The sequence below is a fragment of the Pectinophora gossypiella genome, chromosome 26 (genome assembly GCF_024362695.1).
Source record: "Pectinophora gossypiella chromosome 26, ilPecGoss1.1, whole genome shotgun sequence".
In the NCBI taxonomy this organism is placed as follows: domain Eukaryota; kingdom Metazoa; phylum Arthropoda; class Insecta; order Lepidoptera; family Gelechiidae; genus Pectinophora; species Pectinophora gossypiella.
The window spans coordinates 3,323,119-3,467,297 of NC_065429.1; the positions used below are offsets into that span (position 1 = coordinate 3,323,119).

The 144,179-nt window shown below is 39.3% G+C and overlaps 2 protein-coding genes and 10 non-coding genes across 12 annotated transcripts; 10 read left to right on the plus strand and 2 right to left on the minus strand.

Annotated features, from left to right (window-relative positions):
• The first annotated feature begins 17,293 nt into the window (after positions 1-17,293).
• Positions 17,294-29,468, plus strand: LOC126378480 (aldo-keto reductase AKR2E4-like). Its single transcript, XM_050026879.1, has 9 exons — positions 17,294-17,453; positions 22,727-22,819; positions 23,066-23,173; positions 24,604-24,678; positions 24,766-24,882; positions 26,141-26,308; positions 26,539-26,742; positions 27,368-27,480; positions 29,378-29,468. The coding sequence occupies exons 1-9, from the start codon at positions 17,412-17,414 to the stop codon at positions 29,445-29,447; spliced, it is 990 nt and encodes a 329-aa protein (XP_049882836.1). The 5' UTR covers positions 17,294-17,411; the 3' UTR covers positions 29,448-29,468.
• Positions 29,469-31,669: 2,201 nt separating this feature from the next.
• Positions 31,670-39,060, plus strand: LOC126378472 (aldo-keto reductase AKR2E4-like). The gene is made up of 8 exons (XM_050026860.1): positions 31,670-31,809; positions 33,092-33,178; positions 33,522-33,701; positions 35,794-35,910; positions 36,629-36,796; positions 37,214-37,417; positions 38,099-38,211; positions 38,885-39,060. Exons 1-8 carry the CDS (start codon positions 31,759-31,761, stop codon positions 38,985-38,987), a joined length of 1,023 nt encoding a protein of 340 aa, XP_049882817.1. The 5' UTR covers positions 31,670-31,758; the 3' UTR covers positions 38,988-39,060.
• Positions 39,061-53,687: 14,627 nt separating this feature from the next.
• Trnan-guu (transfer RNA asparagine (anticodon GUU)) lies at positions 53,688-53,760 on the plus strand. The gene has a single exon. It is a non-coding gene; the product is annotated as a tRNA-Asn (tRNA).
• A 17,941-nt stretch (positions 53,761-71,701) lies between these two features.
• On the plus strand, positions 71,702-71,774 carry Trnan-guu (transfer RNA asparagine (anticodon GUU)). The gene has a single exon. It is a non-coding gene; the product is annotated as a tRNA-Asn (tRNA).
• A 326-nt stretch (positions 71,775-72,100) lies between these two features.
• Trnan-guu (transfer RNA asparagine (anticodon GUU)) lies at positions 72,101-72,173 on the plus strand. Its single transcript has one exon. It is a non-coding gene; the product is annotated as a tRNA-Asn (tRNA).
• A 211-nt stretch (positions 72,174-72,384) lies between these two features.
• Trnan-guu (transfer RNA asparagine (anticodon GUU)) lies at positions 72,385-72,457 on the plus strand. The gene has a single exon. It is a non-coding gene; the product is annotated as a tRNA-Asn (tRNA).
• A 4,398-nt stretch (positions 72,458-76,855) lies between these two features.
• Positions 76,856-76,928, minus strand: Trnan-guu (transfer RNA asparagine (anticodon GUU)). Its single transcript has one exon. It is a non-coding gene; the product is annotated as a tRNA-Asn (tRNA).
• Positions 76,929-77,065: 137 nt separating this feature from the next.
• On the plus strand, positions 77,066-77,138 carry Trnan-guu (transfer RNA asparagine (anticodon GUU)). The gene has a single exon. It is a non-coding gene; the product is annotated as a tRNA-Asn (tRNA).
• Positions 77,139-78,047: 909 nt separating this feature from the next.
• Positions 78,048-78,120, minus strand: Trnan-guu (transfer RNA asparagine (anticodon GUU)). Its single transcript has one exon. It is a non-coding gene; the product is annotated as a tRNA-Asn (tRNA).
• Positions 78,121-80,638: 2,518 nt separating this feature from the next.
• On the plus strand, positions 80,639-80,711 carry Trnan-guu (transfer RNA asparagine (anticodon GUU)). The gene has a single exon. It is a non-coding gene; the product is annotated as a tRNA-Asn (tRNA).
• A 15,475-nt stretch (positions 80,712-96,186) lies between these two features.
• Trnan-guu (transfer RNA asparagine (anticodon GUU)) lies at positions 96,187-96,259 on the plus strand. The gene has a single exon. It is a non-coding gene; the product is annotated as a tRNA-Asn (tRNA).
• A 514-nt stretch (positions 96,260-96,773) lies between these two features.
• Trnan-guu (transfer RNA asparagine (anticodon GUU)) lies at positions 96,774-96,846 on the plus strand. The gene has a single exon. It is a non-coding gene; the product is annotated as a tRNA-Asn (tRNA).
• Positions 96,847-144,179: the final 47,333 nt, after the last annotated feature.

A 144,179-nucleotide genomic window follows, 5' to 3' on the forward strand; every position in this document is an offset into this window, starting at 1 on the left:
GCAGTTCTGCAATAAACGAGCTAACGAACGGTTGTGTTTCTCTTGCGCATACCTACCTATGTACTTATCGTGGAACATCACAGATTGTTTACTACGTAGGTAGCTAATATCGTCTTCTCTTAACTTAAAAGCATTGTTGAGAAAGGCATTATATTTTTTTCTTAATGTTATTTCACTTCTGTAAGATACTCTCCAATAATTAGCTACATTTAAACAAAACAGTCACTGACTTTCGGATACTTGACTGAATATAGACAGGAGATTCTTCTAATTCGTAAACCTCCAAAACATACTTGAAAAGTTGCGGAATTTTGCTTGTTGGGTCAGCTTGGAACCACTTCTCAAACAATTCATTATTTAGTAGCTGGTGACCTATTGTAAACAAAAGTTAATAAATCAAGAATGTGCAAACAAAAGCAGATCAAACTTTGTCATCAGTAAATATACACTATAGGCTATACAATATCAAAAAATTATTGACATGATTTGACATGATTTTTTTTAAATGCATCTCGAACCTAAAATTAATTATTTTTTTGCCAAAACTAAGAAATGGTCAAATCTTACTCATTGCTTCCGAGAATTTTGCACTTTGATCACTTAGTAGATCAGTATAAACACCAATTAATAAAATAATAACAATAAAACAATTGAAATCCAACTAATACCTCAACAAAACAACCACCGAACACAGTAGAAATTCGTTGAACAATTTTATGATACGTCAACATACCTGATTTATTAATGAAGCTATTTTTCTAAAGATTATACAGGATACATCGATTAAAATATTAAACTTGTGTACTATGGGTATTTGAGATAGTGTTACCATAATTAGAATATCCATTTTTTAAAAACGATAATTTTGATTTTTCGTAAAGGGACGCGACACTGTGCGTCGTCTGAGAGGAAAAATATTTGAAAGAATTAATCGACAATAGTGGGTCGATAGCGATAAGCGCTGAATGAAGGAAATCGTCGACCACGCCGGCGGGGTCGGTATCGGGGTACTCAGCTTTCAGAAGTGAGAACTCTAGTATGAAGAATATTAGGAGTCGACTAATTACGAGGGAATAAGAGGGAGATAGAGCGCTTTTCTCTTGTTCTCTCGTGCGCTGTGATTGGTCGCTTCCGCAAAGCTTATACCTGCAAAGCCATTTCGAGTTTAGCCATCCTCTTGCTGATGAAATGCTGTCCCATCACGGCTCTATGTCTGTTGCGGCACGTCCGTTGAGTGTAGAGGCCGTTGAGGTCTATCCAGCGCACGCTACATCCCCCCGTCCATCTGCCCCACATGTTTCGTGGGTCCGTAGCATTGATCTCGTATTTTGGCCTGTAGAAGTAATGTACGTAAGGGTCCATGATGATGGAAAATTCCTGATATCCCCCTCAGTATTAGGTGCAGTGTCATTTACACCCTGCGTATCTTACTCTCCCTACCTGAGAAGAAATTGACGAGGTCAGTGCCTTAGGCGATTCTTTGGTTGTGGTCAAACGCTGTATGAAGTGACCGGGGTGTGCCACTGGTACAAATTTTGCAGTATACATGTCGTGGCTAGATCGTAGAATCATTTCATGATGTGCTCGATCATTTCATGAAATGATCATGTTTCATGAAATAAAACGTCATTGGTTGGCCACATCATGATGTAGTTTGGCCAGATCAATGAACACAACGTTTAACGATATGAGCTCTGTGGTCCAGTGTTTGAGCGTTGTGCTCACGATCCGGAGGTCCCGGGTTCGAATCACATAAATTACTTTGTGATCCCTAGTTTGGTTAGGATATTAGAGGCTGATCACCTGATTGTCCAAAAAGTAAAAAGATCCGTGCTTCGGAAGGCACGTTAAGCCGTTGGTCCCGGTTATTACTTACTGATGTAAGTACGTAGTCGTTACACGAGTCATGTCAGGGGCGTATGGCGGCTCAGTAATAACCCTGACACCAGGGTTGATGGGGTTGGTAATTCACCTCACAATCCACACGATAGAAGAAGATAGTCTGAATCATCCATCAAAGTTTTCGTGACGTTGTCACTAACCTTGTATGTAGGGTAGACACGGTTTGACTTACACGTTCATCCACCTGCAATACTTCCGATATCTGCCTATTTGGCCACGTGCCGTGGCATCGACTTGCAACAGGGGAAGGAAGTCCCCGGAAAAGGCATCAGCGCACTGAGACAACCGGGGTATCTCAATTTCATTCAGCCCACACACGAAACACTGCAAAACATTGCATCTAGCACTGTCCATGGTCCAGTGGTTGAGAGTTGGACTCACGATCCGGAGGTCCCGGGTTCGATTCCCGGTGGGGACATACCACAAAAATTACTTTGTGGTACCTATTTTGGTTAGGACATTACAGGCTGATCACCTGATTGTCCAAAAGTAAGATGATCCGTGCCGTTAAGCCGTTGTTCCCGGTTACTACTTACTGATGTAAGTAAGTAGTCGTTACATGAGCCATGTCAGGGGCCTTTGGCGGCTCAATAGTAACCCTGACACCAGGGTTGATGAGGTTGGTACTCCACCTCACAACACATCTTCCACCCATTATTATTCTGATCAAAATATATAGAAGCAATAGTTAGCGACGTAATTCTGTACGTATTTGATCCAAATATCAAGCAACAATTTTTATAATTATGTAAGTATCCGACCAATGAGTAAATGTGTAAAGCACCATCTGTAATTTTCTGGGAACGTAACCTGAAAGGTCCCTCATTCTATAATGAGGGACCTATAATGAGGGCTATGGACCTATAATGAGGGACCTATAATGAGGGACCTATAATGAGGGACCTATAATGAGGGACCTATAATGAGGGACCTATAATGAGGGCTATGGACCTATAATGAGGGACCTATAATGAGAGCTATGGACCTATAATGAGGGACCTATAATGAGGGCTATGGACCTATAATGAGGGCTATGGACCTATAATGAGGGCTATGGACCTATAATGAGGGACCTATAATGAGGGACCTATAATGAGGGCTATGGACCTATAATGAGGGCTATGGACCTATAATGAGGGCTATGGACCTATAATGAGGGACCTATAATGAGGGACCTATAATGAGGGCTATGGACCTATAATGAGGGCTATGGACCTATAATGAGGGACCTATAATGAGGGCTTTTACTATTAAAAGATAACCTTTCCCATGATTGTTCCAGTGAGATTAGCGAAGGCATCTGTGGTTACTACTGTCTCCTGTGTGGTTGTCTGCTCGGATATTGTCGGACACGTTGGGATACTGTACCTCTCCAAAGACCTTAAAAAAAATAACATTATGTTCATCATCCACCTACCCTTAACCCACTTTAAGTGGAGTCGACACGCCTTCAGGAGCAGTGTGAGGGCATTTTTCATGGATGCTTAACTTGGGAAGATTTTATTTTTACCTTCTCCTCTATAATATATGTATCATGATATTTTATATGATTTGTCTTTAGCTTATATATTAATATAATGAGTTATGTATGTATATGCCTGTATTGTATGTATATGCATACAGGGTGTTAGTAACATCGTAGGTAATGAAAACTTTGAGGGATGATTGAGAACATGATTCTGAGATGATATCAAGTGGAATTTTCCGTCGCAAAAGCATGGAACAGAAAATTCATGAAATTTCGACTGAAAATTCCACTTGATATCAACTTAGAATCACGGTCTGAATCATCCCCCTCAGTATTCGTTACGGTGTCACTAACACCCATACCTACTTGTATGTACTTGCGGGGTGTAAGTGACGTATACTGAGGGGGATGATTCAGCTGATTATTCTGAGTTAGTATCAAGTGGAATTTTCCGTCGCAAAATTCATGTTTTATGTTTAGTTTTTTAAAATTATTTTCAATTCTATACTTTTGCGATGAAAAATTCCACTTGATATTATGGTCTGAATCATCCCCCTCAATATTCGTTACGACGTCGAATTGTACTTCTCCTGACGCATTTGTAATTGTTTTTAGTGTTGTGTTTATATGGTGCAGTAAAGCGTTTTTGTATTGTATCGTATTGTCGACGTCGACACAACATGTATTCCTGTTCTATCCATTACTATCAATCGTCATCTGAGTTCAGAGTTAATATCAAGTGGAATTTCCTGTCGCAAAATTCATGAAGCCTTTTGTTTTTTAAATTATTTTCAGTTCCATACTTTCGCGACGGTAAATTCCACTTGATATTAACTCTGAATCATGAGCCGAGTCATCCCCTTCAGTATTCACGACAGTGTCACTAACACCCTGTGTAGAAATAACACACAAGAATACTTGCTTATTAAGCATCATGGCGAGATTGATCGAGTAGTCTTGCGTCAGATTGGCTATCACTTCCAGAAGTTTTTCGATATCCAGTAGTTGAGTGGTGGTTTTCGGCGTGGTAGTTCGCCTTCTTTTGGATCTTTTCGTTTTCTTGATCGTAACCGTTGTTGTTATTGTAGTAGGCGTCAAAGTTGTCAAAGTCGTTGTCGTGTTGTCGTCTATAGAAAAAAAAAACTCATCATCATCATCAGCCCATTAACGTCGCCACTGCTGGGGCACGGGCCTTCCCTATGGATGGATAGGGAGATCGGGCTTTAAACCACCACGCGGGCCCAGTGCGGATTGGTGGTTATTAGCGACTGCTAATGCAGCTGGGACCAACGGCTTAACGTGCCTTCCGAAGCACGGAGGAGGAGCTCGAGATGAAAACTTTTTTTGTGGTCACCCATCCTATGACCTGCCTTTGCGAAAGTTGCTTAACTTCAACAATCGCAGACCGAGCGCGTTTAACGCTGCGCCACCGAGCTCCTAAAAAAAAACTATCAATCATATAAAGTTAATATGAAGTTGGTTCATGTAAAGTTCAAAGTCCCGCTGTCGAGAACCAATCTAACCAATCTTGGTTGTTACTCGACGGTTACTCGCGCGATGCGGATGCTTAACGCCCTGGCCCGGACATTGACCTGTACAGCTGTTCGGTGGCCAAATTCACCGATGTGGCATTTCGCTATTGTTCTAGTTAAAAAATAATCTTCTTCTTCCTCTATCGTGTGGGTTTGTGAGGTGAATTACCAACCACATCAACCCTGGTGTCAGGGTTATTATTGAGCCGCCAAAGGCACCTAACATGACTCATATAACAACTACTGCTTAACGTGCCCTCAGAAGCACAGATCATCTTAATTTTGAACAATCTGGTGAGCAGCCTGTAATGTCCTAACAAAACTAGTCACGAGGTGTTTCTAGCCCCTGCTCCTCAATCATACTCCAATAATGGGGAAAGGATGAAAAAAAGTAGGTACTTACTTGAATATTTTTATATGAGTAGGAATTAAGTTAGTTAAGCAAATATGGTAAGGTAATTTTTTTGTTCGGTTTTTTCCCGAAGGGCAAGGCAAAGAGAACTATGGACATACATCCATGACATGTATTTTTTTCTTGATGATGATTAATGAAATCATGAAAGGTGATGACGATGAATGATCAAACCTAAACCCCCACCCTCGGAGCAGACTCCTACTCCGAACGCCAAACGAATTAACTCCAGTCCGCATAAACTTTCGAGTTAAGAAACGGCTTCTTGGCATGAAGCGAGAATAGATAGGTACACTTTGTTTATTGAATATTCCGATATAATACATTTTTTTCATCCAATCCCGATGCAATGTTTTGATGTTCTATGATACGTAACCAACGTACTTGGGTTCGACCTCTGCCTTGCAATATTATTAGTGTCATAATAAATCGCAGCTTCTGTTATCCTTTCATCATACATAGTCCTCACGTCTACTGGTGCAGGAGTGTCCTGGTATTCTGTGGCTACTTTTAAGGATACCAAGTCTTCTTGGGCCTTGTCTGCGGGGGTGATCGAGGAAACTCCAGTGGACGGTGTACTAGGCTCTGCATTACGCATGGTGAACCATGGCGTCAAAGTCGAAGTATCTTCGAATGCTGAAGTCGGGGATACTGAGCTGGAGTCATCAAATTTCCTATGCGGCATCATTTGTCTCAAAGCCTCTGCAATAAACACATTTAATTAAACCATAAATGGCTTTTTTTTTGACGTGACTTATTGTAGATTTGCCGCAGATGGCATTAACTACTTGGCCGGACAAATGGGGAACGCTGAAGGCTCTCACCCGGTACAACGTTTAAGACAACAGGCCTAAGGGTGCCCAGTTGGGCGCGAACCTCGGCTCAGGGCATCGTCTGAGAGGAAAAATATTTGAAAGAATTAATCGACCCTAGTGGGTCGATAGCGATAAGCGCTGAATGAGGGAAATCGTCCACCACGCCGGCGGCGTCGGTATCGGGGTCCTGAAGTGTTTGGTGTCGCGAGCTGATTAGCTGCCTCTATGGCTAGAGTAATCGGGTCGTCGGGACCATAAATGGCTGGTGTTAGTGGCTCCGTACCGAATCCGGAGCGGGATGATTCCACTTGATAGTTCAGCTCACGACTCTGAGTCAATATCGACGGAAAATTCCACTTGATAGTTAACTCAGAGTCCTCCCCCTCAGTATTTGTTACGATGATCAAGGCTCGTCACAATGACTGAACTTCTATTGCTCGCCTTCAGCGGCTGAATGAGGGAATTTGTCGTTGACCACACCGTGGTCAGCATCGTGGGTCTGAAGTGTTTGTTGTCACGAGCTCATTGGCCGCCTAGTATTCTGATCATCAGGGTCGTATATTACGTAAAAATAAAGAACCTTTAATTCCGTCCAGCTCTTGTGGGCCGAGATACTTCCGCATTGAAGACCTGGTAGGGGTCATCGGCGCATCCTTACTAACCCCAAAGTTACGCCAGTCCAAGATACGTTTAGGCTTTTCTGCAAGTACAGATCAGGGGGTTTAAAAAGGCCACATTGGCCACAAAGGCCTAATTGTATTTTGTTTTAATATTTTAGTAAAATTGTATTGCATTGTCTAATGTAGGGGGTTAAACAGGAAACATCGAAGCTTCTTTTATTGTGTGGGTTGTGAAGTGGAATACCAGCCTCATCAACCCTGGTGTTAGGGTTATTATTGAGCCGCAAGGCCCCTGACATGGCTCATGTAACGACTACGTACTTAAATCAGTAAGTAGTAACCGAGACCAACGGCTTAAAGTGTGCATGAAGCAGGATCATGTTACTTTCGGACAATCAGGTGATCAGCCTGTAATTACCAAACTAGGGATCACAATGTGATATGTCCTTACTGGGATTCGAATAATAGCAAAATGTATTAACCTGTGACGCTATTGAACACTTGACCTTTAAACAACCTCAGATGGCTCCTTGTTGGGATTTCACGTTTTGCAGACACAGCACTCCCCTCTACCTTGTCTGGAAAACCATCATTATCATCATAACCGTTCCAACTCGAAATCGTCTGTCTCTTTCTGTGCAGTACTGTGAAAGAGTGACGGATGACGTATGTCGAGGCGAGAAAGAGTCGCGCGCTTACGGTGCTAAGACCGCAGAGGGGTTAAAATGGCCACATCGAAACAATTCATCTATGAAAGCAATATTGCTATTTGAAATTTTAAAAGCTGCCACAGCAACGCTGTTTGAATCATCTGATAAAGATGTAAAGGCCTGAGATGATGAAGAGATGAATTATCGGTTACCTGTATCGATATCATCGTATTTATAATACTCAAGAGGATCCGGTTTATCAGGAAAGCACATAGCCAATTGTAAAACCATACAAAAAGTTACAAAAAACATTCTTCCCACGCAAAACACATTTACACGGATAGGATTTTTTATGACTTATAACGAAAATGGGAAGAGGAATTGAAGAGAATTATGTTTTCATATAAATAGAACAATGTAAAAGTTCTTCTTAAAGTGAAGAATGGGTTCTGCCTGACATTAAAAATATTAAACAGCTTCGTTTGATGTCATAGATTTGATGTTTGATTCTGATTGAAAATCAAAAGAGGATTGATTTAGTTATTATTCTGTTAATTATGGGTGTTGGGACCCTCTCTCAGCAACAATAAATGGCGTAAGTGTAGAGGTGATCGAAATTATCAGTCGAAATTATTATTTTTGTCATAGATAAACTAAGCTAAATGAGCTCTACACCTTTTTGCGACTTCTTCAAGGTCTAGAGAACCTACAAACAATAAAAAATATTATAAATCCTTCCTATTTTCTTCAGATTTACTCTGGGTCTGAAGTTACGTACTCTTTTTTTTTACAAATAAACAATTAAAGCCTGGTTTATATGTAGCTTGTAATAATAAGTAATAAAAATAACATTTAAGTAGAAGGTTGACAATTCAAACAGGCACATTTACAATTTATTTATTTTCAAGTAGGAACAATTCAATAAGTAAGTATATAAACAATTATTTATATATATGCTTCTGCCATTACTTTGTATTTTGGAATAATTATGTACCCAAGTAATGAGAAAATAGGTAATTATCACATTAAAGCTGTACAACGCCATCTATATTATTTTTGGTGAACATAGCCATAGTAAGTCCCTCCTATTTACATGTTTTCATAAAATTATAACTACGAGAATCAAATTACGTTAGTGCAATGTTCTTAAAAAGAAGTAAATGGCTACGACGCCACAAAATCTGACAGAAAAAGTTAGTTCAGCCCATAACAGTAAATTAGCCAGCGTAATAGGCCTACTGCGGAAGCGGCTGAATAGAATAATGCCTTTGCCTTGCGAAAAGTAAAAGCGGCAAGATGGCGTCGGACTGTCTGGCGCCAAAAGTTTCCCGCGCGCGCGCCTTTGAAACGCTCTAACCGCCGTCCATTTTGATAAACCATTTTCATTCGTAAAAGTTTACGCTTAGATTTCCATTTTCTTTAACAACAACATAAATATCAGTATTGACTTTTCTCTCTGCCTAATGTAACTAACTTAGCTGTTACGGAACTTTGTGTTCAACCCGAATAATTTTAGGGGATATTTTCCACCGTTTTCGACTAAATTTGGATTGATATTTTCGTTGGCGTAGCTTTGTCTGGTTGGCGCCGGTGGTAATAAAATGGTGCAGAGGAATTCAGTCCTTGTTGATGAGAGTTTTGTGTAGATTGTTGCTTGGTTGGATGTACCCTCAAAAGTTACATTCCAGTATATGCACAGTATATAAGGGGCGTTTGTTACAACTCATCTGATGGCTGAGGCTACTTCCCACTTTATTCTTGGGGTAAACGACGAGAAATTAGATTTTTTGAGAATTGGGCAACATTGGCGCCGCTTCTAGTAAAAACGATCTAACACCTACTGATCGCTACATATTTATGAAAGAGAACCACATTATAGTATTAAGTATATAATCACTAATACATACAATTATACAAAAGAGAGATAAAATACAAAAGTTTATGTAAAAACACATTAACAAATGAGTAATTATATAAAAAGGTCTAAGTATTTTACATAGCGACAGCGATTTGGCTAAAATGAAACAACAAAATTATATTTTGTAAGTAAGTTTTGTGTGTGTAATTGGTAACGGCTTTAGAAAAGGTTCAGTACGATCTACTCTGAACCGGCGTGCGTGTATGAAACGATTGATGAATGTGGAGGAAGCAAATATGTGTCAGGATCGAAGCAAATGGATTTCCATAGTCTGCTTCTTCTTCTATCGCGTATACTTTGGCGCTACATGATATCCTCGGCAGATCAATCCGCACTGGGCCCGCGTGATGGTTTAAGGCCCGTTCTCTCTACGCGTATCCATCCATAGGGAAGGCCCGTGCCCCTGCAGTGGGGACGTTAATGGGCTGATGATGATGATGATGATATCCTCGGCCTGAAGATGGAGCCGCGGTCTAAATCAATCTTGTTTTGAGGAAGAGTGAAAGCCAGGGAGAAAGCAATGTAGCGAGGTGCGTACACTACGGCACTTCTCTCGTGTTGGTTGTGAGGTGAATTACCAACCTCATCAACTCTGGTGTCAGGGGTATTATTGAGCCGCTACAGACCCCTGACATGGCTGTTACCGTCACTGCTTACCGGCGGGAAATAGGCGCAAGTTTATATAGGTGTGTTAATAATTAATGTGGCGTCCAATATGGAGGCAACGTGCGATAATTATATATCTGTCTCATTTCACAAATGTCAAGTTCTGATGTGCTATGTGAAATCCCCGTCTTCCCGGTTTCCCGGCATTTCTTTCCATCACTAGTAACTTATTCCCGGGAATGACTGGATTATCAGAGCCACAAAGGACACAGCACCTAAAAGATTAACTAGTAACACTCTAGTAGCGCGACCAGATAGGGGATACACGTCACAAGTGGGCATCGATATGTTCTGAAGACTCCTGTTCAGGTTATCCACAAATTTTGTGTTATCATAGTCACTGGTAAGATTTTTGACCAATTCAACGATTCTTGGGACGTTGCAAGCACCACTTCTCAGGTTGTCTTTTGGGTGTTCCTTTTCCTCCATTATCCTTTTCAGGTCTGCTGTCTTGATCGTGATGAAGACCCAGGAGGCGAGGGGTGAGGTGCGGGGGGGAGCTGTCCAGGGTTGGTCAGGATTTGACCAGGGTATTGGCGGTCTGGGCACCCACGGTATAGCGGGAGTTCCGTCGTTCATTTGAGTCACTAAAAGGTAAAATTAAACTAATTAGTAAAAAGCCCTGTTCGGAGAACGCACGTCTTACATCTTAAGTTCACGGGTTCGAATCCCGGTTTGGGCTCTAATGTAGACGACAGGTCGACATGGCAATTCTCTAGTGACGTGACGTTTTCAATATCGATATATTTTTATTATGTATGTAACAGAATGTGAATAAAATAATACCACGTTTTCATTTAAGTTAATATTTATTCATCTGAATCATCTAACGTATCGCTACAAAAACTTAAAGAATCTTCGTCACTGGTATCTCCGACTTTTATAATAAAATCTTCCATTTCATTTTCTATTCCCATGTCTTTTTCCCAATATTCATTTTCAAGGTTCTGGACGTGTTTTTCGAAATTGCTCCAGTTTTCTGCCGTGACTGACAAAATTGCATTTATTATTATTGGTTTTTTTGCTTGAACACGCGACGAAGATGCAACCGTAGCCATTTTTAAAACACAATAATCGATAAACGCGGTCGATACGGACTCGTGCGACACTAAGACTAAGACGCCGCGGGGACTGTGCGGGTGTGCGGGGCGACCCCGCCTCCGCGGCTCACCTCATGCCCCGATTGCCATGTCGACCTGTCGTCAACAGTACACCACTGATTTCGGCTTTATGAGTTTGAATTCATGTTTGGATTATAGATAACTCATATCACGTGGTTTCCAGGATTTGTGCCTGGTTAATGGTAAAGGCTTGCCCCCCATTATATGGCACTTAAACATAGCTGACGACGAGTGGGTATACATAACACCTCTGTCTACCCCTTCAGTGATACAGGCGTGATGCTATACCATGAGTGTTGTTATGTTGTAATCACGTCGACTATAATAGATATATAGTTGATTTTTTATCGAACGGTGTTAAAGACAATACCTACACATTGACATTATCGTGCATCTGTATATGTGACGTCTGACGCCCATACGATTGAAGACTAAAGTAAGACCGAGAGGGGGTGAGGTAACCCTAGCTCAGCTGCTGGTGGGGAGCGGAGAGTTGCCGTTCTATACGTAGTATTATTCGTTATTCTATGTTATTACCTACATTATCAATAAAAAGGTACTATCAAATCGTATATGTCGTAAGCAGTCCAAGGCTTGGCAATGAATAATGCCTTCCCAAGATCAGCCCATGGTGATTGCCAAGTTTTGTGTGTAGTAGCGCATATTGATATCGCTTCGCTCAATTTGGTTTTGCTCAATTTGGCTTTCCTCAATTTGGTTTCGCTCAATTTGGCTTTGCTCAATTTCCGGTTATTCAATGTCTTTCCGCTTAAATTCATTCCGCTTATTTTCGCTCTCCATAATAATTCGTTCGCTCGTTTCGCTCGTCCGAGCCGAAAAGCCTCTGTAATTCAAACGAGCTGTTTTACGTGGTTTACGAGGAACTTTTATTGTTGTTGCTAGCTTTCTGGTGCGACAAGATATCCAGGGTCAAAGGTAAGTACTATGTTACAGAACCACCCAAACTCATCGAGTTTGGACTTATTTTATTTGGCTTGGCAAGCAGTTTGGCGCCACGGTCTAAGGAACGTGGAACGTGGCCTAAATCACTTATGTTTTGAGGAAGAGTGAATAGGGCACTTCTTCTATCGTGTGAGTTGTGAGGTGGACTAACGCGCATTTTGTATGAGAACCGCTGTTGCCGTGTCAACCCCGCTCTCTTTTACTACTACTCCTGCAAACTGATAACTACGATAGCTCTACTGCTTCTCAAATTCCATAGCCACATTACCGGCAATGTATATTTTATGTGATAGGCTGCAATTTTATCATTACTGTTCGTAAGATACCGCGTACAAAAGTATATTTTTTTGATAAATAGCCGATCATACTAAGGTTTTTAGCTTTCCTGTGATAAGGAGGGATCTCTTTGCATGATATTTGCGTCGATATTTGAGTTATTTCCCTGCAGGTTACAATACACTTTTTTTTTGACGTGACTTATTGTAGATTTGCCGCAGATAATGGCATTAACTACTTGGCCGGTCAAATGCGGAGCGGTGAAGGGTCTCACCCGTTACAACGTGTAAGACAACAGGGGTGCCCAGTAGGGCGCGAACCTCGGCTCAGGGCGTCGTCTGAGAGGAAAAAATAATTGAATGAATTAATCGACCCTAGTGGGTCGATAGCGATAAGCGCTGATTGAGGGGTTACAATACACAAGACGACTTTTTAATATACTATTGCGGAGCTTCGTACGTCGTAAAGTTTGCGGACGAGTGGAATGAAGTGAAGCATGAGCTATTTGGCGTGCGTTTTGCGCTCTCTGGGCTCTTCCAACCTCTTTCTTTTATTATGTGGTCTACAGGTTTGGAAGCCTACCAGCGGTGGTGTCACTCGATTAGCACCACCCAGGGTTAACCATGTAGGATCTCGAGGGTAAACCTACGGACGTGAGCAACTCCAAGCCCCCAAGTTACAAAACTGGTTAAAGGAAAAACAGTTTTAAAGCTCTTTTAAAACTTTAAAATATTCGTATTAGTTAAGTTTCTTAGTACCTTATATAATAATTATTATATTATGTCACAATATGACTCTAAATGTGTTGTACGCTAAAACGAATACTTCCATCTGTATACCAGCATATTTATTACAATAAATCATTTTCATTTCGAGTTTTAAGTGTTTAAAGGCTGCAAACGTACTCTTCAAAGTGAATAGAATAGAATAGAAATGGTTTATTATAAAAGGACGCCACACACAAAAAAAAGACAACAACATCATATTAAATTTTCAATAAAACAATTACAAAAAAGGAAGACGGATGTTTGTCGAAATAATCATAAGGACTGCCTATATGTAATTCTAAAAGTAAGTAAATGTTTATTTTTCATAAAAACATACCAACATACAACATAAGCTCACGCTATATTCCAATTGGGGTTAGGAGGTACATCCATCGCAAGATGAACTAAGTACCCACACCTCACCGAGCTTTCTGTTATACCAACGTGATAGAAGGTGACGTTCTATGTTTTTTATTTTCTCCCAGAACAGCATAGAAGCAAGTGATTTCTTTATGATGATTAATAATGTATGTAACAATGTTTTGTGACAATAAATGTATAAATAAATAATAATAGACAGTCCTGAGCGCTCCAAAAAAAAGATAGCTTCCTAGGAAACTTACCACCCTCGCGCGCTATGTCACCATAGTTAGCGACAATAACTACATCTTCGTTATCTGATTTCGCTTTATCATCAGGGTTCTTGTCAATTTTTACGATGGATTTTTTAGGTTTCGACATAGACTCTTTTTCTTCTGTATCGGACTCAGGCGCTTTAACATCAGCCATCCTTGTCATGCCCCTAACCTCCTCTTTCATTACCCCAAACACATCATTTAGAAGAATAGTTACGAAAACCACGCGCAAAAGCATTTGAAAAAGAAATTTAACCTTTTTAAACAGTAAAAACCGAAGGTAAAAACATCAAAATGGAAAAAGCTTCAAGCAAATGTCATGTATTTGAGGGTTTTGCTCTTTGATTTCTTCTGTAAAGAGTTTTTAAGTATAATTTATAACCAAAATCTTTATATTTTTTCTTGTAGCGCCATCTAGTAGCTAATAGAAGAACCACTGAAATACGTTATTCGCCGGTATGGAATAGATATATTATAGAAGGATATTTTTATTGAAGTTTTTTTTTTATTTTTCTAGATATTTATTTGTGATGAATGGATATAATCAAAACAAGAAATAATAGTCTCGAGAAAAATATTCAGATACAGCGCCATCTACTGACATATTGATGAAGTTTTCGAATAGAGAACGAAATACATAGCCCAGCAACTGTTTTGAACCATGAGTATAAAAGTACGAATAAAATCCGTAAGATGGCGGTGTAACAATTTTCTTATTTATTTTTATTACATAGCAATTTTTTACATCGTTAGATTGGATTTATTTCAAACTACTGGAAACATGTATGTTATAATATTATGTTACTAACTGCAAAAACCTACTTGCAGTAGGAACGACTAACCATAGGTACTGCAAAAGTCTAAACAGTTTCTTGCAGTCATTTTGTTACCTAGTTTGTTATTGGTGCTAATTCCTGTAAATACCATCTAATTTTATTTTAAGTTATATCTGTCATTTTCTTATCCGCTGAAAAGGAAAGGGACGGGTAATCGACAAGCATAAAATTTATGGAACACACGCAAAATTTTAAGCACAAATCTAAACCAACCGTCTAAAAATTTTACATCCGTCAATAACCCGACACAGTTAAGTAGACAGCACGTCAAACGGATTGCATACCAGGGACGTACCTTTTTGATTCGCCCGGGTTATTCATTCATTTACTCATTCTTCCTAAAATTAAATCATCCGTCCCTTTCAAATCAAATCAAATCAAATATACTTTATTGCACAGAACTACATTTAAACAATCAGACATTAACACACTTCCTTCACTTGCTTTCCTTTTTTGGACGGATATGAAAATGACGGATATAACTTAAAATAAAATTAGGCGGTGTCTGCAGGAATCGGGGCCACTGTGTGCGTAACTGTGACTAAATCTAATCGTATGTGCTTTTGGGCAAAACGCACACAAATAAATATGGTACGTTCTGAACTGCAATATGATTCTTAAGCTGTAACCACAGAGCTGACCTTTGGCTCTTTAATTGTACTCTTCTTATCGTGTTGTTTGTGAGGTGGAATACTAACCTCATCAACCCTGGTGTCGGGTTATTTCTTAGCCGCTAAAGGCCCCTGACATGGCTCATGTAACGACTGCATACATCAGTAAGTAGTATCCGGGACCAACGGCTTAACGTGTCTTCCGAAGCACGATGTAATGTCCTAACCAAACTAGGGATTACAAAGAGATTTTTATGATATGCCCCCACCGGGATTCGAACCCGGGACCTCCGGATTGTCAGACCAAAGCTCAATAACTGGACGACGGAGGCCGTGATTTGATTTGATTGTACTTAAGACCTATTGTAGAACAGAGATTTTTGTTTGTTGGGTACGTTTATCGATAATAATTAGGTACAGTCATGAGCAATATCATGTATCCACTTTAGAACCCTGTCGCCCTATCATATTTGACATTTAATGAGACTTGCGGTTTCATTTGTCAAAAAAGTTAATATGACATGGTTTCAAAGTGTATACACATTAGTGCTCGTGACTGTACCTATCAAAAGATGATTTTTAGCGATGTTTGTAGGTAGGTACCTATTTTTATATTCGTAAGGCAGGCATGTGCCTTAAGTGTGTGTTTGTAAAACACATCGCGAAGGCACACTTCTTCTGTCTGTTTTTACGACATTCCTGCGAAGTTAAGCAGCTGAATGTGGTCTATTATTTTTAGTTGCTTCCAATCCATAGAAGCAACGACCTTGGCAACTGGTTCTCTAGCCAAGTAGTTAATGCCATCTGCGGCAAATCTACAATAAGTCACGCCAAAAAAAAAGCAACTGGTTCATAACCGGTAGAAATACGACGAATGCGCGAAGCGGAAAATGGAGAGTAAAATCTGCACTTAAGATAAATTAATACTCATTGGTGCAAGTCCAGTACCGGGGTTGGAACCGGTGCTCTCCGTTTGAGAAGCAAGTCGGTGAACCACAAAACCGTGACTTTAACAATAGATACATATTATTATGTAGGAGCTCGGTGGCGCAGCGGTAAACGCGCTCGGTCTGCGATTGTTGAAGTTAAGCAACTTTCGCAAAGGCCGGTCATAGGATGGGTGACCACAAAAAAAAAGTTTTCATCTCGAGCTCCTCCGTGCTTCGGAAGGCACGTTAAGCCGTTGGTCCCGGCTGCATTAGCAGTCGTTAATAACCACCAATCCGCACTGGGCCCGCGTGATGGTTTAAGGCCCGATCTCCCTGTCCATCCATAGGGAAGGCCCGTGCCCCAGCAGTGGGGACGTTAATGGGCTGGTGATGATGATGACATATTATTATGTCCTTGTACATATTGCTTATAGATAAGCTATTCCATAGAATAAGGAGTAGTACTACCTACATATAGAACTATATACCGTCTTAGCTACGTATAGGTTCCCCCCCCTACCCTTCCCCCTGAACATAGTTTAGACTTGAATCGTAATGACGTCACACGTCACACACACAGATGCGCGTGTACGATAACGTCAATATGTGGTGTCTGTGTAAAACGAGGTGTTTTGTATGAAGTGTCCGGAGTGTGGGTGGGAAAAATAGGGCAGTGGTTTCCCTCTTGCCTTCCGCCCCGCAGTACTCTGTCTGACGCAAGTGGGATGGCGCCCAGAGTAGTCTATCACAAAGCCATACTAGAACTCCTGTCCTCCGCCTCTGAATAGTATTGACAGTTACTGCCCGCTGTCAGGTTCCAGGTTACAGTCCCTGTGACTTGCCCCTTCCGTCCTGCATTGCCGTACCCCAAAGGTACCCGTTTATATACCTACACATCGCGCCCGCTATCGCTTCCTCTCGTTTAATGTGACCGGTGCCTTAAACTTAACATGGGAATAATATAAAATATCCATTAAAGGTGGGTACTGACTGGTATTATGAGGCGTAATTTAATGTGTTACACAGCGAGCGTTCGTGCTGTCAGTACAGGGAAATAAGGCGCTCGTAGCGAGCATCAACACTGATTTTAAGCACGTGACGTAACATATCATGCTCGCTGCGAATGGTACAATACGCCTCGTAACACCGGTCAGTACACACCTTTATAGAGTTGTACCTACTTACAGGTATTGAGAAGTTAGTACGTCTTAAGAGTCGAGCGAAGACAGACGTGTTATGCATAATCGTTGAATAGAACAAAGGAATTGTTTGTTTTTTTCTTTGCACATAATGTGGAAATTTTTGTTCGTACTGTGTGCTGTTACTGGAATTGTAAGTACCTTTGAAACACGTCTCATTTGTCCGGCCAAGTAGTTAATGCCATTTGCAACATTATAATAAATAAGTCGCGTCAAAATAATATAGAAAAGAAGCACTTCTTCTGTTGTGGGTTAGGAGTTCAATAACCGACCTCATCAACCCAGAAGGGTAGCCTAAAAAGGAGAGGTGGTTCTATTTTTAAATTATTGTAAAAAAATGTATAACTTGACCAGGAAGTAATAAAAAACATTGTTAAGTACCTAGATAAAAACTGTGGGGCCCCGGTCTCACTGTGCTCGAACTTGTTACCCTAAAAAACATAATCTCTGTAGGAACAAGGCTGTATGATTTCAAGACCTTTGCTTGCCTTATTTAACATAACATAAGCTCACAACATAAGAGGTGCATTCATCGCTTGATGAACTAAGTACCCACACCTCACCGAGCTTTCTGTTAGACCAACGTGATAGGTGATGAGCCGTATTGTCGTCTATAATGGTCGAGCCAACTGTGTTAGTGAAAACTGCACTTAAGATAAATTAATAACTCATTGGTACAAGTCCGGTTCGAACCTTATTTAACGGCGAATTAAAACATATCATCGTTATGCTATCGTCCGTCCCTTCTATGGGCTAAAGGAAACCAAAATGGAGGAAGCAAGGAGATGAACGCAGTCCTTGTGAGATTGAAAACTGAAGACAAGGCGCGGGCCGGCGTGGACAAGGCTTAGGGATAGAGAAATACGAACCTCCGCGAAGGCTAGGGTCTATTTTGATCGTGAATTTCGAATATTACTAAAGTCAAGGCTGTATCGTCCACAGATCTTTGCCCGCCTTATATAAGGCGAATTTAAACAACCACAACAATTGGTAATTGTCATTATGACGTGGCTTTTTGGCGGGAACGGGACAGCTGCTTTCTTCATTGAATAATCTAAATAATTAATACGAAGTGGTGTTTTGTGGTTAATGATCGCATTAAGTTAGTCGGAAAACATTCGCGACAGTGTTATTGGCATATCGGAATATTCAATAAACAAAGTGTATGATCTATCTATTTTCGCTTCGTGCCAACAAGCCGCTTCATAACTCGAAAGTTTATGAGGACTTTTGAGTTAATTCGTTTGGGGTTCGGAGTAGGAGTCTGCTTCGAGGGTGGGGGCTTAGGTTTCATCATTCATCGACATCACCTTTCATCATATTAATCATCAAGTAAAAAAAACTACGCAAGACATGGCTGTATGCGCATAGTTCCCTTTGCCTTACCCTTCGGGGAAAACAAAAAAACAATCATAATGACGTGTGGAATGTTTTCATCTCCGGTTTCATTAGTTACCACATTCTACTGTTAGCTAAGATTATGGCCCATCACACGCCCGTGTGTGGGCCTCCTTGTGGCCGAGACACTTACGGCAACCGTCACCCTTCCAAGACACCACCTAAGGTACCTAACCCTTTTCATAATAAACATCATCATCATCAGCCCATTAACGTCCCCACTGCTGGGGCACGGGCCTTCCCTATGGATGGATAGGGAGATCGGGCCTTAAACCATCACGCGGGCCCAGTGCGGATTGATGGTTATTAACGACTGTTAATGCAGCCGGGACCAACGGCTTAACGTGCCTTCCGAAGCACGGAGGAGCTCGAGATGAAATTTTTTTTTGTGGTCACCCATCCTGTAACCGGCCTTTGCGAAAGTTGCTTAACTTCAACAATCGCAGACGGAGCGCGTTTACCGCTGCGCCACCGAGCTCCTCAATGCATGCTTAATGTTATGTAATGTTTAATAAGATCTTCTTGACGTATGTACACAAATAAATGATTTTGTATTTTTTTTTTGTATAACTAACTGTGATAATGTACTCAAAACATGACTGTTACCTGACTGTATTTGACCAATACTGTTGTTGGTGGACGTGTCTTTTTGGAAAACCCATTTGCCTAGGTTTTCAAACCCCCTAAAGGTATGATTGCTTATTGGTCAGATAACAGTCAAGGTATGACTGCGTTGTCACAGTCTAACAGTTGTTACAGTCAGATAACAGTCAAGTATTTGTGGGCATGGTAGAGATACAAACTTTGTGGTTAATAGGGAATTAAACCAAAATATAAACCGACTGTACTGGCCTGTGCCCAGCAGTGGGACATATATTATAGGCTGTTTATGTTATGTATGTATAAACCCACTGTATGTCAAATTTCAATTCACTAGTATCTTTATTCAGTAGGTAACATTTTGAATCGTCAACATTTACATAACGAACGTCGTATCCGCTTAAAACTACTGCAGCTTCTCACAACCTGTATTGCTGTAGAATAGAAAAGTAGTTTCAAATGTCAACAATACTTATTTATATGTCAAAACACTGAAGACAACGCCTAATCTGTTATTTCAAACGTGTACCTACCTTTTTCGAATAATAAATAACTAAAGTTAAGGCTGTACAGTCCTTAGATCTTTGCCTGCCTTAGTTAAGGCGAATTAAAACAACAATAATAGCAAGTCGCTGGTAAATACCGTCAAAGAATATTCAATAAACAAAGTGTACCTATTTTCGCTTCGTGCCGACAAGCCGCTTCATATAACCCGAAAGTTCATACGGACTTTTGAGTTAATTCGTTTGGGGTTCGGAATAGGAGTCTGCTCCGAGAGTAAGGGCTTAGGTTTCATCATTCATCGTCATCACCTTTCATCATTTCATTATTCATCAGAAAAAAAGTACATAAGACATGGCTGTACGGGCATAGTTCCCTTTGCCTTGCCCTTCGGGGAAAACCAAAACAACAAATAAACCATCACAACATGTAAAAGGCAATCAAAAAACATGATAAAATAAATATAAAAATCTTTATCTAACTAACATCTTTTAATATTTACTTATCTTTAAATATTGTTGCTTTTTATTTGAAGTCAGTTGAATCTAAAAAACATACCTACTTAAAATATAACTAAGTCGAACCAAATGTGCAGTTTAAAAAAATGTGTTTTATAACCCAATGTTTATTAAGAAATGTATTCAGACTTCAGAAATTGTTTAAACTATACTATATTAACATGGATACACCCAAATAAAATATAATTAATTAACAGTAAGTAGGTAAATAATTCGATAAAAACGCAAGAATAAAACGCTAATTTAAATGAAGATATAGAATCCTAAGTTCAGTTTAGTGATATTATACGATTAGCCAATCAACTCTAAATGTCGAATCAAAAACCTACTGAAGAAATATGTTCGGAATGTCTGTTACAAAGTATTTACGGCGGAGGTAACATACTAGATCCTAGAATGCAGGCGAATCGGGTTCTTCTGCCCAACCCCAATGACGATGAGGACTTAGAACATACCTCCCTATTTGATGACAAAGATATAGAGAGAGTGCTATCCTATCCTATTAAAAAACTAAAGGAGAAAAGATGTTGCAAATGTAAGGTAAAAACCTTTACTATTTTACCTAAATGATAAAAACGCCTGGTATTAAATACACTTCAGAACCCCGATAGCAACGGAGAAGTCAATTGCTGGTTGGCAGAGCCACTATCAAATAAGGCTTTTAGTTTATACTATCTGGTTGACCAATCCCTTGTCTAAGGGATAGGTACACGAAAGCACCTATGAGGCTGGCATGATCACACAGGGTGTTCAAAGCCTCGTTAAAAATAAGAAAAAAAAAAAAAAAAAGAACCCCGATACCGACCCCGCCGGCGTGGTCGACGATTTCCCTCATTCAGCGCTTATCTAATACGTCTGATAAGCATTGAGGTCACACTCCATCTCTTACGCGATCTCCCTCGATTTCTATACCTGTTTTGAGGTGTCCTATGGGTAACGACTCATGCCCATCGCTCCAATCAAACTTATTTTCAAAATAAAAGTATTTACATAGGTATACCGCCGCAACCCCAATGGGGTGGGCAGCGCCATAAGTAATCAAGATAACTTGCAGCCACTGTTGACACGAAGTCCTAAAGTGGATGTGATGAACCTTAAAAAGATAAAATATTTATCAGTATTTTTTAGGTTATCGATTGCGGTTACGAGAACAAAGGGGGTCTCAACCATCGATTGAGGGTGCTCAAGGGAAAAGCAAGGGGGGGGGGTCTGAAAAATAATACTAAAATCATCATCATCATTATCCCACTCCAACTCCCACTCCCACTCTAAGGGTGGTATTGGTGCTAATTCCTGCAGACGCCATCTAATTTTATTTTAAGTTATACCTGTCATTTTCTTATACGTTGGGAAAGAAAGGGACGGGTAATCGACATGCATAAAATATATGGAATACAGGTCGATTTCAAGCAGACATCTAAAACAACCGTCTAAAAATTTTACATCAGCCAATAAATAACCCGACAGAGTTAAGTAGACAGCACGTCAAACGGATTACAATACCAGCGATCTCGCCTATTTTATTCGCTCGGGTTATTCATTTGATTTAAAATTAACTTGTTGACAATCATCCGTCCTTTTCCTTTTCGGCTGATAAGAAAATGATAGGTATAACTTTAAATAAAATTAGGAGGTCTCTGCAGGAATCGGGGCCATTAATAAACTGATTTCAGCTAAGACTGCCCTCAAGACCATGCTCAAGTCTATGTTTTTTATATAAACATTGACATGATCTTGAGGGCAGTCTCAAAGCTGAGATTACTTTATTAGTACCACCAAGTGTGATCAGCACAACATAATTAAGAATAGAATAGAATAGAAATTGTTTATTATAAAAGGACGCCACACACAAAGACAAGACAATAACATCACTTAAAAAATTTCACAAAATAATTACAAAAAGCATAGGGGGATGTTAGTTACAATGATCATAAGGTGGTGGTGGACGTCCTGAGATAAAAGGGCCTCACTCAGCACAAGTCGCGGCGTGAACCACGACGCTGGTGTTATGTGGACCCTGTTGGGTGACGCACGAACGTCGCGTTTCATAAATATGCGTTAATATTCGTATATAGATTAAATATTACCTCTCTCTTTCTCTCTCCTTGGCATTTACAGATTAAATATTACCAAATTACTTCAAATTTGGTGTTCTTCTTATCGTGTGGGTTGTGAGGTAGAATACCAACCTCAACAACCCTGGTGTCAGGGTAAAATTTGGTAATATTTAATTATGTTCCTCTTCCAATAGTCTCTGTTAGTCGTCATCTCAGTTCTCAGACCTTTCACACATCCTTCTTCAGACAATCTATCCACACTTTTTGGGTCATCCCCTACCATAAACAATAATACTAAATTTTTTTTTTCTAATATTTTTTTTTGTTGACAGCATACTGAGGCAACGGGCAAGGCACCATGGATCCGGTTGAACAGCGGACGGAATATACCAACTTTCGGCCTGGGAACCTGGCTGGGTATGCAGGTTCGTAATGCGAAAAAATACCACACCCCGGCCCATCCTTACATTCTTACTTCTTCTTCTTATCCGTGCTTCGGGACGCACGTTAAGCCGTTGGTCCCGGTTATTTTGTACTGATCACGTACGTCTGAGTACGTAGTCGTTACATGAGTCATGTCAGGGGCCTTTGGCGGCTCAATAATAACCCTGACACCAGGGTAAATGGAGTTGGTGATGATTTGTCATGATTAAAAATATATTTATTTACAGGGTAATGCGACAGAGACAGATGATTCTGTCGAGAATGCTGTCAAATGGGCCATCGATGCCGGGTACCGGCTCATAGACACAGCGAGCATTTACAAAACCGAAGAACAGGTAAGTTCAACACAACATACAACAACACATAAGAGAACAACACAACAACAAAGTTGTTGTTCGATAAAGCTTTACACTTTGTAATAAACGTGCATATATTTTTTAGGAAAACATTGGACGTGGGTAATTTATTTTTTACGAAATGGTAACGGAGGGTGGGATGACGTCAGCTGGGCTAACCTTGACATGCTAGCTATCAGTTTTGAGCATACCTGCGGGCCTGTTTAATAAAACTTACAATTGTAAATTACAATGACAATTTGATTTACATTGCGGAGTGTGTGATCACGAATATTTTGCAGTTTCATATTAGCTACGTAATGAACACCAAATTGTCATTGTAATTTACAATTGTAAGTTTTATAAAACAGGCCCCTGGTGTTCTTATACCATGATCAAAATCATCGCTGACCATTGTTGGGAATTTTGTGCAGATTAATTCTCAGCTTGTATAAAATGACAAAATGTCTTGCGTCCAATTACGTATTAGTGTTGTAATACATCTTACATACATTTACGGAGATAAAACAATTTATCAAACAAGTAGGTAACCTTTCGTTGAGACCCTGACACAAAATGTCAAGGCATTCCATGCAACTTTGATGATAATAATATAACACTCTATACATAATATAAACTAAACACGTTTTGTTTGATAACATTCATCCATATTAAAGAAAAAGCTAAAGTCCGCGACAGACATAAACAATTAAACAGCCTATATACGTCCCCACTGCTGGGCACAGGCCTCTCCTCAATCAACCGTGGTGTATAACGTGCCCTCCGAAGCACGGAATCATCTTACTTTTACGGACAATCAGATGATTCAAGCCTGAAAAGTCCTTACCAAACAAAGGACAGTGTCACAAAGCGATTTCGACAATGTCCCCATAGGGAAACGAACCCGGACCTCCAGATCGTGAGCCTAACGCTCTAACCACTAGACCACGGAGGCCGCGAATAGAAAGTTATTTAAATTAGTCATTTGATGTCTATTTTTTTGACGTCACTATTTGGTAAGGACATTGCAGGCTTGAATCACCTGATTATCCGAAAAAGTAAGATGATTCCGTGCTTCGGAAGGCACGCTAAGCCGTTGGTCTCGGGCTACTAGCCCAAACAACTCCGCCAACCCGTAGTGGAGCAGCGTGGTGGAGTATCCCTCCTCCTCCTCCGGTTGATTGAGGGGAGGCCTGTGCTCAGTAGTGGGACGTGTATAGGCTGTTTATGTTCATTTTATGTTTATGTACCTTTGAGAGAGGGGAGTCAAGAGTGAGGTGTGTGTGTGCGTGCGTGCGTGCGTGCGTGCGTGCGTGCGTGCGTGCGTGCGTGCGTGCGTGCGTGCGTGCGTGGGTGCGTGCGTGCGTGCGTGCGCGTGCGTGTGTGTTTTATTTATTTTTATTATTTAAGAAGCCAGTTTCATGTTTCAGGTAGGACGGGGAATTGCAGCAAAAATAGCTGATGGTACGCTGAAGGACAGAAGCGAACTGTTCGTCGTTACGAAGGTAAAGAATGAAAACAAGAAAAGTAAATCAAGTTTTAAGCGGCATCGCCCATATTGAAATTAGCACTAGCTTCTTTATATGTTGCAGCTATGGAATGACGCTCACGAACCGAAAATGGTGGTGCCAGCGCTCCGGGAGTCCCTCGGCAGGCTCAACCTGACATACGTGGACCTCTACCTGATACACTGGCCTATTGCGCAACATGTAAGTCTTCTTCTTCTATCAAATCAAATCAAATATACTTTATTGCACACAACATACAAAACAAATTAACACAGATGATGATAGATACAGTACAATCTGGCGGCCTTATTGCTAAGCAGCAATTTCTTCCAGGCAACCAGTGGATAGGAAACATTACATTATTACAATTTGGTGCGGGACAGTGCAACATCTTGTATAAAATAATAAATACTATAAATAAATAATAAAAAAAAAACAAATAAAAGTAAAATAAATAAATAAAAATAAAATAGAAATATATAAATATATATAAATACATACATACATATACCCATTTATATCAGACGTATATATTTTAATTAAATATGACATTACATGTCAGACAGTAGACACATATATGTATGACATTCTATCGTGTGGAATAAGTGCTTCTACATGAACCGCTCTGGCCCCATGCCAACAAGGGACACGCTGGATAACCTACCCAGGACACGCCTTCCATCAAGGTCACCGATCTGGAATGACGAGCGCATAAAAAGTCAATTCAGTGTGAAACATGTTCGACGGCACAAATTCGGACCTTATCCAGGATCCCGCGCGGAGGGTCCCTGGCTTTGACTCCAAGCGAAAAATCTGGACCCGACTGAACCCGTTTAGGACCAACCATGGAAAGTCAAACCATCACCTACATAAACGGGGCTTAAAGGAGTCGCCATACTGTGAATGTGGACCCCGATCAAACCATATCTCACATAGTGAACGAGTGCCCTCTGCACCGGTTCCCAGGTGGTATAGCCGAGCTGCATTGTGTGACGGATGCGGCAGAGACTTGGTTAGGGGAGCTTCAGCTGGATATATGATTCACGCAGGATATTTTATTTTTGTCTACCATACGCAATAATAATAATCGTGTGGGTTGTGAGGTGGATCACCAACATCTTCAACCCTGGAGAGAGTTATTGTTGAGCTGCCAAACGCCCCTGACATGGCTCATGTAAGGACTGCTTCATCATCCGCCTAGCATTATCCCGTTTCTTAACCTCTCATATGCCGAGATACCAGACACAATAGATTTTACATTGTGTCTGGTCGAGATCCGCGTTCCGGCGTTCGAAAGATTAAAGGGTCCGCTTACCTAACCTAAAGATTTGACAGGTCCGGTTTTTGACAGAAGCGACTACGTACGACTAATTACTTACATTATATAACCGACTTCAAAAAAGGAGTTCAGTTCTCAATTATGCCGTATAAAGCTAGATAAAAAGGTTTTTTTTTTCAGAGTAACGGTTCCTTCTACAACACCGATTATGTGGACACTTGGAAGGCAATGCTGGAAGCTCGTGACGAAGGTCTGGCGCGCTCCGTCGGCGTGTCCAACTTCAACATCCAACAGCTGGACAGGGTCATCTCCCTGAGTCCTGAGAAGCCTGCCGTCAATCAGGTTGAGGTCAGTGGAGTGGATCGTCAAAATTGCCTGCTATTACTCACACAAATAGCAAATATGTAGGTCCATGTGCGAACTGTTGTGTTCATTGTGAATGCCCTCTTTGTTTTCTCACTTAAATCCCATTTTTCTTTTGAGTAATTTACGAAATAAGTTTTCTATTTCGAAGCTGTACTCCTGACCTCTTCCTGGTACCTACTTGGTAAATGAAAAATATATGAATTCCTCCACAGATAAACCTCAACCTTCAGCAACCAGAGTTGTTAGAGTACCTCAAGAGGCACAACATCGCAGTCATGGGGTACACCCCCTTCGGGTCCTTGTTCCACCAGAAAGCTGCTGATGATGCGCCACCACCTCGTATTGACGATCCGGCTCTGATCAAGATCGCCGAGAAATACAAGAAAACTGTGACGCAAATAGCACTGCGTTATCTTGTAAGTTTTCTAAAGAATCTTATAGATTTAAAGTCGTAGTACTCTTCGATACCAACCCCGCCGGTATGGTCGACGATTTCCCTCATTCAGCGCTTAACGCTATCGACAAAATATTCTTCGACGCCCTGAGCCGAGGCTCGCGCCCAACTGTGCGCCTTCAGGCCTGTTGTCTTAAACGTTGTACCGGGTGAGAGCCCTCAGCGCTTCCCATTTGTCCGGCCCAGTAGTTAATGCCATCTGCGGCAAATCTACAATAACCTCCTAAGGCCGAGATTTCCAGACACAATAGTTAAACAATGACGTTTGGATTTAAAAGGACGTTCGGATTTACGACATTAAGTCACGTCAAAAAAAGTTTTAGTACCGAATCATCATCTCCTGCCCTTATCGGGAACTTTAAATGGGTTATTACACCTACCTGTCTGGAAGGCTAGATGCGTTAAGGTCACGGTAGTTGCCATGGTAACCTCGTGTTTTGACGTTTAGGAAAAGTAACTGATTTGACTAGTTGGAAACTATCCTATTACATCTCAATGTGATTATTCAAATAGGCGCTTAGGTACGTGGTTTTCTCTATATGGCGACAAAACGTAATTTGGCAGGTTAATTTTCTTTTTCTCTCCAGGTGGAACTTGGTGTGATTCCAATCCCGAAGTCGGTGACGAAGAACAGAATCGAGCAGAACGTGGATATATTCGACTTCTCCTTGACGCAAGACGAGCGAGATCAGATTAAAAAGTAAAACCATTTATTTCATTTTTTTTACACTGAACATCCATCGGCTGCATTAGCAGTCGTTAATAACCATCAATCCGCACTGGGCCCGTGTGATGGTTTAAGGCCCGATCTCCCTATCCATCCATAGGAAAGGCCCGTGCCCCAGCAGTGGGGACGTTAATGGGCTGATGATGATGTTACTGAACATAGCTGTTTATCTGCAGATCTCCCCGGGCCTGGCGACTTGTGCTGAGTGAGGCCCTTTTATCTCAGGACGTCCACCACCACCTTATGGTCATTTCGACAAACATCCGTCTTGCTTTTTTGTAATTGTTTTAGTGGAAATTTGATATGATGTTGTTGTCTTTTTTTGTGTGTGGCCTCCTTTTATAATAAACTTTTTCTATTCTATTCTATTCTATTGTCGTAAAAACCGACAAAAAATACCTAGATTGTGTCTTTTGTACGCGTGATCGGCGTTATGCGCGATGGGCTGATCCCTATTGGCCGCCCCGCCGGCGTGGTCGATGTTTTCCCTCATTCGTTTATCGCTATCGGCCAACTCTCTCTCTCTCTCTATTTAAGAGCTGCGCTCTTGTCGGTGGAGTAATCGCCATTCCTCTCTTCTTCCCGCCAAAACCTTCACCTCCCCATACGACACGACCTGCACCTTCTCTTTTATTTGTTTCATAAATGTTATCCTAGGCCTACCCCTTCCTCTGTTTCCTTCAATTTTTCCTTCTATAAAGTTTGTTATAAATGAATCGTGTCGTATCAGGTGGCCAATCATATTTCCTCTCCGGTTCTCTATAGTCTTCAATATGGGCAACTACAGTCGATTAATTCTGTCCAATGTAATACTCTCAGACGATGCCCTGAGCCGAGGCTCGAGATGGCAAATTCGAGATCCCGCGGGATTCGAAATATCAATCCCTCGAGATCCCGAAGATCCCGAAGATCCCGTAATTTTCGGGATCTCGCCTAGTTCATAAAGAAATGTTTAGTTAGGATGGCTGAAAACGACGAAAACTGCTTGTTTTGATAGTGATTTTCTTTGGAAATCAGCATAATCAAAACAAAAAGTACTTTTATAATTGTGTGATTCGCCCAATCCCGTCAATCTCTCGGGATCTCGCCAAATAATGCTTCGGGATTGATCCCGAAAAATTAGACGAGCTTCGCGAGATCGGGATTGTATTCCCTACTGTCATTTGCGGCAAATCTGCAATAAGTCACGTCACAATGATCATCATCATCATCATCAATTTAAGAGCCACGCTCTTGTCGGTGTAGCATTTTCCATTCCAGTCTATCAAAGCCAATTCCTTGACTTCCCTATAAGACACGACGTTAACCTTTTCTTTAATCTGTTCCATGTAAGCTCTTCTTGGTCTTCCCCTTCCTCTCTTTCCTTCTAGCTTTCCTTCTATGATGTTTTTAATAGATTCGTCGTGTCTTATTAGGTGTCCAATCATCTTGCCTCTTCTGTCCTCAATAATTCTCAGTATTTGTCTTTTTTCCCTTACTCTTCCTAGCACTTCTTCATTTGTAACCCTTTCTGTCCAAAATGATAATAAAAATAATTATTATTTTTATTGATTATTCCTAGGCTACATCATACTAATGCAGGCAAAGACCTCTCTCTCTGTCACTTTGTGGCCCCTAGTTTGGTTAGGGCATTAGGCTGATCACATGATTGGCCGAAAAGTAAGATGATCCGTGCTTCGGAAGACTACGTTAAGCCGTTGGTCCCGGCTACTACTTACTGATGTAAGTACGTAGTCGTTACATGGGTCATGTCAGGGGCCTGTGGCGGCTCAGTAATAACGCTGTCACCAGGGTTGATGAGGTTGATAATCCACCTCACAATCCATGGGATCTCTAATCCACCTCTGCCTTATTTTTTTTTATTTCACAGGTACGATCACGGTTACCGCACGATTGCTCCTGCTTTCTGGAAGGATTCTCCCTATTATCCATTCAAATAAAAAATTACAAATGTTCAAAGATCATCTTGTTTTTGATAATAATAATAAATAATATTAATATAATAAAATCTTTATTTCAGGTAACGACCCATAGCATAATACATTATCATACTTAATAAAAAAAACATAATAATATTTTTTATTACGGGTAACTTGGACCCAGAAACACACACACAGAAAATACACAGAAATATAAAATAAAAGATGATGAGTCAAAACGTACCCTTCCACCAACAGATTCCAGACATATCTCATTCGAAGCGTCTTAGCGACTTGATATGTTTGTTCTATGGCGACTTTCTCGAAATACGCGGGGTTTAGACGGAATCCGGTATTTTAGTATGATTTCGGGTACTTCCTGGTACTTACAGCATTGTCAACATTTTTCGACAAACCTTTTTTTAGGCGATGTACAGTTTTAATATGAAAAATTACTATTTTCTCATTACTCGGGTACACAATTATACAAAAACACAAAGTAAATGGCAGAAGCATATATAAAAATAATTGTTGCTTGACATTTGGATCAGATTATGTAGGTATAGAATTATGTTGCTACCTACATTGCTTCTCTTTATTTTGATTCGAATAATAATGGGTGGAAGATGTAATTGTGCTTAGGTTTAACAAAAATAGGTCAAAAATGTATACCCAAAAACAAAGATAAAAGATGCATGTGTCTGTTATCCATGAAATTAGAAGGTTAAACGAAGGAAAAATAATAACAAAGTAACAAATATTACCAAAGTAACATGCCTCTCTCTCTCTCTTTATTTAAGAGCTGCGCTCTTGTCGGTTGAGTAATCGCCTCCATTTTCATTACTCTATAGATAAGGCGTGTAGAACGGTGGTTGCCCCAATCGCCTTCCGTTCCGCAGTACACCGACCAATTTCTCAATCGGTGATGTTCTAGCTAGAGCTCTACCAGAATCCATTTCCTCGGCCTCCAACCAGTACTGACACCGCTGCTGCCCGGCATTAGGGGTGCGCTTTTGAAGTAGCGGCGTCTACTCTCTACGTCACAAGATCGTCATAGAACCTAAGTAGCATTTTATTGGTTAGCCCGTCCCAGTGAGCTACCCACTACGTTCTGCTAATCCTGTCGCTGTTTGTTCGGGGACTGCTTATTTAACACATTCGTATTTATTTTTCTCGCTACCTGCCTAACCATGCATGGAACTATACTACCTATTGATGGGTCGTTTAGATTGCACAAAAACAAAGGTCATCTTACCGGTCTCCGTAGATAATACTCATAGGTACAGACAGCAGGAAACGTACAATCAAAGAGCAAAAGTTCAGTCACTGAGCCCAGCAAATTATTTGTAAACAGTGGTAAAATTATGAACCATTAGTTGTCATAATTATAAAATTTTCGTTTTTGTAGGTGTTTTTGGTCTATTACAGAAACGACATGTAACCAGCCGGGTCTGCATGACAACCGTGCCGCGTGGCGCGGATTATATTGAGCGCTTCGACCAATAAACGATACGAATAATATCTACCGTCAAACGGCTATTGGTCGAAGGCCTCGATATAAAAAAAGTAAAATTAAATAAAACAATAATAATAATAATAAAAAATAGACACATTTTACATAGATGTATATATACCACTCACACTGTGTATATATATAATTATGTATCACTTTGTGAGACTGTCCTTTGTTTGGTAAGGACTTTTCAGGCTTGAATCACCTGATTGTCCGAAAAAGTAAGATGATTCCGTGCTTCGGAGGGCATGTTAAGCCGTTGGGCCCGGCTATTAGCCGTAAGAAAAACACCCGCATTGGAGCAGCGTGGTGGGGTATTATCCATACCCCCTCCAGTTGATTGAGGGGAGGCCTGTGCCCAGCAGTGGGACGTATATAGGCTGTTTATGTACCTTATGTTATGTATATATATACAGAAATTTATTCAACGTAATTATCATGGATAAACTTGTTGAAGGTAAATGTAACATTTTTGAATTTACGTCATTTCGCAAGGTGTTATGGCTGAGGAGAAGAAATGACAAGAAACTGCAACAGCAACACATTTTTTAAAAACTAATGAGGATATACATTACAAGTTGTTTAATAACTAGAGGAACACATTCAATACCAGACATTTTTATCATTTATGTAGTCATTAGATACAAATCTTAGGGTAATGTGTGTAAATGTTTCCGAATTAGTTATTTGTCAGAATTCAGTCTTGGAACACGAAAACAAATTCACTCATCATCATAGTAGGTACTTACCTACCTAACAACTTTTGCGTTGCTATCGGTACATATCGTCGAAACCCGCCAGTCGAGTTTAGTGTCCAAGATGGGAACAACATGGATTGTGCTGTGGTGCGCTTGTTTGCTTGTTTGTGTTGTGAGTATATTTTTCTTTATTTTTATAGCTACCTAACCCGTACCTTCTTCTTTTAATCCTTTTATCCGCTGTTGGGATATAGGGCTCGAATAACAGATCCACTGTAGCTTGCTCCCATAATATGCAGAGTTTTCAACTCTCGGTCAACCGAGCGTCGTCAGGTCCCTTTGGGCCGCCCCTTCTGCTTTTTCCACGCGCACACCAAAGTTCGGGACGGGTTTATGTTTTTGTAGGTGTTTTTGGTCTATTACAGAAACGACATGTAACCAGGCGTTCTTAAGTACAACCAGTTAATTTATTACTTTGCAAGAAACTGATTGGACTTTTGCGCCTTATCATATATACATAAACTCACGCCTATTTCCCACCGGGGTAAGCAGTGACTACGATCCTGACACACCCCTCTCGCTTCCTCCAGATTTATAAATCCCTACATGGGTTTCAAATTATGTATTTATAACATAACATAAACATAACAAATACTTTATTGCACAAACAGGAAAAAACAAAATCCAAAACAAAAGAGAAATAGAATTAGTACAATAGGCGGCCTTATTGCTAAGTAGCAATCTCTTCCAGGCAACCTTTAAGTAGTGTTGTTTATTTAGGTAGTTGAACGTTACATTGACCAAATTGGAGATGTCATTAGAAAAGGTTCAGTAGGATCTACTCTGAACCGTCGTGCGTGTATGAAACGATTGACGAATGTGGAGGAAGCAGGAGAAGTGTGTCAGGATCGATGCAAATGGAATTCCATGGTCTCTGCTTACCCCTGTGGGAAATACGCGATAGTTTATGTATGTATGTATTTATTGACTTGCGTTTGGGTACTTGCCTACTTTAAATCTAGGAATTTGATTTACCTATTTTTATTTATTTATTTTATTTTATTTATTTATTAGGTTTGCCAACAGACAAAAACACTTTTACATGTAACTTAACCTATTTACAAACCTATTTATTATTTATACTGAGGGGGATGATTCCGACCATGATTATGAATCATGATTAGAATCATCCCTTAAAGTTTTCGTTACGATGTCACTAAAACCCTGTAAGTAGTTTATGTAAGTTTTGTTTGTTTGTTTATGTAAGTTATGTTATGGTTGCCTGGAAGAGATTGCTACTTAGCAACAAGGCCGCCTACTGTACTCTTTCTATTTCTCTTTTGTTTTGTATTTTCCTGTTTGTGCAATAAAGTATTTGTTATGTTATATTATAAATAAATGTAAGTAAGTACTAAGTATAGTAAGAATTTAAAACCAATTACTTTTTTTTTCAGCATGCTCTGGCACCGACGATCAAATTGAATGATGGACGAGAAACACCATTAATAGCTTTTGGAACTTGGTTAGGAAACAGTTCACAGGTAGAAATCTATATTTATAATTTATTATCTTATAAGTAGTAAGCCGTTAAGCCGTTGGTCGGTTGGTCCCGGCTATTGGGATGTAAGCACAACGTAAATAAAACTACTAGCGACATCTAGGAGCAGTAAACAGAAACATCATAAATGCGCCATCTAGCGGTGAGTAGTGGAACGACCAAGGTTGTCAGCAATCAGGACAACTATTGTTCTAGTTTTATATTTTACTACTAGATGTCACTGCTGGAAGTTGCAAGTATTAATTTATGGAAATAATTATTTTTCAAGCAATATTTACTACCTTTTTGGCTTTTATGTAGAGCGTGTTGGAGTTATTATTTTTCAGGGTCGCGTAAAACCACAATACAACGAAACAGAACAAGCGGTGCTGTGGGCCATAGACGCTGGGTACCGTCACGTGGACACGGCTATGATCTATATGGTGGAAGATCAGGTGGGGAGAGCTATCAACGCGAAGATTGACCAGGGAGTCATAACACGCGAGGACATCTTTGTTACTACTAAGGTACCCTATCTAGGCCACTTAGACTAAATTTTATGTTAAAGCCCTCGATTTTGAAGACTCATAAAATACCACAAGCATTCAACGTGTAAGGTCCTCCACTCATAAAAATCACTTCGTGATCCCTAGTTTGGTTAGAACTTCACAGCCTGATCACCTGATTGTCCGTAAGTAAGATCCGTGCTTCGGAAGGCACGATTTATTATAAAGTACAACCACATCACATACATTAAAACATTTTTACATTTATAAGGTTACGGTATTGTGACTAATATATATGACAATTACGGCGTACATAACTTATACAATTAAGGGTAATTATTAAGTGTTTAAAAATAAAGTAAAATTAAAATTAACATAAACTTAAAAAAATATAAGTATAAGTAAATATAAGTAAGTAATTAACATCTGTTGAGCTTTAAATAATCCAGAATTTTTCTCATATATATATTCAGCGAATCATGGAACACATCAAGATCTAAGATTTTGTTACAAAAAGAGTTGTATTCTTTAAAAGTTCTGGTTAGCGGGGCTTGAAGACCAAGATTCGTTTTACAGCGGGGAGTATAAAATAAACGATAAGCCGTTGGTCCCGGTTACTCTTACTGATGTAAGTTAGTAATCGTTAGATGAGTCATGTCATGGCCCTTACGCGGCTCAATATTAATCCTGACACCAGGGTTGATGGGGTTGGTAATCGTCCTCACAATCCACACGATAGATGATAGGTCCTCCTATTACAGTTCTTGGAAATCACGTGATATCAATTATCTATGATCTAAACGTGAATTCGAACTCATAAGGTCGAATTCAGTGGTGAAATATAATAGAACAGTTGTGTTACTTAGGTAGTACTTAATACAAATACGTTGGCTTAATTCCCTCCTTATTTGTTACGATGTCACTAACACCCTATATTATTTTATGTTGTTGTGTATATGTTACCAACCCGCATTGGAGCAGCGTGGTGGAGTATGCTCCGTACCCCCTCCGGTTGGTTGAGGGGAGGCCTGTGCCCAGCAGTGGGACGTATATAGGCCGTTTATGTTGTATGTGTATATGTTACGGTAAATCTGATTAATTGAAAATTATTAATAAAAAAACACGTTCGTAATAGAACACGTTCAGCTGCTTGTCTTCCCGGGCATGTCGTAAAAACCGACAGAGGGATTGTGTCCTCTAACATGATGGACTAATGTTATGGGCGATAGGCTGATCCCTTATCACCATAAAGTTCATCATATCCAGCTTACGACATCGTATCAACAGTGGCTGCAAGTTGTCTTTGATTACTTGTGGCTCTGCCCACCCCATTAGGGATTACGGGCGTGAGTTTATGTATGTATGTATGTATGTATTAATAAAAAAAAAAAACATTTTTAGTTCAGACTTTCATCCATACATGTGTTAGTAGAAAACCTTAAAAGTAAGTTAGTATCAAATTAAACAATTCTATTTAAATTAAATTTTTAAAAGTATACATATTTATGGTTAATATTTTTAGAAAATTATTAATAATAACCACATGTTTTGGTAAATGTGAATAAACGATCGAAATTTATTAATTTTAGTAGTAATTATTAATAATTCACGACACATATTTGTAAAAGTTATAAAATAAATAAAAACACAATGTTTTTTTGACCAGCAGGTATTTATTTACAACGCCCGCCCCGCAACCCTTGGCCACTTATTACATTTATCACTACTAGGGTTGAATTATTAATAAAAACCGACAAATGTGATTAATTTATCACTTTAACCTCGACTTTCGGTAATTATTAATAAGTTTACGCGGTTATTATCATAATTAAAGCACATAATAACGGGTTCTTGCCGCGTTTAAATGGAGAAAGAGGGTAGACAGATATGTCTGCCCGTAGAAAATTATGGATCTACCTACTCCACTCCAATCTCATCAGTTATCCCGTGATCATGGCACTTGCAAGTGTCGAAATATCGGGAGTCTCATATCCTAATAAATAAATATTATGTGCTTTAATTAATTATTAATAATCTTCAATTATTCACTTTTATCGTGACATATATATCACGGAAAGAGTTTGATGTTAAAGAGTTTTCCCAATTTGCGCAGCTGTGGAATGACCAGCATGCTCGCGATGCCGTGGTCCCGGCGCTTCGAGCGTCTCTCGCGCGACTCAACTTGGACTACGTCGACCTCTACCTGATTCACTGGCCTGTTGGACAATTTGTAAGTACTATACGGTCATGGAGGAGCTCGGTGGCGCAGCGGTAAACGCGCTCGGTCTGCGATTGTTGAAGTTAAGCAACTTAGGTTCATCGGTTTGGAAAGTTTAAATGTTAACGGGCTGGAACTTTTAGCCTATATTTTCTGCTTTACTTAGTTTTAACGTTTAAAGGTAAAAATGTAGGAGGTAAAGGAGATAAAAAGGTTTAAAAAGAAGGTAAAGGTTTAAAGGTAGGAGGAGCTCAGTGGCGCAGGGGTAAACGCGCTCGGTCTGCGATTGTTGAAGCTAAGCAACTTTCGCAAAAGCCGGTCATAGGATGGGTGACCACAAAAAAAAGGTTTCATCTCGAGCTCCTCCGTGCTTCGGAAGACACGTTAAGCCGTTGGTCCCAGCTGCATTAGCAGTCGTTAATAACCATCAATCCGCACTGGGCCCGCGTGATGGTTTAAGGCCCGATCTCCCTATCCCTCCATAGGGAAGGCCCGTGCCCCAGCAGTGGCTATAAGCTAACGGCTTTACGTGCCTTCCGAAGCACGGAGGAGCTCGAGATGAAAACTTTTTTTTGTGGTCACTCATCCTATGACCGGCTTTTGCGAAAGTTGCACGTAGTATTATTCCTTATTTTATGGTCTAGTATCGATTGCTATTGACGCACAAAAACATGCCATTTTTACAGGAAAATCCCTCAAAAAAACTTATGTAAAAATTAAAATTCCGCAGGCAAACGGCACATTCGACTCAACAGACTATTTGGACACATGGCGTGGCATGGTGGAGGCGAAGCAGCTGGGGCTCACCAGGTCCATCGGCGTCTCCAACTTCAACCAGCACATGCTCGACAGGATCCTGAACAGCGGCCTCGAGAGGCCTGCTGTCAATCAAATTGAGGTGGGTTGAAGTTCGAGAGCGCTTTCACAAATCTTCAATCAATCATCACCACCATCACCATCAGCCCATTAACGTCCCCACTGCTGGGGCACGGGCCTTCCCTATGGATGGATAGGGAGATCGGGTCTTAAACCATCACGCGGGCCCAGTGCGGATTGATGGTTATTAACGACTGCTAATGCAGCCGGGACCAACGGCTCAGCGTGCCTTCCGAAGCACGGAACCATCTTACTTTTTCGGACCATCAAACATATTATTTTAATTTGATCGTAATATTTATTTGCGTCACTCAAGATGTTTTTGATTTTAAATGATATAAAAAAACTACCCTTACAAAAGAAAAAGTCATCAAGGACCTGTCCCTGGCAAATTAGAAGTGAAAAACACCTATTAAAAAAATTCGCTTCTATTTTTCAGATAAACCTGAACCTCCAACAGCCAAAACTCCTCGAATACTGCAAGCAACAGAACATCACAGTTATGGCGTATACTCCATTCGGGTCCTTATTCCCCACTAAAGCCACGCCCGACGCTCCACCGCCACGGGTCGATGACCCCGTGCTGGTGGAGATGGCGGGGAGATATAATAAAACTGTCCCACAAGTGGCTTTACGGTATTTGGTGAGTTTTCTTTTGCTCCATTGGTTATTTTTTTCCTGGTTCTGGCCATGATTTTACCTGACAGCACACCCTAGACACTTCATACAAAACACCTCGTTTTACACAGACACTACACATTGACGTTATCGTACACGCGCATCTGTGTGTGTGACGTCTGACGCCCGTGCGATTGGGTCGTGTACTAGATTCAAGATAAATTAAGAAATTCTGAATACTTACTAAATAAAGACAGATCTAAAACTAACGAAAACCATTTTCTTTTTTCTTTTTAACTTAATTATTAATTTTAATCAAGATAAATGTAATAATAAGTACGGCATTTCATCACGTTTTTCTATGACGTCACAGTGTGCTTTTTCATACAAGTTTACATAGTAATTCTAATTTGACTAGTTGGAAACTAGCCTATTGAAGACTAAAGTAAGACCGAGGGGGTGAGGTAAACCTAGCTCAGCCGCTGGTGGGGAGCGGAAAGTTACTAATAACGTGATGATGTGGCGTAAGATGGTTCAAATAATAATTTGTGTTATTAAAAACCTTTGCTCATTATTTACTAATTAAATAATGAATGAATAAAATAATAAATAAAAAAAATATAGAATCATTTAATTTAATTTTATTTATTTTTATTTTTTTATTATATATTTTGTTAATTTTCATTTAAAATAATTTAATTTTCAGATCGAGTTAGGAGTGATACCGATCCCGAAGTCATTGACAAAGTCGCGAATCGAACAGAATTTTCAAGTATTTGACTTCACTTTGAAAGAACAAGACAAGGATGTTCTCAAAAAGTTCGTTATATTTTTTATTATTTTATTATTAAACAGAACGACCAGTTCTGTACAATTATCTAAATATAGATATAGAAGAAGAAACTCACTGACTGACATATCAACGCACAGCCTAAACGGTTAAACGTATGCACTTGAAATTAGGAAGGGACGTAGCTTAGTTACCGTAGAGGTGCACAAAGAAAGGAATTCCCGAAATTCCCACGGGAACGGGAATGCGGGTTGGTGGAGGTGTTATTACGGCTAATAGCCGGAACCAACGGCTTAACGTGCCCTCCAAAGCACGGAATCATCTTACTTTTTCGGACAATCAGGTGATTCAAGCCTGAAAAGTCCTTACCAAACAAGGACAGACTTACAAAGTGATTTTGACAATGTCCCCATCGGGAATCGAACCCGGATCTCCAGCTCGTGACGATGGGGACATTGTCGAAATCACTTTGTGAGACTGTCTTTTGTTTGGCACGTTAAGCCGTTGGTCCCGGCTATTAGCCGTAAAAAAACACCTCCACCAATCCGCAGTGGAGCAGCGTGGTGGAGTATGCTCCATACCCCCTCCGGTTGATTGAGGGGAGGCCTGTGCCCGGAAGTGGGACGTATATAGGCAGTTTATATATTTTATATATTTTACTTACATAGTAAATAAAAAAAGATTTTAATGATTTTTTTTCAGGTACGACACCGGATATAGAACTGTGTTACAACTGAAATGGTTTGATCATCCTTATTATCCTTTCGAGAAAGATCACACTAACGCGAATACACCTCGTGTATGATAAAACATTATCTAATTATAAGTACTTAAGAATTTAATTACTATGCACAAATAAAGAAATATTTCAAAAATAATATTTTCTTCATTTATTCCATAATTGAATTTTTAATAATTTTTAATAATTGAATTGAAAACAAAAGATATGAATTTTGCGACGGAAAATTCCACTTGATACTAACTCAAATTCATGGTCCGAATCATCCTCCAGTATTCGTTACGGTGTCACTAACACCCTGAATCCTTATTCAGCCTGCCAAGATGAAAAACATCTTCTTATCGTGTGGATTGTGAGGTGGAATACCAACCTCATCAACCCTGGTGTCAGGGTTATTACTGAGCCGCCAAAGGCCCCTGACACGGCTCATGTAACGACTACATACTTACATCAGTAATTAGTAACCGGGACCAACGGCGTAACGTGCCTTCCGAAGCATGGATCATCTTACTTTCGGACAATCAGGTGATCAGACTGTAATGTCCTAACCAAACTAGGGATCACAAAGTGAATTTTATGATATGTCCCCACCGGGGTTCGCACCCGGGGCCTCCGGATCGTGAGCCCAACGCTCAACCACTGGACCACGGAGGCCGTTATGCAAACCATTATAACAAATGACAAGATCACGACTGTATCCAAATTGGGGTAGCCAGAGGTACATCCATCGCTAGATGAACTAAGTACCCACACCTCACCGAGCATTCTGTTAGACCAACGTGATAGATGGTGAGTCGTATCGCCGTCTATAATGGTCGAGCCAACTGTGTTAGTGAAAACTGCACTTATCCCTTTCACGGACAGAGATCATGGGTCATTGATGGTTCATAATAGGTAATATGTCACATTGGGATCGGAACGTCATTAGACGTTCTGTCCTTGAAAGTGTTAATATAAATTAACAACTCAGAGGGTTACATTCAGAGGTATACATTGTGTAGGTACATACTAAGTACTCTTTGAGCTTACTTTTTTTTTAAATAATGTGACTACGACACCGACCTCCTTGCTGATAAGTGGGTACTTTGCGAGGACCCAAATGTATTTTCGACTTGTATCCGAATTTTATCATTATTTTCGTGTTTTTCAAATTCAAATTCAAAAATATCTTTATTCAGTAGGTAACATAGTTACACTTTGAATCGTCATTTTTTACATAACGAACGTCTCATCCGCCTAAAACTACTGCAGCTTCTCACAGCCCTTCAGTTAGATTGCCTCTTGTTCGTCTTTTGGATTCTAAATACGGTTTTTGAAATTATAAACATACTTTTTTATTTACTTTTTTTTTGACGTGATTTATTTTGTAGATTTGCCGCATGTGGCATTAACTACTTGGCCGGACAAATGGGGAGCGTTGAGTGCTCTCACCCGGTAAGTCTAAGCTTACGAAGCCAAGTAATGATGTTGCAGAAATATATTTGCCGCGTACATATGCAAACGTCCGTACTATGTTAGTATTTATGTGTATATAGCTATGTATACAAGCTGCTTTAAAAAGAACGCACACATTTAAAGTCTGTGACACGCACTTTTCAAGAAGGGTGCGCATTTCCATAGCCATCATAATTTAAGAGCCACGCTTTTCAAATATGACCATTTCATGAAATGATTTTAAGATGCCACGACAAATTAAACCGTAAGTTGCATCATTTTCATTAATTAAAGAGCCTCGTTCTTGTCGGTGTAGCATTCTCCATTCTTGTCTATCAAAGACCAATTCCTTCACTTCTTTATCCGATACGATGTTCGCCATGTAAGCTCTCCTTGGTCTTCCCCTTCCTCTCTTTCCTTGTAGCTTCCCTTCAATGATGTTTTTAATAAATTCGTCGTGTCTTATTAAGTGTCCAATCATCTTGCCTCTTCTGTCCTCAATACAACAAAATATAATATATATAAATAGATTATATTATAATTATATATAATATACGGTTTGTATATGTATAGTGACAAAAGATATTTTTTTTTATTTTCTAAAATATTGAAAAAATAAATCGTCGCTTCTCTAAAAAACCGGACCTGTCAAATCTTCAGGCTAGGTAAGTGGACCCTTTGAAAAACGGGATTATGCTAGGGAGAAAACGCTCTTGTCAGTGTAGCATTCTCCATTTCTGTCTATCAATTCTTTCACTCCGTTATAAGTGACGACGTTCACCTTTACATTTTTTTTTAATCTGTTCCATGTAAGCTTATATTGGTCGTCCCCTTCCTTTCTTTCAAATCAAATCAAATATACTTTATTGCACACAACATACAAAACTTTACACAAATGGATGATAGATACAGTACAATCTGGCGGCGTTATTGCTAAACAGCAATTTCTTCCAGGCAACCAGTGGAAAGGAAACATTTATTACAATTTGGTGCGGGACAAAAAACATTATACAAGGAAAAATTGAAGGGAAAGGAGGAAGGGGTAGACCTAGGATAACATTTATGAAACAAATAAAAGAGAAGGTGCAGGTCGTGTCGTATCGGGAGGTGAACGTTTTGGCGGGAAGAAGAGAGGAATGGCGATTACTTCACCGACAGGAGAGAGAGAGAGAGAGAGAGAGAAAGAGAGAGAGAGAGGTGCGGGACAGTGCAACATCTTGTATAAAATACTAACATAAAAAAAAACAACTAAAAGTAACTTTTCTTATAGCTTCCCTTCTATGATGTTATGGTACATGTAAAATAAATGACGGATACCGTAAGACAATGGAAACAGCGGCCAGCCATTCTTGTCTACCTTACGCACCCTCCCTTCATATACATATACATACCTACAGCGTCGTATTTAACCAAGGGTTTTCAGTCTCCTGTGAAACGTAAAGCGGAAACTGCCCTCTTTGGTGGTCGAGAGACTTTTTTTTATAATTACTGGTCTTGTTAATGCCACACACAACATAAGCTCACGACCGTATCCCAATTGGGGTAGTCAGAGGTAAATCTGGAACCTGACTGAGGGCAGCAGTAATTGTCAGTACTATTCAGAGGCGGAGGACAGGAGTCCTAGTACGGCATTGAAATATATTACTCTGGGCGCCATCCCACTCGCGACAGACAGAGTACTGCGAGGCGGAAGGCAAGAGAGAAACCACTGCCCTATTTTTTTCCTTAAAAAGTAGCATGGAGAATGCAACAGCGACAAGAGCGGGGCTCTTGAATTAGTGATGATGATGAAAGATAGCGGATAGTAGCCATCCATGGCTTCCAAGCCCAGTTGGTAGAACGCTTGCCTATCAATTCGACGTCTCAGGTTCGAATCTAGCACAGGCCTAAAGCAATGATTGTCGAATTTGTTTTCGGATTCATGTTTGGATCATAAATGATTATCACGTGCTCAGCGGTGAAGGAAAACATCGTGAGGAAACCCACATTAACGAGAAATGCATTTTCGAAGGTATGTGACTTAACATGTATTGGGCTGGTGTTCCCTTCGCGAGTTGGAAAGTCAGACAGGCAGTCGCTTCTGTAAAAAACCGGACTTGTCAAATCTTCAGGTTAGGTAAGCGGACCCTGTGAAAAACGGGATAATGCTATGGAGATGATGATGAAAGATAGCGGATGATCGTCTGCGAAGTTGTGATATGACATGTTTGTTCACCTGTCTCTATCACGCCTTATTGTCTATTCCATTAACTCTCGTTATAGGTAAGAACGGCCTCAATGGTCCAGTGATTGAGTGCTGGGCTCACGATCCGGAGGTCCCGGGTTAGAATCCCGGTGGGCGATATATTACAAAAAACACTTTGTGATCCCTAATATAGTTAGGACATAACAGGCTGATGACCTGATCATCCAAAAGTAAGATTATCCGTGCCCCGGAAGGCACATTAAGCCGTTGGTCCCGGTTACTACTTACTGGTGTAAGTAAATTGTCGTTACATGAGCCATGTCAGGGGCCTTTGGCGGCTCAATAATAACCCGGACACCAGGGTCATTTGTTATCCTTGAAATTAGAAGTTTAAACGAAGAAAAAACTTAACAACGCCATCTATCGTGTTTTAAGGTAACGTCGATTGGAAAGACCCTCATTGATATCACGTGGTTTCCAGAATTATAGACATGGCTGGTGAGGAGTGTGTGCATATACAGACTATACATATCTGCCAACCCCTTTGAGGATACAGGCGCGATGCTAAGCTATATTTTGTTAAGGTGGGTACTGACTGGTGTTACGACAGAGAGTGCGAGAGAGAGAGAAAATGTTTATTCAAAAAATGAGTAATGAAATGTTTTACACAGCGAGCGTTCGTGCTGTCAGTACGAGCATTAATATGTATACACTTTGGTACCATGTCACATTAACTTTTTTGATAAATTGAACTGTAAGTCTCACTAAATGTCAAATATGTTAGTGCGACAGAGTCCTAAAGTGGGTACCTATGTTATATCGCTCATGACTGTACAGGGAAATAAGGCGCTCGTAGCGAGCATCAACACTGATTTTAAGCACATGACGTAACATATCATGCTCGCTGCGAATGGTACAATAAGCCTCGTAACACCGGTCAGTACACACCTTTAAACGTTCATCACCAGCCCATTAACGTCCCCACTGCTGGGGCACGGGCCTTCCCTATGGATGGATAGGGAGATCGAGCCTTAAACCACCACGCGGGCCCAGTGCGGATTGGTGGTTATTAACGATTGCTAATGCAGCCGGGACCAACGGCTTAACGTGCCTTCCGAAGCACGGAGGAGGTCGAGATGAAAACTTTTTTTTGTGGTCACCCATCCTATGACCGGCCTTTGCGAAAGTTGCTTAACTTCAACAATCGCAGACCGAGCGCGTTTACCGTTGCGCTACCGAGCTCCTCCTACCTTTAAACCTTTACCTTTTTTTTTACCTTTTTACCTCCTTTACCTCCTACCTTTTTACCTTTAAACGTAAAAACTAAGTAAAGCAGAAAATATAGGCTACAAGTTTAACATTTAAAGTTTCCAAACCAATGAACCTTACATTCCGACTCATGTAAATATTAAAAAAAAACCTACAGCCACTTTTCCTTTTACGTCATTTCCCAGGACAGTGACGTGATGCACACGCGTGCGCACGCATCTAGAAATGCGTGTCACGCATTACGCACACATCTCACGCATTGAGTTGAACGCGTGAATTTTCACGCCCTGCGTCGGTTACGCGTTTTTTTTTTAATTACGACCCTGTGGCGCTATTGTTGAACAACCCTAGTTGGAGGGTCTAGCATTAGGGGTGGCACAAGTGATTAGAAAAATAAGTAAAAAAAAAAACAATTAGAAATGCCTAGATAAAATTATTTTTATTTTTCTGTCAGTAATTTGACAGAAAACTTGGCAGACACGGTATTGTTTATACAATATACTTATATACACACTACTAATGAGGAAAAAGCTAGTAAGAGTAAGGAAAAAGAGGCAAATATCGAGAGTTATTGAGGATAGAAAAGGTAAGCTAATTGGACGCTGAATAAGACACGACAAATTTATTAAAAAAAAATCATAGAAGGGAAGCTACAAGGAAAGAGAGGGAGGGGAAGACCAAGAAGAGATTACATTGAACAGATTAAAGAGCAGACGAACGTCGTGACTTATAAGGAAGTGAAAGATTGGCCTTTGATAGACAAGAATGGAGAATGCTACAGCGACAAGAGAGTGGCTCTTAAATTAGTGATGACTTATATACATCACAATATTTAGTACTATTTTTTCTTCTATGCTATGGCCTTCTGTCGTATGAGTTCTGAGGTCGATAAGCGACCTCATCAACCCTGGTGTCAGGAATACTATTGAGCCGCCATAGGCCCCTGACATGGCTCATGTAACGACTACTTACGTAAAAACTCCGAAGCACGGATCATCTTACTTTCGGGCAATCGGGTGATCAGCCAACAATGTCCTAACCCAACTAGGGATCACTAAGTGATTTTTGTTATGTTCCCACAGGGATTTGAATCTGGAGCTTCCTTAGCGCTTAACCACTAGGCTATGGCTATGCTGTGTGTGTGTGTGTGTGTGTGTGGCTGTGTGTGGTGTGGCAGTAGGTGTCCTATATACGACATTATGTATTTTTTTAACACGAGCGTGGGTACTGCTATCCTCATTCGCCAATGGTATGTACGGTCACGAGCATTTATATGTATGTATACACTTTGCTACCATGTCACATTAACTTTTTTGACAAATTGAACTGTAAGTCTCACTAAATGTCGAATATGTTAGTGCGACAGAGTCCTAAAGTAGGTACATTATATCGCTCATGACTGTACGTTAGGTAACTAGCAATGAAACAGCCAAGTGGTTTGCGGGCCGGTTTATTACTGACGCATGACGCGCCGTTAAATAGGCAGGTATCACCGGTACCTATGCACCATCGTATGGCAAAGGTTGTCGTCTGGCAACCCTGTAGATCCCGTGATATCGAACAGGGGGTCCGTCAAAGAGTGAAGCTGCCGCAGCCTATAGAAATACATGTAGGAGCCTCATCTATAGTCTGCACCTGGAAATGTTAATCTTCAAATCAAATTAAATATCGTTGTCATTTATAGTCAGACCTACGGGGTGTAACGTGGAGCCCTTGCCCAGGGATACGGATGAAGACCTCAACGGTTGCAGAGGCGAAGATGGGAGCCATCGGTACGGCAATGCAGGAAGGGGCAAGTCACAGGGACTGTAACCTGGAACCTGACAGAGGGCAGCTGTAACTGTCAGTACTATTCAGAGGCGGAGGACAGGAGTCCTAGTATGGCTTTGTAATTGACTACTCTGGGCGCCATCCCACTCGCGTTAGGCAGAGTACTGCGGGGCGGAAGGCAAGAGGGAAACCACTGCCCTATTTTTCCCTAAAAAAGTAGCATGGAAAATGCTGCACCGACAAGAGCGTGGCTCTTAAATTGATGCTATTGGTGTCATATAGTGAAAACCATGGCGTGTCCATTGCGAGGTCATAAATGTAAAAAATCACATCATGTCATTATCTCCAAAGTGATGAAGTTGGTAATCCACCTCACAACCCACACGATAGAAGAAGAAGATCATCTCCTCCCTAGCATTATCCCGTTTTTCACAGGGTCCGCTTACCTAACCTGAAGATTTGACAGGTCCGGTTTTTACAGAAACGACTGCCTGTCTGACCTTCTAACCCGCGAAGGGAAAACCAGCCCAATACACACATACAATACAATACAATACAATACAATACAAATACACTTTATTGCACCAAAATAAAAAGAAATAATTACAAAAAGTCTCTTAACTAAGTACATGGCAAATGGCGGCCTTATCGCTTAAAGCGATTTCTTCCAGACAACCATAAGGTGAGGAAAAAGGTAAAAAAAAATAAAATTGAAAGATTGCGGGTACAAACTATGCATACAACTTAACAACAAATACACACACACACATATATAATTATATAGTTTTTTTTTTATTATTTTCTGTTACATACATTTGCGACGGAAAATTCCACTTAATAACAACTCAGATTCATTATCTGAATCACCCCTAGGAGTTTTCGTTACGATGTCACTAACACCCTGTATTTACGTGGCCCCGGGATCCAGGGCCACACTATGAATGTGGCCCTCTCCAGCAGCTCAGTAATTGGAAGGCAACAATCATAAGTGGTGGGGCCACATGATTTTATATCATTAATATTATGATCCTGTGCTATTTACATTGTAAAATAGTGTTATTTACAATAAAAAAAATAGTGTATAAATAGTGATATTTTTTTGTGTGATTTTATAATACTTATGTATTTTTAATGTGATTTAAGTGCAATAAAGAGATTTTGTATTGTATTGTATTGTATTGTATTGTATTGTACTGTACTGTATTGTATTGTATTGTATTGTATTTACATAAGATAAGCTCACGACTATCCCAATTTGGGTTGTTAGAGGTACATCCATCGCAAGATGAACTAAGTATCCACACCTCACCGAGCTTTCTGTTAGACCAACATGATAGGTGGTGAGATGTATCGCCGTATATGAGGCGTCGCGTCTTTCAATCAAGCAATCAATCTATAATTCTTAATTACACAAAAAAATAAACACAGGAAACATACAGACAAATAGAATAAGCAATAATAAGCCTTATTGCTAAACAGCAATTTCTGCCAGGCAACCTTAGGGTGAAAGAAGTTTATGCGTTGGAGCACGGGATGGTGCAAAGTAATAAATTGAAAAAATAAATTAAATTAAATACAATACAATACAAATACACTTTATTGCACCAAAATAAAAAGAAATAATTACAAAAAGTCTCTTAATTAAGAAAATAATATAAAAAGAAATAATGAAATAGGAAAAAATTATCATAAGTATAATCTTTCGACATAAATTGTATAAATATGTAATAACATACATACAAATAAGCCACCTATACAATATAATACATAAAAGAAAATTAAGAAAATCATTCGAAATTTATGTCTGGAGGAAAATCGCCATTTTTAGTGAAAATCGGATTAATTAATAACTCATTTGTGCAACTCTTTCATCGGGGTGCTAACCAGCGCTCCCCGTAGCAAACCGATGAACAGACTAATGCTTACTCCAAAAAATAAATTTAGATTTTTAATAAACCCTCAAGACTTTGTGAAGAACCCTTTAAATTTTAATATCTACTAAGGGACGAAGAAGGTCGAGACACCGACCTCCTAGCTGACAAGTGGGTACTTTGCGAGGACCCAAATGTATTTTTCACTTGTATCCGAATTTTATCATTCTTTTTCGTGTTTTTCCTCCAGTTAGATTGCCTCTTGTTCGTCTTTTGGATTCTAAATACGGTTTTTGAAATTATAAACATACTTTTTTATTTACTTTTATATTTTTTGCCGTAAAAACACCTCCACCAACCCGCATTGGAGCAGCGTGGTGGAGTATGTTCCATACCCCCTACGGTTGATTGAGGTGAGGCCTGTGCCCAGCAGTGGGACGTATATAGGCTGTTTATGTATGTATATTTTTTGACGTGATTTATTGTAGATTTGCCGCAGATGGTATTAACTACTTGGCCGGACAAATGGGGAGCGCTGAGGGCTCTCACCCGGTACAAAATTTAAGACAATAAGCCTGAGGGTGCCCAGTTGGGGCGAACCTCGGCTCAGGGCGTAATCTGAGGGGATCATATTTGAACGAATTAATCGACCATAGTGCGTTGATAACGGTAAGCGCCAAATGAGGGAAATTGTCGACCACGCCGGCGAGTTCGGCAGGCTGATTGCCCGCCTCTATAGTTGGAGTAATCGGGTCGTCAGGATCGTATGACATTTACAACCGAATAGTATTTATCTAAGTACAATTAAAACTCTACAATATTGCAATTTTACATAAAATGTAAGTGTACAATGTCAAATAAATGTTGAATAGCAATACTGTCTTTTTAGATGTGTTGTCCCAATGAGACCTTTTCCCATTAATATTTAAAAAAAAACATTTCCATTTTTTTTATTTCTATTGTATAAAGCGAAGGTTGTAGGACTAGTAGAGGAGACTAGTAGATAATACCGGGTTCTTACCGCATTAAAATCAGGGATATGAGACTCCCGATATTTCAACACTGTTGCAAGTGCCATGAACACGGGATGACTGATGAAATTGGAGTGGAGTAGGTAGATCCAAAAATTTCTAAGGGCAAACATATCTGTTTCTATAAGTTTCTTGCAAAGTAATAAATTAACTGGTTGCACTTAAGACCTCCTGGTTTCATGTCGTTTCTGTAATAGACCAAAAACACCTACAAAAACATTACATTTTATATTTATGACAAATAATGGTTCATAATTTCACCACTGTTTACAAATAATTCGCTGGGCTCAGTGACTGAACTTTTGCTCTTTGATTGTACATTGACCAAATTGGAGATGTCCTTAAAAAGGTTCAGTACGATCTGCTCTGAACCGGCGTGCGTGTATGAAACGATTGACGAATGTGGAGGAAGCAAGAGAAGTGTGTCAGGATCGAAGCAAATGGAATTCCGTAGTAGGTAACTTATGTATGTATGTATGTATGTTCTATTGTATAACGTATTAGGTGAACAGAATGCCTCTTCAATTCTCTTTAATCTGTGAAAGGCTAGAACAATCTAGGTTTAAACAAAAGGCCTAGGGCTCACAGAGACCTAACAATAGGCATTACATCGGTTCGCCACCTTCTATGAATACTCCCCTATGCCTGTTAGCACTATGAATTTAATTTAATACTTATAAAGCCACCATGCGCTACATAAGTTGTTCGAAATGATGTTAAGTGTTAGAAATGAGAGACTTTCTAGGCTACGTCCAGAAATCAGAATCATTTATTTAACGTAATTATTATAGATTATAAGCGTTTGAGATGTGGTGTTGGCGAAGGATGGAGGGTATAAGCTGGACTGAAATGGTGTCAAATGAAAAAGTGCTGGAAAGAGTTGAAGAAAAGAGAACCATATTGAAGACTATAGAGAACCGGAGAGGAAATATGATTGGCCACCTGATACGACGATTCATTTATAACAAACATTATAGAAGGAAAAATTGAAGGGAAGAGAGGAAGGGGTAGACCTAGGATAACATTTATGAAACAAATAAAAGAGAAGGTGCAGGTCAGGTCGTATCGGGAGGTGAAGGTTTTGGCGGTAAGAAGAGAGGAATGGCGATTACTCCACCGACAAGAGCGCAGCTCTTAAATAGAGAGATATTATGGATAAACTTGTTGAAGGCCAATGTAACATTTTTGAATTTACGTCATTTCATGATGAACGTGAAGGAAGCAAGAGAAGTGTGTCAGGATCGAAGCAAATGGAATTCCATTTTCTGCTTTGCCCGTTGGGATTTGGGTTGAAATAGGCGAGAGTTTATATAATGTATGCCTCACGCCATAATGAGGTGGGCAAAGCAAACTTTTTTTTAACGTGACTTCATGTATATTTGCCGAAAATGGCATTAACTACTTGAACCTGATAACGAGCCCCCCGGCGTGGTCGACGATTTCCCTCATTTCGCTTATCGTTATCGACCCGCCAGGGTCGATTAATTCTTTTAAATATTATCCTATCAGACGATGCCCTGAGCCGAGGTTCGCGACCAACAGGGCACCCTCAGGCCTGTTGTCTTGGTATAGTTGTTTATCTTAACTGTATTCGCACTAACACAGTCTTCTTGTCTCGTGCGGTTGCGAGGTGGAGTACCAACCTCATCACTACTATTGAGCCGCCAAAGGCCCCTGACATGGCTCATGTAACGACTACATACTTACATCAGTAAGTAGTAACCTGGACCAACGGATTAACGTGCCTTCCGAATAACGGATAATCTTACTTTCGGACAATCTGGTGATCAGCCAGTAATGTCCTAACCTAACTAGGGACCACAAAGTAACATTGGGATATGTCCCCACCGGGAATCCGGGAATCCGGAAATCCGGGACCTCCGGATCGTGAGCCCAGCGCTCAACCACTGGACCACAGAAGTTGTTACTAACACTAACACAGTTGGCTCGACCTTTATAGACGGCGATACGTTTCACCATATATCACGTTGGTCTAACAGAAAGCTCGGTGAGGTGTGGGTACTTACATCTTTTGCGATGGTATCTCTGAGCACCCCAATTGGGATACAGTCTAGCTTATGTTATGTTAAAAAAAGTCTGAAAAATCTCTCACCGCTGGCCGGCAGAGCGCAAAATAAAATAAAAGAAGGTTTTCCACTGCATTTAACAGTATCGTTGGCTAATGAAGCGATGCTCTGGTTGCGTGACGGATCAAGTGAAAGGATGTTGATATTGGATAAAAAAAATTCGTAACACCAACGGTCTATTTTGCCAGTGATATTCCGTTCCCGTTGAGGAGCTCGGTGGCGCAGCGGTAAACGCGCTCGGTCTGCGATTGTTGAAGTTAAGCAACTTTCGCAAAGGCCGGTCATAGGATGGGTGACCACAAAAAAAAGTTTTCATCTCGAGCTCCTCCGTGCTTCGGAAGGCACGTTAAGCCGTTGGTCTCGGCTGCATTAGCAGTCGTTAATAACCATCAATCCGCACTGGGCCCGCGTGATGGTTTAGGCCTTATCTCCCTATCAATCCATAGGGAAGGCCCGTGCCCCAGCAGTGGGGACGTTAATGGGCTGATGATGATGATGATGCCGCTCCCGAGAACATTCCCAATTTGGGAATATTCCTGGCATCATCCCCATAGTCTGTAATAGTGTTATTTCATTTCCCTTTCTTTTCAGCGGATAAGAAAATGACAGATATAACTTAAAATAAAATTAGATGGCGTCTGCAGGAATTAGCACCAATGTAAAACAACAAATCTGCTGAGCTGGTTTGTAGGTGTTGTGGTCCCCTTTTGTCCGAACAAGTAATGAATGCGAGGCAAATCTGGAATGGAATTTTCATTGCACGTACCACACACAAAGTGGTGTGCAATAATTAATTAGTTCGTGCAGTCGATGACAGTGCACTCGGTGGCGAATATACGTGCTACTGAAAATACTAGGTATACCTATGTTAGTACGTATTGGCTATTAAGTGTACGTTACGTACCTCTACAATCAAAGAGCAAAAGTGCAGTCACTGAGCTCAGCGAATTATTTGTAAACAGTGGTGAAATTATATACCATTAGTTGTCATAATTATAAAATTTATGTTTTTGTAGGTGTTTTTGATCTATTACAGAAACGACATTTGGGCACAGCAATTTACTACAGAGATATCGTTACATTTGTGGTTTTTAGTTTTGTTTATTTTGTATTCCACATTCCTGTCGTAGTAGCAAGAGTTTCATTATATTAAACGATATCTTATGCAAACCTTAATGAACAGTACACAGTCTACAATCCAACTCAATTTGATACGTGAAAACACATACAACAAAACATTTGTCTTGTATTTTTTTTGACGTGACTTATTTGTAGATTTGCCGCAGATGGCATTAACTACTTGGCCGGATTTGTCTTGTATTGTTTTATCTTTTGTTAGGAGTCGATGGAGTCATCTCAGAGCCTATGGCTCAGTGATAACCCCGACACCAGGGTTGATGGGGTTGGTATTCCACCTCAGAACCCACACGATTGAAGATCGCCTTCCGAGCGTTATCCTGTTTTCACAAGGTCCGCTTACGTAACCGCTTACGTTACGTAAGCCTGAAAAGTCCTTACCAAACAATGGACAGTCTCACAAAGTCGATAATGTCCCATCGGGAATCGAACCCGGACCTCCAGATCGTGAGCCTAACGCTCTAACTACTAGACCACGGAAGCTGTTAAAAGGCATTAAAAGTGTCTGCAAATCAGAATAGGCTCGCGTTTGGCCGCAATCTCTTCTTATGGTACACAATTCCCTCATAAAAAAAAAAAACGATAAACATTTTTAATGCCTAGGCAATTTACGTTTGATGACCTAGCAATGAGTCCAGTTGAGTAGTGTTGTGCCCCTCGGTACACGGTGGGTCACTGAATAGGTTTCGTGAATAATTCATTTGTTTGCTCCCAGCCCTAGTCAATAATGAAGTCCAGTTTGGTCATAGATTATGTAACGCAAAGTGCACGTAGGTAGAGTATAAAATAATTAATAATTCAAGATTCCATATATGATAGATATTTTTTATAATATATTGAGAAAATAGATAGTTTTTGTGATACGACCTTTTGTTTATCATTCTCTAATTGGCCGGGAAGATATAGAGTGTGAAAAGTACTTTTCTTCGAGGCAATATAGAGGAATCAAATGCGAGGCAACGCGAGTCGTTTTTACACCAAAATATGAGAAAAAAAATTACTTAGTTACGTAAATGTTACTTACATTAACATTTTTTTATAAAATTATAATATTCTATGACATGACAGTAATAAGTTGATATCGAGAATATTAGAAAGTAAACTTTTGTACCTACTAATGAATGAATGAACCGTACCATCTATAAGCTTTTAATCATTAAAAGTTCGTAATTCAAACTTGGAAAACTTTTTTACATTAGCTTTGACCGCGCTAGTGGCCAGTACTCATTCTTTAAAAAGTAAAAATATTCTTTGTCTATGGTCGATGACGTGGGGTTGCGATCCACTCATTTTGAATTTGAACAAACTTTACCTTGCTTCCGTTAAAACTATTGTTTCCTTTCACTCGCAATACAAATTCATTTACCTAACCGCAAAATTATGTTTGTAAAATTTTAAGACAAACTTTGATTTGCGTTTATAAAACAATTTTTAGTTTTTGATTTACTTTGAAATTGGTTTTGATCACGGTCAATATAAGTTTGTAGTTTTTGAATGCGTGTTAAAACTTCAATTGTTTTTAAACGGCTTGACCGTTCGTACTTCAAACGTACTTTTTATGAAAAACATTTTTATTGATTTTTTTAATTGTTGGGATAACTATACTATGATGAAATGGAATAATAGGTTCAGTTTGTATTAGGTATATCTATATCATAAATCGATGTTGTATTTCTTCTGTGCTAAACTGCGTTTGCCAAAACAATTTATTGTAAGTACTTAATTACATAAATACAACATATCCCGCCTATTACGTCGGTCTAACAGGAAGCTCGGTGAAGTGTAGGTACTTCAATCATGTTGCCTCTTGAGGACAGAAGACGCAAGATGATTCGTTATCACACTTATAAAAATTTGAACAAGTGCATTTAATTATTCTTATTGACGATATGAATACACAACTGTGTTAGGGACGTATGATACAATATGAATTAATGAGCAGGTGCTGATAAGCAATGAATGATTTATATTGTAAAAATAACGCCTCCGTGGCGCAATGGCTAGCGCGTTCGGCTGTTAACCGAAAGGTTGGTGGTTCGAGCCCACCCGGGGGCGAATATTTTGCACATTTAGGTATTAATATTTCTTATTTTTATTATTTAATAAAATAATCAAATGTGGCTGCCTTGACCATTATAGACGGCGATACGGCTCTCCACCTATCACTTTGGTCTAACATAAAGCTTGGTGAGGTGTGGGTACTTAATTCATCTCGCGATGGATGTACCTCTGACAACCCTATTCTGGACACAGTTCTGCGCTTATGTTATGTAAATACAACATGAATGATAATTACAAAATCTCTAATGCACAATATTTCGTTAATGTCAACAGCCTCCGTGGTCTAGAGTTTAGAGCGTTAGGCTCACGATCTGGAGGTCCGGGTTCGATTCCCGATGGGGACATTGTCGAAATCACTTTGTGAGACTGTCCTTTGTTTGATAAGGACTTTTCAGGCTTGAATCACCGGATTGTCCGAAAAAGTAAGATAATTCCGTGCTTCGGAGGGCACGTTAAGCCTTTGGTCCCGGCTATTAGCCGTAAAAACACCTCCACCAACCCGCATTGGAGCAGCGTAGTGGAGTATGCTCCATACCCCCTCCGGTTTATTGAGGGGAGGCCTGTGCCCAGCAGTGGGACGTATATGGGCTGTTTATGTTTTCAATAGTGCTGATTCCTTTAAACACCTCCTAATTTTACTTTAAGTTATACCTGTCATTTTCTTATCCGCCGAAAAGGAAAAAGACAGCAATGCAGGACGGAAGAGGCAAGTCACAGGGACTGTAACTTGGAACCTGACAGAGGGCAGCAGTAACTGTCAGTACTATTCAGAGGTGAAGGACAAGAGTCCTAGTACGGCTTTGAAATAGACTACTCTGGGCGCCATCCCAAACGCGTCAGACAGAGTAGGTACTGCGGGGCGGAAGAGGGAAAACCATTGCCCTATTTTTCCCTAAAAAAGTAGCATGGAGAATGCTACACCGACTAGAGCGTGGCTCTTAAATTAGTGATGAATAATAATTAGCAGGATATTCTGTAACAGTGACTTATACCATTATTGTGACTCTGTAAGTACCTATCATACATACGTACATAAACTCACGTTTATTTCCCACTGGGGTAAGCAGAGACTATGGAATTCCATTTGCTTCGATCCTGACACACTTTTCTTGCTTCCTCCACAGTCATCAATCGCTTCATACACGCACGCCGGTTCAGGTACCTATCCTAAGCGAATAAATGATTTCTGATTATTAAAATTAATAATATCATTGCTTCTTGCGCCTTTATGTTACCTTACTGCTGATATGAGCATAAACTAAAATGAATACTTCCTTTCTTTCATACAAGAAGCTTACAAAGTACACATTATGAGCTGTTAAAGCCCCCATAAAAGAAATCCTTTTCACTCCCCGTCATTGCATCAAAGACAAGAGTGTTCCTTTATTTTTTTTTTGTAGACAGCCTTACGGCTTTTACGCGTTCCTACGCAAATACAGAAAACTTATTTTTCTTTTATATTTTTTTTTATATCTAACGATACGATTTTGCAAGAACACTGTACAGCCATGAGCAATAAATAATGTACCCACTTTAGGACTCTGTCGCACTAACATATTTGACATTTAGTGAGACTTACAGTTCAATTTGTCAAAAAAGTAAATGTGACATGGTACCAAAGTGTATACATATTAATACTCGTGACCGTGCAGGGTGTTAGTGGCTTTTACAGGCCAAGTAGTCAAATCTACAATAAGACACGTCAAAAAAAAAAAAAACATAATGATAACGCGTTTGACCAAAATCTTGCGTGATGCAAAAATTTTTTTGAAGTGACTTATATTGATCCCACAGATTTGGTGTCATAGTAATAAATACTCAGACGGTTAAGATCTAACCGAATATAGCAAAATAATTTTTTGGCCGGCACTTTGACATCTGGACCGTTATCCGATGATCTCCTTTGCCGCATAGCTACTTGGCCGCACAAATGGGGAATGTAAATGATGTTAAGTGAAGATGTGGCGTAAGGCAAAAAGACGCTTATCTTGAGCTTACTTAAATAGTTTCTTACCATAGAAATCGTGTCGTTTACCATAAAAGCCTCCACACTCCACACTGAATGACTTTATATTTCGAGTGCTCTCAACATAGTTCCACATATTATATTATTTTTACGTGAGTTTATGACGAGAGGCAGAATGCAGTTGCCTTTGCCATTCCGCGAGAAAGATTTGCTTTTTCTTTTTTGTCTGTGCGCGCGGGAAATTTAAAAAGTTGCGTTCACTTTTGTTTTTCATTTTTCGATTTATAGTGCATGTATCGTGTAGTGAAATTGTGTTTTACGTTTTTCTTTTCGTATGCACATTATGCAATGTAGTTTTGAATTGCACAAATGTTAATCGTATGTAAAAATGTTAATTAGTACATTTGTTCAATAAGAGAGGAAAGTCAAAACATGAAACAGTAGGACTAGGGCCCTGTGCCCAGCACAGGTTTTCTGGCCACGTCTTTCCCTCAGCGTTACAGATTCCGATGTGGTAGTAGTTTTACAGCTAGTTACATAATATTTATGTACTTAATTTAATTTTTGACGCTCAACAAGCGCTGACTACGTAAGCTAATTTTGAAAAATAAATATTTTTGAATTTTGAAGTTATGCTTTGCGTGGGAAGGCCAATAAAACGTAAACATTTACGTAGCATCACGCTTCTATCCCTGAAGGTGTACGCTGAGGTCTATAGTAAGTACACCCACTCTTCGCCAGCTATGTGTTAAGTAGTCCCACTTAATAGGGGGAGAGCCTATTGCCAATAAGTACAATTAATAACAAAAATATATTTATTTAATTATTTTTAGGATTCCGTGAATGAAAATGGTAATAAGAACCATTTTGGTGAGAGTAAGTCCGTCCGGTAAAAAAGCTTCCCCTATCCCCCCTTATTCCTCCTCCTCCCTCCTCACGTCCCCCCTTATTCCCCGATCCCCCCCAATCCTTCCTTTACTTTTTTTGTCTTCCTTATTTTGTTATGACTTCGTATTAAAACTAGCTACGAATTGTCTTCTAATGGCTTGTTGCCTACCCCGTTAGGGATTACTGGCGCGAGTTTACGTATACACCTACCTACGCGCGTTAAAAAACCGTTTCAAAAGGTCTTATAGGGCCATAGAACATTAAACGGCGTAAAATAGCCGAAGAATGCACAAGGTTAAATTCTTAGCACTTCAAGTCAATAAAAAGAAGCTTTCTACAAGCACTAAAAGTGTAATTACGATTACAAAAAGGTGTAATTATTTTACAACAGTCCTTCTCTCTTTCGTTAGAGGACACCACAGTATATAATTATATAGGTACGGTCACGAGCATTAATACACTTCAGTACCATGTCACATTAACTTTTCTGACAAATTGAACTGTAAGTCTCACTAAATGTCAAATATGTTAGTGCGACAGAGTCCTAAAGTGGGTACACTATATTGTTCATGACTGTACACACATACTTACTCGTAAGTAAATTACCTAAAAGCATCTTTTTTTGAGTTATAAGTTTATACGTGTATATACGTTTTTACAATAAAATACCAGCAATATTTTGAATATGTCAGAAAATAAATTTAAAGCTCATATGACTTATTTTATATAAAATAGATTATTATATGATTAATGATTACCTAAATATTAAAATTCTAGTTATTAAATAACTTCTAATGTATACCTACATTGATTTAAAAGATGTGTTGCTGTTGCAGTTTTCTTCCCCACGTTGACTATAATTTAAAAAGATCGTTAAACGGTCGCATATTCACAGATCACTGGTTATCTGCAATTCGTTTTGACATTTCGTTTTTTTTTTTTACAAAATACAGGCAAAAGAACCGAGAAAAGAACTGTCGTATCATGAATACATGAGTTTTTGCACTATAATTGTAAAATAGTACTTTTTAATGGCTTTAAAGTGTCAGGAATGTGATCTTGTATATTCTCTGGTTTTTATACCATTTCTTTCTGATACGGACCCCGCCGGCGTGGTCAACCATTTACTTAGGTAGTAGGGTCGATTAATTCGTTTAAATATAATCCGTTAATATTTGAAAGTGTAACGTAGTAACCAAAAAATCTAACAGATGTCGCTAATAACTGACACCAATAACCAAGATGGAGTGACTTCGAAATATGGCTTTTACTTTCCGCTCCCAATTATAATATTATAAGAAACCAAAATCTACCAATTCTCATTATCCATTTCTTCACCTTTTCACCCCATTAGGGTTTAATGGCGTGATTTGTGTGTTTGTATTGTAAACTTCTCAAGAAAAGTCATATTTTAGCACAATACAAGCCTTTTTCTTTGCAAATATCTTTGTACAGAAGTTTTATTCAAATTTTTCGAATAGAAAGTTCCATAAAGCGTCACAGCACATTTCAAATGAAATATGAAAGAAAATATTTCCTCTAAGTGATATTAAGTATTTCTTTCTTCTAAAAAGATATAAAAGATAAAGTATTATGATTAGCATATATGATTGTGTATGTATATATAAAATGTGTCTATTGTTTTATTTTACGTATCTGCGCGCTACACTGCAACAAATGTACCATATCCTTTGCCGAAGGTTGTCTGGAAGAGATCGCTCTTAGCGATAAGGCCGCCTTTGCCCGCCTTAGAATAAGTATATCCTGTAAATGTTTTGTGAATTTGTGTGCAATAAAGTGTTATTATTATTATTTCCTTTTAAACTATAGTTTATCTCCTCTTTCGGAGGGTATTTACCAGAGACACAGGTCACAGACCAAGTGCCACTGGAAGGAGGGTAATTATGTATCTGTGCGTTCAGTCATGATGTCAATGTCGGAGGATAGGAATTTGCGTACTATCCGACAGGTGTTAAGTATGGCTGCTTTCTGCATGATGACATACGTGTTGGTAGGGAGGCCTAGCATTTTCAGACTGTGGTGTAGGTGCTTGGGAATCACCCCCGTGGTGGAGAGTACCAGGGGTACAATATATACTTTTTGTAAAAGGTAATGTAAGATGGAAAGATAAGCTTGCTGTCAAACGGGGAGTGCCGGTTCGATCTCCGGTACCGGACTTGCACCAACGAGTTATTAATTTATCTTAAGTGCAGTTTTCACTAACACAGTTGCCTCGACCATTATAGACGGCGATACGGGTCACCTATCACGTTGGTCTAACAGAAACCTCGGTGAGGTGTGGGTACTTAGTTCATCTTGCGATGGATGTACTTCAGACTATCCCAATCGAGATATACTAGTGAGGTGTGTACCCACACCGAGCTTTCCGTTAGACCAAAACGTGATAGATAGTGAGCCGTATCGCCGTCTTTAATAGTTGAGTCAAATCCGTTATTGAAAACTGTACTTAAGCTAAATTAATAATAACTCTTTGTCTTCTTCTATCGTGTGGATTGTGAGGAGGATTACGAACCCCATCAACCATGGTGTCAGGGTTACTATTGAGCCGCCAAAGGCCTCTGACATAGCTCAAAACAGCATTAGTAAGTACATTAATTTGAGAAAAGAAGGAAATTGCTCAAGATAGAGGGCTGGTTTAAGTATTATCAAACTGTATGTTTATTTTTTGTTTGTAGCCGTTGGTCCCGGCTATTAGCCGTAAAACACCTCTACCAACCCGCATTGGAGCAGCGTGGTGGAGTATGCTCCATACCCCCTCCGGTTGATTGAGGGGAGGCCTGTGCCCAGCAGTGGGACGTATATAGGCTGTTGATGATGATGATGATGTTTATTGGATAATAATATGGTCATAATTAAAACACATAATAACGGATTCTTACCGCGTTTAAATCAGGTATATGAGACTCACGATATTTCGACACTGTTGCAAGTGCCATGATCACGGGATGACTGATGAGATTGGAGTGGAGTAGGTAGACATATCTGTCTACCCTCTTTCTAATAATATGGTCGTAAGCTTATGTGATGTTATCTATATAAAAAAAATAGTACTTACAATCAAGTAGATGTTCTATTTTTTTCGTTGCGGTATCACTAACACCCTGTACGGTCACGACCATTAATATGTAGGTATACACTTTGGTACCATGTCACATTAACTTTTTTGACAAATTTAACTGTAAGTCTCACTAAATGTCAAATATGTTAGTGCGACAGAGTCCTAAAGAAGGGTACATTATATTGCTCATGACTGTACATGAGTCGTTTCAGATCAGTCATCGACCTTACAGCCGCAATAGAAGAAAACTAAGTTTACCATTTGACCATAAGTGCACTGCTTGGCCGGACTATTTTCATAACGGATTATAAAACTGCACATTATGCCAGAACGCGCGCTAAACACTTATTACTTCAGTGGGGCGAGTAAAGCCACGGTTTATTACTAGTATAGACAGGGCCACCGCTATTTTACGAATAAACATACATAATATATCACGGTTATAACTCAATCTCCTTCTATCGTGTGGGTTGTGAGGTGAATTACCAACCTCATCAACCCTGGTGTCAGGGTTATTATTGAGCCGCCAAAGGCCCCTGACATGGTTCGTGTAACTACTACTTACATCAGTAAGTAGTAACCGGGACCAACGGCTTAACGTGCCTTCCAAAGCACGGATCGTCCTACTTTTTGGACAATCAGGTGATCAGCCTGTAATGTCTTAACCAAACTAGGGATCGCAAAGTGATTTTTGTGATATGTCCCCACCGGGATTCGAACCCGGGACTTCCGGATCGTGAACCCAACGCTCAACCACTGGACCACGGAGGCCTTATATCCCAATGGGGTAGTCAGAGGTACTATAAGCTGCAAAAGTCCAATCAGTTTCTTGCAAAGTAATAAATTAACTGGTTACACATAAGACCTCCTGGTTACATGTCGTTTCTGTAATAGACCAAAAACACCTAAAAAAACATAAATTTTATAATTATGACAAACTAATGGTTCATAATTTCACCACTGTTTACAAATAATTCGATGGCTTACTGACTGAACTTTTGCTCTTTGATTGTACATGCATTGCAAGGTGAAATAAGTACCCACATCTCACCAAGGTTTCTGTTAGACCAACGTGTGTATATTAGATGAGCCAACTGTGTTATTGAAACAAATACATACATAAACATACATAAAATCACGCTTATTTCCCGTTAGGGTAGGCAGGCACCACGGAATTGCACTAATATGTACAAGCATAAATGTTACTTCGTCTGTAAAGTCTGTATCTATTTTTGTACAATCATGGCCTATTCCATTCAATTTCCACTATGGGGATTCAAACCTGCGACCTCATAGTGAGAGTAAGGCCGATTTAAAACCATTTAAACCAATCCGTTTAAAGCACATAGTAACGGGTTCTTACCGCGTTTAAATGGAGATATGAGACTCCCGATATTCATCCCGTCATCCCGTGATCATGGCACTTGCAACAGTGTCGAAATATCGGGAGTCTCAAATCTCCATTTAAACGCGGTAAGAACCCGTTACTATGTGTTTTAATTATGATAATAACCGCGTAAACTTAAAACAATCCGTTTAAAACGAAAAAAAAACCGTTTAAAACCGAAGTCAACCATTTTTTTGTATAAGTAACTATGTTTTCATTAATTATAACTACATTTTATTGATTTCACCGAGGTAGGGATATAACGAAGTACCTATAAACTGTGTAAAGAACTTATGAATTTGTAATATAGGTACTATTATTGATAATAACATACTTAGCATGTTTAGTTCTAGTTGGTGCGTCTTGGGCACTTTCTATAAGTAGATATTTTATGAACTAATGAACTAACTATGAACTAAAATGAAACATGACGTCAGGTGGCCAAAAATTGCTTAAAACACAGTTCTTTTATTGTTATAGACGAGTTTTTAACAGTTTAAAACGATTTTTTTGAGGTTTAAAACGGCAAAATTTTGTTTAAAACGTTATAAATAGGTTGTTTTGCATCTATAAGTGAGAGTCGATAATAAGTAATCTAATCTAATCTAGCCTACAAGATCCCGCTGCTGGGCAAAGGCCTCCCCTTCCTCTTTCCATTTTTCGCGGTCCTGTGCGTATTCCGGCCAGTCCCTCCGGCAACCCGTCACGCCATTTTCTATAATAAGTAATTATTTTTTTTGTATTATCTGTCTTCGGCTTCCAAAGCCACAGGGGTCATGATGAGAGCGTCTTCGTGTCAAACCACGCCACAACGCATTAATGTTAGGGACACCGTGCGTTAAACTACGTACTAAGCGCTTTAGGGGATAGATCTTGAGAGCTTTTATAGACACTTAACTAGTGTTTCTACTAACGACATTGTCGATTTTGTCAGTGCTGATTGATATCAATCAAAAATACTTTATTGCACAACAACATATCCTAACATACACATAACATAAACAGCCTATATATTTGAATTGAATCGTGAAGGCAGCACGCAGACCTTATGTATTTTTTATCAGTTGTGTGTAGTGAACATGTTCGAATTTTGAAATTGGACGCAGACGTTCTTTCGTCTGATTCGATTGAGGAGAGGCATGTGCCCGGTATTGGGACGTTTACAAGCTATTCATTTGATTTTGTTTGGTGTATGGTGACAAGTGATGGGTTTAAAAAGGCCACGTCAAAGCAATCATCTACAAAAGCAATATTGCTATTCACTTGTTTTCATATGCGCAAATGTCTAAATGCAATATTGCTTTTTTAGATGAATTGCTTCTGTGTGTACGTTTTAAACCCCAAAGCACATCGCCAATTATTATTAACACATGACTTTCTGTAGGTTTTACCGACGAATTCTATGTTTTTGTTTCTCTGGTCTTCGTATTAGAAAAGGGCCTTGTTTCTGCTACATGCATATTCAAAGTCCTCTCGTAATAACCGTGATATAGGTTGCAACATAAGACCTAGGTACATATCTAAGCCTAGGGTCTCCTCTAGGGGCCGTCCCCCACGTAGAGATGCATAGCTTTGATCTAAAAGAATAGAAATATGTCAAGTAGGAGGACTATTACGCCATCTTGTCTATGCGTAGGGGAGCCACGGCTAAGTGTGTGTCGGACCTCACGCAGTTACCAGACTGCATGGTTGTGATTTTATGTAGTCACCGGTATCATCATCATCAGCCCATTAATGTCCCCACTGCTGGGGCACGGGCCTTCCCTATGGATGTATAGGGAGACCGGGCCTTAAACCATCACGCAGGCCCAGTGCGGATTGATAGTTATTAACGACTGCTAATGCAGCCGTGACCAACGGCTTAACGTGCCTTCCGAAGCACGGAGGAGCTCGAGATGAAAACTTTTTTTTTGTGGTCATCCTATGACCGGCCTTTGCGAAAGTTGCTTAACTTCAACAATCGCAGACCGAGCGCGTTTACCGCTGCTCCACCGAGCTCCTCGGATTATATCTATATTTAAATCAATCAAATACCCTTTATTGCGCAGGAGGTTTAAAGCTCACATTGAAGCAATGAGGGACTATCGAGGCTACGTTTTTTGAAAAATAATATAGATGGCGCTGTCGAGATGTGATGATGATCTCTCCGACCGATTTCGGTCATGGCGACCACTTCGACTCCTAGTCGGCACGACGCTGATGCGCCCGGAGATGGCTTATGTAGCCTATCTTTACATTGAACTCCCGCGCACAGTGAGGGCACGTGAGCACACCGTTTTGGTAATTATAATGACTGACTGCATTAGCAGTCGTTAATAACTACCAATCCGCACTGGGCCCGCGTGGTTTAAGGCCCGATCTCCCTATCCATCCATAAGGAAGGCCCGTGCCCCAGCAGTGGGAACGTTAATGGGCTGATGATGATGATGATAATCCGACTGCGACAAATAGGTATACAACTCTCTAACCTAGAATAGGTTTACCGCGACGGTATCCTAAGAGTAAACATTTTATCCCTAGTCTAGAAAACCACTTAAGGCGAAGCTCTCACGGCGGATTAAGGCGACGCCTTGGATAATTGCACAAAATTGAAGTTTTAATCAAGTTAGAGCCTCGTTCCAACGAAAAGAGATGACAGTAAAATAGCAAATACTTAAGCTGGTGTTTAGTATTCATCACTTTTGGTTAAAGTAATGGATGAACTGCTATTTTAAGGGAAATTAATTATAAAACCACTTTATTTTATTATTCAAGGTACCTATGTATTGAATTGATGGGCGAATTAATAAAATAACCTGTCCGGTTCGATTCCCGATAGGAACATTATCGAAGTCACCTTTAAATTGTGAGTTTTTCTTTTTTTGGCTAGAATATTGCAGGCTGAATTACCTGTTACAAAAAAGTAAGGTAGTTACGTGCTTCGGAAGGCAAGTCAAGCAATTGACCCTGGGCTACTAGCCCAAACACTTGCACACTCCACCACACCGCAATGGAACAGTGTGGTGGAGTATGCTCCATCCCTCCGGTTGATTGAAGGGAGACCTGTGCCCAACAGTGGGACGTATATAGGCTATTTATGTCCTAATCGAAAGCACAATGGTCTAACTATTAGACCACAGAGGTTGTCATTAAGTACATGTGTATCTGACACCAGGGTTGAGGAGGTTGTTATTCCACCACAGAATCCACACGATAAGAAGAGAAGATTCGTATTATTATTGTGTCCTCTAACATGATGGACTAATGTTATGGGCGATTGGCTGATCCCTTATCACCATAAGGTTCATCGTATCCAGCTTACAACATCGTATCAACAGCGGCTGCAAGTTGTCTTTGATTACTTGTGGCTCTGCCCATCCCATTAGGGATTACGGGCGTGAGTTTATGTATGTGTATGTATTCTCATTATAGCAAACATCGTCAAAACCCTACCAAAGTTGGCTCGACCATTATAGACGGCGATACGGCTCACCTATCACGTTGGTCTAACAGAAAGCTCGGTGAGGTGTGGGTACTTAGATCATCTTGCTATGGATGTATCTCTGTCTACCCCAATTGCGATAATCGTGAACTTTATGCTACGTATTATGTTATCTTTAAACACAGACCAAATTACAAGGGTTAGAATCGTAAACGTGTTCATAGACAATAATTGTTGACCATTATTTTTTTCGTTCTTTTATCATAAATCTATGGTTAAAATCTAAAAACACTCCATATACAGGATATCATCGAACTCTTGAGTTCTTTGAGTTCTTGTTTTGAGACTCTTCAACCGTGTGACGTCATTAGACAGATGTCAAAATGGCGGCGTGCCTAGTTTTAGGGTTCCGCATGACAATATGGAAAATTGTGAGTAACATAAAGTACCCAAGTACTTTTAACAAAAAAAAAAAAAGAATATACATACATACATATTATAATATAATACATCACACATAAGAATATAACTCATAAAGTTACTGACAAATAAGTTAGAAATAAAAAAGTACTTATTATAATTTATTCTATTTTGGTCTGAATGTGAATAAAAAAAATTAAAAAAAGCGCAAGAGATTATGTCGTTTCTAATAATGAGGGTCGTTGTTCAGCTTCAACGTGACAATATTACCTATTTTCTCATTACTCGGGTAAGTAATAGCTAATAGCCGGGACCAACGGCTTAACGTGCCCTCCGAAGCACGGAATCATTTTACTTTTTCGGACAATCAGGTGATTCAAGCCTGAAAAGTCCTTACTAAACAAAGGACAGTCTCACAAAGTGATTTCGACAATGTCCCCATCGGGAATCGAACTCGGACCTCGTGATCGTGATCGTGAGCCTAAAGCTCTAACCACTAGACCACAGAGGCTGTTAAATTATGTATATTGTGTAAATATATAATATATGTGCTTAAGTGTTGCAATTTTTTATCCGGCCAAGTAGTTAATGTTATCTGCGGCAAATTTACAATAAGTCACGTCAAAAAAAAAAGCAATTTTTTTATGTCGAAAAGTGTCTGCTATGTTTCTTATGATTACTCGATTCTACCCACCCCATGAGTGATTACGAATGTAAGTTTACGTAAGTAGATTTACACTAAAAACGTAAATCTCTGTATAACAGAAAATAAAAGAGGTAGATGTATACTAAAATAATGTATAAGTAAGTACATTTATAGTAGAGAATAAAATAAAAATCCAGCATTTTTCCTATACAATATAATGACTTTTTTCTCAATATGCTGTTTTTTTTTTATTTTTCTTTCACCTTTTATTATCTGTGGTGACGGTTCAAGCTAAGTTGGGACTGGTTGTCGGGTGTCGAGAATTGTTCGCTTATTATGTTTAATACAAAGATCCCCTCTTTCACACCTCTCGCTTTTTGATTCCAATGTGGTGTCGCGTTTTAATCATTAGTACGAGTAGCATGGAAGGAGCAAGATACAAAAATATATAAAAATATGAAATGAAGATTATATTGAATTGTTAATTGAATTTTTGTTTGTGGTATTTAGATATTTTTAATTTTTTATTTAGGTATTATTTATTGTTAATTATGTGGATTTTTTATTGGTTACTTTTATTAATAAATTGAAATTAATGATTGATTTATTATTCTGCATGACATTTAGGAATTATTATTATTGAGTTAAAATTTGAATTATGTTATTGAATTATTGTCAAGTTCATATTATATATTATGTTGATTTCTCAGGTTGATTTAGTTTGTTATCTGCATGACAATTTTAAATTCGTAAGCGAATTCTTGGCTGAATGTGCTGAGACCGATGACAACACTGTAATATCTTGTAACACGCAACATTCACGAATAAATATTTTTGTGATTTGCTGCAAATTGCATTAACTACTTGGCCGGACAAGGGCTACTTGGCGCTGAAGACTCCCACCCAGTACGTGCCTATTAAAAAAAATGCACCCGACTACTTTTATCTATGTTAGCTAACCTGTATTTGGCTGTTACAGTGTCAATGATTTTTTTTATCACTGTTTACAAGGAAATAAACTATAGGTAATTATTTTATTTTTATTAAAAGTATATTTTGATTTGATTTGATGATAAAACATCTCTCTTTCTAGTGGATTCGTTGGCATTCAGATTTTTTCATCACACACCATTAGCAGCTACTTAATATCGGATTCGTATCAAAAATACTTAAGTAGGTAGAATAGAATAGAATAATTTTATTTGCTTGGATACATGGTTGTTATAAGATGGTCACAATAATTTTATGTATAAGGATCTCATGATCCACCAAGTGTATGGCATGCAAAAACTTACAAGGAATGAGATAATCATAAATTATTACAATAATTATTACAATGAAAGTCATAGTTAACAAAATAATGTCAAAGAAATGAATATACAATCATCATCATCATCATCAGCCCATTAACGTCCCCACTGCTGGCGCACGGGCCTTCCCTGTGGATGGATAGGAAGATCGGGTCTTAAACCATCACGCGGGCCCAGTGCAAATATACAATGGTGCTAATTCCTGTAAATACCATCTAATTTTATTTTAAGTTATATCTGTCATTTTCTTATCCGCCGAAAAGGAAAGGGACGGGTAATCGACAAGCATAAAATTTATGGAACACACGTCAATTTTAAGCACAAATCTAAACCAACCGTCTAAAAATTTTACATCCGTCAATAACCCGACACAGTTAAGTAGACAGCACGTCAAACGGATTGCATACCAGCGACGTACCTTTTGATTCGCCCGGGTTATTCGTTCATTCACTCATTCTTCCTAAAATTAAGAGCTGTGAATCATCCGTCCCTTTCCTTTTCGACGGATATGAAAATGACGGATATAACTTTAAATAAAATTAGGCGGTGTCTGCAGGAATCGGGGCCAATATATTATTATATTTAAATTGATAACATTCAATGTCAATATTAAGGAATGTCAACGTGATTAAATAAATATATCAATTAATTATTACATTTGTAGTCAAAATAAACTTTAAGGCTACAAAAAATCATTTCTACTAGCCACTAAAGTATAAAGAAAAGTGTTTTAAAATAGAAGTGTGAGCGAGAGAGAAGGGAGGAATAGGCATTGACAGGCGAATGGCGGTCGGTAGTTTTTAAGTCGAAGGTGTAAAACTGATAAAACTGGAAAATAATCAATCAATCAATCAATCAATAATACTTTATTGCACAACAACATATACAAAGGACATAAACATACGAATAAAACATAAGCACAATAGGCGGCCTTATTGCTAAACAGCAATAAGGCCGCCAGCAATAAGGTAAATAAACAAGGTGGCACAGAAAATGTAATTGTTTCCATCACGCTTCGTCCCACGTTTATACATATTTCAGTAATAATATTAGAAAAATGTTTGCTCCTTCCATTCTCAACGCTTTATACCGATGTGCCGTCACTTCACACCTATCTTTACACGAGATGTGTGGTACTGCCTTTACAATTAATTCCAATAATACATGCTCTCAAAGGGGATGAGATTTTAACCCCTCAGAATAAAATCTAGATAAGTGTGACTCGCGTTCGCACACCGAAGGTTCCATACAGTATATTTTTCGTGTCTACCCAAAAAAAATAGTTCTTTTTCATCTTATTCCGGATGTTTAACACGAACGGGTTTATCGGTTGGATTTTTTATTATTATTGTGTTTGATTGTTTTATATTGTGCTAATTAGCACTATAATAACACCTACTTTGATGTTTTATTGTGCAAAGAAAAGTCTACCTTAAGTTTTTGTGTTTCTATTAACTAGAGTTACCTATTAACAACACACACGCACAAACTCATACACACGACACGGACACAAAAAAAAAATGAACAAAAGAATCTTATTTTGTTTTCTTATTTTGAAATTACTTTTAAAGTTTTCTTTATTTCTTTATTATTGTCAGCTGTAGGACACAATATCATGTGAAAAACAGCCCTATAAGGTAGGACAGACGGACGGTCAGTCAGACAGAGTACGGTTACTAACCTTAGGAAAACGGAACCCTAAAGTCCGGAACTCTCTACGGCTCTGTTTCACAAAAGCTTTTGAAGAGATTGTAAAGGTAAGGGTTATGTATGAACATGAAGATTTTATATTGAAATAATCAATAGATTCTGGACGCTAGTCCAACACAAGACCACAAAAAAGATATAGGATCTAATGACTTAGTATTAAAAGTGGTCGTAAGTTGTATTTGTTGATCTGCCCACCCCATTGGGGTTTACGGGCGTGAGCGTACTGCATACCACCCACCACCATAACCACTACTGGGGGGTTAAAATGGCCACATCGAAGCAATTCATCTAATGCAGTATAAATTCTTCTTTCACCCTAAGGTTGCCTGGCAGAAATTGCTGTTTAGCAATAAGGCCGCCTATTGTGCTTATGTTTTATTCGTACGTTTATGTCCTTTGTTTTGTTGTTGCGCAATAAAGTATTATTGATTGATTGATTGAATTGCTTCGATGTGGCCATTTTAACCCCCTGAATTCAATTTTATTCAGCTTGAATGAGGGTCTTAGGGACTTAAAAATAATACAGATGACGTTGTCGAGATTTAACATGATAAATACCTATTTTCTCATTACTCGGGTACATAATTATTCCAAAATACAATATGATGGCAAAAGCATATATAAAAATAATTGTTGCTTGATATTTGGATTACATTATTTATATATTGTTTCACTTTATTTTGATCAGAAGGGTCATCATTTATGCCCAAAAACATAGATAAAAGATGCAAAATGTCTGTTATCCATGGATAGTTAAACGAAGGAAAATCTTTACAACGCCATCTACCTATATTTATGAGGAACGTAGTCTGGAAAGCTAGAAGGAAAGAGAGGAAGGGGAAGACCAAGAAGAGCTTACATGGAACAGATTAAAGAAAAGGTTAACGTCGTGTCTTATAGGGAAGTCAAGGAATTGGCCTTTGATAGACTGGAATGGAAAATGCTACACCGACAAGAGCGTGGCTCTTAAATTGATGATGATGATGAGTCTGGAAAGGACTTCCACAGATTTAAAGATAGCTGGCGAGAAGTGGAGGAGCTCGGTGGCGCAGCGGTTAACGCGCTTGGTTTGCGATTGTTGAAGTAAAGCAACTTTCGCAAAGGCCGGTCATAGGATGGGTGACCACAAAAAAAAAGTTTTCATCTCGAGCTCCTCCGTGCTTCGGAAGGCATGCTAAGCCGTTGGTCCCGGCTGCATTAGCAGTCGTTAATAACCATCAATCCGCACTGGGCCCGCGTGATTGTTTAAGGCCCGATCTCCCTATCCATCCATAGGGAAGGCCCGTGCCCCAGCAGTGGGCACGTTAATGGGCTGATGATGATGATGATGATGGCGAGAAGTGGGTGTATACAGGTTGTTAGTGAAACCGTAACGAAAACTTTGAGAGATGATAAAGACCATGATTCAGAGTTGATACTAAGTGGAATTTCCCGTCGCAAAAGTATGAAACTCTTAGGCGTGATAGAGTTATTGACTTATGGTAGATTTGCCGCAGATCGCATTAACTACTTGGCCGGACAAATAAGGAGTGCTGAAGGCTCTCACTCGGTACAACGTTTAAGACAACAGGCCTGAGGGTGCCCAGTTGGGCGCGAACCTCGGCTCAGGGCGTCGTCTGAGAGGAAAAATATTTGAAAGAATTAATCGACCCTAGTGGGTCGATAGCGATAAGCGCTGAATGAGGGAAATCGTCGACCACGCCGGCGGGGTCGGTATCGGGGTCCTGTGTTTGGTGTCGCGAGCTGATTGGCTGCCTCTATGGCTAGAGTAATCGGGTCGCCGGGATCGTATATTACGTCCTTCGGACGCCGATACTTTTCAGTACCGTCCCTAAAAAAAAAGCTAACCAACTACTTAGAAATTACTTAGTCTAACGAATCTTCTTTCACTCAAACTGAAGGTTTCCGTGACAACTTAACACGTATTGAAAAATAAATTCTGTCATCCATCATTTTTTGAAATCAAAATGTCTGGTTATATCATGTAAAAATATACAAGAAATATTTTTTAAATAATTATTTTTATAAAAAAAATATTTATAAACAAATACAAAATGTAACTTAAACCAGCAAAAATGTTTCAGAATAACGGTATATTCAATATATTATAATATCTCATACATTATTTACTATGAAATGCAATAGAATACGTTTATTTACTGTGCAATAGTTATATTTATACAACCAGTGCATTAGAAGAAATAGTTTTCCATCATGTCTAAAGAAGATGAACGTAAGTGTGTTATGGCGTTAATTTAAGTAGTTAAAGTATTAACATAAAAACACACAAACACTATGCGTGATAGCCTTGTTGTTCCGAATCCGTGATAGCCCTGTTCCGAACCCGTGATAGTACTGTTCCAAATCCCTGAAGCATCGTTCCGAATCCGTGATAGCACTGGTCCGAACCCGTGATAGTACTCTTCCAAATCCCTGATAGCATCGTACCGAATTCATGAAAGCACTGCTCCGATTCGTGGTAGCCCTATTCTGAATCCGTGATAGCCCTGTTCCGAATCCGTGATAGCTCTATTCCGAATAAGTGATAGCCCTGTTCCGAATCCGTGATAGCCATATTCCGAATCCGTGATTGTCCTGTTCCGAATCCGTGATAGCCCTGTTCGAAATCCAAGATGGGCCTGTTCGAAGGCCGTTCGGAGAACACGTGACTTATTCCCGGCTCGGGGTGTTTAACACTGAATTCGGCTTTATGAGTTTAAATTCATCTCTTGATCATAGATAATTAATACCACGTGGTTTCCTAGATTTGTGCCTGTTTAATGACAATAAGCTCCCCCCAATTTGGTACATGGGAATTAAACACAGATAAGATATATTTTTATTCAGAAGGTAATACAGTCAGATAATCACACTTTGAATCGTTGATTTTTACAAAATTAACATCTCATCAACCTAAAACTACTGCAGCTTCTCACAACCAGTGTAGTTGGCGAAAAGAAGGACTTATAAAAATTTGAACAAGTGCATTTAATTAATCTTATTGATGATATGAATACACAACTGTGTTAAGCACGTACCAGTATGATACAATATCAACTAATGAGCAGGTGCTGTAAAGTAATAATCGATTTATATTGTAAAAATAACGCCTCCGTGGCGCAATGGCTAGCGCGTTCGGCTGTTAACCGAAAGGTTGGTGGTTCGAGCCCACCCGGGGGCGAATATTTTGCACATTTATATATGTCTTTTTTTATTATTTAATAAAGTGTGGTTGCGTCTACAAAAATGTCGTTAGCTCGATCATTATAAGACAGTCAAACGGCTTACCACCTATCGCGTTGGTCTAACAGAAAGCTCTGTACCTATCTATCGACTACCCCATTGGGTTATAGTCGTGAGCTAATGTCTACAAAAATGTATAATCCTTTGTACATATATGAGTAAATGGTTATTGTTAAGTAGTTAAATGTCTTGCAGTATAGTATTTTTTGACTTTTACGTATATTTATTTCATAACACTATTTAATATACATTGGTAATTGTGTCGCCTCCGTGGCGCAATGGCTAGCGCGTTCGGCTGTTAACCGAAAGGTTGGTGGTTCGAGCCCACCCGGGGGCGAATATTTTGCGCCTTTTATTTAGTTTTATTTATTTTTTAATACGTAGTTGAATAAAAACACTGGTTGAATAAAAACTTGCGCATTTGAATGTATTATCGTGTATATGTTTATAGTACGCGGTCCTTATATGTAGTTAATTATTATAATATTTATTTTATTAATTATTTTTCTTTTTTAAAACACTTGACGATATACAATAACCTTGTTAACGCCTCCGTGGCGCAATGGCTAGCGCGTTCGGCTGTTAACCGAAAGGTTGGTGGTTCGAGCCCACCCGGGGGCGAATATTTTGGACCTAAAATCAGTCAAATTTAATATTTCTTCGATGTTTGTCCCGACGGCGAAGCATATAGAAGAGTTATGTGTCTGATCGCAGTTTATCTCCCACCGATCCTCCTCTTCCACAGGTTACTGAGGAAGAGGTACTAGGTATCATCAAAAGATTTCATACCCGAAAAGCCCCTGGCTCAGACGGTATCACGAATCGTGTCCTTAAAAACTTCGGTGCTCCCCTCATCTGCTTACTAACGGCAATATTCAACGTCGCCATGAGCAACTGCGTCTTTCCACAGCAGTGGAAAGAAGCAATTGTAATTGGTATACCAAAGCCTGGGAAACCTAAAAACGAACCTTCCAGTTACCGCCCTATAAGTCTCCTCAACACCATGGGGAAGATTTATGAGCGGCTCATATTTGCTAGATTACGGGACTACGCCGAATCCAATAGTCTTATTCCACCAGAGCAGTTTGGTTTTAGAACCAAACACTCCTGCGTTCAACAAGTGCACCGTATTGTTGAACATATCTCCAGTAGATTAAACTTAAAAAAACCTGTCGCTACGGGAGCGCTCTTCTTCGATGTGGCGAAAGCGTTCGACAAAGTCTGGCACAACGGCTTGATCTACAAGCTTTATTCACTGGGAGTGCCAGACCGTCTCGTGCACATCATACGAGACTTCCTCTCAAATCGAACCTTTCGCTACCGCGTAGAAGGGACGCTCTCGTCACCGCACCCGATACATGCCGGAGTCCCACAAGGCTCCGTCCTCTCCCCTTTACTATTTTCATTGTATACTAGTGACATTCCCAAATCCCCTAATACCGAATTAGCTTTATTTGCGGATGATACAGCCATCTATTCTTCGTGCCGTGGTCGAGTTATGATGACCGGAATCCTCCAACGCGCGGCCAATGCCTTGGGCAAGTGGTTTCGCAAATGGAGAATCGAGGTAAACCCGGAGAAAAGTGCAGCGGTGTACTTTTCAAAGGGCTATTATAACACGCCACGGTCACGCCGTCAACTTAAAATCATTAAGATGTTTGGCAAGCCGATCCCTTGGGAGGAGCAAGTCAAATATCTCGGCGTAGTCTTAGATAGACGTCTTACTTTCAAGGCCCATATCAAACGTGTGCGCGATCGCGCCGCGTTTGTAATGGGCCGTCTTCACTGTCTTCTTAACAAGCGAAGTAAATTGTCCCTTAGGAATAAGGTGAAAATCTACACGACTTGCATCCGTCCGATCATGACCTATGCAGGGGTAGTTTTCGCTCATGCGAGTCCCTCTCAAATCCACCGTCTACAGGTAATACAAAATCGTTTCATGCGGAAAGCCACGGGAGCTCCGTGGTTCCTTCGCAATGAAAATCTGCACATTGACCTAGGTCTGCCAACCATTGCCCAGTGGCTCAAATTAGCTTCCAAACGTTTTTTCGATTCTGCTCCGCACCACCCAAATCCCCTGGTAGTTGCGGCTTCCGAATACATCCCGCTTAGGGACGGTACTGAAAAGTATCGGCGTCCGAAGGACGTAATATACGATCCCGACGACCCGATTACTCTAGCCATAGAGGCAGCCAATCAGCTCGCGACACCAAACACTTCAGGACCCCGATACCGACCCCGCCGGCGTGGTCGACGATTTCCCTCATTCAGCGCTTATCGCTATCGACCCACTAGAGTCGATTAATTCTTTCAAATATTTTTCCTCTCAGACGACGCCCTGAGCCGAGGTTCGCGCCCAACTGGGCACCCTCAGGCCTGTTGTCTTAAACGTTGTACCGGGTGAGAGCCTTCAGCGCTCCCCATTTGTCCGGCCAAGTAGTTAATGCCATCTGCGGCAAATCTACAATAAGTCACGTCAAAAAAAAAAAAAAAAAAAAAAAAAAAAAAAAAAAAAAAAAAAAAAAAAAAAAAAAAAAAAAAAAAAGATCGCAGTTTATGTATGTACTTCTGTTCTCTGCTAAATTCTAAAGCACTTAATTAAAAAAAAAATTCGCTGGGCTCAGTGACTGCACTTTTGCTCTTTGATTGTACATACTACTAGCTTTTACCCGCGGTTTTGTTTGTTCAGAGGATGAGGAGACACCGTCCTCAATCGGCGTGGGCCGGTATCCTTGCATGCCGTCCTTAGTGGCTCTGCAGCAAATGAGGAACCGGCTGCATCTGGCTTACCTGGGCAAGAAGCTGATGAAGTGGACTGCCCTGGCCACAGGCAGGGAACTCAGGAAGATCGCTTTAGATTTGAACGAGTAAGTTACGAGCGGTGAACGGAACTTAACTTGAAAGCATTCTTGTGGCTCATAACGTCATAAGTCACGTCAAAAAAAAGAATAGTTTTCGATACAAATAGTTTTATAAATGATTATCACGTGGTCAACGGTGAAGGAAAACATCGTAAGGAAACCAATATACCCGAGAAATGCGTTTTGGAGGCCTAACCTGTATTGGGCTGGTTTTCCCTTCAGGTTGGAAGGTCCAACAGGTAGTCGCTTTTGTAAAAACCGGACCTATCAAACCTTCAGTTTAAGTAAGCGGGGCGCGTGAAACGATGATGCTAGGGAGATGATGATGATTTTTTTTACAACAACATAACATAAATAGCCTATATACGTCCCAACTGCTGGACACAGGCCTCCCCTCAATCAACCGGAGGGGGTATGGAGCATACTCCATCACGCTGCTCCACTGCGGGTTGGTGGAGGTGTTTTTACGGCTAATAGCTGGGACCAACGGCTTAACGTGCCCTCCGAAGCACGGAGGAGATGTTTTACAATACACAAACCAAACCGTTTCTTATCAGATCGTATGAAGACTTTCATGAGGACTTAGCAAACGCCTACATTTTCCTGGCACGGTGCAGATATTACTACCCGAACCTGAACAAAATGGTTATTGAAGATACGCAAAAAGAAGTAAGTAAGAGCTATTTTCACTTGCTAGTTTAATACAGGGTGTTAGTGACAGAGTACCGAATACTGAGGGGGATGATTCAGCTCACGATTCTGTGCTAATATCAATTTTCCGTCGCAAAATTCATGATTGTTTTGTTTTTAATAATTGCCTTCAATTCCATGATTTTTGAGTTGGAGGAGGAAGGCATAGGCGAACATAACGCCATCAGATCGAGGATTTTAAAGGTACACATAGATACATAAACTCACGCCTATTTCCCACCGGGGTAAGCAGAGACTATAGAATTCCATTTGCTTCGATCCTGACACACTTCTCTTGCTTCCTCCATATTCATCAATCGCTTCATACACGCACAGAGTAGATCGTATTAAACCTTTCCTAAGGACATCTCCAATTTGGTCGTCGTAAGTCCTTCTCGGTCTTCTTCTGCCAGCCCTACCATCAACTTTCGCTTTTTTTTTATTTTAAAGATAGGACATGTCAAAAGTACTTTTAACCGGTGAGCATACCGATACCGGTGGTTTTTATTCGTATATTTATGTCCTTTGTATATATCGTTGTGCAATAAAGTATTATTGATTGAACATGTCTGATCTTTGATGAGAATGGAAGAAGCGATGGTGTGTCAGGATCGTATTAAGTGTAATTCCGTAGTCTCTGCCTACCCCAACAGGAAATAAGCATGATCTTATATATGTCATCATCACCAGCCCATTAACGTCCCCACTGCTGGGGCACGGGCCTTCCTGGATGGATAGGGGAGATCGGGCCTCAAACCACCACGCGGGCCCAGTGCGGATTGGTGGTTATTAACGACTGCTAATGCAGCCGGGACCAACGGCTTAACGTGCCTTCCGAAGCACGGAGGAGCTCGAGATGAAAACTTTTTTTTTGTGGTCACCCATCCTGTGACCGGCCTTTGCGAAAGTTACTTAACTTCAACAATCGCAGACCGAGCGCTTTTACCGCTGCGCCACCGAGCTCCTCCTTATGTATGTATGAGGATTATATTCTCACTATTATATATTTAGGGTTACAAATGAGGAAGTGCTAGTAAGAGTAAGGGAAAAGAGACAAATAGTGAGAATTATTGAGGACAGAAGAGGCAAGATGATTGGACACCTAATAAGATACGACGAATTTATTAAAAACGTCATAGAAGAAAAGCTAGAAGGAAAGAGATGAAAGGGAAGACCAAGAAGAGCTTACATGGAACAGATTAAAGAAAAGGTTAACGTCGTGTCTTATAGGGAAGTCAAGGAATTGGCCTTTGATAAACTGGAATGGAAAATGCTACACCGACAAGAGCGTGGCTCTTAAATTGACGATGATATATAATATCTATGGATATATAAAATATTATATTAAATACTTTTCATCAGGACAATGTATAAAGAATAATAATAGTTGTCTAAGGAAAATAAATTTAAACGAATGCTTGACTGGCAAAAATTAGAAGTAACATGACTTTACGTAGAGCAAAATATTCGCCCCCGGGTGGGCTCGAACCACCAACCTTTCGGTTAACAGCCGAACGCGCTAGCCATTGCGCCACGGAGGCGTTACAATTACTATTGTAAATATATTAAGCAATCTGTGAAACAAACGTACAATAATTAAAAGCTGTTCAGTTACGAAATCGGTGACGTTTTCACTCTTTAAATAATTTAGTAGATTTGAAATTTAAATAAAAATAACGCCTCCGTGGCGCAATGGCTAGCGCGTTCGGCTGTTAACCGAAAGGTTGGTGGTTCGAGCCCACCCGGGGGCGAATATTTTAAGCACTTTTGTAATTATTTCGTTACTAAATTAGCTTAAATAACATCTAAATTACAGTGCACCGATCCAAAATTTGTAACAGTTATTAAAAACTTTTCCAGTCCACATTGAAATCGTGATCCGAGATGACTTATGGATTGATCCCAGATGACTCATTGTTTGAACCGTCATGACCCATGGCTTGATCCAAGGTGATACTTGGCTGGATTCGAGGTTACCTGTAGGTTGATCCGAGGTGACACATGGCTTGATCTGGAGTGACTCATAGGTAGACTGATCTGTGGTGACTATTGTGTGATACTTGGTGAACCACGACTTGGTGGTAACTAATTTAAACTTATATATCAATTTTATATTTTATAAAAATATATATTTCAATAAGTTTTACAACTTTGAGGAGCTCGGTGGCGCAGCGGTAAACGCGCTCGGTCTGCGATTGTTGAAGTTAAGCAACTTTTGCAAAGGCCGGTCCTAGGATGGGTGACCACAAAAAAAAAGTTTTCATCTCGAGCTCCTCCGTGCTCCGGAAGGCGCGTTAAGCCGTTGGTCCCGGCTGCATTAGCAGTCGTTAATAACCATAACCACCAATCTGCACTGGGCCCGCGTGGTGGTTTAAGGCCCGATCTCCCTATCCATCCATAGGGAAGGCCCGTGCCCCAGCAGTGGGGACGTTAATGGGCTAGTGATGATGAAGTTTTACAAAATACCATCACAATCATGGCATGAACCGGTAATTTAAAAAATAAATAGATATGTTTTAACAATAAGTAATAAATCTAGAAAACTCGTTTTTCAGGATTTTGCAGTTTTCTCAAAATGTACTTTTGTTACTTGACGACCTTCTGCTGTTCGAGGGCAATATAACAAAATAGCAAAAAAACACTTTAAGGTCCAAAATGTTCGCCCCCGGGTGGGCTCGAACCACCAACCTTTCGGTTAACAGCCGAACGCGCTAGCCATTGCGCCACGGAGGCGGTGTGTGACTCTGCCAAATTTCTTATCACATAACGTTATCGTTTAAATTTATTATAAACAATAGGTATTCTTTAATCAATCGCCATTGTCATCATTTATTATACCTACACAAACACATTTTTCTTTATATGACGCGGTTACTTACATGAAAATAAAAATTATGTGCAACGCTATTGACAAAATTCGATAATTTTGTATTGTTGCTAAGTATGACTAAGGGTGGCGTCTATTACATAACATAACATATATTATTATTATTGCGTACGGTAGACAAAAATAAAATATTATATACGTCCCACTGCTGGGCACAGGCCTCCCCTCAACCAACTGGAGGAGGTATGGAGCATACTCCACCACGCTGCTCCAATGCGGGTTGGTGTAGGTGTTTTTACGGCTTTTTGTCTATTAAAAATAAATAATTATTTTTCTTGTAATCGGTCTTCTTCTTATCGTGTCGATGGCGAACTAAATTGTATCGGCCCAAAACTTGGCAACAAGTGTGGCGCTATCTGCAGCGCTCATCAGATCCTCCTGCGTGCAGTTGTTCGGGCACGCAGGACACGATGTAAGATGTTCCATCGTTTGGGGAACAGTGATCGGTATATACGGGTATGGGGGTAGAGGACGACCTAAAAAACTGTGGATTGCGTAAAAAAGGAAATGTGTGTGAAAAGTGTGAGTATAAAATGCTGAGTTAGTTATGCTGAGATGACGTCTGACAGAAATGAATGGAAGAGGTATACATGTTGTGCCGACCCCACTTCGAGTGGGATAAGGGCTGGAGGATGATGATGATGATACTTGTAATCGGCATAATCCTTAAACTATGTCGTGCTTCGAAAGGCACGTTAACCTGCAAGGACATACTTAAAACAATCAGATAAAGCGATTTATTATAATCACTATCCTTTTCAATAAGTATAGCTACATCAAAAGACCATTAACAAAGTAATCTTAATATCAATTTCAGTGTTAATAAATTGATTTACACAACTGATAAAATATTAAAGTAATGACCCTGATTTCAGTACACACCTCCTAATTTTATTTTAAGTTATATCTGTCATGTTCTTATCCGCCGAAAAGGAAAGAGACAGATGATTGACAGACAGCTGTCAATTTTAAAATTAATGCGAGAATGAATGTTTATCCCGGGCGAATGAAATAGGCTGCACTGTGCGACCCGTTTGACCTATGTAAAATTTTGAGAGGATTGTCAAAAATTTTGCGTGAAATTGACGTGTGTTTCATAGATTTTATTCCTGTTGTTTTATTTTCCGTCCTTTTCCTTTTTGGCGGATAAGAAAAATACAGGTATACGAGTAACTTAAAATAAAATTAGATGTTTTTTTTCAGGAATCAGCACCATTATATAAGGAAAATAGAATAGAATAGAAAAAGTTTATTATAAAAGGACGCCACAAACAAAAAAAAGACAACAACATCATATCAAATTTCCACTAAAACAATTACAAAAAAGCAAGACGGATATAAGGCTCATACACCATACCATGCGTGCTGTGTTATCATTACCAATTTAAGAGCCACGCTCTTGTCGGTGTAGCATTCTCCATGCTACTTTTTTAGGGAAAAATAGGGAAGTGGTTTCCCTTTGCCTTCCGCCCCGCAGTACTGACGCGAGTGGGATGGCTCCAGAGTGCTGTGTTATATGTTACGATATTTTTCTTAAAGTAATATTTTTGTTCCCAGGCCCACGTGTCACTTCGGACATCAACCAAAACTGTATCTGGTGTGAAGGTGATACAATTCGAAATTGGCGAAGTAAGTTTCTCCTTATTTTGTTCTTATATTTGTAAAGTCATGAGGTTGAACATCGGTACCGGACTTGCACCATTGAGTTGCTAATTTATCTTAAGTGCAGTTTTCACTAACACAGTTGGCTCGACAACATAGACGGCGATACGGCTCACCTATCACGTTGGTCTAATAGAAAGCTCGGTGAGGTGTGGGTACTTAGTTCGTCTTGCGATTATGTTATGAATGATGGCTTTATTGCACACGAGATATTTTAAATCATACTTACACCAGAAAGATTATCTATTGTCACCCCGTCTTGTGTATTAATAGCCGCGTAACCACCTAGCGAACAGGCTCGCGCGGCAGCCTCGCGATCCAAATGCCTTGACTGGTGTGGACGTGTCTTGAGCTGCCTCGGACGCGCGTTTGCTCGGCTGCGACAATTAGAACATAACGAAGGTCACGACTGTATACCAATGGGGTAATCAAAGGTATATCCATCACAAGATGAACTAAGTAGGTGAATACCCACACCTCACCGAGCTTTCTGTTAGATCATGTGATAGGTGAGCCGTATCGCCGCCTACAATGGCCGAGCCAACTGTGTTAGTGGAAACTGCACTTAAGATAATTAATTGGATATTTTAATCAAATCAAAGAAAAAAACTAATTCAAGCTGGTCTGCGTTATTCAATGGTTAAATTAAAATATTACTTACTCCACTTTATATAGCATGATAATTACAATGAATATCATAACGCCTCCGTGGCGCAATGGCTAGCGCGTTCGGCTGTTAACCGAAAGGTTGGTGGTTCGAGCCCACCCGGGGGCGAATATTTTATTAAAAAAATACTCATTTTTATTATCTGGCTTAATAATAATCTAGTTGCGTTTATTTTGTACCCATTAATGCACATTTATTATAATGTAATTTTCACAATATTTTTTAAAAAGGCCAAATTGTATCAATTCATTCAAAAAAGCAATATTGTTGTTTGAAATTTTGTAGTCATGGCTATAATATGCGCAAATGTCAAATTGCAATATTGTTTTTTTTTTGGATGAATTCATTCAGTGTAGACTTTTGAGACTCTTGATTTCAATCCTGATTTCACCTGGTTGTCCGAAAGTAAGACGATCCATTTTTCGCAAGGCACTTTAAGCCGTTGGTCCCGGTTACTACTTACTGATGTAAGTACATAGTCGTTGCATGAGTCATGTCAGGGGCCTTTGGCGTCTCAGTAGTAACCCTGATACCAGGGTTGATGAGGTTGGTAATCCACCTCACAACCCACACGAGAGAAGAAGAGAAGAAGAGTATCGTTACACGCCGTCGCTTGTGACAAGATGCGCCGCGGACTTTCTTTTTACAGAGATTGGTCGTCTATTTATCTATACGAGGTCAATGGATGATTCGTTACAGACGGACACTCCACCATACCCACATTTGGGTATAGAAAAAGGCGGGCAATGCATAAAGGATACTAAACAGAAATGGAAAGACCTGCTGAAAAGAATGATTATCATGGTTGAGTTACGAGAAAGCTTCGCGTCTGTCGAGTACGCCCACAAGTCTGCTACCAAGTAAGATCAGGGCGTCTAAAAAGGCCACATTGAGGCAATCCATCTGAAAAGCAATATTGCTATTTGATATACGGGTAATGAAGCACATATTATAAAAATACCTAATAGCAACATTGCTGAATTGCTTTAATGTGGCCTTTTTAACCCCCCAAAACCCACTCAATAATAGTATCATCATCATTATAGTCATTGCAAAAGCAAAAGTTATGTAAGCTCCAAAAAAAAGAAGAAAGTCCATGTATTAGCTGAACATAGAAAATTAAAACACAATGTAATCTTACGTTAACGTCATCTAACCTGGATAAATTGCTAAAATGTTATGACAAAAAAAAAACTAAAAATCTTTAAAGGGTTCTTTCTCGAAATTGCCTTTTGGTGCTTACGTAATTTTGCCTTTCCACTGACGATATACCACAGTATATTGTAATTTCATCTATATTTGCTTCTATCTGTTGTAAAGAATAAAATAATAGGGTATTTAATTGGGCGAATCATAAAATGCTCATCTGGAAATAAAGTTAATCTTAATTTTCTTTTAGACTTGGTTAAGAATTTTAATTATGAATTAAGTAGCAGTCGGAGGGTCTAAGAATGCCACATTGAAGCAATTCATCAGAAAAGCATTATTGCCATTTGACATTTGTACACTGTCAACAAATGTCAAATAGTAATTTTGCTTTTTTAGATGAATTGATTCAATGTGGCCTTTTAATCCGCCTCCACGACGTGTGACCGCTTTTGTTATTGACGTCACACGACAGCAATTGGGTAGTTACCTAGTTTAAAAATAAATTATGAAATTTTGTTTACTAAATAAATAGAGATTTTTCTAGATACTTAACTTATATTTGAATTTTAATAGAAAATTTCGTCAAGTTTTCTATGACTTCCAAAAAGTAACCTGTACTTTTTGATACAAATTGCATAGTAATTTCGTGTTTTGATGTTTAGTAAAAAGTAACTGATTTGACTAGGTGAAAACTACCCTATTCCATACTAATTCTATAGAAAATATCTAATTTGTCTACGTTGCCAAGTAGCCTATTGCGTTTTAGGATTTCAATGTCATATTTAGGTGTCTCATTTATTAGTGAATCATTGTCACTTATTTCACTTTTAGCGAATGTAGTTGGTACTAAAAGTCTGACCAAGAGTGCTATATCGTGGCTTAGGCAACAGCGTGGCTCAAGCTCCATTCTATCTTTGTCTGTCAATGATAGAATAAATAGTATTTGAACTATTGCTTTCTCTCTCCTGCTCCTCCCCCCCTTACCTCACCTCCCCGCAAATCATAATCTACTTCCCTAAGCACGGTAAAGCATTCGCGGCCAGACGATAGTTGATAGAATTTTTGAAAATGCCATTTGATATAATTTCGATGGCACATTTGATTCATATTTTCCAAAAGTGTTGGTTAATAAGGGCCTAAATATACCATTCGATCTGTGAAATATACCATTTGGACAAAATGTATATTAAAGGCCCGCACCAAGGTGGACCGACGATCTGGTGAAGGTCGCGGGAAGCCGCTGGCAGCGCAGGACCGATCGTCGTGGAGTTCCTTGGGGGAGGCCTATGTCCAGCAGTGGGCGTCGTACGGCTGATGATGATGTATATTAAAGCATAACAAAAGCTCACGTTCATATCTCAGAGGTACATCCATCGCAAGATTAACTAAGTACCCACGCCTTACCTAGCTTTCTGTTAGACCAACGTGATAGGTGGTGAGCCGTATCGCCGTCTATAACGGTCGAGCCGACTGTATATTAAAGCTTTAAAAAAGTGCAGTAAGAAATAATCTCAAAAGGCATTTTCAAAAACGTATTCATTTAATAAGTTATAATTTAAAAAAAAGCTGCCGATTATCTCACCCTTTTCGTCTGTCTAAGGACTGGACGGATTTGGTTTTTCACACTCTTTTACGAAGAAGGTATTATTTATTTTGAAAGAGAGAAACATGTATTCACTTTCTTTGTTTCGTTTATTCAAGGGCCAAAACTTTTGTACCTCGCCTGTAGACTAAATATTTTGTTAATGATCCAAGGAAAATGATGAGAAATAAAACGAAATATGTGTATTTTACGCTCGATAATGTTAGGAGGCCGCTCGATTCTGTTATTGTAAAAAATAAGGACTTGCCATGTTTTCAAGGATACTGCTGAGTTTTTGGGATTTGGGTTCTTTCCTAGGCCAAACATAAATTACGAAATGCTGATATAGAAATACTAAATAAAGAGAGATTTAAAGGTGACAATGCTGATTATTAAATAAAGACAGATCTAAAGGTAACGAAAAACATTTTCTTTTTCCTATTTAAATTATTTATGAATTTTAATAAAGAAAAATGTAATAATAAGTGCGACATTTTGTCGTCATATATAAGAAATTAAGAACAGATATGACAATGTTAAGACCTGTACAGTCCTTGATAGCGAAACATAAGAGCCATCGGCAGTTGAAATAAAAAAAATATTCTGCAACAGGAAAGCGGAGAAACAGAACAAGATTACGATATATTGTGCCACTATATATCGACGCGAGATAATTTGCATTAACAGCCAATAATTCTAAATATTTGTGATTTAAAAAGCACTAACGATGCATACACCAAGCTGCTCGATTTCATAAACACACGGGTCACCATTTTAACAAAAATTCATTTTATGTAACCTAATTTACGTATCTCTAGAATAAGATATATTGAATTAAAAGATCAGCCGAATGTAACAGTAGAAAATAGCAAACAACATGATAATGCCTAAATGATTCGGCTAATATCTTATCAACCAGATTAGAAAACCAAAATAACCAACTAGTCCTTAGAACGGAGAAAGGGTGACACGCGGCAGCTTTAAAAAACGTATTGTGACTAAGTATGATTGTCTACAGGCGGGGAAATGTTCTTTCAAAGTTGATCATACCTCGGATACAGACCACAATGCGGTACATCCTTATAGAACTGGAAGAGTTGGAAAGAGAAGAACTGTTCAGGATAAAGAAGGTAGTACAGTACAAACAAAAGAGGAAAAACAAGGATGATGAACGAAAGAAGCCAACGGAAATCCCAAGACCAAGAAGACCTGACCTATTAAAGGTTGTAGTTCCGAAAGATGAACCAGAACCTATACCGCTACCAGAACCAAAACCACCGCCACCACCGCCGCCACCGCCGCCACCTAAAATCCCTTCACCACCACATGTGCCTCCCATCATACCATCATTAGATATGGTATGCTCAGATACTTGTAGAAAAGTATGTAAAGGCATTTGTGCAAGCCCCAAACCATTTGGCATATACAAGCCAAAAGATCGAAAAACTCCACCAAAAACACCACCGAAGACGCCATCAAAACGTAGGGTTCTTACTCCAAAATCCATATCAACTACTTCTACGAGCCGCAAACCCTATGAAGAAACAGCCGTTAAAGATCGAAGTCGAAGTTCTTCGCCAGCTCCATGCAGTTCCCGTGATCGTAAGCCGCGTAAAGTATACCCAAGAGTAAGGTCAGAAGAAATAAAAAAAGACCGATTAGAGTACCTTAAGCAGCAACTGCAAGAAATAATGCGACTTAGTAAAGGATTTATGGAAGCCGGGATGTCTATGAAATATCCAGAGTTTTTAAGATGCTGTGAAAACGTTAAACAAAAAATGAACGAATGCTTTAGCTCTTCAGGGACCTCGACTCCCTTAAAACAACTTAAGGTAAACCTGCGAGAAGTCATGAGTACTGGCATGGAAATCAGAACTAAAGCAAAGATGACCCCGAGTATGGAAGACTTCGTAACCAAATGCGAAGAAGTGGAAACAAAGATTGATAATTTCATTGATGATTCACACCCACCTACTTGTGAATTAGATGCTTTAAAACGCTACATCGATAAAGTTGAACGGATGACCCATGAATGTAAGAGAGAAGGAGTCAATACACCAGGAATTGACGAATTTATTCGGTCGTGTAAAGTGGTTAAAATTAAAATCGATACTTATAAACAACAGAATAAAAAACCTGTAAAGGACAGCAAAGTCAAACTTTTGGAAGAACAACTTAGTAATATTGACAAAATTAGGGCTGATTTAACAGAAAAAGGAATGAACACACAAAGTATAGAAAAATTCCTAGATGCCTGTAAAATATTTAAGTCAAAATTGGATCATCAAGATAAAGAACACGACAAGAGCGATTTCAAAAAATTGGCCGACGAACTTGATGAAGCCATTGTCATGAGTAAACAAGCAGAAAGGGAAGGTTTCTTGTCTGAAAGTGTGGAAAAGTTTATAGATCAATGTGAAAAAATAAAAAAGATTGTATTAGATGCAGAAAAAGAAGCAAATGGACAGGTAGAGGAAGAAAACAAAGCTGAAAGTATTTTGGAAGTACTCAGTAAAAATATAGATAGCGTACTGAGTTTAGTTGATAAATTGAAACGTGAAAATCTAATCACAAGGAGCGTGGCTGACTTCATCAAATCTTGTCAAAGCACCAAGGCTAGGATTTCTATTCAAGAACAATTGCCTCATAAAGATAGTTTACGTTCTAAAAGCAGTTCATACGGTTCATGTAAGGCTGGGGGAACACCAAGTCGTGCTGGATCTGGAACGAAAAAATGTTCTTGTCAAACTTGTAAGTGTGCTGGCCCCGCTGACGATGAAGATCAGGACAGAAATATGTTTGACATGATGTCATTTCATACAATATGTGATTCATGTGGCTTCTCCGGTTTCTCTTCAAAAGGGCCGAGCGGTAAAAGTTCTAAAGTAAAGCTATCAAATAATGTTGCATCCCGATCAATCGTTACGTCGTCAGAATCTAGCGTAACGGAGAAAGGAGTTGAGAAGATTATAAAAATTAAACGAATTATCAACCCTGATGGCACGATAGATGAAGTTAAAGAAATTGTTACAATTAGACATGGGGAAGGCTCCTACGAGGATACTGTGTCTCATGATGAGGGTGAAGGAAGCGGTAAAGACAAAAAAGTGGGTTATTGCTCCATGATAGAACCAATTTGGCGAGGATTCTTGATAGGGAGTAGAAAAGCCAAATCCGAGTACGGTTTGATACCTAAATTCGGTCCTATGCGACTCTGCACTTCGGCGTTAGATTTTTACTACCCAAAGTGCAAACAATGGCCAGAGTTGGATAAAGCGAGTTGTTCAAAAGATTTTTCTGTAACAAACAAACGTTTTAGTTATGACATTGCTTAATAATAAATTAATACAAATGTACACACAGTATTTTTCAAAGTACTTGATATCAATGCAGTTGTCGAGAACTCAATATTACGATGTATCTTATAAACATACCAAGACAGTTAGGCCGTTTTTTAACCGAAGTCAAATAAGAAGGGGGTTATCAATTTATGTATGTATATATAAGGTGTTAGTGAAATCGTAACGAATAATGAGTGGGATGATTCAGATCATGATTCTGATTTGATATTAAGTGGATTTCTTGTCGCAAAATTAAAAAACCTATGAAATAAAAAAAAAAACAAATTAATGTGTATGCTCCATACCCTCTCCGGTTGATTGAGGGGAGGCCTGTCCCCAGTAGTGGGACGTATATAGGATGTTTATCACATGTGTATGTATGTTTGATTGTTCACGCATTTCTCAGAAACTGCATAGGTATGTTGTATTGCATTATTTCATATCGTCGACAACTTAGGGTAAAATGCAGATATTTCTGGATTTCTTGCGCATTCTCCTTAATTTAAATACACGGGATACATGTTTTGATTTCAGAAATTTAATGGTGAGTAATCGACAGCTTTTAGACAATACTTACTTTTATAGCAATGCAAAAGTCACTGTATACCTACGATATTTGCTTTTACAGGAAACAGAACGTATTATCGAAGGTTATAATACCAAGACTCACAATCACACTTCAGTACATTCTTAGCGAGTTGGAGGAACGCGAGCGAGAAGACAATTTCAGACTGAAAAGGTTTAAACAACTCAAAACGAAGAAAGCCTCTGTTCCGAAAATCAAACTGTGTACTTGCTGTGCCAGATACTTCAGATGTGATGTCGAGGCCAAGGAGCCTGTCTGTGAAATTTGCGCAAAAGCCTTACGATTGGGTCCTTCGGACGTACCAATCGTATACGTACCGTGCGCAAATGTCGGAAAGCAGTTATTAGAATATCTGGACACGCATATGGATGATATAAAAGCATTGGCTAAGGCATACCCTGGAACAACGTGCTGCACTACTGAAGGCACCGCCTCATGTTTGCCGCCTATGTCTCTGAGGCCTCCGCCTCCTCCCAAGGTAGAAACTCCCCCCAAAGTAGTTACTCCTCCCCCCGAGAAGGTCATTACTCCCCCGAAAGTGACGACTCCTCCTCCAGAACCAGAGCCTCCGAAGCCAGAACCTGTAGCACTGCCAGCCCCTCCCCCTCCCCCTCCTCCTCCTCCACCACCACCTCTGCCAAAACCGGTATCCCCACATTTTATTTTTAAACAAAGACCACAAATGCTTGATTTTAAGCGACCAGTTCTGAAACCTATAGGAGCGCCAAAAGTTATCAAAATTCCATTAGAGCCTTGTAAGCTAGTTGGCCAACCACCGTGTTCCACACCACCGGCAGAAAAACCTTGTAAGCCTCCCTGTGGCCCTGCACCATGTGGTACAGGTCCACCTCCTCCAAAACCCTGTGCAGCACCTTGCTCTTTCCCACCAGAACCAATTGTGGCACCGTGTCCCACTCCTGCATCTAGACTGCCTTGCTCATCAAAAGCTTCAGCACACGCACCTTGTCCGCTGGCAACAAAACCTTATATTCCAAAACCTATAACACCATGTGCAAGCTGCCAAGCATCTGCTGACAAATTAATAGAAGCGGCTCAAACGCTGAATCGCGTAGTAGACAAGCTATTGGCTTACAGGACACCTTGTATAGCTGCTGAATTAAGTAAACCGTGTTTAGTCAGGTCCGATACTGCCAGTGTGCAGCAGGAAAACAGACCTTGCGGAAGTGTTCACTCAAGAGATATTCGACTAGAAGCTTCTTGTCTATCATTTTGTTCGTTGCATCGACTTCTAAAGCCATGTTTTCAATGTGCTGCGACGATCATGCCTAAGACTGCTAAACTATTGAAAGAGATAAAATCATCTTCAGCAAAACAATATCCGTCAGGGGATACAACACATGATTCATCAATCTTAGAAAAGCCTGTTTCACAACGCAGTGTGTGCCCAGTATGTCCCCAATCTCTTGCTTCTCTCAAAACGAATATAACAATTGTAACAAGTTCAGACAAATCAGCGTCACCGTCCCTTTGCGTAGGATCTTCAAATTCCAGTCACCAAGTTACACCGAAATTAAGCCATCAAAGCCAAATGAGGAAAGCTCGCCGTGTCATGAAAACTTCAAACTCTGTTGAAGTGACCGAAAAAATAATCAAGCTTAAAAAGGTTCGCAAACTCGACGGATCTGTGAGCGAAGAAAAAAGAATAATAATAAGAACTGAAAGAACTTTGGAATTAAGGAAGAATAATGAAAAAAATAAACAGGATAATAACGGTGATCAACCATCAGATGATAAGAAGAAGCCAGAAACAGCTGATAAAGCGTGTAATACGGACTTCTCACCATGCACAACTTTTCCATGCCCAGAGTTTCCAAGGCGATCGTTGTCATTGCATCCACCAACCCATTTATCCACACCACACCAATCCCGACCGGCGCATCCATGCTCAACATCCACGCATAAAACACACGATATTTCTCATAAACATGAGCCATCCCATTTATTACACCACCACCTAGCAACTTACCCGCCTGGGTCAATGCATAACTTTATCCATAAGGAGGAGCCACTCCGTCCATACCACGACCACAAAGCACCACATTCGCATGACGCAACATGTGACGCATGCCATAAGTTTCCAAGGGGATCGCTTTCATTGCATCCACCAACCCATTCATCCACACCACACCAATCCCGACCGTCGCATCCATGCTCAACATCCATGCATAGAACACATGATATTTCTCATGAACATGAGCCATCCCATTTATTACACCACCACCTAGCAACTTACCCGCCTGGGTCAATGCATAACTTTATCCATAAGGAGGAGCCACTCCGTCCATACCACGATCACAAAGCACCACATCCGCATGACGCAACGAGTGAGCTACCCCATTTATTACACCACCACAAAGCTGCATACCCATCAGGCTCAACACATGACTTATTACTTGATAAGGGGACATACCCTTGTGTATGTCCATCAGAAACAGATAAAGAAAAAGAAATATTAAAAAAGATAGCCGAGAATGTCGAAATGACTATACAAAGACTAAAAGATGCCTCAACGAGCACTTGTTCCGCGAACGTTAATCCCAGTATCACATCAAAATCAATAAAATCAGAGCAAGTCAAAGGAGCTACTCAGATGTATGATCCTAGATTACGTTCATGTATATCGGAACCGGTACCATCTACGTCGCGTTGCGAAATACCAGAAACTTGTAATTCCAGCCTCAGTACTGACAACATAATATTTAAATCTAAAACTATACAAGAAGCTAAAAGTCATATACGACCAAAAGATACAAAGAAAGGCTCACAAGCTATCGATGTATGTAAAACAGATGTTTGTGATTGCAACAAAAATAAATCCACAGTAAACATTTGTATTCATTCTCCGAAATATGTTACTGGCAAGAGCGTAAGGCAGACGAATGCTGATACTGAGACCATAGCTATCTCAATAGATAGTGGCGTAAATGAAATAGTCATTACAGAACCACGGATTGTTAGCTGTAAACCAAATAAGCCACCTCAAAAATCTCAAAATTGTTGCGGTAAAGTGATTGAGGATAGAAACCCTTGTCAGTTGGAGAAAAATCAAGTTAATAAAGTTAAGCCAGTAACTCCCTGCCAGTTGAAGTATACTGTTGTAGGGGATAATCGAAGACCAAGTGACGTTAAGTTTGAAGACAAAACTAATAAACCTGCAATAAAAGCACTATTAAAAGTAGTCGGCCAAACTATAGAAAATGAAAATCAAAAAACAAAAAGTAAATTCGCTCACATAAAAGACAGTTTTTCACAATTGCCATACAAATCCAGCAAACATGCTAAAGCTGATGAAACGAATGACAAAAAAATAAGGACCATTGAGAGGCCGATAGAAAATCAAGGATACACAATAGACTGTAGAAAAATACGGAGCTATCACGCAGAGGAAAAATCAAAACAAGATACTAATACATCTAATACTGGGCGATCTAGCTCGGCTAATGACGTAAGACTTGGTGAAAGAATATGCAAAAACTGTTTGATGGAAATCAGCGGTTATGCTCCAGCAAAAACAGTCGTTAAATTGGAAGATTTATCTAAAAACTGCAAAATATGTCAAATAAGAAAGGAAACGATGCGCAAAGCAAATAGTAATACAAAAAATTCTGCAGTTCTATCTGAAAGTTACCATTCGTGTAGGAGCATGTCATTGGATAGTGACAGCCACATTTGTATAGATTTGGCGGGATCATATCCTTCAGTTAGTAAAAACTCGTGTTGTGATGAAGGTAAAAAGAATATGAAAGGTAAATGCGACCCAGTATGTGGATCTGCGTTTACTAAAGAGAACAAACCCGCCAAAGATGAGAGTAAAGGTAATACACATTCTACATCATGCACCAGTACTCATCTAAGTGAAGGTTCTAAGAGAAACTTTGAAAAATTCAATACACTAATGAAAAGACTCGACGAAGACCTTGAAAGAAGTGCTTTGCTAGCTGATTTGTACAGTGGAGTAGCGACGCGTGGAGCTAATTCGTTGCCTAGCGTACACGACCCAGACTCATGCAAGCATAATCCCGTAAATGGACAAACAGAAGGCGCGACAGCTACTAAATCAAACAGCTTTACAAAAACAAATGACAACAAATCAGATACTGGGAAAGAACTCTGTGAATCCATTTGTAATATCGGCCGTGCTCTGTACGGCAGAGTCAGAGCTAATGACCCGACGCTTTTTGCTAAAAAGGTAAGCCAAGAAAGCAACAAAGGTGAAGAAAAACCTAAGGTTAAAGACAAGATGTGTAAATGCTGTACAGCAAAGCCGTTCTATTGCAACCGTGCGCCTGATAATTGCTGCAAAAGTGAATCTTGTGTCTTAAACATAGTGAAGCTTTTATCAACCCTGAGTACAAGCAAACCCTGTTCGATTGACCCTTCAAATGAATCAAAGCCTAGCAGCTCAGAAAATTCGGCACCTGAAACAGACCTTTCACTCGAATCTTACGAGAAGCCATATCGAGACGACCTTGCGTCTTGCGCCGACGCAGCAACTGAGATACAAGAGAAAATATTTAGAATTACGGAGAAATTTAGCGAAATGGCTTTAGATGAAGTATCTAAGGATATAGATACGTATTACTCTATGAGTTTTGAAAATATTATAAAGCCGGGTGGCAAGCCGTGTCGCAGTGCGCCGATGGCTACTGATAACATAACACGATTGTACACTCGCAGTGAAAAGCCACCTCCAACTTCACAGATCGATGGTAGACCAGACAATGTTACTGGCAACAGCGCGAGCAAAGACGCCACAACTAACACCAAACGATCGACGAGGTATGACGTCAGGTCCATTTCTAACTTCCCATCGAAGCCAGGGAACAAGATTTCAAAAAGCTCAGTACCTTCAAGCAAAATCACAATTAGTCGTACTATAAACAACTCCTGCTCGTGTCATAATATGCGCGAGAATTCTAAGTCGCCTGATACAAGACAGTGCAAGTCATATGAAGATTTCCATCAGAAAAAGGACAAAAATAAATAACAGTAATTTCTTAAAAATACTCTCAACAAATTAATTATAATTTTATAATACAAAATGCACACATTGACTAAATTATAATTGTAAATAAACAGGAACTAGAATCATACATCAACGCATGCCTATTTCCCACCGGGGTAAGCAGAGACTACGGAATTCCATTGGCTTCGATCCTGACACACTTCTCTTGCTTCCTCCTCATTCATCAATCGTTTCTTACACGCAGGCCGGTTCAGAGTAGATCCTACTTGACTTTTTCTAAGGACATCTCCAATATGGTCAATGTACGTCCTTCTAGGTCTTCCTCTGCCAGCCCTACCACCAGCCATCGCTTTATATACCGCTTTCATAGTCTCTTATCCTTCATCCGCTCTATGTGTCCAAACCAACTTAACATTCCCTTCTCAATCTTACTCACTATATCGTCTTTTACACTACATCTCTCTCTTATCACACTGTTTCTCACTCTATCACTCAATTTAATACCGCAGATACTACGCAACAACCTCATTTCTACGGCATTAACTAGAATCATAGAATAAAAAATATACACAAATAATATACCTATAGATAAATATTACATTTTATACATATTTCCTATACATTTATAATAAATAACACAGAGTACACAATATTATTTAAATATTAACATTAATGAAACATAATAATTTTGTACTGAAAAATATATTTATAATAAATATACCTATAGGAAAATGTATTAAAATGTTTCACTTATAAATTGTTTGATTCAAAATTTACTAGAATTATTTATGTATGGCCACGCACGTGTAATAATATGTATACACTTTAAAACCATGTCACGTTAACTTTTTTGACAAATTAAACCGTAAGTCTCATTAAATGTCAAATATGATAGAGCGACAGGGTTCTAAAGTGGGTACATGATATTGCTCATGAATAACTACTTGTATACGAATTACACATTCATTATTCATTTCTATATTTTACTCAATGAACATAACGCTAAATAAAACAAATAAATATTACTTACTTATATACGTTTTGTTTGATTTACACAACGGAGGTCTAGTGTAACATTATTCTGAAGACTTTTCAGTTTTTGCAGATTTTTTTTTTTGACGTGACTTATTGTAGATTTGCCGCAGATGGCATTAACTACTTGGCCGGACAAATGGGGAGCGCTGAAGGCTCTCACCCGGTACAACGTTTAAGACAACAGGCCTGAGGGTGCCCAGTTGGGCGCGAACCTCGGCTCAGGGCGTCGTCTGCGAGGAAAAATATTTGAAAGAATTAATCGACTCTAGTGGGTCGATAGCGATAAGCGCTGAATGAGGGAAATCGTCGATCACGCCGGCGGGGTCGGTATCGGGGTCCTGAAGTGTTTGGTGTCGCGAGCTGATTGGCTGCCTCTGTGGCTAGGGTAGTTTTTGCAGAAATGCCACATCAAAACAATGAGGGATTTCCTAGTCTACGTTCCTCAAAAACAATATAGGTGGCGCTGTACAGATTTCCCTTCGTATAACCTTCTAATTTCATGGATAACAGACATACCTATGCATATTTTATCTTTGTTTTTGGGTATAAATGACGACCGTTTTTATTACACCCAAGCACAATTACATCTTCCACCCATACAATACAATACAATACAAATACACTTTATTGCACCAAACTAAAAATAAATAATTACAAAAAGTCTCTTTATTAAGTACATGGCAAATGGCGGCCTTATCGCTTAAAGCGATTTCTTCCAGGCAACCATAAGGTGAGGTAAAATGTAAAAAATAATAATTGAAAGATTGCGGGTACAAACTATAAGTACAACTTATTACCAATAAAGTACAATTTCACCAACAAAATACATGCAAATAAATATATATAACATACTACCCATTAGTATTCTGATCAAAATAAAGAGTAGCAATCTAGGTAGCAACATAATTATATACCTATGTGATTCAAATCATCATCATCATCACCAGCCCATGAACGTCTCCACTGCTGGGGCACGGGCCTTCCCTATGGATGTATAGGGAGATCGGGCCCTTAACCATCACGCGGGTCCAGTGCGGATTGATGGTTATTAACGACTGCTAATACAGCCAGGACCAACGGCTTAACGTGCCTTCCGAAGCACGGAGGAGCTCGAGATGAAAACTTTTTTTTTTGTGGTCACCCATCCTATGACCGGCTTTGCGAAAGTTGCTTTACTTCAACAATCGCAGACCGAGCGCGTTAACCGCTGCGCCACCGAGGTCCTCAAATTGCTTGGCAATTCAAATAACAGGTAACAATTATTATTTTTATAACCTCTATTATGCTTCTGGCTAAACATTGTATTCATAATAATTATGTACCCGAGTTATGAGAAAATAGGTAATTATCAAGTCATTGCTTTTTGACATTTCTACGCACACATACGCTGACACGCGCCAATCTTCTTCTATCGTGTGGGTTGTTAGGAGGATTACCAACCTCAGCAACCCTGGGGTCAGGGTTATTTATTGAGCCACCAAAGGCTGACATAGCTCAAGCTTACATCAGTAAGTTCCCTTCCGATCCGGGGTCCACCTGACAAGTCCACTTGGGTGGACCACGGAAACTTGGACTGACCCTTACACCTTTCAGAATCCTTCCCGGTTACAGAATACACCACATTCTGTAACCGGGACCAACTGCTTAACGTGCCTTCCGAAGCAAGGATCATCTTACTTTAGGAGAATCAGGTGATCAGCCTGTAATATCCTAACCAAGGCATCACAAAGTGATTTTTGTAGTGTAGTAAACAATACTTTTTTTCGAAATTGATAAGTTTGCTTTTTTCCCTAACATGCGTGCCGCGTGATTTTGTTCGTATTTTGACAGAACGACATGACTTATTTCACATATTAGCACCAGTGGAAAAAACGACATAAATAGAGGTATATCGTCAGAATCGATAAAATGACCGTCACAAAACTGATCACTACTTTTTTGACGTGACTTATTGTAGATTTGCCGCAGATGGCATTAACTACTTGGCCGGACAAACGGGGAGCGCTGAAGGCTCTCACCAGGTAAAATTTATCACGCTGCGCATGTTAGCCCTACTGGCCATTCTTTAAAACATCTTTCTGTCCCGCTCTCATAATGCACCATGGTAGAGCGCAAGAAAGATAAGGTAATGAAAATGTGATGTCGATAATCATGAGCACTTAGCTATTGGCACGTCTAGACACGTCTGGGGCACGTGTCGGCACGCGGCACGTCTTGTGACGTCACGTCTGCTGGATGCGTACTACGCGCCGTGGACGCGTGCCAATAGGAATCCAGGACTCTGTAGGGTTGTGCCAAGATAGTAATTTGGATTATTCAAAATATTACCGACATACAATACAAAAGAAGAATATTTTATTGCACAAACAGGTAAATAAAGATATACAGGGTGTTAGTGACATCGTAACGAATATTGAGGGGGATATCAAGTGGAATTTCCTGACGGAAAATTCACGAAAATTTAAGTTTAAAATTAAAAAGTTAAAAGTTATTAAAAGTGAATTTTAAAATTATTTACATTGATATTTATACATTAATAACATTATAACATAAAAATAAAACTCATAATCAGAAGCATACGTAACTTCGTCACATTCAACTAGGCGTTCTAGTGTTCTGAAATTATTTTCAATAAGTACCACACTTTACTAAGGTAAGAGTCTATGGAATTAAATTTGCTACGATTCTGACACACAAGCCTTCTCTTGCTTCCTCCACCGTTGTATCGTTTCATACACGCACGCCGGTTCAGAGTAGATCGTACTGAACCTACCATACCTTCGACAAGTTTATCCTTGATAATTACATTGATAAGCAGCTGAATAAATTGTTTGCTGAAAACATACGTCTATTAAATAATTAACTCAATAAATGGGATTCATAATTACAATGAATATCATAACGCCTCCGTGGCGCAATGGCTAGCGCGTTCGGCTGTTAACCGAAAGGTTGGTGGTTCGAGCCCACCCGGGGGCGAATATTTTTTGCAATTTGTAGGTCTCAATATTAAAATTTGCTTTGTATTTGGTTTTGTTAGTTTTATTCCCCCTAGAACTATCATGAATCTAATCTGCCAACATTCACGCTATCTGGTAACAATACCTAGTATCACTCTACCTGGTATCGCTCTACCTGGTATCGCTCTACCTGGTATCACTCTACCTAGTATCACTACTTATTACAAATACCTAGTATCACCATCTAGTATTGCTACCCGGTATGCGGTATCTATACCAAATGTCACTACCTAGTATCCGTGCAGATAATGCACTCACCGTGCAGTGTATATAATTATCACTCTCCTAGTATCATCATAGTCATCATTCTCAGTATATTATCTGTGTGTTATTCTGTATCTGTGTCTATAGGCTAAGAAAAAGAATAATCAAAATCAAGTAGTGTTACGCCATCCAATGTGTCAATATAAAAACATATGTCTTAAATAAATAACTCAATAAATGGGATTAATAATTACAATGAATATCATAACGCCTCCGTGGCGCAATGGCTAGCGCGTTCGGCTGTTAACCGAAAGGTTGGTGGTTCGAGCCCACCCGGGGGCGAATACTTTTTGCAATTTATAGGTCTCAATATTTATTTTCGTACTCACGAATCAATTGTGCCAACATTCATTTAAAGATTCCCAACCCTATGAAACGTCAGTGATGATGACATTGACATAAGGACGCCATATTTGTTACAAAGAACTACCTTTATACATAAACTCACGCTTATTTCCCACGGGGGTAAGCAGAGACTGGTATTCCATTTGCTTCGACCCTGACACACTTCTATTGCTTCCTCCACATTCATCAATCAAATTGAATAAAGGTCATTTTATAATCTGTGGTTGTTGGTGTAGGTTGCATAATTTACTTATTCTTTTTAATTTCCAACTTAGTATTAAAACATTTGTATTAATCAATTATTGTTTGACTGATGACCCGAATAAAATAATAAAAAAATGAGGTCGTGTCGGAACTTGTGGCATTCGGATGAACTGCAGCATTTCCATGCATTCTTTATTTATGACAACTGTCAGGAATTACCTTTTCATAGTATACAGCGTAGTTCCGTAGATCTCTTTGACAAACAATAATAGGAAATTGTGACAACCCTAGCCTGAGATTCGTGCGTATAGCAACTCACGCGCAGCAAAAAGAGGAATCATATCACGTTTCTTCGTTTTACTATCAACTAATTATCCCTTTACCGTGCCAAGTATTACAACTATTCTATCAATTCGTCTGCCTATTTGTTTGTTTGTGCGACGGCTCTGTAAGAACATTTGCTTTGGATTCTCGTCTGTGAACTCTTGCAGCCAGGAAGGCGGAATAGTTTGGATGTGTGTTACATACCATACAAAATAACATAAAATACATAAATAGACTATATACGTCCCACTGATAGGCACAGGCCTCCCTCAATCAACCGGAGGGGGTATGGAGAATACTCCACCACGCAGCTCCACTGCGGGTTGGGGGAGGTGTTTATACGGCTAATATAGCCGAGACCAACGGCGTAACGCGCCATCCGAAGCACGGAATCATATGGGTGAATATTAAAATGTCAAGTTTGGTGACGAATTTTCATATTTTTTTAAAATTGGTCTAGTGGTTAGAGCGTTAGGCTCACGATCTGGAGGTCCGGGTTCGATTCCCGATGGGGACATTGTCGAAGTAGAATAGAATAGAATAGAAATCATTTATTTTAGGTATAAGTAGGTATTGGTACACAGTAGGAGTGACAAAGTAATTAAAAACTTATTTCTAAAAAGGGACGTCAGCTCAGCAATATGTTGTGACACTCCGACATTGAGGGAGTGCCACAACGCTGATTTTCAGCTGTACCCCAAAAACACTAAAACAAAATAATATAAATGCTTAAATCTAGATAATAATCAGAACAAATTTAAAATTAATGAACTGTGTTAATAAAGTGTGCAAGTAGAGGGTATATTTGCGTGTGTTTGTTAGGATGTGTGTGCGTATGTTCGTTAAGAGGGTGTGTAAAAGTGCGTGTGTGTTTGTGTGAATAGGGTGTGTGTCAGTATGTGAAACGTATGGCCCGGATAGTTAGGATAACTATAGGTAAATTTTGGTCGCTTAAATAAATTGTTGCTGCAATTGTTTATGAAACCAGTTAAATATAAAGATAAGGTTTTGCGTATACAGAGTAGGATGTAAAATAACAATTAAAATTAAAATTAGAAGATAAGGGTATTTATGGCAGAATGTTGAAACTGTATATTAATTACAAATGTCTTAATTTTATTTTTAAACGAGATAATAGATTTACATAAAGTCACTTTGTGAAACTGTCCTTTGTTTGGTAAGGACTTTTCAGGCTTGAATCACCTGATTGTCCGAAAAAGTAAGATGATTCCGTGCTTCGGAGGGCACGTTAAGCCGTTGGTCCCGGCTATTAGCCGTAAAAAGACACCTTCACTAACCCGCATTGGAGCAGCGTGGTGGAGTATGCTCCATACCCCCTCCGGTTGATTGAGGGGAGGCCTGTGCCCAGCAGTGGGACGTATATAGGCTGTTTATGTATTTATAATTTTATCATGTTGCGTATGTTAGCCCTACTGTTATCAATACCTAGTATCTCTACCTAATAAACCAGAACGGTGAAAAATACTTATAAAATACCATCAAAACAGAACTGATTTCATGAATACTATAAACTACTGATATTTAATAAGGTCTGTCATATTGTGACCCTAATACCATATGGGTCCCAAACTAATCAATGTATATTTGCACTTGAAGAAAACTATGTACCTATTTTGCGTGTCTTTGTTTGCCGTAGAGTACTGTTAGACAGTATACGAACTGCTTTTTCAAATTCTAGAACATTAAAAAACAAATACAATCAAATATACTTTATTGCACAGAACTTGATTTGAACAAGCACACAGTCCATAAATTTATGGATATGGATATGGGCGGCCTTATTGCTTTAGAGCAATTTCTTCCAGGCAACCAGTACCAGGAAATAACCACTTACTAGACTTAGATGTGGAATGGTGTAATAAAATACAGATGCCTGGAAGAAATTGCTGCATGAGCAATAAGGCCGCCTGTTGTGCTTTTCTGTATATGCTGTCCTTATCTCTGTATTTTGTGTCCATTGTGCTCAATAAAGTATTTTATCTATCTATCTATCTATGGGTATGATAATATAATAATAATGGTCAGCCATTCGATGGGTAACCATTGAGTAGTTTTCTTCATAGAATATAGAATAACGTACGGTGCATTCTACGTATAGAATATTAACTCTCTGCCCCGCACCAATTTATATCGGGTGCCGACTTCACCCCCTCTGGGTTTTACTTTAGTCTAAATTGCCATAATCCTCTTAATCAACGCCCTAAGCCGAGTTTAGCTGTTCGTTCCACAGGCCTGTTGTCTTAAATTTTGTATCGAGTGAGAGCCTTCAGCGCTCCCCATTTGTCCTGCCAAGTAGTTAATGCCATTTGCGGCAAATCAACAATCACGTCGAAAAAAAGGAACGCGTATTACTACTCCTTTCGGTAAGTACTAAATATCATACATGCATAAACTCACGCCTATTTCCTACCGGGGTAAGCAGACTATGGAATTCCATTTGTTCCGATCCTGACATATTTTCTTTTGCTTCCGCTACTCACGTCAATCGTTTTATACACGCATGCCGCTACTATACCACCTTCTTTTTTTAAAGTCGGTCAATAAATTGGGTCAACTGATGTCTGTAGACTGTAGCAACTACACGAGATATAAATTCCGTGGTCGGCGGTATGTCACGCACTTTCTGAACACAATTTCCTGTACGAAAGTTCCGTACAAATATTGCTGCATCGCAACTTTATTGATGTAAATTGTATTATTGTGAATATTATATCGGTATTACATATTGTTAGGTATAACATAGATAAGAATGGAGAATGCTACATCGACAAGAGCGTGGCTCTTAAATTAGACATACATTACTTTATTGCACCACTCGGTTAAGTTCAAGTTACACTTTGAATCGTGATTTTTTACATAACGAACGTCTGATCCGCTTAATTTTATTTTGATTACCGGCGTGACTATCGATATATGGGAATGCTATAGACTATACAGGTTGTGAGAAGCTGTAGTAGTTTTAGGCGGATGAGACGTACGTTATGTAAAAATTTACGATTCAAAGTGTAACTATGTTACCTATTGAATAAAGATATTTTTGAATTTGAATGAAGATAAAATTCCTAGCATTTCAGTATTATGTTATCAGGTCACAAGTCCAGGTCCGTTTCTAGTCAATTTGAGGGTAGAGGAGGTATTTTTCCGCCTCCGATAAGGTTGATAAAAGCTTACTCGGAAACCGTTTATTTGAGGATTTTGTAGGCTTTAGATAAAAGTGGGAAATATTTTAGGATCTTAGGCAAACTGGGAGTGGACTGGTGTACCTTTGAGGGGTTAGTTCGTCCCGCCTAGACAAGAGCTACGGGTTCAAGTCCCGTCCTAGAGAGTTTTATATGGTTTATCTTTGTGGGTTAGCTGGTGGATGGGGTGTGCAGAAAATATACAGAAACTGTCAGTACTATTCACAGGCGGAGGACAGGAGTCCTAATACGGCTGAAATAGACTACTCTGGGCGTCATCTCACTCGCGTCAAATAGAGTACTGCGAGGCGGAAGGCATGAAGGAAACTTTTATACATATTTCCTATACATCTTCTAAATATACAAAAGGAGAAACTGACTGACTGACATATCAACGCACAGCCTAAACGGCTAAACGTAGGCACCTGAAATTTGGAAGGGACGTAGCTTAGGTACCGTAGAGGTGCACTAAGAAAGGAATTCCTGAAATTCACATGGAAACGGGAATTAGCGGGAAAATGCTTTTGTATGAAAAATCTAAACCGCTTAAGTTAGACGCTTGAAATTTGGCATGCAGGTACCTTAGTAAACTTAAAGCTTAGTTGCAACATGAGGTAACGTATATAAAGTTTGGGCGTCTGGAGGTTTATTAAGTTTTTATCGATCGTCCAGGTGGCTGATAGCTGTAATTAGCCAACTTTGGTAACAGATGACGACGTATTTACTTCCTAAACTAACTGTTTTATAGGCTCGAACGCTCTTACAAAAGTTGCTCTACCGAAGCACGGAGGAGCTCGAGATGAAAACTTTTTTTTTGTGGCCACCCATCCTATGACCGGCCTTTGCGAAAGTTGCTTAACTTCAACAATCGCAGACCGAGCGCGTTTACCGCTGCGCCACCGAGCTCCACCGCTAACACTCTCATCAAAGACAAAGTCATCATCCCTTCCATCGTGCAGTACTCTAGTAGCCTATATACCTACGTCCCACTGCTGGGCACAGGTCTCCCCTCAATCAACCGGAGGGGGTACAGCCTCCGTGGTCTAGTGGTTAGAGCGTTAGGCTCACGATCTGGAGGTCCGGGTTCGATTCTCGATGGGGAAATGGTCGAAATCACTTTGTGAGACTGTCCTTTGTTTGGTAAGGACTTTTCAGGCTTGAATCACCTGATTGTCCGAAAAAGTAAGATGATTCCGTGCTTCGGAGGGCACGTTGAGCCGTTGGTCCCGGCTATTAGCCGTAAAAACACCTCCACCAACTCGCAGTGGAGCAGCGTGGTGGAGTATGCTCCATACCCCCCTCACTGCCGTGCAGTACTAAAATGTCTTTATTTTAGTTTTATATATTTCTAATCAGGACATCGTTAAAACTCCCTCCGTCGGGTCGATGACCTGTGAGGGGTTGTAGCCACGCCCTCCTCAAACTTGAAGGATGAATATGATTTGAATATAAAATAGGACAAATTGGAATTGGTATGTTTTAATTTGAATATAATTTACCTGGTTTTTCTTTAGGTGATTGTATAAATAGATAAAAATGTTATGTTCGGAATGTTTACGGAATTTTGTAAAAAAAAATACCTAAATTGTTAAGTACTTACAAGTCCTGTGCTTGAACCGTTCTGTACTTATAATTACCTAATATTTTTATTCTATTTATTATGTTTGTTGTGTAATGTTACTTTATTTTTAAATACTTGTTACCCTTAATTGTATAAGTTATGTACGCCGTAATTGTCATATATATTAGTCACAATACCGTAACCTTCTAAATGTAAAAATGTTTTAATGTATGTACAGTCATGAGCAATATAATGTACCCACTTTAGGACTCTTTCGCACTAACATATTTGACATTTAGTGAGACTTACAGTTCAATTTGTCAAAAAAGTTAATGTGACATGGTACCAAAGTGTATACATATTAATGCTCGTGACCGTACTTAATAAATAAATAGACCCAGGACTTTAGGCCACTAGGGTCAATTATTTCTTTCAAATATTTTTCCTCTCAGACGACGCCCTGAGCCGAGGTTCGCGCCCAACTGGGCACCCTCAGGCCTGTTGTCTAAAACGTTGTACCGGGTGAGAGCCTTCAGCGCTCCCCATTTGTCCGGCCAAGTAGTTAATGCCATCTGCGGCAAATTCACGTCAAAAAAACTGCTGTGCAAAGGTCTCCCCTTGTTTCTTTTTTTTTGTGGTCTTGCGCGGCCTTAACGTCCTTACCTATGCGATCTTTTTCGAGGTCTGTCTTGAAGCACCCATTGCGTGACGAACGATCTTCCCCCACCGCTAAGGGTGCATTCGACAATCTAATTTAACCCTTTCATCTTGCTAAATATCAAAATGTTGGTCACCCTACCACAAAACGCGAGACAGACTGCAATGGGCTATTTATAAAACAGAATTGATCGAATCTTACTGGATATTTGATTGGTTTTACACTGCAACATTACCTTTGTCTAGCCCTGCTGAGCCCTCACCATTAGTCCGGCCAATTAGTGAAGTCTGCTGTCCAACACAAATATATGAAACAAGTTAAATAAAAAGTTCGTCTGGAACGATTTAGAACTTTAAATATTAATCTTTCCGAACAGAAAGTAGGGTAGCCATTCTTATTTCTTTTTATTTTTAACAAATAAAAAAATGCTTCACAAAATAAGTTAAAAAGTTCGTCTGGATTGATTTAGAACTTTAAATATTAATCTTTCCGAACAGATGATAGGGTAGCCATTTTTAATATTAACAAATAAAAAAATGCAATCATGGTCTCATGTCCATAATCCCTAATAGACTGGGGAGAACGTGAAGCGATTCATCAAATCAAATCAAATCAAATATACCTTATTGTACAGACCTAAACTTCAACAATCACACATAACACATGAATACAGTACACTTTGAGCGGCCTTATTGCTCTAGAGCAATTTCTTCCAGGCAACCACTACCAGGAAACAAACATTTACAAACAACTTGGATGCGTGCGGGATGGTGTAACAAGAAATAAATGCCTAAAAGTAAACAACAAAAAAATATGAAAGAAAGCAATATTGTAATTTGACATTAGATACGCAAATGTCAAAAAATGGCGCCTATGTACTGTTATTTACTTAGGCCATCACAAAATAGACATTACAAGCGTAAATTATACAGTAAGCGCCTGAAATTTTGATAACATTTTTACATAAAAAGCACAAAAATCTTAGGTCAAATTATTTGCTGTGAATGTTTCTGCAGGGTTTTTCTACGTCGGCAGATTGTACGAACGTCAAGACATGATTAACATGCAAACCTACTGTTTAACTGTAAAGGTTGACTGAACACTGGGAAAGATAGGGATAAGACATATTTTTTTCAAAACTTGTTATTAAACCATGAAATCATGAAATGTGATTTTGTGTAAGTTTTTTTTCCTACTGTGTTTGTATTGTTACTGTGGCGTCCTCTAACAATAAATACTTTTTCTTTTCTTTCAAATCTAGTTATAAACAATTTCGTTTACTTAAAAACTTTTTAGGTTAAACGGTTTAATTTAAATTCTCATCATTTGTTGTTGTTTAAATTCGCATTATCCCAGGGCAGGCAAAGGTTTGAAGTTCAACACCATGTGGGTATAAAAAGATTTTCAATTCTTTATGTTGATGTTCCAAATTCAAATTTAATATTTATTAAACTCGTGTTTTGCTAAGCAAAAATTTGGAATTGTGTTTTGATTTTTTTTTAAAGAAAGAAGTCCTATTATTTCTTTCGGCTTTCATTTTTTTTTGTTCTTTTTTAGTATAGTGGTTAACCTTTACGGCAATCCAAAAAACCTCTTCGCCTCTTCACGCCCGCCCACCACCGCCATCTTAACTTATTTATTGTTATTACGTGAAATTCCGGGGTTAACCCACTTTTTGGGTTATGCAATTTCAGACAATTGCAGATTGTTTCATCTACATCTTCAAGAGTTGTGAAAGGCAGGGCCGTGTTAAGAATCCTTCACGCTCCCCATTTGTCTATTTCAAAGAAACAATCACGCCCGTAGATACTATAGGGGTAGGCAGAGCCGGAAGTCATCGATTAGATGGATCTGATTAAAATCAACATCATAGCCTATCATAAGCTCACGCCTATATTCCTCTCGGGGTAGTAAGAGGTACGTTTATCGCAAGGTGAACTAAATAACCATACTTTACCGAGCTTTCTGTTGTGATAGTCAGTGAGCTGAATAAAATTAAATCAAATCAAATATACTGCACAGAACAAATATACAGGGTGTCAGTGACATCGTAACGAAAACTATAAGGGTTGATTCAGACCATGATTCTCAGTTGATATCAAGTGGAATTTTCCGTCGCAAAAGTATGTAACGGAAAATAATTAAAAAAATAATTAAAATTTTCATGATTTTTCCGACAGGAAATCCACTTGATATCAACACACGAATCATTGTCTGAATCATCCCCCTCGGTATTCGTTACGGTGTCACTAGCACCCATACCTACTTGTATGGCTACCTGTATGTACTTGGACGGGGTGTAAGTGACATCGTAACGAATACGAATACAGAATCCTGGTCTGAATTATCCCCTTTAGTATTCTTTGCTATGCCACTACCACCCTGTATAGTTACAATAAGACGGCTTTATTACCCTAGAACAGTTTTTTTTTCTGATTCCTATTCCTTTCCTGATATTTGTCTTAAGATCGATTATGATGAATTGCAAAAGCGGTATATAAAGCGAAAGTTGATGGTAGGGCTGGCAGAGGAAGACCGAGAAGGACTTACGATGACCAAATTCGAGATGTCCTTAGAAAACGTTTAATACGATCTACTCTGAACCGGCGTGCGTGTATGAAGCGATTGATGAATGTGGAGGAAGCAAGAGAAGTGTGTCAGGATCGAAGCAAATGGAATTCTATAGTCTCTGCTTACCCCGGTGGGAAATAGGCGTGAGTTTATGTATGTATGTATGGATTATGATAAACCTTATGCTGACAGGATACCCTAATATGCATTAAGAGCGTGAATATTGTAGCCTATATAAAATAAGTGCAATAGACCGCCCCCTATTAGGAACGGTCACAAGCATTAATATGTACACACTTTGGTACCATGTCACATTAACTTTTTTGACAAATTGAACTGTCAGTCTCACTAAATGTCAAATATTATGTTAGTGCGACAGAGTCCTAAAATGGGTACATTATATTGCTCATGACTGTACATGGGACTTAAACATAGCTGGCGAGAAGTGAGTGTATATGTATATACACTCCCCCCCCCCTCTGCCTACCCCTTAGAAGATACAGGCGTGATGCTATGTTATAATTATGAAAAATAAGAAAGTTGTCTCAAGACACTGTAACAGCCCACAACTTACCAACATCTCGAGTTACCACCGAAACTCGATCGCTTCTCGATCGGTAGTCAAGTCACGCGATTTCGCGCGATTAACTCGTCAACAACTCGCATGGAAAATCCAAAATGGCGGGTGCAATCGACTGCGCTGTATATTGACGTGTTGGTAAATATTGTAAGGTAGTTACTGTCGTATGGCTTGGCTTGTTATACTATAGTGGGAAAGTGAGTTGATTTGTTTGTACGCTTAGGGAACTGATTGTTAGTAACTGCAAGTTGTCTTTGATTACTCGTAGCTCTGACTACCCCAATAGGGATTACGGGCGTGAGTTTATGTGTGTAAGTTTAGATAATTAATAACATTCTTCTTCACTCGTGTGGGTTGTGAGGTGGATTACCAACCTCATCAACCCTGGTGTCAGGGTTATTATTGAGCCGCCAAAGGCCCCTGACATGGCTCATGTAGCGACTACATACTTACGTCAGTAAGTAGTAACCGAGACCAACGGCTTAACGTGCCTTCCGAAGCACGGGTCATCTTACTTTCGGACAATCAGGTGATCAGCCGGTAATGTCCTAACCAAACTAGGGATCACAAAGTATTTTTTGTGATATTTCCCCGCCGGGATTCGAACCCGGGTCCTCCGGATCGTGAGCCTAACGCTCAACCACTGGACCACGGAGGCCGTTCTAGTAACATTTATTTTATTTTAGTTTATTTGGGAAACAAATAGTTGTGATAATTGAAGCACATAATAACGGGTTCTTACCGCGTTTAAATGGGGATATGACAGTCATCCCGTGATCATGGCACTTGCAACAGTGTCGACATATCGGGAGTCTCATATCCCCATTTAAACACGGTAAGAACCCGTTATTATGTGCTTTAATTATGATAATAACCGCGTAAACTTAAAACAATGTATAAATAATTGTGATTTATAACTGATTTAAATAAGTACTTATAAGTAGCTTAACAACAAAACAGTTTCTACAGATAATTTAATCAACCTCTTTGGAATTATACAATTTGCATTGTTTTTTTTTTAATTTTATGGGATCATATCTTTTTGGGAGGCCTGTGCCCAGCAGTGTAACATTTATAGGCTGTTTATATTTATGTTATGACCAGGTCAGATTAAGGTTTTGTTTTAAGTCAGAATGTTATTCTTTTGACACTGCCTAAAATATATAAAAGCTCTACCATTAATGGACCTTGTCGAATCGTCGACAGCTTGCCTTCAGTCATTTCCGGCTGGACAGTAAAGTCAGAGAATAGACTGTAAGTTGAAGAAAGTCTTTGTTTTTACTTTTTCTTTTATTATACATATACAAACTGACGCCCGTAATCCCTAATGGTGTAGGCAGAGCCATAAATAATCAAAGACAATTTTTAACCTGGCAGAGGAAGACCTATAAGGACCAAATTGGAGATGTTGCTCCACTGCAGGTTGGTAGATTTATTACATAGATATTTGGGCTAGTAGGTAGTTCGGGGCCAACGGCTTAGCGTGCCTTCCGAAGCACGGAATCATCTTACTTTTTCGGACAATCTGGTGATTCAAGCCTGCAATGTCCTTACCAAACAAAGGACAGTCACAAAGTGATTTCGACAATGTCCCCATCGGGAATCGAACACTAGACCACAGAGCCTGTTTTGATGTGACTTTCACATTAGATTAATATTAGCGTTAACCATTTGACCGGACAAATAGGGAACATGGTAGGACAAACGATGAACTATAAAAAACAGAACGCGTTCAGTTGCTTAGCTTCCCGGGAACATTGCAAAAAGCGTCGGATTTTCCGTCTATGTTCTCATCTATATGGGTTGTGTCTTCTCCAACCTCAGCACTGGTGTCAGGGTCACCATGACTCATGTAACGACTACATACTTAATTAAAATACATAATAACGGGTTCTTATCGCGTTTAAATATGAGACTCCCGATATTTCAACACTATTGCAAGTGCCATGATCACGGGATGACTGATGAGATTGGAGTGGAGTAGGTAGATCCATAATTTTCTACGGGCAGACATATCTGTCTACCCTCTTTCTTTGCCGCTTGTTTATGTATTTGGTTATATTATCGAGCATGTGGAATAGCGGTAGTTGTTGTAAAAACTTAAAAAAATAAATTAAAACGGCCTATGACAAAATGTGAGGACACTGGGAGTGCGATTTGTCGTAGTGAGTTTCAGATAGTTCCGAACATTCCGATATCAAATACATAAACAAGCGGCAAAGAAATAGAGTAGACAGATATGTCTGCCCGTAGAAAATTATGGATCTACCTACTTACTTAAGTAAATACTAGCTGAAACAGACAGCTCTGAATGGCACGTTAAGCATAACGTGCCATTCAGGGCACGGGTCATTTGGGTTGGTAACTTGTCACCATTTAAAAAAAAAGAAAATAAAAATATTACCAGTAACAGTTACACCATATGGTTCATGGCATCCATCTTAGGACTTCCATAAAAAATCTTCGCGTGTTAGAAAGAGGTGTCCGTCTCAATTTACACCTAGACTCTTGTTTCTATCGCGTGTTGACTGACGGATATTTCTTTTTTTATGCTGTCCATTTCGTCACCTGGTTGCTGCGGCGTCTGCGTTTTGTACGGCCACGGTCGAGTGGTTGCGTGAACCGGTGTGTCGGATCAACCACTACCATTTGTTCGAGATATTTAAATTAAAATAAGTAAATAAATAAAAGTTAAAAAAGTATTTAAGTTTTTTTTATTGTTGTTGTGGATAATAGTTGTAAGCTTATGTTATGTCGTTGCATTTAGAGCAATGATGTATAAATGTTACTACATTTAGAGGTTTTAACCAATTCAAGTAACACCACACATTTTCTGGAAAAAATCAACATATTAATTTGACTCGCTTTGATATTGGCAACTTTGGTTTTTTTAAGAAACAAAAGCTTTTCTTTCATTAGTGTGTTTTTTTTATTAAAAATAAACTATTTCCCTAATAAGGTAGCCAGAGCCACAAATAATCAAAGGAAATTTTCAACCTGGCAGAGGAAGACCTATAAGGACGTGCATTGATCAAATTGGCGATGTCCTTAGAAAATGTTAAGCACGAGCTATTCTGAACCAGTGTGCGAGTATGAAACATGAAAAGTGTATGAGGATCACACCCAATGGAGTTGCATAGACTCACAAGTAATCAAAGACTACTTACAGCCCCTGTGGTACGATTTATCTTTCGTTTTATTTTATTGGGGCTTTAATTAGTAGGCTAGTTACGAGGAAACTTTTGGGAAGGAAAGGAAATTAATAGGCACCTATCAGTTTATTCAGTTTTTAAACAGATTTAGTTAAAGTTATATTGAATCACACTTTTTTCTCGCTCGAAATGTAAAATCGAGTTTGGTCCGAGTTTCACTAGTAGTGTCTTTCGTCGCGTGTTCGTAGCTTTCATCCTTCTTTCATCTCATCGCGCCCGTCACACGATGTCAAATCAGATTTTAGGACAGGCGAAGCCTGCATTTAATGAAGATATTTTATACTTTTTAACGGTCTTGTCTATTTAATTATTATGTAAGAAAGTTATAATAATTAGGCAAGGAAGTATCTAATGCAATATTGTAAGCTATCTGAAGCTTCTTTTTTATGTATATAACCCTTTGACGTCAGAAATCAGAATCATTTTATTCAAAGTAATTATAATGGAAAACTTGTTGAAGGTCAATGTAACATTTTTGAATCTACGTCATTTCGCGAGGTGTTATGGCTGAGGAGAAGAAATGACAGGAAACTGCAACAGCAACACATCTTTTAAATCAATGTAGGTATAAGTTCATTACAAGTTATTTAATAACTAGAGGAACACATTTGATACCAGGCATTTGTATCAGCCTCCGTGGTTCAGTGGTTGAGCGTTGGGCTCACGGATCGGAGGTCCCGGGTTACATTCCCGGTGGGGACATATCGCAAAAATTACTTTGTGATCCCTAGTTTGGTTAGGACATTACTGGCTGATCACCGGATTGTCCGAAAGTAAAATGATACATGCTTCAGAAGGCACGTTAAGCCGTTGGTCCCGGTTACTACTTACTGATGTAAGTAAGTAGTCGTTACATGAGCCATGTCAGGGGCCTTTGGCGGCTCAATAGTGACCCTGACAGCAGTGTTGATGAGGTTGGTACTCCACCTCGCAACCCACACGATAGAAGACGAAGAACTGTTTATTGTACAGCCCTACTTAACACGTTTGAGTCCTGACATGGCTACTACAATTTTAGAAAGTACCTACTTACCAAACTAAACAACAATAAATTGTTTTACAACAAATAGATATTGATAATGAAACAACAATTAAGAATGAGTAATACAACATAGTTTTCTTGTGTTGTAACTGTGTTGTGCCGCGGTAATTCTGTTATGGAGTGGAATGGCGACCGGTCATGATGGCTTTTGTTGAATGTTAAGGCGAAGTGTGTTGTTAAAATAAAAATCCAGAAAAGTCACAAAGCAACACGGAGTTCCGACGGATCGCAGACAAAAGTACACTTTTTAAAACGCCTTTAGAAATCAGAAGCATTTATTCAACGTAATTATCATTATTATATAAAATTCTAAAGTCAAAAATATTTATTTTTCAAAATTGGCTTACATGGCGCTTTTTGAACGTCAAAAATTAAATTACACATTATGTAACTAGCTGTATAACTACTACTACATATCCGAAGCTGTATGCGGGAAAAAATAATTAAGGTTAAGGTAATCATTAGCAATCAATCAAACAAACATCAATCAATCGGTTCATGTAACATTTTTGACCTACGTCATTTCGCAAGGCGTTATGGCTATGGGAGGAGAAATGACAAGAAACTGCAACAGCAACACATGTTTTAAACCAATGTAGGTATACATTACAAGTTATTTAATAACTAAAGGAACATTTAATACCTTATTTTAATTCAAAAATGTTAAATTGACCTGCAACAAATTTCTTTCTGATTTAATTAAACGTTGAATAAATTGAGAAAATTTAAATAAAAAAAAATCGAATTCGAATTTAAATTTTCTATTTGTGAATTTCCCTAAAAACAAAAATAATTTTGAATTAATGATTCCGATTTCTGATTTCTAAAAGGCCAGGCAAAGAGTCCTCTAAACGGGCAAGCATGAAGACTTTGATGAGAGTAGAAGTGAAAGTGGTGAGTCAGGATCGTAGTAAGTGGAATTCCATAGTCTCTGCCTATCCCAACGGGAAGTAGGCGTGATCTTAAATATGTTGTATGTTAAACAATATGTGTACTTATCTATCCATATAGTATACGTATTTGTATTGTATCTACCTACAAAATGTAAAAACAGACGATGAGTGACGGTGTACAGAAAAACCTGTCCATAGGTATATGAGACACCGTTTTGATTGTAAAATGTTTATTGTTACTTAGAATAAATAATAAAAAAAATTATGGAAAATCAGATGAAATAAAACCGTGTCTGCATAAACCAGAACCAGTGTGTATGTGCCTTAAATTAGAATGAGTAAAGTACTGTAATAATCAACTGTGCAATATGATTGTTGTCTTGTAAGATATCTATTGGCTGACTACAGATAGCTTATATGTAGACTACGAACTTGGACACATTATTACTAAAATAATAAATAACAAAAAAATCAATCAAAAAAAAAAAACAAAAATCAAATTAATCAATCAAATTGATTATTTAATCTTCAAGTTAGGTAAGCGGACCCTGAAAACGGGATAATGATGGAGATGATCTTCTCTTCTATCGCGTGGGTTGTGAGGTAGATTACCAACCCCAACAACCCTGGTGTCAGGGTTACTATTGACGCGCCAAAGGCCCCTGACATGGCTCATGTAACGACTACTAACTTACATCAGTAAGCATGAATGGACATGATGATGATGATGAAAACATACATCTATAAACAGCCTATATACGTCCCACTGCTGGGCACAGGCCTCCCCTCAATCAACCGGAGGGGGTATGGAGCATACTCCAACACGCTGCTCCAATGCGAGTTCTCAAGTGTGCCTCAACTCACAAGTGTAAGACACGCATTGGTAACTTGGTGATGCTTTGGCAACAAAGCCATTTAATTATTGACTATTTCGCGATGTCGTTGGCGACGTAGCGACCGACGAAACGACGACGTTTGTGAATGTATGTGTGTGTGTGTGGTGTAAATCAGACAAGAAAAAAAACTTGCGAGATAAAATTATAACTCTCTTTTCTAATTATATAACTCTCTCTCTTACTTTATATCACTGTCTCTTTTGTAACTACATTTTATTTTGGTACAATACACTATATTTGATTTTGAATTATAAAGTCAATTTTTATTGCCTTTCAACTGCTTTAAGACAGTAGTTAAACAAAAACTCTACAAAAAAGGTTATTATAAAGTTAGTGATTATTTAGAAGATATGAATGCATGGGATTAACTGTCTGAGAACTGATATTAGGCAGCTAAATTACTCAATTGTATATCAATATTTTATGTTTATTTTTATTTTTTTAAAGAAAGTCTAGGGCCCTGTGCCGAGGTTTTTCTAGCAGCTTCTTTTCCCCGGCTATACAGGTTGTGAGAAGCTGCAGTAGTTTTAGGCGGATGAGACTTTCGTTATGTAAAAATTGACGATTCAAAGTGTAACTAACGCGTGATAAGAACGTGACAACTGAATAAAGATATTTTTGAATTTGAATTTGAATATTTTATTCTCTTAAGATTGTGTTCGCTATTTGACCGGGGAGAGCACTCAGCGCAATAAAGTAAAAAGTAAGTAAGTAAGTAAGTAGTAGTAAGTAGTAAGTTTGTTGTGCAATAAAGTATTATTGATTGATTGATTGAGAGCACTCAGCGCTCCGCATATATTATGTCTGGTCAAGTAGTTAATGCCACATGCAAATCTACAATAAGTCACGTCAAAAAATAATTCTAGGTCAGTGCCGAGGTTCAAAGCTTTCGTAATACAACATAATAAAACTATAACAAAGCATATTTGCGTGTCCGTTCGTTGCGACATTGCTCTCTAATAATAAACGTCACGGACTGCTTGTTTGTCTGTCTGTCACTATTATCAGCTTATATGGTACAAGGCCATATGCTCATAGGTAATGTAGGTTCGCGGTAATTAAAATAGGGACATAATAACTTAAAACATAAACAGCCTATATACGTCCCACTGCGGGTTCGTGGAGGTGTCTTTACGGTTAATTGCAGGGACCAATTGTTTTACGTGCCCTCCGAAGCACGCAATCATCTTACTTTTTCGGTCAATCAGATTCAAGCCTGCAATATCCTTACCAAACATAGGATCTGGAATCGAACCCGGATCTCCAGATCGTGAGCTTAACGCTCTAACCACTAGACCACAGAGGTTGAGGCATGACTTCGTGCTTGGAAGCCACGTTAAGCCATTGGTTGGTTAATAGACAATAGATAGTGTAGCAAAAAGAAAAGGAATACCTACCAAAAAAACTACTTACATTTTTTCTATAACTATTCAAAAATAAATGGTAAGTAGTTATTAGAAAAATCATAATTGTTATCAACAGTTCATTTCGCATTTCCATTTTTGAAAGTTCAAAAATACATCGTTGGAATTTGAATTGCACTAGTTCCGTTGCGAAGTTCCATTTTCAAATAAAATAGTGGTCAATTTGGAAAATAATTCCCGTTGATCATTACTGACCACTTCAATGCTGATCGCTCGTTACATATTCTAAAATGCCGGGAAAATTGCATGTCGGTAGGGTTGGTACACCTATTTATGTTAACACGTTCTCTGTGTATGAACCACATAATATGAGGCAATACATTTGAAACTCATACCTGCGTGCCCCATATGTGGGGCACATTTTATCTTGCACGTGAGGGGTTGATATCTAATTTTCAGTCACACAGTGAACTAGTTAGTTTTATAAAACTAACGCCAGAAGCCTGAGCCTAGTTTATTTATTTATCTAATAATTAAGTACAAATATAAGTTACCATACAGGCACGTGCTTGGGCAGCAACTTATAAATTATTATAAATAGTTACAGTAGGTACTAAACTTAACAAATATCCTTCATTATCATTATAATAATCTATTCATCCCCTAGCATTATCCCGTTTTTCACAGGGTCCGCTTACCTAATCTGAGGATTTGACAGATCCGGTTTTACAGAAGATTATTGATTGACATGATTGTCACCTGTTCATATGAGATGAATGAAAATAATCCTGAGGAAACCACATTCCCGAGAAATGTATTTCGGAGGTATTTCACCTAACCTTTAATGAGCTGGAAGGCCAAACAGGCAGACGCTTCTGTAAAAAAAAACAGATTTGTCAAAGCTTCAGGTTAAGTTAGCGAACCCCGTCAAAAACGGGTTACGCTAGGGAGTGATGACGATGCAAACGTATTTGTTTTAAAAAAATAAGTTCGAAAATGGACAAGGTGACGTATGACTATCCCCTCGCCTATAATAATAGTTTATTATGTTAAAAAGAAAACAATCCCTCTGCCACTTTGATTTCTACGACTTGCCCGGGAAGATAAACAAATGAACGGGTTTTATTTCTGAATAAAATTTCGTTGTAATTTTAAAAAGAGCTCACTTTATTTCTAAATCGAGACAGCCCTAATCGGTGGCCATTTTGAACGGCCCGATGACAGTTCGATATTTAAAAATTTATAACGTCTGAGGAACGTGGGTTCCGTGAAGGCAGTTTGTTTTTTAATGGGAGAATGATTTTTATACGATCTCGTTCTATTTTGAGGGTAGATGGTGAATTTGTAAGTGGCTTAAGTATATTGAAGTAAGTACGGTCACGAGCATTAATATGTATACACTTTGGTACCATGTCACATTAACTTTTTTGGCAAATTGAACTGTAAGTCTCACTTAATGTCAAATTTGTTAGTGCGACAGAGTCCTAAAGTGGGTACATTATATTGCTTATGACTGTACCTACTTTTTATTTGTGCTTAGTTTGGCATAGTTACAAAAGTCACGGCCTTTTAAGTATATTAGAAAGAAAGAAAGAAAATATTTATTCGGCATACTTAACACTAATTAACAAAAAAAAAAAAATAATTATACATAGTGCCGAAACGGCTTCAGCTCAGCAAATGTCACGGCCTAGCTGTAGCAAGACTATGACGCTGATTTTCAGCTGCAGCCGGTTGGGGAATCAAAATACAGTAAAACAAAAAGAACTGGGCTCTAAAGTCTAAGCACATAATTACGTACCTAAACCGTAATATAAAGTATTTGAGGAAAAAGAAAATAATAAGAAAAATAAATAAATTAATAATTCTGTATATTATGTATTATACTGTATGTGTGTGTATTATGTATGTGAGTTATATATGGCTTACATGAAGCATGAATATTTTTAATAGGTTGTATCACCGCTTAACTGGCATTGTAGAAAGTGTTCTTTTACCTTTGACCGGAAAGTATTAACAGAAGATTATTAGGATCGCAATTCCAAAAGTCCTATCAATGTCTAAATTTGGTAATATTACGGCGATTTAGATGTATCAAAAATCAAAGTCAAATTCATTTATTAAACGTTGGTTTGGGCACGTAAAAAGAAGACCTCCAGATTATGTGGGTAACGTTACAGCCAATCTAAACATACCAGGGCTTAGACCAAGAGGACGGCCAAAAACAAGATGGGCGGATGTGATCAAAAAGGACCTGGGTATGTGCAATGTCTCCGAGAACGACACGTCCGATAGAGCGAAGTGGAAGAGAAGTACGAAGAAGGCAGAGCCCACCATCAGATGGGAATAATAAATGCCAAGGAGAGAGAGAGAGACTAATTAAAATTTGATTTTGACTTTTGACAGAACTCAATAAAACTCTAGTCAACTTTACTTGTGAAAATAGGCTAGTTTCCAACTAGTCAAATCAGTTACTTTTTACTAAACGTCAAAACCCGAAATTACTATGGAATTTGTATGAAAAAGCAACCTGTGACGTCATAGAAAAACGTGACAAAATGTCGCACTTATTATTACATTTTTCTTTATTGAAATTCATAAATTAGTTAAATAGAAAAAAGAAAATTTTGACAGTTTTAGATCTGTCTTTATTTAGTAATCAGAATTTTATAATTTATTGACCTAAGAGATAAATTAATAACTCATTGGTACAAGTCCGGTACCGGGGCTTAAACCTGGGCGCACGCTCCCTGCTTGAGAAGCAAGTCGGTGACTGATAAGTAGAATGGAATATTTAAGTTTATTCTCTTTTATCTGTCCGTCTTACACTACGGAACTTTCATTTTAATAGTCTATTCAAAACAGTCTAGACTGCAACTTCAGGGCACAGTCTCTTTGTCAATTGTAGACATTTTAAACTTGGAAGCATAACTATATATCATCCTGAAATTCTAATGCACTGTCCACACTATAACTAACTATGCATTATCCTTAGTTATTTTGGAAGTTTTTTTACATGTCTTATCGTTATGTTGAACTAATTATTGGCAGGACAAATGAATGGAGTTGAGTTCAAAATCAAATCAAATATTTTTTGTTGCACATTACATAAACGAAACATTTTAAAGCTGACACAGAAAAAAATTATAGCTCAAAGATAAATTATGAAATTCTGATTATTAAATAAAGACAAAATCTCTTCGTCTTGCTTTTTTGTAATTGTTTTAGTGGAAATTTGATATGATGTTGTTGTCTTTTTTTGTGTGTGGTGTCCTTTTATAATAAACTTTTTCTATTCTATTCTATTCTATTCTAAAATCTAAAACTGCCAAAAAACATGTTCTTTTTTCTACTTAATTTATTTATGAATTTTAATCGAGAAAAACGTAATAAAAATAAAAGTGGTTATCTTCAACAAAACTTTATTTTTTCAACAAACTTTCTTAAAAAAAATCTAAAACTGCCAAAAAACATGTTCTTTTTTCTACTTAATTTATTTATGAATTTTAATCGAGAAAAACGTAATAAAAATAAAAGTGGTTATCTTCAACAAAACTTTATTTTTTCAACAAACTTTCTTAAAAAAAATTTTGAATTAATTTCCATTAGGGTAAAATTTTTGACTAAAATTGTTTAACTGGATTGAATATTTAGCTTTATTTTTACCAAAAACCACATCTGAAAGTCATCATCTTCCTAGCATTATCCCGTTTTTCACAGGGTCCGCTTACCTAACTTGAAGATTTGACAGGTCCAGTATTTACAAAAGCGACTGCCTGTCTGACCTTCTAACCGGCGGAGGGAAAACCAGCCCAATACAGGTTAAGTCACATACCTCCGAAACTGCATTTTTCTTTTTTTTTGGGTTTCCTCACAATGTTTTCCTTCACCGTTGAGCACGTGACAATCACATCTGAAAGTGATTTTTCAAAATGGTATTTATGTGGTCTTCATAAGGCGATTATATGCGGCTTCTTTTCGTAGAATAAAAAAAAAAACCTTTATTAAATAATCATAAAGGCTAGATATACACAGCTTATTATAAAGAAAGCAACTAGTAATTATATCACTAATGAAACCTTAGCTTTAGAGTCGCCGTGAATAATGTATGGACAGTAGGATATAGCTTGACTGCAATAAATATTGGGACTATACTTTTTTGGGATTGGGGCTAGACTATAATTGTGGGACTGAGGTATAATAAAAAAACGCTTCCAGCTGGCGGACCTCGCCGGCGGGGCGGACGATTTCCTACATCCAGAGCTTATCGCTATCGGACCACTAGGGCCGATTAACTTTTTCCAATATAACCCCATCAAATGACTTTCTGAGCCAAGATTCGCGCCTAATTGCGCAACCTCAAGCATGTTGTCATAAATTTTGTACCTACCGGCTAAAAGCCCTCAGCGTTCCCCACTTGTCCGGTTAAGTAGTGAATGCAAGTGAATTAAATTAATAATAATATTTTACTTTTTATGATGCTTTCAAATTAAATTTCAAAAAATCTTTATTCAATACGTAACATAGTTACACTTTGAATCGTCATTTTTTACATAACGAATGTCTCATCCGCTTAAAACTACTGCAACTTTTCACAACCTGTATAGCCGAGGAAAAGAAGATGCAAGAAAAACTTCGGCACAAAGACCTAGACGTTTTATTTTTAGAAAAAAAAAACAAAAATATATGAAAATACTTATTTAAACATAAAGATTGTAATATTTGTAATGTTTTGGAAATGCAGACTGTGGCAGGCTTTTCCAGTACAGGGTTCCAGTAGGGGGTTTGTCCAGGGTTTTTCAGTACTCTTTAAGTTATTGTGGCCAAGCTATAGACCATACGTCACTTCCCACAAGCAGTTCCCATGCCTGGTAACTGCTATGATGGATTTAACTGCCGTCTTTGCTTTTAACTGACATTGTGCACTGTGGTTTAGCTTTGTCCAAGAAGACAATTATGTTAAACTGCATTTTAAAGCAGTTAGATTATAAGTGTCGGGTAACTTGTTATGCCTACTTGTCTATCTTGAAGAAAAACACAGAAAGAAAAAAAGACATATTTTTTTATAAAAAGCTCAAGAAAAGAGCTCAAGAAACCTTGGTGAGTTCAGCGATGGATGTATATCTGACTTCAGTTACTTATTGTAGATTTGCTGCAGTTAACTACTTGGCCGGACAAATGGGGAGCGCTGAAGGCTCTCACCCGGTACAATGTTTAAGACAACAGGCCGGTGCCGGTGGCAGGTTCCCACGTCTGACAGGAAAAATATTTGAAAGAATTAGTCGACCCTAGCGGTTCGATAGCGATAAGCGCTGATTGAGGGAAATCGTCGACCACGCCGGCGGGGTCGGTATCGGGGTCCTGAAGTGTTTGGTGTCGCGAGCTGATTGGCTGCCTCTGTGGCTAGAGTAATCGGGTCGTCGGGATCGTATTCTGACTACCCTGTTGTGTATACTTACTAGAAAACAAGCCAAAACAATAATTAAAAAAATAGTAATCCCGAGCAATACATGAAAATCTCTATTTTTGAAATATTTCGGTCGTTTGATGACATAATTATACTTAATTGGTTTAATGATACTTCCAATTAGAATGTTTATTTTATAATTCTGTAATAAGGGACTTTCTACGTCCCCAAAAAAATATAGCTGGCGTTGTACATATTTGCCTTCGTTTTTAATCATCTTAATTCACGGATACCAGACATAGTACACACATACATACATAAACTCACGCCCGTAATCCCTAATGGGGTGGGCAGAGCCACAAGTAATCAAAGACAACTTGCAGCCACTGTTGATACGATGTCGGAAGCTGGATATGATACCAGACATAGTATGCATATTTTTGGATATATGCATATTTTTGGATATTGGTTTTGGATATATTGTTGTTGTTGTTGTGTGTTGTAGTGATCATATTCTGAAGCTCTTGAGTTGCTTATTATTAAGTATTTTGTGTGTACTATTTATATAAGTAGGTATATTTGTTAGGTTATGTATACAGGGTGTTAGTGACATTGTAACGAATACTGAGGGGGTTGATTCAGACCATGATTCTGAGTTAAAATCAAGTGGATTGGTGGTAAAGTACTTATAGTTTGTACAGTCATGAGCAATATAATGTACCCACTTTAGGACTCTGTCGCACTAAAATATTTAACATTTAGTGAGACTTACAATTCAATTTGTCAAAAAAGTTAATGCGACATGGTACCAAAGTGTATACATATTAATGCTCGTGACCGTACCCGCAATCTTTCAATTTATTTATTTTTTACATTTTTCCTCACCTTATGGTTGTCTGGAAGAAATCGCTTTAAGCGATAAGGCCGCCATTTGCCATGTACTTAGTTAAGAGACTTATTGTAATCATTTCTTTTTATTTTGGTGCAATAAAGTGTATTTGTATAATTGATGACCCTTGTTGTTACACCCAGGCACAACTACATAATATCTTCCACCCATTATTATTCTGATCAAAATAAAGAGAAGCAATACAGGTACTAACATAATTCTAAACGTCTCTGATCCAGTATCAAGCAACAATTATTTTTTATATAATTATGTCTCTGTCATTACATTCTATTTTTGAATAATTATGTACCCAGAGTAATGAGAAAATAGGTAATTTTCACGTTAAATCTGAACAGCACCATCTATATTGTTCCCCAAAAAGATTCAAACGCAAAAAAATATGAATTTTGCGACAGAAAATTCCACTTGATATCAACTCAGAATCATGGCCTGAGTCATCCCTCAGAGTTTTCGTTACAATGTCACTAACATCCTGTATACAATACATTCACTTATCGCTAGCTTTGTTTAAGTCACACTTGATACAGGGCGATTCTATTTCCGTTAACCGGACACAGTTAGTTAGGTATGATAATTATGTATTAATGTTTATTAATAATATTAGTTTCTTTATGTGGATGAAACAAAGTAAAAAAATATTATGGTACTTTCTTTTCAACTCGCGGGAAATCGACCGAAATATTTAATATTTATGAAAAACTAGCTACTTAGAAGTAATCAAAGAAAATGAAGGAAAATTGTATGTTTGACTGACAGTATGATGACAAGACAAACGGACTGATAATAAAACAGTACATATACATAAACTCACACCCATTATACCTAATGGGGTGGGCAGAGACACAAGTTATCAGAAGAAAACTGGCAAACACTTTTGATATGAGTCCTAAGATGTACATATAAGGCCATCGTCCTCCAGTGGTTGAGAGTTGGGCTCGGAATCCGGAGGTCCCAGGTTAGAATCCCGGTGAGGACATATCACAAAAATCACTTTGTGATCCCTAGTTTGGTTAGGACATTGCAGGCTAATCACCCGATTGTCCGAAAGTAAGATGATTCGTGCTTCGGAGTGAAAGAAAGAAAGAAACGTTTATTATAAAGGGCAAACGTTTATCATCACTAATTTAAGAGACACGCTCTTGTCGGTGTAGCATCTTCATGCTACTTTTCTAGGGAAAAATAGGGCAGTGGTTTCCCTCTTGCCTTCCGCCCCGTAGTATTTATTTTCAGTATTTACTTATGTAAGTATAATAGTCGTTCTTCAACCCGGCTAGCCGAAATGTAATAACAGGTTAAGCTGTTTGGTAGTTTCGTCGCACCCCGGACACTTCATACAAAACAGGTCGTTTTCCACAGACACTACACAATTCGACGGTGTCCTTATTTGCGAAGGACGTTATATATGTCCCGACAACCCAATTACTCTAGCCATAGAAGCAGCCAATCAGCTCGCGACAACAAACACTTCAGGACCCCGATACCGACCCGGACGGCGTGGTTGACGATGATTTTCGTCAATTAGCGCTTATCGCTATCGACCCACTAGGATCGATTAATTCTTTCAAATATGTTTTCCTCTCAGACGACGCCCTGAGCCGAGGTTCGCGCCCAACTGGGCGCCCTCAAGCTTGTTGTCTTAAACGTTGTACCGGGTGAGCCTTCAGCGCTCCCTATTTATCCGGCCAAGTAGTTAATGCCATCTCGGTACGGACGGTGTCCCTATCGGGAATCGAAGCTGGACCTCCAGAACACGAGTCCAACACTCTAACCGATCACGGCGGTTGTCAAACAATCAAGCAATCTTCATTCAATTTAATTTTTATTATTTCACCATTAACTTTTCTCCCCATTCTATATTAAGACATAGTACATTTCACCCCGCCCTCCTCGCGTTAACCGCACCCATCTTTTAATTTATCGTATTATTCAGACTTCTTTTATTTTCCTTCCCTTTCGCCTATTTACATAATTGCTCTAGATATTAAGAAATCATTATTAGGTCCTTTAAAAATATAGATATGGTTTAATAGTAAATTCTCTTAGGCAGTATAAGGATAAAATTTATAAAAAAAAAATCTTCCACAAGACTATCAATTAAATAAGCTTTTAAACCGCGATAAATTGCGCAAGTTAGTACGTTAAAATAAGTCACTATTTGTCTAATTATTACTTAATACACATTTGCGGTTAAACCGGGTTAAAAAGTTTTCAAGCCAACACGTCAACGTCAATTTACGGTTTCAACGGCAAAATTAGGATGAAACTACGGACTTTTTCGGTTTTTCAAAGTCTAATTTGGGTCTATTAATCGGGAGTCCGGTTTGGTCTAGACTTTTGAAATATGCAGCTGGGTCACCGGTTCTCAACCTTTTTAGGGACGCGTCCCAAAAAATAAACTTAAGGGCAGACTCGGCCAAGGGCTTCTTGAAACGTGGCATTCACAAAGTGATTTTTGTCAAATTTCGTCACCGGGAATCGATCCTGGACCTCTTTAAGCCGAACCATTTAGCCACTAAACTGAGGCTGTTATGTTGTTGACGATCTAACTATTTTAGCCTCAAACCTAATATTCAAAAAGTGCGAAGTTACACCACTTTCTACAAATTACGAATAGAATGACGGATTCTAGCACATTTTAAAGCGTCTAAATCTAGAAATCCTACCCCAGTTTGCCATCGTCCGGCACATATTGCTGTAGGGTTTGCGTGAATATCGCTTGGAAATTCTAGCTGAGTTCGTCTCAGCCGACGGGGGCGTAATTAATTAGCATTTCGAAATACGCGGCCGGGAATCGCGGCGTTCAGGTTGAGAATCAGTGATATAGGCAAAGCGAGTGTGCCAACTATAATTGGTCGGTTGACTGACGTCAGTACTAATTCTACCTTTAAACAGTGGACGTGTAGAAAGTGGTGCAGCTTAGCACTTTTTGAATATAGGGTCGAAGCTGCAATAGATAGATCGTCAACAGCATAGACTCAGTTTAGTGGCTAAAGCGTTCTGCTCACTTCGGAGGTCCAGATTCAATTTCCGGTGTAGAAATTGCCAAAAATCACTTTGTGTGAATGGCACATGTTTAGTAAGAACGTTGTATGATGAAAGTGCTTAGTGGGCAGGTTAAGTCGTTGGATCCGACAAAAAAAAATTACGTGCCCAAGCCAACGAAGCTCGCTTGTAACTTTTCGGAGATATAACTCGTTACGGATTTTGTCGAGCGTCGTCACTCCAAACGCAAGACGTAATATTCTACATACTACAGTGAAACCTGGTTAAGTGAGACATCAAGGGACCTGCAATGTTGTTTCACTTATAGAGGTATTCCACTTACCCAGTGTCTCAGATATACAGGTATAAATAAATATCTGTCTCATTTACAGAGGCTTCCATTAATAGAGGTGAGAATACAGGTTATTTCAGTTATACAGGTGCGATCATTAAATAAAATAACGTGTTATGTATTTTCCAAATAAACATCTGTATGATAGTAAAGCGAAACTAAAAATGAAGGTAATTGAAGCTCAAAATTTGTACTTACGTACTTGGAATTACGTGTGGAATTTGTGGGTAGAATAAGAATGAGTAAACAAACAATGTTATCTCAGTTACAGAGGTTTATACATATAAAATTTACTCGCTGTCTCAGTTATAGAGGTAACTATGATGATAAATCGAAAGAACGAATCAATGCCAAAGTGTTGGGACCTCAGCATGAGTTCCAGTTATGGAGGTTTCTCACTTATCCAGGTCCCACTTTACCAAGTTTCACTGTATTTACTACAGACTTACACCTCTACTATTTAATCTTATTGTATTGTATTGTATCGTATCGACTGTTCTATTTATATCACGGTTTGGACGAGAATACTCTTCAGTACGATGAGTACGCCAGACAGTACGGTATTACGCGTGGTTTGACATCCGAAGATATGTCCAGAGACTTGTCACATATAATATGAGTTTCCACGGAATAGAAGAAACAGGTTGGAAAGGCCCTAACGCGCATTTTGTATGAGAACCGCTGTCGCCGGTTCAACCGTATTCTCTTTTACTACTACTCCTAACAGATAACTACGATAGCTCTACTGTTATCCCCTGGTAGTTGCGGCTTCCGAATACATCCCGCTTAGGGACGGTACTGAAAAGTATCGGCGTCCGGAGGACGTAATATACGATCCCGACGACCCGATTACTCTAGCCATAGAGGCAGCTAATCAGCTCGCGACACCCAACACTTCAGGACCCCGATACCGACCCCGCCGGCGTGGTTGACGATTTCCCTCAATCAGCGCTTATCGCTATCGACCCGCTAGGGTCGATTAATTCTTTCAAATATTTTTCCTCTCAGACGACGCCCCGAGCCGAGTCAGTCAGGCCTGTTGTCTTAAACGTTGTCCGGGTGAGAGCCTTCAGCGCTCCCCATTTGGCCGGTCAAGTAGATAATGGCATCAAAAGCAAATGGAATCACGCAAAATAAATAATTTGGTCACCCATATGCTTACAGCTATCTTTTTTAACCCATCGATCACAACCAATACATCAGGATTAAGAGATTTGCAATACCAAGTTAACGTAACCGTCGCTTTAAACCTCTCTCAATCTTATTGCAAAGCATTAAAATATGTTTTTCAAGTTGATGTAGAATAAGCAGTGATAAGACAAGTTTGCCATAAGATTAAAAGTTTATCTTTAAGTAAACATACAAAATAGGATGTAATATACCTAGATATATTTTATATATTTTATCAGTTAACACATTTTGATAAGGGACTTTTGTGTAGGTACCTAATCCTATTAGAAAATTCTTTATCTGTAAGTACGTAATGGTGTTAATTCCACCTCTTAATTTTATTTTACGTTAAGAGAAGATTGACAGCTGTTAATTTTAAAATCAATTAGTGAATTTTCAATAATCCGGGCGAATCAAACAGGCATCTCGCTAATTTGCACCCCGTTTGACGCGTGCTGTCAACTTAATTCTGCCGGGTAATTTCCAACGTAAAATCTTGAGAGTGTAGTTTATGATATCTGCGTAAAATTTACGTGTGTTCTATAAATGTTATCCCTGTCGATTAAACGTCTCTTTCACATTCGTCAAAAAAAAATGTTAGGGTCTAAGATGATCTTGTACTCAGCAGTGAAGGAAAAAATAGTGAAGAAACCCACACACCCGAGAGTATGTGTATTCGGAGGTATGTGACCTAACATGTAGGTAATTAGGCTGGTTTTTCTTTCGGGTAGGACGATCAGACAGGTAGTAGCTTCTGTAAAATCTGGACCTGTCTAATTATCAAGTTATGTAAACGGACCTTGTAAAGGAATAATTCTAGGAAAGACCTTTCCTGATGATAAGACAGGTCCAGGTTTTTACTGAAGCTACTGTCTGTTTGATCGTCCAAACCAAAAAGAAAACAATGTTTACAATGTTGTTACTAACTTTAGCATTATTTACTAACTACATAATTTTAAATTTATTACTAATCCTTTAATATCTATTTTAAGTTTTTTTTTGTATTAAAATTACGCCGCGCTGTCTACCTACTGAATATGTATATTTATGTCATTGTTTTAAGACGAAATTTGTAGCTAACCCTATCACAGGCTTCGGTCTTTTTGGGTTGCTACTGTAACACTGCATTAAAAACAATTTATCGCGTTAACACGCTCTTTTGGGTCTGTTTTGGATAGTGGTGTAAATTAGCTATAAGAACTTGTAATAATAATAAATAAATAAAATAAATAAATAAAAACCAGCCTATTTAATTACAGGTTAGGTCACATACCTCCGAAAACATATATATTCTCGGGTCTGTGCGTATCCAAACACGCAAAACCTAACGGCATTTTAAATCATTATAACATTTTAGAAAAAAAAAGCAATTAACAAAATAAATTACTTACCCCTTTTAGCATCATAGCGTAAATAATATTACCATACAAATTCATACAAAAGCGAAGAAAGTTTAGAGAATCTTTGTATGGTCTCATACAAAATAATGAAATGTCATTGCGTACTTAAAGAGCTTGCTCAATTTTTCCATTGTGAACGTAGAGGCGTAAAAAAAATGACTAGGGATGGGAAAGTGTCGATATCGAAAAATCACTATTCCATAGATATTTTGTAACGTATTATTTTTAAAACGTCGACTGATGCTTGTCGACATCTATAAACGAAATCCGTATAAAGTGCAATATTATAGAGGCGAAGTGACGCGCCGGTGCACAAAAACCGTAATGACATTAGTTGACAGGTGCGTTCAGGAAGCGGGAAACGGATCTTTTTTTTAGCTTTGGATATGAGCTTTGGAAATTGTGACGATCCTGGAGCATAAGACGTAGACTACACTGTAAACCTCTCGAACAAGGAGCGAGTATAATACCACATTTAAAACACATACCTAATAATCAAATCAAATCAAATCAAATATACTTTATTGCACAGAACTAATACACGGTTCTTACCGCATTGAACTCAGGGATATGAGATTTCAACACTGTAGCAAGTGCCATGACCACGGGATGACTGATGACATTGGAGTGACCGATACTTATTGATAGCACAACAGTTTTCAAGTTCAGAGTATGCATTATGACTTAACTAGACCATAAGGGACTTACCGGGTGACCCGCAGAACCTGTAAAGATATTTTAAAAGTTTATTATACAGTTTGATTAAAAGCAACAGTGGCTGCAAGTTGTCTTTGATTACTTGTGGCTCTGCCCACCCCATCAGGGATTACGGGCGTGAGTTTATGTATGTATGTATGTGTTGATTAAAAGCATACATTCAGGTTGTTAGTGAGATAGTAACGAATACTGAGGAGGATGATTCAGCTCATTATTTTGAGTTAATATCAAGTGGAGCTTTCCATTGCAAAAGTATAGAATTGAAAATAATGTAAGAAAACACAAAAAAAAAAAAACAATTTTGCGAAGGAAAATTCCACTTGATATCAACTCAGAATCATGAGCCGAATCATCCCCCTCAGTATTCGTTACGATGTCACTTTATATTTCAATAGGAGTAGTCAATCGTACATCCATCGTTAGATGATCTAAGTACTCACACCTCACTGAGCTTTCTGTTAGACCAATGTGATAAGTGGTGAGCCCTATGCCGTCTATAATGGTCGAGCCAACTGAGTTAGTGAAAACTGCATTTAAGATAAATTAATAACTCATTGGTGCAAGTCTAATTACCGGGGATCGAACTGGTGCTCCCCGAATGAGTTAAAAGACAAGTCAAAATATATTATATATTTTTTAATATAACAACTAAAAAGTAAGCGATAATACATTACTTTTCTTTTCACTCTAGGACAAAAGAGGTAGGTAGACAGATTTAGATTTAATTATAAAGTGAGGAGCTCGGTGGCGCAGCGGTAAAAGCGCTCGGTCTGCGATTGTTGAGGTTAAGCAACTTTCGTAAAGGTCGGTCATAGGATGGGTGACCACAAAAAAAAAGTTTTCATCTCGAGCTCCTCCGTGCTTCGGAAGGCACGTTAAGCCGTTGGTCCCGGCTGCATTAGCAGTCGTTAATAACCATCAATCCGCACTGGGCCCGCGTGATGGTTTAAGGCCCGATCTCCCTATCCATCCATAGGGAAGGCCCGTGCCCCAGCAGTGGGGACGTTAATGGTCTGATGATGATGATGATGATAACTCGTGGATCATGTTTATGTGGAAAAAAGTTTGTTAAAATATTTAAAGTAATATTTAAACAACAACATAGTGCCGTCTTTCACTTACATTGAGTACAAGAAAGAGATAAAGATAGTTGTAGTCCTGTCAAATTAAGTTGGTGGGTGCCCGAATAGGCAGTATTATAGCTAAAAAAATATTCAATATGTTTACTAAAATATTAAATATATTACGGCGGGTGTGTGGGTGAATCACTTTGTGAGACTGTCCTTTGTTTGGTAAGGACTTTTCAGGCTTGAACCACCTGATTGTCCGAAAAAGTAATATGATTCCGTGCTGCGGAGGATACGTTAAGCCGTTGGTCCCGGCTATTAGCCGTAAAAACACCTCCACCAACCCGCATTGGAGCAGCGTGGTGGAGTATGCTCCATACCCCCTCCGGTTGATTGAGGGGAGGCCTGTGCTCAGCAGTGCACTGCACGTCCCATGGGACGTATATAGGCTGTTTATGTTATGTATGTATGTATGTGGTGAGTGTTATGCATTGTTAGGGTGTACATCTACTTACAGTGTTGGGACAAGCCTCGTATCTTCTCAGGATTCAATCTTCCATGTCTCCTGGATCTATTTCGCGCCAACAGCACCGCTACATTACGCCTCTCTACAAAACAATAAAATGATAACCTTAGCATAACAGCCTCCGTAGTCCAGTGCGTTAGGCTCATGATCCGTAGGTACCGGGTTCGAATCTCAATGGGGAAATATCGCAAAACTCACTTTGTGATCCCTAGTTTGGTTAAGACATTACGGGCTGATCACCTGATTGTCCGAAAGTAAGGTGATCCGTGCTTCGGAAGGCACGTTAAGCCGTTGGTCCTGGTTACTACTTACTGATGTAAGTATGTAGTCATTACATGAGTCATCTAACGACTACATGTACAAGTACTCAGTAGATAGATAGATAGATAGATAGAATCTTTATTTAGGTTTAAGACGTTACATAAATTTCAGTAAGCAGTAACCGGGGCGAACGGCTTATCGTGCCCTCTGAAGCACGGAATCGTCATGCTTTTTCCGATAATCAGGTGATTTCACTGTCATGTCCTAACGGAACAAAGGACAGTCTCAGAAAGTCATTTCAAAAACCCTTTAGATAGTGAGCCCAATCCTCTGTCGCCTCTGCCCACCCCGATGGGAAATAGGCGTGATCTTGTGTTTGTATGTATAAGTATAAAAGGGAAAGTAATTACATTGTCAATTGAAAATGAAATGTTGCATACATTTTTGTCAAGTGATACAGAAAATAATATAGGGTATTAGTGAAAACGAAGAGACAAAAAAATATACTACTACTACCCACCATTGTGAATTGTTGCACATGTAATCAGGGGTATAAAACGCACGTGCCTCTGGTGTCGAAAGGTCCGTAAGTACATGGTACGTTACACAAACCGAAGGGACATGTGAAAGGTACTCGCCCGGAGCCTTTCCCATTTCACATTACGCGATCCCGAAAACTACCGATGAGGCGTCTGTCGCCTTCCGCGCTCCGATCGTAACTGAGCAAGCCCCGGCAGTGACTCGCTCACGCCATCTGTCGAACCACCTTGAAGCGCTTATTGGGTCGTGTACGGTCACAAACATTAATATGTATACACTTTGGTACCATGTCACATTAACTTTTTTGTCAAATTGAACTGTAAGTCTCACTGAATGTCAAAAATGTTAGTGCGACAGAGTCCTAACGTGGATATATTGCTCATGACTGTATTAAGTTCAAGATAATTTATAAAATTCTGATTATTAAATAAAAATAGATCTAAAACTAATGAAAAACATTTTCTTTTTTTCAATAAAACTTATTTATGAATTTTAATCACGAATAACGTAATAATCCGACATTTTATCACGTTTTTCTATGACGTCACAGTGTGCTTTTTCATACAAATTCCATAGTGATTTCGTGATTTGACGTTTAGTAAAAAGTAACTGATTTGACTAGCTGGAAAGTAGCCTATTGGCTACGTGACAGTTGTAACAATAAAATATGAAATATGTTGGATATGGTAGTTTAATCATTTGACAATAATTATCTAATAGTTTTTTCATTTCATTTTTATTTCAGATCATTTTTAAATATTTTATTTTTATAAGATAATAATGCGATTTGTATTATCCGCATTACAAGACCCGAAAAAATTAAGACGTGGCCTAAAGGTATTTGTAACCAGGCCAAAATTTAAAAAAAAAATACAAGACCTGAAATACGGGCGGCCATGATTGAGCTTCGTGTGACGTCACGTATCACAATCACTTGATTTCAAGTCATTTGAATTGACGCTTAGTTTGACAGTTTCTTATTTTAGTAAAATGTGACGTCACTGGGGCTTTTCGGCGGGAAACGGGAACGGGACAGTTGCTTTCTTCATTGAGTAATCTAAATAATTAATACGAAGTGGTGTTTTGTGGTTAATGATCGCATTAAGTTAGTCGGAAGACATTCGCGAGTGTTATTATATCGGAGTATTCAATGAACAAAGTGTATCTGCCTATTTTCGCTTCGTGCCAGGAAGCCGCTTCATAACTCGAAAGTTTATGCGGACTTTTGAGTTAATTCGTTTGGGGTTCGGAGTAGGAGTCTACTCCGAGGGTGGGGGCTTAGGTTTCATAATCATCACCTTTCATCATTTCATTAATCATCAAGAAAAAAAATACGTCAGACATGGCTGTATGGGCATAGTTCCCTTTGCCTTACCCTTCGGGGAAAACTAAATAAAAAAAAAAACACGGGCGGCCATGATTGAGCTTCGTGTGACGTCACGTATCACAATCACTTGATTTCAAGTCATTTGAATTGACACTTAGTTTGACAGTTTCTTATTTTAGTAAAATGTGACGTCACTGGAGAAAATGTCACGTGACCGACCGTTTTCGCGCGAAATTTAAGATGAATAAAGAAAAAATATGTTTTTTTCTATTATATAAGGCTTTTTTGAGAAAATATGTTCTTTAAGAGTTGTAAACTAAATAATAACGACCTCCTTGGTCCAGTGGTTGAGCGTTGAGCTCACGATCCGGAGGTCCCGGGTTCGATTCCTGGTGGGGACGGACATATCACGAAAATTACTTTGTGGTCCCTAGTTTGGTTAGGTTAGGCTGATCACCAGATTTCCGAAACTAAGATGATCCGTGCTTCGGAAGGCACGTTAAGCCGTTGGCCCCTGTTACTGCTTACTGATGTAAGTATGTAGTCATTACATGAGCCATGTCAGGGGCTTTTGGGGGCTCAATAGTAAACCTGACACCAGGGTTAGTATAGAAGAAGATCGAAATATTCAATAAACAAAGTGTATCTACAGGGTGTAACGGAAGGGGGGTATCAAGCCGAAAGGGGACAAAACTATACCTTATGTAGGTCTTCTCTGCAAAATTTCAGTTAAAAAAAAACACTTTTGATATTTTTTTCAATTTCAGTTAAAAAAAATATTTTAATATTTCCAGCATGTAAAAAACGCGGCACAGCACTATTGAGGTCACTGTTCTTAATCCACTCAAATACACTCAAAACTTGCATTGGCACTACACAATCTCCTAGCGCGTCCTGGTCGCCTGGTACTCGTGGCGCTCGCACGGCCGCGATAGGTACGAAATTCGAGCGGGCGCGCGGCGGCTTTGGCGGCATCGTCAAAAGGAGTCGGCGGCCGATTGAAACAATCCGAGCCGGCGGCGCGTCGGCGACTGTAACAAACAATAATGACACTAAAGCATCTAATAATTGGAGTCATTTTGCTTTGACAACTATTCTCACATAATTTTATTAAAATTGAAAATTACCTACTTGTTTAGGTAGGGTATTTAATTTAATAGTAAATAGGTAACAAAAGTGTGAATGTGTGGGTAAGTAGGTAGGTAGGTAATTAATAATTAGACTTACGTTTTACAAGAAAGGTTCGAAATGTCGTCCTCCCCGTTCGATGCACAGACCTGCTCGCCTGTAGGTAGATGCCCTGGTATTGCGCAGCATCTCCGGCGTCACCGTTCGGAATGCTTCAATGATGCGCTGCTGCATCTGCTCCCTTGAGGTGCACTCGACGGCATAGACGATGCTCTTTATGTACCCCCATAAAAAAAAGTCTAAGGGTGTGAGGTCTGGAGATCGCGGAGGCCACGCAACACGGCCTCCTCGCCCTATCCATAGGGGGAAGCGAGCGTCAATGTGTCTTCGGACGTCAATGGCAAAGTGTGCCGGAGCTCCGTCGTGCTGGAAGACCAGTTCGTTGCCCATGACAATGTTGACATAGGTGGTCAATGGCATCGTAGCTTGTAGGAGCTCGTCCAGATCGTTCTCCAGAAACGTCAGATAATTGACGCCGTTCAGGTGTTGATCCAGAAAGTGTGGACCCATAAGCACATCTCCAACAATACCAGCCCAAACATTTATCCTCCATTGGTGTTGGAACGACGACTGGGAGGACAGGTGGGGGTTGGTGTGCGACCAGTAATGTTCATTATGAACATTACTAATCCCCCCTCTTACAAATGATGCTTCATCTGTCCACAACACTTTCGAAGAAAAGTCTGGTGAGCTTTCCACTTGAGCTCGGTACCATTCGCAGAATGCCACACGAGGTAAATAGTCAGCAGGAATTAGCTCCTGCGTACGTTGTATGTGATAAGGATGCTGGCGATCTAGGTTCATCACTCGCCACACTTGCATATGGTTCGCAGCCCCTAATGCCAGGGCAGCGTGACGCGTGCTAGTCCTTGGGTTGGCTGCAAAATGGTCCAGTACGGCTTCTTCAAACTCCGGATCACGGGTCGCCGAGCGGCCAGTGTCTGATGACGCGTGGAAGGAGCCCGTTAAATGCAGGCGGTTAACCATTCGCCTGAAGCAGCGCAATGAAGGCAGTTGCCTGGCTTCATCAGCTGGTCTACCTTCTATGAATCGCTGACGATACAAGTCCCGTGCTTCACTCAAGTTGCCATCGCTGGCACCCACACACATCATCATTTCGTAATAAACTCCATTACTCAAAGACATCTCGAACTATCACTGATCACAGTTATCAAAACAAATCAAAATTTCGAACTTCACTCCGCAGATAGTAAACAAGCACTGGCAAATAATTTGACAGTTTACTTTCGTGTGCATGTTTCTATCTCTTTCGAATCCTAGTATCCTGGTACTTAAGGGTATGTTATTTCTTTGTGCGCAATAAAATATTTTTATGGTACCTATTGTTTGAATGAATGAATGTTTTGTATTTTATGAAAGTAGGTACTTATTTTAAGATTACTTTGAACCTAGAAAAGTAAAAAAGTAGTTTATCTAATAAGAATCACCCGCGCTCACTCTCTGGCACTAACACAGAATTGCCACGTTTCTTCGCAAATATCCCGCGCAATAGCAGAAGGCGATATTAATCTGTCGATAATAAGACATACTATCACTTGTACCTGCCCTTATCCCTAATGGGGTGGGCAGAGTCACAAGAACATCCCATTAGCGGTACGAGCATGATAATTATTTATGTACCTATGTTATGATTACTTGTGGCTCTGTCTGCCCCATAAGAGATAAAGGCGTGATATGTATGGACGTGACGTATGTTCGGTACGGGCATGTAGCGATACATACGAGCGTGTATTGGTAAGTGAAATTCCGCAGTCTCTGCCTACTCCAATGGGAAAAAGGCGTGATGTTATTGTTCACTGTTGGACAATACGACTACAATTTAGAAAGGAAAAAAAATACTTACAAAAAAAAATATTTTTTATCATGGTTAATGATAACTTTCCCTTAACAGCACCGCCATTTTGAATTTTGGGTGCACTAGTGTTTGCCGATCAATGAATGACTATCGATAAAATCTATCCCGACCGAGAGTCGATCGATAGCAAGTCGACTATCGGTCAAAAAGTTAACAGAAACATTATCGATTAAGTGCAATACAATCGATATTATCGTTGCGGATTAATAACAAACTATCGATAATTTTGCCCTCAGTCAATAGTATTGCTACACTCCGATAGTATGGCTATTTTGAGTGGGTTGATTGTCTAAACTGAATTTCAATCACTCAAAAGTTCATAAATTTAGATTTTTTGAAAAGTTACATTTTTTATTTCTACCAATCAAAATCGTAGTTGAAAATGATTGTGATCGATAATCGATACTGAACTATCGATAGTTTGAAACACTAGCGTGCCTTTTTCTATTCGCGAGCCCTGGCCTCCTGGTACAGGGTATAAATCCCATTAACTGTCCCAATGCAATTTGCAATTCCGTGCTTCGGAAGGCACGGTTGGTCCCGGTGACGTTATGTGTTTTTAATTCCTTGTACGCAATAAAGTATTATTGTATTGTACGAAAGTACTTATTTTAAGATTACTTTTACCATGTCATAGTAAAAGTAGTTATGTTAGGTAGGTACTTTACTTGAGAAATTAATTTTGTCTTTACTATGTTGTAAACGTAACATTAATGTCTCGTTAATAAGATACACAATCACTTGCAGCTGCTCGTATCCCTAATGGGGTGGGCAGAGCCATAAGTAATCAGAACATACTAACATAATATCACGCCCGTATCACTAAGGGGTAGGCAGTCACAACGGTACTTGAGAAATTTATTTTGCTTTTACTATGTTATAAATCCCCAAGGAATTCTAACAAGCCTCTGACGTTGCCGGCCGCCTTAGGGAGGCACCCCGTCTGGCCAAGGTGCCGGACTCGGTAGTTGGCGGCTCCTTCACACTCCAGTAGCACATGGGCCGCTGTCTCGTCCATGCAGGTTCTGCACAGGGGCTTGTCGGTGACACCTAGTGTAAACAGATGTTTGTTGATATCACCGTGACCACACAGCTACACCTGCTACCTGCAGCTGTTACCTGTATTAGTGGAGACCTCTTCACATTTAGAATTCTTTTGGAGAGACAACTATTGATGTTGGGTAGTGCCATCTTAGCCTGCCTTCATTTATTTACGGTGGTTCATAGTCTGGTGTGTTTGTTCATTCCCAAATACCCTAATACCGAACTAGCTTTATTTGCGGATGATACAGCCATCTATTCTTCGTGCCGTGGTCGAGTTATGATGACCGGAATTCTCCAACGCGCCAATGCCTTGGGCAAGTAGTTTCGCAAATGGAGAATCAAGGTAAACCCGGAGAAAAGTGCAGCGGTGTACTTTTCAAAGGGCTATTATAATACGTCACGGTCACGCTGTCAACTTAAGTCATCAAGATGTCTGGCAAGCCGATCCCTTGGGAGGAGCAAGTCAAATATCTCGGCGTAGTCTTAGATAGACGTCTTACTTTCAAGGTTTGTAATGGGCCGTGTTCATTGTCTCCTTAACAAGCGTAGTAAATTATCCCTTAGGAATCTACACGACTTGCATCCGTCCGATCATGACCTATGCAGGGGTAGTTTTCGCTCACGCGAGTCTCTCTCAAATCCACTGTCTACAGGAAATACAAAATCGTTCGTGGTTCCTTCGCAATGAAAATCTGCACATTGACCTAAGTCTGTCATTGCCCAATGGCTCAAATTAGTTTTTTCGATTCTGCTCCGCACCAACCAAATCCCCTGGTAGTTGCGGCTTCCAAATACATCCCGCTTAGGAACGGTACTGAATAGCATCGGCGTTCGAAGTATGTAATACGATCCCGACGACCCGATTACTCTAGCCATAGAATCAGCCAATCAGCTCGCGACAACAAACATTTCAGGACCCCGATACCGACACCGCCGGCGTGGTCGACGACTTGCCTCAATCAGCGCTTATCGCTATCGACTTACTAGGGTCGTTTAATTCTTTCAAATATTTTTCCTCTCAGACGACGCCCTGAGCCGAGGTTCGCGCCCAACTGGGCACCCTCAGGCCTGTTGTCTTAAACGTTGTACCGGGTGAGAGCCTTCAGCGCTCCCCATTTGTCCGGCCAAGTAGTTAATGTCATTTGCGGCAAATCTTCGATAAGTCACGTCAAAAAAAGGTGTGTTTGTTGGCTGCTCTCGTTCGTAGCAGCGAGCGGACCTGTCCGAATGAGATCGGCAATATCGGTTCCGGACCGATGGCTGTTACCTCCCGTTCCCCTTCTGGCCAACTCGTCCGCCGCGTCGTTACCTCTTGAATCGCTGTGTCCTTTGATCCATTGTAAAGTGAGGTGTTAGTACTTGCACACCTTAGTCAGTGATTGGTGGTAACTGTGTATGAGTAGTAGTAGTTGTTTAGGGCCTGCAAAACTCTGAAAGTATTCTAATGAAACTGTCCCGTACCTAGCTAGCCATGAACGCATTCGCCGCTAGCGTGATGCCCATTTGACCTGGATGACGGTGTTAAGGTGTCTCATGCCTGATATTACGTAATCATAAAATAAAGCATACTACACAAGGAGACGAGATGCATTGTAAAGTACATTTCTTTATCAACTATTAATGTAGGTAATCGACTACATTTTTGGACAAAACTTGTACAACAAAGTGACTCTGCCCACCTCAGTAGCGCAGTAAGTGTGATATTAGATATGTGTAATTACTTGTAGCTCTGTCTGGTCCATTAGGGATAAAGCCGTGATTTATGTATGTTCACATCTTGTTCTATCCTATTGGTTGTGAGGTGGATAACCAACCTCGTCAATCCTGGTGCGAGGGTTATTATTGAGCCGCCAAATGCCCCTGACATGGCTCATGTAACGACTACTTATTACATCAGTAAGCAGTAACCGGGACCAAAGCCCATTGTTTTTTTAACTATTGTGTCTGGAAATCTTGGCCTCACAAGGATGAAACAAAACAATTTAAAAAATATTGATTAATATGGCCATCACTGGCACGTTTACCCTTTACTAGGGCAGGCATAAATAAAAGAGGTGGTAGCTGTTCACTCAAAAGTTAAATACCTTGAACAGCTGATTGCTACGTAGTGTTGTGCAAATTTGAATTTATTACATGAAGACCTGGAATTCAATTGCTCATAACTAATGCAAATATGAATTTAGGCGGCCAATACTCTCGCATGTGATTTGTAGATAGTGACAGAGTAGGCACACTTCGGGTTGATACCCCCGTTCCGTTACACCCTGTATATCTATTTTCGTACGTGCCAACAAGCCGCTTCATAACTCGAAAGTTTATGCGGACATTTGAGTTAATTCGTTTGGGGTTCGGAGTAGGAGTCTGCTCCGAGGGTGGGGTCTAGATTTCATCATTCATCGTCATCACCTTTCATCATTTCATTAATCACCATCAAGAAAAAAAATACATAAGACATGGCTGTATGGGCATTGTTCCCTTTGCCTTACCCTTCGGGGAAAACAAAAACAACAACTATGTCAACCGCTCGTTTCGTTCTCCCAAATTTTCTCTATTTTATTCAAATTCAAAAATATCTTTATTCAGTAGGTAACATAGTTACACTTTGAATCGTCAATTTTTACATAACGAACGTCTCATCCGCCTAAAACTACTGCAGCTTCTCACAACCTGTATAGCCTGTATATTATTAGCTATGGAAGGCTTAATCGCATTATTACATTGGAGAGTTTTTACAAAGGTGTATTGTCACTTTGGGAACGTTCCCGCGACAGTAGGTACTGTTTAGTGATGAATCGATATCATAATATCGATATCTCGCCGCACCACTAAACCGAAGCCATTAGCGAGCTTGTACCACGATATCAATCATAATCACCTTTTGTTGAATCGGAAAACGTCCGGCAATGGAAACTACGGATTGTCCGGAAATTCCCGACAAGAAGATGTCCGGAACTTTGTCTTTTGATGACTCGACTGTTTCGATACACTTCGCTTTAATATTCGATTGATGGGCGAAGTTTTTTTGAGTTTTTAGTTTATAATGGCATTTTTAGGAGTAAGAAGTCTTATAAAGAATCTGAACTGTCCTATTTGGATAACGCGTGACTTGAACGCCCTCCCTTCCCACGCGTCGTGCAATTGCTAACGCGCAAAGACGCGTGAATTCTTGTTGCATATGTACTTATATATATCTAAGTAAAAAAAAAAAAAAAAATAGAACTAATGCAAAATAAATAAATGCGTCAATGCACGACGGAAAGGGCAAGTCTGCAAGTCACAGGGGCTGTAACCTGGAACCTGACAGACGGCAGCAGTAACTGTCAGTACTATTCACAGGCGGAGGACAGGAGTCCTAGTACGGCTTTGGAATAGACTACTCTGGGCGCCACCCCACTCGCGTCAGACAGAGTACTGCGGGGCGGAAGGCAAGAGGGAAACCACTCCCATATTTTTCCCTAAAAAGTAGCATGGAGAATGCTACACCGACAAGAACGTAAACCTACTCAGGCGCCACTTTACAGTAGATAAATACCTACAATCACTAGATAACTGCGAGTGAAACGAACTCAACAGTATTATGTTGCATGCAAATAATCTTTATACTTTTAAGATTCAGCATGTAACCTTAAAATTTACCCAATATTATTTATTTGAAATAAACAGTTTTAATTTTTTTTTAAGTAGAGCTATATAATATATTAACCATATACGTATCTATAGGTAGGTGTATATTTTTCGACATTATTGTTTTCTAACCTTCGACATTAAAGTAAAAAAAAAACGAGAAATCAATTCGAAACGCCTTTGCTAGTACAAATACAAACTAAAATAAAAATGTAATAAAAAAATGTAAACAATAACTGTGACGGATTCGAGAACATTGTTTCAATGCGTAAACTTATATAGTAGTGATCGTAAAGTATTATTATAACATGACGACTTTGCTGTGCGAGACTTATAGGGTGACCAGGAAAATTACGTTTTAAAGACTGGCGCTAGGCAGTGGCCCCGATTCCTGCAGACACCTCCTAATGTTATTTTAAGTTATACCCGTCATTTTCATATCCGCCGAAAAGGAAACGGACGGATGATTGTCAACAAGTTAATTTGAAAAATAATGAATATCCCGGGCGAATAAAATAGGCTTCTTGCTGGTATGCAGTCCGTTTGACGTGCTGTCTACTTAACTCTGTCGGGATATTGGCCAATGTAAAATTTTTGGACGGTTGTTTTAGATTTCGGCTTAAAATTGACGTGTGTTCCATAAATTTTATGACTGTCGATTACCCGTCCCTTTCTTTTTCAGCGGATAAGACAATGACAGCTATAATTTAAAATAAAATTAGATTGCGTCTGCAGGAATTAGCACCACTATAACATAAATACTTCATTGCATACACAGGAAATAGAAAGTTACAACAACAAAAGAGATATAAAGAGTACAATATGTGGTCTTATTGCTAAATATCTTCAAGACAATCTTTTGGTGGAGGAGATATTTAATACCTATTTAGATATTTAGTATGATCTACTTACCGGGTGAGAGCCTTCAGCGCTCCCCATTTGTCCGGCCAAGTAGTTAATGCCATCTGCGGCAAATCTACAATAAGTCACGTCAAAAAAAAACTTTTTTCTCAACTTTTTTCTTCTTTCCGATCTTTAGGGAATAAATATAACACTATGATTATGCAGTTAAATGCTGCGTAAACTGATATAGTGTAAAAATATAAGCAAAACACCATGTTTGTTTACTAAAATAGTAATTAAAATAATAATAAAAAAGTTCGAAAGTACGATGATGCGTCTTTGATTTCTTATTTTGATAAGTAATAAAAAAAATCCATAGCGGTACGAAGTTATGGTCACCACAAACATTATTCCATTTTGTACCTGTAAAACTATGAGTACTTTGAAAGTTCTGCGACGAGTAACAAACTCCACCGTAACTTTAAAACAAGGTTCTTTTTATTTCTCTTCTATATTCAATGTACGTGTGTGTATGTGTGTGTAGGTCGCAGCAGACGGTAACGCCATTAAATTTTTTTTTGACGTGACGGGTTTTGTAACATAAGCCAGAGGTACATCCATCGCAAGATGAACTAAGTACCCACACCTCACCGAGCTTTCTGTTATACCAACGTGATAGGTGAGCCGTATCGCCGTCTATAATGGTCTAGCCAACTGTGTTAGTGAAAACTGCACTTAAGATAAATTAATAACTCATTGGTGCAAGTTTGGTGCCGGGGTTTGAACCGGCGCTTCACGTTTGACAAGCAAACCGGTGTTAGCACATTTTTTATTTTTTTTGACGTGACTTATTGTAGATTTGCCGCAGATGGCATTAACTACTTCGCCGGACAAATGGGGAGCGCTGAAGGCTCACACCCGGTACAAAGTTTAAGACAACAGGCCTGAGTGTGCCCGGTTGGGCGCGAACCTAAGCTCAGGGCGTCGTCTGAGAGGAAAAATATTTCAAAGAATTAATCGACTCTAGTGGGTCGGTAGTGATAAGCGCTGATTGAGGGAAATCGTCGACCACGCCGGCGGGGTCGGCTTCGATGTGGCCATTTTAACCCCCCCTGTACTCCAGTTTGTCTTTAGATTAGGTAATAAAGCTCTTTTTAGATAAGTTTTGCGTTTTTTTACTGCCAGAGCGGGAACGACACATTACGGGCCTGTTCGTATGCCCCTATTCAAAAAAATAATAATAACATAAGGGTTGATAACAGCCTCCGTGGTCTAGTGGTTAGAGCGTTAGGCTCACGATCTGGAGGTCTGGGTTCGATTCCCGATGGGGACATTGTCAAAATCACTTTGTGTGACTGTCCTTTGTTTGGCAGGGATTTTTCAGGCTTGAATCACCTGATTGTCCGAAGAAGTAAGATGATTCCGTGCTTCGGAGGGCACGATAAGCCGTTGGTCCCGGCTATTAGCCGTAAAAACACCTCCACCAACCCGCAGTGGAGCAGCGTGGTGGAGTATGCTCCATACCTCCTCCGGTTGATTGAGGGGAGGCCTGTGCCCGGCAGTGGGACGTATATAGGCTGTTTATGTTATGTTATGTTAAGCGTTGATAAAATACAGCTATGCGGGACTAATATGAATCATAATAATGGCTTTCTTTTGCGTTTTGGGAATATCTCTATCCTTTTTCTAATATTAGGTACTTACGCTAAACTTCAGGGTCCAATAATCGTAAAAATAACAAACATTGACTGTATTTTTTTATATTTACAACACTTAGCCTTTCAATAAAAACATATTGTTTGTGTTGACAGTAAGTATGATATAAACATCTTCTCTACTCATTACCAATTATGTGCCGTTCCGGGGAATTTTACCACTTTGAGAACATTCCCGCCAATAAAAAGGCCTGTAACGTCCTAACCAAACTAGGAATCACAAAGTGATTTTAGAGTGATTTTTTTTTCCTAGTTTGGTTAGGACATTACAGGCTGATCACCTGATTGTGCAAAAAGTAAGATGATCCGTGCTTCGGAAGGCACGTTAAGCTGTTGGTTGGTTGGGTCCCGGTTACTAATTACTGATGTAAGTGAGTAGTCGTTACATGAGCCATGTCAGGGGCCTTTAGCGGCTCAGTAATAACCCTGACACCAGGGTTGATGAGGTTGGTAATTCACCTCACAACCCACACTATAGAAGAAGAAGAGTAAAAGGTGCAATATTCTGTAAAAAGAGCTTAATTACTTAACCTTTAGGCGTATAAGAAAGAACAAACGTAGAACGTAGGTCAGCTGGAAGAAATCTCTTTGTTTAGAGATAAGCTTGCCTGTACTATCTGTTTTCTTTGTATGTTTCTTGTGTCTGTTTTATTGTGTACAAATAAAATAAATAAATAAGCAAATTGAAAAAGAAAAGCAGCCTACTGTTCTATTAAAGAGCTTGTCCAACGGGAACATTCCTTCTTTGGGAATATTCCCCGGAACGGCACATCTCTGCCCACTACCCTTTAGTCTATTGTCTCGGAGAAATGTTTACAATCCTTTTGTCAACTTTCTCCAACGGGTTAGGTCATAAAACAATTTGCCTTTTGGTATTATTTACGTTTTATGTGAAATTGACTTTACTGTTAGGTATTTTGTTATTTTTATGTGACTAACGGCTGCGTTTATGACTTCCCGTGACACCAGCTTGGAGAAAAGAACTTGGCTTGGCGTGGAGAAATTGTTTAGAGCGATTTGCTTTTTAATCTGATTTTGGTGCAACAAATCAAATGAAATCAATAATTTTATTTTAAACTATATGTCCATAATTGTTCACCATCACCAGCCCATTAACGTCCCCACTGCTGGGGCACGGGCCTTCCCTATGGATGGATAGGGAGATCGGGCCTTAAACCACCACGCGGGCCCAGTGCGGATTGGTGGTTATTAACGACTGCTAATGCAGCCGGGACCAACGGCTTAACGTGCCTTCCGAAGCACGGAGGAGCTCGAGATGAAAACTTTTTTTTTGTGGTCACCCATCCAAAGTTGCTTAACTTCAACAATCGCAGACCGAGCGCGTTTACCGCTGCGCCACCGAGCTCCTCAATTGTTAGTAATCCATAATTGTTAGTAAGAGTTTTTTTTTTGACGTGACTTATTGTAGATTTGCCGCAGATATCATTAACTGATGGCCGGACAAATCGGGAGCCCTCAAGGCTCTCACCCGGTACAACGTTTAAGACAACAGGCCTGAGGGTGCCCAGTTGGGCGCGAACCTCGGCTCAGGGCGTCGTCTGAGAGGAAAAATATTTGAAAGAATTAATCGACCCTAGTGGGTCGATAGCGATAAGCGCTGAATGAGGGAAATCGTCGACCACGCCGGCGGGGTCGGTATCGGGGCCCTGAAGTGGTTGTTGTCGCGAGCTGATTGGCTGCCTCTATGGCTAGAGTAATCGGGTAAGTTAGTAAGAGTATAATCTTATATACTTATACTATGTTAGTGGCAAAAAAAAACATATTTTTTTTAACTGATAAAGTGTACTTGAATTTGAATTTGACACTTTTTGACGTCATCATCTCCTTAGAGTGATCCCGTTTTCGGGTCCGCTTACCTAACTTGAAGATTTGACAGGTCCGGGTTGTATATAAGCGACTGCTTGTTGCAGCGTAATTTTGCTGCAGCGCAATCTTTTTGCTTATCAAGTTTTCTTTTTCTGGCTTTTTGGACGTATGCTATATTTTAAATTTGAAATATGAATTTGTCTCCATGGTTTGTTTGTTTGTTTCTTGACATTTGAGAGATATTCTTTGTGGCTGACTATTGGTTTTCTTGTATTTTATCTGGAAAATCTAATTTAATGTTCTGTATGTGTTATTAAATGTGCTGTTTTAATTGTGAAACGTAAAACGTAATTTCTGGTGATATAATTATAATATTTCATTTTCCCTGGTAAGTTCGTGTTGGTTTGCTCTTCTTTCTTCTTTTTCTTTGATTCCTCTTTTCTATTTTATTATTTATCTTTGTAGATAAGGGAAATCCCCTTGGGTTTTGGTTTTTTACCTGGAGCTACATCGTGTGCGAAGCCGCCCCATCCCCACGGATCCTATATATGATTCGAGTTGCGACTGCGAAGTCGCTACGATCGCTCCGACTCTGCGGTTCCTGTCACTTGCCGTTACCCGTTTCCTGACCCGAAGCTGTATCGCTTCAACGGTCCCTACGAGACGGACGGATCGACGGAATAACTACGGCTGCGAAGAACCAAATTGCTTTTGTGTTCCTTTTTATATTCCTGAACCTTTTTTTAAATATTATTTCCGCTATTTGTGAATATTTATTTAGGAAGCCTTTTCAAAATTCTTAAAGCCCCGCGCGGCATCGTTTCTGAGATTGGTATTCCATTTGGCATAATCTTTAAAAACTTTCGTTGATCAACGGAGGTAGGTGAGGTTCGATTCCTTTTTTTACTGTTGTTACCTTTTAACTATGTTCATGTTAATTTATATTAATTTAAATTACTTAAAACTGCATTTCCCATTAAATTTATTTAATTGCTAGCGACTCCTCTTCTTTATCGCTACATTTTTGGCGCCCGAACAAAAGTAATTATTTCATCATAATCCGTATTTCTTTTTTTTCCTTTTTTTGCGGTGGGGTTCGATCTCGAGCCCTAAAAAAAATCTATTTTGTTTTCTTTGTTTTGTGTTTGTGTTTTCTAAGTGGCGTATTTGTCCAGTTTGCAACGTGTATTTTTTTTTTCTCATTTTTTTATCCACTTTCGATTTCATTACACGATGGCTCAGAGTGCGCCAGTATCACCGCGCCACGGAGGTTCGGTACTTGACGATGCCACCGTTATTCCCGGTAGCTTCATTTTGCCTTTAGCCAGTTCCCCGAAACCCAAGAAGCAGATCCACCAATGTGCGCAGTTTTCAGATGCTTGTCATCCTAAAGATTTTCCACTCCACAAGTGGAATTTGTGTTATGATGGCACAACCTGCATCAGGGAGTTTCTGATAACCCTTGAGGAATATAAGGAAGCCAGAGGGGTACCCGATGGCGTAATTCTAAAGAGGTTCCACGAACTTCTGTCGGGTACTGCTCTGAAGTATTATCGCACGGTCCGTAATTCCTTGAGTTCATTTTCTGATCTCAAAAATATATTGCTCAAGACCTTTGATACTCCGGACTACAATTTCCACACCGAGCGTCGTCTCCGCAATTTGAAGCAAGTCGAGCATCAATCGATCCGCGACTTCGTAATTGACATTCGCGACCTCAACAGCAAACTACAACGTCCAATTCCTGAGCAAGATCTTCTTAATATCATTAAGCACAATGTCCATTCCCGCTATTCACTTTGTCTCGCCACGAACAGGATTTGTGATCTTGAAACTTTAGTTGACATCTTGACCAACTTTGAGTCGTATTATCAACCTCCGCAATGCCATAAGGTCGTTTCTCCAACCAGCACCGCGACTCCTTCGTCCTCCACCGTGTGCCCGAAGTGCAATCAAATAGGTCATCCCTATAGGTACTGTCCTAATGTT

What these genes read in the sequence shown, in the direction of transcription:
- LOC126378480 (XM_050026879.1), top strand. Translation starts at nt 17,412, where the DNA reads ATGTGGAAATTTTTGTTCGTACTGTGTGCTGTTACTGGAATT. An exon ending in CTGCCGTCAATCAGGTTGAG is followed by an intron (nt 26,309 to 26,538) that starts GTCAGTGGAGTG and finishes ATTCCTCCACAG; the next exon opens with ATAAACCTCAACCTTCAGCA. An exon ending in GAGCGAGATCAGATTAAAAA is followed by an intron (nt 27,481 to 29,377) that starts GTAAAACCATTT and finishes TTTATTTCACAG; the next exon opens with GTACGATCACGGTTACCGCA.
- LOC126378472 (XM_050026860.1), top strand. Translation starts at nt 31,759, where the DNA reads ATGGGAACAACATGGATTGTGCTGTGGTGCGCTTGTTTGCTTGTTTGT. An exon ending in GGTTAGGAAACAGTTCACAG is followed by an intron (nt 33,179 to 33,521) that starts GTAGAAATCTAT and finishes ATTATTTTTCAG; the next exon opens with GGTCGCGTAAAACCACAATA. An exon ending in AAGTGGCTTTACGGTATTTG is followed by an intron (nt 37,418 to 38,098) that starts GTGAGTTTTCTT and finishes TTTAATTTTCAG; the next exon opens with ATCGAGTTAGGAGTGATACC.